Raw genomic sequence first — 144,179 nt, 5'->3', positions numbered from 1 at the left:
CCAAATCCATCATTCAGTTAAAAAGTAAGGGCAGAGTATGTTAGTTTGTGTTTAACATCTAATGTGGCTGGGGGTGGGTGTTAATACATATCTTTCTTTGCAGATGCACAGAGACTAGAAACTGGTACAATTGGTTGACTGAGGAGGAACTGGGTAATCTGACAACTGGGAGAGGAAAGAAATTTATTTTTAGGAGAGAAAATTGTTTATTATATACCCCTGTGTTTCTTTTGTATCAAAAGAATAAATGGCATGTTCCAAAAAACTAATAGAAGAAACCAGCAGAGTTATTTCACAAACCTGAGCGTGCGTTCCCCAGCACAGGATGCCAGAACCAGAGCAGGGGCTGGAAGTCATGGGAGCGGGTGGGTAATCTGTAGGCAGAGTTGCTGTGTGAGCTACTTAATGCCTGCTCAGGAGTGGAGAGGAGGGGAGGCCTAGGTCTCTGTCCCCTTTTTGCCTCCAGGGAGGTTGAGAAGCTAAAGGTTTTTCAGGCTGAGCTTTGAACTCCTGGGACACTCAGCACCCTGCCACTGTCCCTGAATATAGCTCAGGATGGAGGTGCTTCTTCAGCCCTTCGAGGAAGTGGCCCTTCCAGAGTCCAGAGCCCACGGGACTGCTGAGGGCTCCCCATCTGAGGGAGAGTCAGGAGGCGTGGCTCTGGCCCAGCTCTGGCCCCAACTGGATGTGGGAAACGAAACAAGTAGGGGAACTGTCTGTGCCAGCAGTATACCTACCCATAATACCAGCCTCCTTGGCCTCCCAGAGACAGGGTGAGGATCACAAAGAATGTGAAGCAGCCAGGCCCTGGGTGGTTTCTGGGGAATACCAGTGATCCCATAAGGGAGTAAGTGGCTCTGTGGTTTGAAAAAAAAAAAGAAAGAAAAAGAAGGCTGGGTAAACAGTGAATCAGGTCCTTCAGTGCAGACCTTCTCAGAGCCTTGAACATGCTCAATGCATTGTGACATGTCAGGTGTGGCTATAATATATATCATTTCTCAAATTTATCTGACCACAGAACCACTTTGAAGGAAATCTATCCAAATCGCCCAGAATAAAAGTAATCCGTGGAACACTCTTTGAGAAATGCTGATTAGATGAAAGTAGGGTAGACACAAAACACTATTCAAAGGCACAGTGGTAGAGATAATGACTGCAATCTAAATTCCCGTCATTAACACATCCTATTCAGTTTCCCTGCTCACAGTGCTAGGTGTTTTTAAACTGTGGATCATAAACCATTAGTGGGTAGTGAAATCAACTTAGCGGCTCAAAACCAGCTTTAAAACAAATGAATTCGGATAGAATAGAAAATAACAGAGTGCATTGCATTTAATACAAGTAAGTATTGTTTCCTGAGACAAATATACAGGCATGTACAAGCTGGGTTGTGACAGAAAATGTTTCTTATTGTGGGTTGTCGGCAGAAAGTTCGAAAATCACTGCTGTGCAGCTCCTCATCCCAATAGAGGGGAAACTGCCACGGGAGGGTTGCCCCCATCTTCCCACTGAACCTGGGCGACTCTCTAGTAAGGGCTTTGGAGACAGGGGCCTCTCTCTGGCCCTGTGATTGTGGGATAGATGTTAGGATTAGCAGTGTCACCTTGCTGGACCTAGAGAATGACAGAGGCCCCCATTGTTATTCACCGTGCTCCAGAAATGCAACCGATCTTTTATTCCTTTTTCCAACACTGCTTAGAGCCCCAACCAGAAAGTACCTTTCTCCTGGGAAAACAGGCTTGTGGGGCCTCAGTTTCTTGGTTTGACTTAGACATTCAGAAAGCAACTTCAAGTCTGAAGACTCATTTTGACTTTGTCTCCAGCTGTTGGATTTTTCTTTTTCTTTTTTTCATTGTTGTGCCTTGAACTAAATCATTTCCTCATTCTGGTTCTAATTCTCTGTGTCAGGTGAGTATTGTTTAAAACTTTGGGGAGTGTTGCACTGACCAATGAGAGTGAACATCCTGTGAATCTTTATTTATTCCTCAGTTAAAGTGTGTGCTGTCCCAGCTCAGTCATTGACTAGCTGTGTGACTTTGGGCAGGTGACCTGCCCCCTCTGTGCCTCTGTCCACTGGGGGTAATAAAATCTGCCTCATGGAGAAGTTACAGGGATTAAATGAGACAGTCTCCATTAGACATTTATCACAGTCCTGACGGAGAGTAAGAGCTCAATTCAAAGCTGATTTAGTCACCACTCCTACTGCTTCTTGTAGTGTTAATTCATCTGTTTACTTGAAACTTGAGGTGATCTGGGCCAGTCCTTTGTGTCTATCAAGAGACCTTTCAAGGTTTGTGAAAGAGCCTGGAGTGTTCAGAAGTGGGTCCCCAGGGGGCCGGCCCGGTGGCTCAGGCGGTTAGAGCTCCATGCTCCTAACTCCGAAAGCTGCCAGTTTGATTCCCACATGGGCCAGTGGGCTCTCAACCACAAGGTTGCCAGTTCAACTCCTTGAATCCCGCAAGGGATGGTGGGCTCCGCCCCCTGCAACTAGCAACTGGCAACTGGACCTGGAGCTGAGCTGCGCCCTCCAAGACTAAGACTGAAAGGACAACTTGAAGCTGAACGGCACCCTCCACAACTAAGATTGACACACTGTTCCCCAATAAAGTCCTGTTCCCTTTCCCCAATAAAAAAAAATATTTAAAAAAGAAAAAAGAAGTGGGTCCCCAAACATCCAGACTTCCCCAAACATCCAGACTTCCCAGCTCTCTTTCACCTCCCCCTGGGTGGAGTGAGAATCTCAGTGTCATGAAGATTTCAGGGAGATGGCGTGAACTCAACCTGCCTTCCATGTAGAATCTGCCCAGGACTTTCACTCCTGCATCCTGGGAACCCCCAACCCCTGAAGGGGCAAACCAGGTCAGTTAGCCACTCCACTTCCCAGGTTCCCCTGCAATGGTCTCTATGCCCCAAACCAGCATTCACCCCGACTCTCGCTGGAAATCACCCCCTGCCCCCCTGACACTCTGCTGTCCTGCCCTCTGGGCTAAGCTCTGGCTCCCACAGTCCCTGACTTCAAATGCCCCAGGTTCACTGACATTTCTCATTTGATTCGCCCACTGTCTCAACTAGATTCTGTGTCCCTTGGGGCCAGGAACTATGTCAAATTCAGGCTTGTGTCCCTCACAGCTCAGAGCAGAGACTCAGCAGGAGGCTCGGTAAAGGCCAGCGAGTGGCTGCACCTGCAGGTGAGAGGAGGGCGGCTGACTGAGCTCTGGGCAAAGTGCTCAGCATCAGGGAAGAAGCGGCCGGAGGGAGTTCCAAGGACTACCTCCTCTTCCCCGGCCTGCGGACAAACCCAGGAGCGCCGTTCCTCTGGGATTCTCCGGCCATCTCCTTGCCCAGGCGGGAGTGGGATTAACCAAGAGTCCTCAGCTTGCCTACAACTGCCAGCGGGGACGATGACATGGACTCTGACCTCGGTTAGAGTCTTGGTCAACGGGCCACCTCATCAGGAACACCTGAGACTTTTATTTAAAACACTTCCGATGGACGCCAACAGTATCCTTGGGGTAAGGCTTGGAATCAGCTTTGACAGGTGATTCAGAAATTTAAGACCCCTGTGATCTAGTTGCAGCACTTCCTTCACCTGCCCCACTCCCAGATATCCTTCTGAACTCAACCCCGGCTTGTGCCCCACCAGAAGGGCAAATGGGGGCCCAGCTGTTTCAGGGCAAGGGGGCAGGTGTGAGATGGAGCTGCCCCATAGCACGGGTCACTCAGGAAGAAAGGTGTGGGGTTGGCGACGGGGAAAGGGAAGCTTCAGCGCAGCCCGGCCCAAGGCCCAGGACTGTGCGCCCTCGTTCTAATGCCTAGTGCATGGTCTTCCTGGAAGCGTAAGGCCAAATCTTTGTTTTCAGGTGTTGTTGTTGTTGTTGTTTTAAATTAATCCTTAGGTATTGTAAACGGGACCGCAGAAGAGGATTTCAGGAGAGCCTCAAATCCCCCCAGGTGGGGTCCACGGTTGTGGATGTGTGTAGTGTAGGGGGTGCGCGTCTCTGGAATAAGGCCACGGAGGCATACCTCAGAGCTAGCGCAGGGTCCCTTCCAGACCACCGTCATAAAGTGACTATTGCAATAAAGCAAGTCCCAGCCTTTTTGCTGGTGGAGGGTCTTGCCTTCAATTTGTAAAAAAAGTGACACTCATGAGTGTGATAAAGCAAAGTACAAGAAAGCAAGGTATGCCTGTATATGTATATATGTGTAAAATGGTTAATGACACAGACTTTGGAGTCCGACTCACTGAGTATGAAGCATGGCTATACCAGTTTACAACTGTTGACACAAGATACTCAGCCTCTCTGAGGCTCTGTTTTCTCATCTGTTAAATGGGGACAATGATAATACCCTTTAGGGTTGTCAGTAGGATTAAATGAATCAGTACATAGAAGGCACCTAGAACAGTACTTGGCCCACATTCTCATGTAAATATTGCTGAACATTAACTGTTAATAACAAAATAACAGCTTTTGGCACATCTTCAAAAGTCAACGATTCAAAAGGAGGTTAGGAAACACTGAATTCTCTGGGGGCCTGAGAGGCAGCACAGTGGTCTGAAGGCTCTGCCAGGGAATGTGGGGCTGGGGACAAGTAGTCTCACCTGTCTAAGCTGAATAACTCATCTGTGAAATGGGAGCGATCACTGTTAATTATTTCAGGAGACTTTCATGAGGATTACCTGAGAAGCTGCATGGGGGAGCCCGGCATAGTGATTGGCACAAAGCCAGCACTCAGGCTCAGCAAGCACTCCCATCATTTTGGTGCTGCAGGGGTTCCAAGGAGACAGGACTTCTCTACAGTATCTCCTCTACTCATATCCCAAAAAGCCATCTTCTGTCCCTCGAAAGCAGTGGGGAAAATGGTCCAGGGAAAACTCCTTCCCTCCATTCATGCTCTCTTATAAGGGGTAACCTCTCCTCTGCAACGGCTGGTTGCTGCGAGGACAGGCTCCCAACTGTTGGTCTGGTGTGGAGAGAATCAGTGAACGCACCTCAGAGTTGGAAACGAAAGGCCTTCTCCCTTTCACCCCCTCCCCTCCACTCAGCAAACGTGGCTTCCTCTGTTTTCTTCCCCTGGCTCCCAGGGCTCCACATATCTCTGGGGCATCAGGGCGGGCTCTAAAGACAGCTCAGGTGCCCTGGAGCCATCAGAAGGTGCCAGAAAGTCTGACACATTGGTTTAGGGAGGAACTGCCTAAAAATAGAAACACAAAATCTCAGGCCACACAGGAGTGGGGAGCCCTGAGAGGGCATCGGATCGGGTCCAGGTTCCTCTCAGTGCAGGACTCCCAGGTCTTGCTTAGCGCTTACCTAAAACAGACGCTGGGGCTCTCCCCAGAGATTCAGCTGTGCTTCTGGGGTGAGGCCTGGGGAGCTGGATGTTGAAGAGCAGCTCAGGAGTTACAGCATATCTTGAATACCTCTGGGAATGGGGAACTCACCATCGCCTCTCGAGGGGCAGGGAGAGGATGGACTTAATGACTGAGTGTGGACTGTGAAGCCACATGTGGGTAAGGACCTCAGCTTTTCCAGATGCTAACTCAGCCACGTTTAACCAGTTACTTAAATTCACTGAGCTTCATTTCTCATCTGTGGTGCAGGGACACTAATTAACTGCAGGCATCTACTTCCCAGGTGATCCGGAGGTTTGCTTAAACTGGTGTGGATAAAAGTACTTAGCATAATGCTTGACACTCTCCTCAATAAATGGCAGCTGTGAGAATAATAATACTAACAAGAGAAAATAGTCTGGCATTCTTTCTTGTGCGAAGCTGACATTTGCCTCCTACTACTTTCTCTGCCCTCTGAAAACCCTCTTCCCCATCTTTTCTGTGACAGCTCTTTAGGCAGATACCACACTCCATTTTTTTCTTTCTAGCTTTATTGAAGTGTGATTAACAAATATGTCATATTTATTTAAGGTGTACAATGCGATGTTTTCTATACATGTACATTGTGAAGTGGTGACCACAACCAAACTAACATATCCATCAGCTCTTTATATGATGTCTTTATATGATAAGAACACTTGAGATCTCTCTCAGCAAATTTCAAGTATACAATACAGTACTTTAAACCATAATCACCATACTTACTGTACATTAGATCTCCAAAACTCATTCATCATATAACTAAAAGTTTATACCTTTTGAACAACATCTCCCTATTTCCTCCAAACCACAGACCCTGAAAATCACCTTTACTTTCTATTACTATAACTTTGACTTTTTCTTTTAGATTCCACATACTAGTGAGATCATGCAGTATTTGTCTTTCTGTGTCTGGCTTATTTCAATTAGTATAATGCCATCCAGGTTCATCCATGTTGTCTTTTCTTTTTTTTAAAGGTTTTATTGGGGAAGCGGAACAGGACTTTATTGGGGAACAGTGTGTACTTCCAGGATTTTTTCCAAGTCAAGTTGTCCTTTCAATTGTAATTGTGGAGGGCGCAGCTCAGCTCCAGGTCCAATTGCCTTTGTTAGTTGCAGGGGACACAGTCCACTATCCCTTGCGGGAGTCGAGCCAGCAACCTTTTGGTTGAGAGACCACTGACCCAGGTGGGAATCGAACTGGCAGCCTTCCGTGTTAGGAGCACGGAGCTCCAACTGCCTGAGCCACCGGGCCGGCCCGGATTTCCTTTTTTTTAAGGCCGAATAATATTCCATTGTGTATATGGGTATATATATATACATACATCTAATATTATACATAAAATATATAGTAGTATACATATAATGTATATTATATATACTATATACATACACACATATGTTATATGAAATATACAGCCTATAATATTATATCTATATATATACACACTGTATATACACAACACACTGTATTTTCTTTACCTATTCTTCTATGACACTTATGTTGTTTCAATATCTTGGCCACACCCCACTTAATTTCCCTCACCCCTACAAGGTTTTTCTGCTCCTTGAATGTGAGAATCCTCAAGGGTGAGTGGCAACGTCCCAGGTTCAATTTGAGGAAGAGGCAGAGATCTTCCCTCAGACCTTTAGTAGTGCCCCAAACCCGCAACACTTCACATCTTTACTTCCTGAAGGGCCCTGTAAAAATGTATGTGACCCAAAGGAGGGAACAGGTAACTTAGTGGCAGCCAATAGCTCAGTAACACAACTTAGCTTTAGAATGTGTTGGAGGAGGAGAGTGAGGTGCGGAAGGAAAGGGCCTAGGGACCTGGGCTCTACCTGGGATCAGCAAGCAAGGGGCCTGCAGCAGCTGGCAAGCCAAGGTGACTGGATGCCAAGTGACCTCCCTGTGCTGAACAGGCTGCCTCCCCACCCCTAACCCTCCCATTGGAGTCCACATGTGCCTCATGGTCTCTGGAGTAATTGATCCCTCTTTTCCCAGGAGGGAGAAGGGCCCCTGAAAGCTTCACGTTGACTGGTCATCATGAGCTGGAGGCCACCGTGGATGTTTTTACAAGTCTGAGGAGAGCCCAGTATCCTCCCCTGGGTGTAGTGGTTGAGAGTGGAGGCTCTGGAGCCAGATTGCCCTGGTGCTAATCTTGCCTCCACCACGTAACCTTTCTAAGCCTCAGTTTGTTCACCTGCAAAAAAGGGATAATAACTGATATACACCTCACTTGGTTCCTTTGAGAAATCAATAAGAGAACCCATATAAAAGTATCTAGCAAGCCTTTGCCACTGTTACTAGTAGAAGCTAAAACTACTCTTGAGCTGTGTGGGAAATGGTACAAAAGTGAGGTGTCTTTTGCTTTGTTTACCTCCCCCTTTCCCTCCCCCTGCTTTGACCAGCCACAGTCAGTTTGCCTATTTCCACAGCTGGGAAATATTTGGTCTAACATCTGGGTGTCAAAACATCACATGGGGTCATCTAGAGCCTGTGGCCTGGCTGGGGAGGTTAGAGCAGCTGTGTGTCCATGAATAGAGACAAAATTCTGGACCAAGGGTTGGGGCTCTGCCACTACTGTCCCCAACCCAAAGCAGCCGCTTGTGTAAAGCTGTTGGAGTGATGCCACCAGGGGCTGTCCCTTGAGCCCTGTGACCCTGTGTTCTGCTCATGGCTGCTACTCAAGGAAAAGGATGATCAGCTTCCATGTCCTTTGCTCTGAGCTTGTGGTAGGAGACCTTGGGTGCCCATGTGCAGGCCTGTCCCTGGGACAGGAATGGGTGTGACTTTGCAGAAGAGGTTTTCTGGTGACTTGGGAGATTGGGGGAGGGGGAGAGAAGGAATCTTTTCTCCTCCTGACAGCCTTGGGCCAGGGCTGAGTTTCCTTCAGTTTGCATTTGAGCTATGGGAGGTGAAGCTTGATGTGTGGTCCTCCCAGGGCTTCCCCAAGAGGGTCCCGCCTTGCTGCCTTCCTCCCAGCCCATTTATTGTGTAGCTGCTGTGGGCTGCTGGGGCCACCAGTTTTTGTTTTTGTTTTTCACTTCTAACAAAGAAGCCTTCCTCTACCCCACACTGCACTGAGGATCGATCAGTCAGCTTTCTAACAGAGATGGGAGATCAGAGTCAAAATATGAAAACAGAAAAAAAAAAGCAAACTCTTATCCTGTTCCCCTGGAGAGTTTGCTGCAACTTGCTGAAATATTCCTGGTTTGGAAAGTCCACGCTCACCTCCCTCCCGCCTGGGTCTGAGAGCTATAGCTCTGACACCTAGGAGAAGGGGGAAAGCGTGGGGGGCGGGAAGGGGGCAGCGGGAGTGGGGGTGAAGGATGGTGTCCTGTCTCATAAGGACTCCTCTTTGGAAGATGAGGGTCCCTCTTGGAAAGCAGATATCCATTCTCTTTCAGGCCTATTGATTCCCCACTTGAAGCCTTGGTAGGCTCCTCAAGGTTCTGAGCTGGGAGGACCCCTGTCTGACACAAAGAGCCCAACCCTGCTTTTGTAGATGAGGCACCTGAGCGGAAATGACTCACCCAAGATCCAGCCAAGTGGATCCTAGGGGGAAATCACACCTCAGGGTTCAGAATTGGACAGAGCTCTGCCCAGATCACTACTGTGTGATGCTGAAATACAAGCGCTCTTTCTGAGATAATGTTCATCCATATAAAATAATGCCTCCTTTTGCAGGGTTGTTGTAAAGACGAAATTACTGTTTACCCTGCCTGGCCCTTAATAGGTCATCAATTAATCATCCTACCAGCCCCACCCTCCCCTTACCCCCACATAGAGTTATTAGTCACTCCCTTCTCTGCCCTGGTTCCCACAATACTTGTATTCCTCTCTTAGGGCACTTTTTCATTATTTTATTATAATAATTTATTTAAGTCTGTCTCTCCATCTCTATGAGCACCCTGAGAGAGTTAGAGGATCATAGAGGCACCTACAGCCCCATTCCGTTCTTGTGCCTGTCCCAGCCTGAGCCCCGAAACTCACAGACAAGTGCCTATGTGCACACACCCCAATCCTTTCATAACAAGATGGCAGATCATCATATAGCTTTGGCCAGTGGTGGCAAAGATGGCATCAGTGAAGTTGGGTACAAAGTCTTTGGCTTTCTGGTCTTGGCTTCTCCCCTGGGGGAGGGGGACCTGCCCCTCTTCCTCAGTGTCCTGTGCCCTTAGGCTCTTCCTCCTCCTCCTGTTTCCCCCATTGAAATGTGAAGATGTCCCATACAGCTTCAAGTTAGGTTAGAATTAGGATGTGCAGGTCTAAAGAAATTGAAGTCTTTCAACTCAGGACTTCTCTAAGAAGTATGGTCCTAGCACCACAAGTATCCCGGTGGCAGGCCGGTTGGCAAATAGTTCATTTGCCTGAATCAGAATCCTGTGGTGGGGACCTGGAATCTGCATATTGATGCCTCCAAAGCACACCTCAGAATGAAGTTTGAGAACAGACAGGTTAAGTCTCAGGATGTGCATTTTGGGACACTAACCTCTGGCTAGAGAAGGAATTCAGAGGGGATACATGCACGGGCCTCCCTTGAAGCCCCAGATACAACCTACATTGAACATCCTGATGATAAAACTTGGCTTCTTTGAAGCAAACTGGATGCCCAGCTCACCTTCTCACTGCTCATCTTTGTTCTTTGTCATCATTATGAACACAAGACTAAAAAATTTGAACGCAGTTTGTGGACCAGGCTTCCACGTGCTGAATAAGCAGCCAACTTACTGATGTGCTTTGAAGGACACCAAAAAGACCTCCCTGCACTCTAAAACTCTCCCCCAGCGCACTGTGTCTGAAATTCCATTATAGCTACTGCTTCATATTTTGGGGTATGGCTAACTGTCCCTGGGAATGACAGCTCAGTGATGATCCATCATTAAGCTACTCAAAGTCTTGAAGAGCCTCAACTATTCCTAATTCCCCTCCTTAATTGCCACTACTGGGCACTTCTTTTCTTCTCATTTGCACTATTGGTGTTTTGTACAGTTATCTGAAAGCCAGATGGCATGTTTCTCTCTGGCTACTTCCTAGATTTTTTACTGCATATTAAGCCAACATGACCAAAAAGGTAAATCATGCCCATTTACCTTAAAACAACTGCTATTTTTATTTTGTGATGTGTTCCCACAGTCATTCCCACAGTGCCTATACGATTTTACACAGGGGTAACCAAGGCTTGGAAACTGTTTTGCATGCTTAATTCGCTCGATATTATTTCATATGTACTTTTCCATGGACTTACTTCAACTCCATTATTATCCTTCTTAATAGCAAAGTAATATTTCATCATTTTGATGAAACAAAATTTGCTTAACCAATCCTCTTTTGTTGGGCATTTGGGCAATTTCCAGATTTTCATCACTGTGAATCACACTGCTATAAATATCTTTATACAAATAGTTCTTTAACTTTTGACCAATTTTCTGGAGATGGCTTCCCCAGAAGGGCTTCCCCAGAAGGCCCCATTTGAATTTTGAGCCCCTGAAAGGCAGGACCGGTACTCACTGTTTCACTGACATTTTGCGTACCCCATGCCCACTTCTCAACCCCGGATCTCACTAAGGACAGAAAGCTGCCCGCTGAGAGGATCCTCACATGTGCTGACTGGCATTGCAGGTGGGCAGCCCTGCCTTCCTACTGTTCTCCCAGAAAGCAGTTGATGGTTTTTATTCTGGAAGCACCCTAACCCTTGAAGGAGTCAGCTGCTGGGACACATTGTCCAATGGTGGTTGCGGAGGGCCCTCCCAACAATTGCAAAAGGAAGGACCTCAGAGTAGTAGGCTGGCTGCTCATGTATCAGCCACAGCGTGGGACTTAGATAGTTCTCCTTGAGAACTCTTCTGGGTCCTTTTATTTCCTGGCAGTGATGAGGACAAGAGGAGTTTCTTCACCTTAACAAAAAGGCTCCTGGACTGAAAATGCCCAAGACCTCGGTGCTGAGCCAAGGTGAGGTCTGAGTTGTGTTTCCAGGAGATCAGGAACATTTCACTTTATGCTGTATGCTTTCAATAAACAGAAAAGCAGAGGTTAATGTTCCCTTAGCGAGACGCCTCCTAGTCCCTCAGCGTTGTAATAACTGGTATATTGGCGGCAGCGTGAGCCCTAGGAGTCCCAGTCCTGCCACATACCAGCTGGTATAAAAGGTAAACCATTGACCTCAACAATTTCTTTGGAGGTTGTACAATGGAGACAATGCTGATCCTCAGGCCCTCCATGAAATTATTGTAAAAAATAACAGTGTGTACGTAAAAGTGCTTCCCAAACACTAAGTAAATGCCATGGGTTCCTATTGTTATTGGCATCTCATCATCACTGGCTAATTGGAGAACACTTCCTTTGTGCTTCTGAATGGAGCTATGACATGTGCCTTCTCTTTAGAGCATCAGGTAGCTGAGCTTAACAGCTCAACCTAGTCAAGAAAAATATGATTTCAATCACCCTGTATTAAATGTTACTTTATGTGCGAGACCCTGAGTTTCCTGTGGAAAGAGAAAGAGAATATGGGCATCAGACTCTTCTCTAGACATCACTTTATTCAATTCGTACCGTAATTTTATACGACAGGCGTTATTTCCATGTGATAAAGGTCCTATCTCATCGTACATGCCGTATTTGAACTCTGGGATTTAAACTCTATCTGACTTCAGGGCTTATGTTTTTGCCCTGATACCTTACTATCTTTCTGTTCCTGGAGACTTTAGTCTAGATGGGCAATGGGTTAAGACATATAGACAGTGAGTACTAGAGGAGGGAGAAAGTACAATAATAGCTTACTGTATGCACCAGTTAGTTACTGCTGCATAACAAACCACCCCCAAATGCAGCACGTTGCAGTAATAAGTATGTAGTTAGCTCTGTGGGTTGGCCAGATGTTTCTTCTGGTTTGAGATGGCCTCACTCATGCTCCTGTACTCAGCTGAAGGTTGCCTGTGGGTTGCTTCATTGATCATTGTTGGGCTTTCTCACAGGTCTGGGGCCTCAGCTGGGACAATGAGGCTGACTCATCTCTGCCTCTCTAGTCTCTTATCATCTGCAGGCTAGCCTGGGCTTGTCCTCTTGGCAGAGCCAGGGCTCCAACAGAAGTGAGTAAGACCTCTTGGGGCCTAGGCTCAGAACTGGCCCACTGTCACTTGTGCTGGCTAAAGAAACAAGGTGACTCAGACTCAAGGGTTGGAGGAGTAGACTCCCTGTTGACCACATTGCAAAGGGCTATATACAGACAGGATATTAATTGAGGCCATCGGTGCAATATATCTGAAATACAATAGTTTTGTTCTACATGCTTTATCTACATTGAGGCATTTAATCCTCATAACATCTTTTTGAGATGGAAACTACTTGAAGCCCCAGTTTATAGATGGGGACATTGAGTTACAGCTTGATTAAGCACATTTGCCCAAAGTGGTACAACTATTGTGTTACAGAGGCAACACTGGAACCCAGAGCCCACTCTCTCAGCCACTCGTGCCTCACAGTGAGGTGCATTCAGAGCAAAACACTCCCCTGGGGAAGGGCAGAAACCAAGGTCATCGAAGGAGGTGGGACAGGGCACAAAGCACTGAATGCCTGACTGAGCAGCTCAGGCAGGTGATCGAGCCAAGCAACTTATGTGACCTTCTCCTGAGGAGATGCTGAGGGTAGAGGTAAGGGGTCCGTGAAGACAGCATAGACCAGCCTGGACCATTGGCCCTCATAGTCCTGAAAATGGTACTTTTGTTACATTTAATTTTTTAGAAAGCTTCCCTGGCTGGGACTTCCCGTGTCTGGCTCTTCTGCAAGCTGTTTGTCTGGGGGAGAGCTGGGAAGCCCTTGGACCTCAGAGGCCCGGACTGCTGCTCAGCATTGTCACAAAAATAGCCCTTCTCAGGGAAGGCAGGTACTTCCTCTGGCTGCGTTTCCCCTCTTAGCTCTGCCTGGCCCTCAGAAGAAAGGAGACAAGTACTAACTGCACACAGGATTGGGACGTGACTGGTGAGAGGGCTCTATGGGGACTCACCAGTAACAAAGGGAGGAAATGAATATGCAGTATTAGTAATTATACTGTACCCGTCCCAATTTGTATTTCAATATGTCATTTCCATAATAAAACTGCCAAAGCAAGAAGCTAATGATGTGAACTCAAGTCAGGGAGTTGGGGGAGGAATGGGGAGACAGGAGCTTTTTTTCTTTTTTCCTAATAACAAAATTGCCTTCAGTAAGAAACTCTTTGATGGCAGACTGGCTCTGTTTACAAGGTAGATGTATTCCAGGAGATGACGCTGCTGCCCAAGGCTTTCCTATGGAGAAGGAATGAAGGTCGATTGGCCAACTGTTGGGAGCTGCCCCAGTTTGATAACCATGTGGAGTTGTGTTCCAGGGCAGGGATGTAGCCTGCAGGACCCCAGGCCCGATCAAAACTGAGATGGGCTTGGACTTTGGAAAGTGGGAGCAGGCAACAGCCTTGTGAATTTGACTGTCCCCTCCAATGCTCCCAAACCTATTTTATTGCTGAAACCCTCCAGGCCTTTCATTTGCTGTTTCTTCCACTTGGAGTGCCCTTTCTTTCCTCTTTTTTTTGATTCACTGCTTGTTTGCTTTTACTCAGCATTTGGTTACCTAAAAGCCAGCCCGACCACCAGTCTCCAGTGACAGATTCCCTGTTCTGGAGGGATCCGCTCTCTCCACAGGTTCAGATGACTTCTGCAACACTTACCACAGCACATGGTAATTGCCACTTCACTTCTCCCATCCCCCACAGGACTGTAAGCCCCTGAGAGCAGAGAGCCCTGCAGGGTGAATTGAAGCTGGGATTGCGGTGGAACTTCTGAGGAAACGGAGAGGGAGCAAGGGCTGCAGTCTTCTCCTCCTCCTCAATGGCCAGCTGAGAATTACCTGGCTTTGCCCAAAGTTTATTTCCCCACTTATAGGTAGAATAGAGTATGATCTTCAGGAAAAGAAATCACCAAATAAGTGTCTGGGCATGAAAAAATAATAATAGTGTCCCATAATTGTACCATGCTTTACCAATTACAGAGTTCTTTGTGTACCATTTCAACTGGTTCTCTCAGAACAACAGTGAAGTAAGCAGGCAGGTATTATAATTATTCTAATTCCACAGAAAGGAAGGCAAGGCTTCAAGGATAACTGACCTGTCCAAGGTGTGTGTGTGTGTGTGTGTGTGTGTGTGTGTGTGTGTGTCCAAGGAGCAGAGAGTTGAACCAGGGTCTTCAATTCCAATTCCAGAAGTTCTCCCACTGATCTGGAATGTGTCCCAGGTGGTTTCATAAAATAAACTGGTCATCAGGCCTTGATGTTACTATAGCAGTAGAATGAGAGGGCTTCAGTTACCTTTAGATCAAATTTTTAAAGAAGACAATACAAAAAAATTTAAAATAATATATATCGGAAGAAGTTGCCTTTTCTGAAGTTAGCAATGGATGAATGTCCTTTAGAAATACCCTGTAGGGGATTCTTATCTTACAGCCAGAAGTTTGGGCTGAATGAATGAAAATGAAGGCGGTGTTCTAGCTGAGAGACCCCTCAAGCATGAGTTTTTCAAGTTAAAGAAAATTATGTATTTAGTGCAATCTTTAATTCCTTTAAATTTCCCTTTTCATCCATTGTCTTGTTCCCTCAGCCAAAAATCACACTTTAATACTTTATTTTATTATAAAAGATAAAACAAAATCAACCAACTAGCAAATAAGAAATATTTTCCCTCAGCTCCATCTTCTTTTTCTGTCCTGAAAGATCTTTCCAGAAAGATCTTTCTCAAGGTCTTGACATCTTCTCTCAAGTGCACTGCTCCATCTCCAAAACGACCTGTTTCATTTGGACCGTCCATTTCTCTCTCCTGGACAGCTGCCTCCTGAGGGCTTTACCATCTTTACCCTTTCCCGACTCAGGCCTATCCTTCCCACTGCTCACCAAGATGAGCTCTCCAAACCCCCATTACAAACAGGGCCCCATCCACTCAGCCAGGGCTAAGTCTCTGACGTGGTTTAATTAAGAGGCCTATGGTAGGCAGAATAAGGGCTACATCCTACAAAATCCACTTCCTAATCCTCGGGGCCTGTGAATAAGTTACCTTACATAGCAAAAGGGACTTTGCAGTTGTGATTAAGTTAGGGATCTTGAATTATCCAGATGGGCCCAATATAACCTCATGAAAAGGGAAGAGAGAAAGAAAGATTGTGAAGGTGCTATGCTGCTGACTTCAAAGACGGAGAAAGGAACTACAGTCTAAGAAATGCAGGCAGCCTCTAGAGGTTGGAAGAGGCAAGAAAATGGATTTTCCCCTAGTCCCCCCCACCCCCCCGCCAGAAGGAACATATCCCTGTGGCCACCTTGATTTTCGCCCAGTAAGATCCATTTGGGATTTCTGACCTCCAGATATATAAGATATTAAATGTGCACTGTTTTAAGCCACTAAATTTGTAGTAATATGTTACAACTGCAATAGGAAACTAATCCAGGCCGGTGACTCCCCCTTCACACACCTGGCCCAGCCACTCCGTCCTCGGGTCACAAGGACTCCCCTCATACAAACCATTCTCTTTCACACCTCTGTGCCTTTGCAAAGGCTGTTCACTTTGATTCAAATGCTCTTCATCTTTTGGCTGCCTGTGAATTCTTCCTCTTCCTTCAAGACTTATCTCAAGTGTTATCTCTCTGTTTAGGATGATCTAGCTGTCCCCTGGGCGTCTGTCTCCCTTTATTTGAGCTTCTCATGTAGGTTCTATGCATTTTTGGTCCATTTTGGTTATTGCTCTGTCCTCTATACTTCGTAGGCTTTCAGTAAATACATGTTGAATGGCTTCCCTAATAGAGTGAGGGATCCTGCTGCCTAAACTTTTCCCTCTTTCTATCTCAGGCATCTAGCACATTGCCTGGTACCTGGTAACTCTTCAAATACATTTTTCGATTGATTAATTAATAGCAGTAAACCATAGTTGAAAAACAGATGGCTCTTAGGGGCAGCCAGTTAGCTCAGTGGGTTAGAGCACGATGCTTGTAAGACCAGGGTTGCCAGTTCGAAACCTGCATGGTCCACTGTGAGCTGTGCCCTCCACAACTAAATTGAGAACAACTACTTGACTTGGAACTGATGGGTCCTGGAAAAACACACTTAAAGAAATATTTTTTTTTTAAATAGATGGCTCTAAAGGCTCATCTGGTTTCAGAAAAGCAAAACTTTGACTTCTCCCCTGCTTCCTGGAAAAACTGAATCCTCCATGTCAAGACAGCGCACAGAGCAACTTGCTTGGCGCCTGTTTCCATTGGCTGTGCACTTACCATATGTCTGTTGCTTTCACTCACACACATTCCCCCACAGTTTCTGCAGAACAATCCTGTGTGGTCCATGCAGTTATGCCCCCTTTGCCTAGGAAGCAATTGAAGCTCAGAATCATATTCAAACGATCAAGAGCTAGTCAGCCTTGGAGGCTGGAATCCCATTCACCTCTCCTAAGGCTACAGCCTTGATTTTTTCTGCCCTGTTTTCCTGCTTGTGGGCTGACCAGTCACATGGACTGTTATCTCTCTCCCTCAAAGATCTGCCTTCTTCCATGTGCATGGGGCTAGGAGGAGGGGAAAAAGGAGGTGGTGACGGGCTGTATTTAAGTCGCAGGCTGTATTGATAGCTATGTTTGTGTGTGTGCAGACTATCTCTGGAAGGAAAGCAGGACACCAGGAGGCTGGGTGGTGGTTGTCCAGGAGTGGGCAGGAGACACCCTTGGTTTATTGGGTCATTATGTGTCAGGCACTGTTTTAGACTCTGAGGATACAACAGTGGGCAAGACAGATATAATATATACCCCTTTGTATTGTTTGAATATATCCATGTATATATTCCCCTATCAAAATAAAAATAACCATTTTTTAAAAAGATTTTATTGGGGAAGGGGAACAGGACTTTATTGGGGAACAGTGTGTACTTCCAGGCCTTTTTTCCAAGTCAAGTTGTTGTCCTTTCAGTCTTAGTTGTGGAGGGCGCAGCTCAGCTCCAGGTCCAGTTGCCGTTGCTAGTTGCAGGGGGTGCAGCCCACCATCCCTTGTGGGATTCAAGGAGTTGAACTGGCAACCTTGTGGTTGAGAGCCCACTGGCCCATGTGGGAATCAAACCGGCATCCTTCGGAGTTAGGAGCATGGAGCTCTAACCGCCTGAGCCACCGGGCCGGCCCCCAAAATAACCATTTGATAAGTAAGATAGAAAGGGAGGAATCACATCCCTACTACTGAATATTATGTACCTACTCAAAAGAATGGATAGAATGCCAAGATATATTTTATGTAAAAACAACAATAATTTATGCTATCGTATTTTTGTGCGTGCATAAAAAGTTTTATGTCTACAAAATTCCATGTTTATTTTTGCATAGATAAATGAAAATATATGAAGAGAAAACTGGTAGGATTGTGATCTGGGTGGGGTGGGGAAGGTGCATCACTTCTGCATCATGTCAAATGCACTTATGTGTAAACATATATAACTTTTTACATTGAAAAAAAAAAAAAAGGACCCCAAGACCCTGAGGCCATAAGTGTTCTCAGAACATGGATCCCGGTGGAGGTGAGGTTCCATCAGTCCTTGAAGGATACTTCAGCTCCAGGTTTGGACTGGCATTCAAAAATCGAGTCAGAGTCCAAAAGCTCTCTCTTCTCTTCTCTGGAAATAAAGAAAGCCTGCTGGCTTTGAAAACCGGTACCTGAAGATAAGACGGGAGCCCTCAGGCAGGCTGGAGGGGGTGGGAGAGCCGTGGACACTGTCACAAGCTATATTGTTGATGGTGTCACCCGGCCCCCACTCCAGAAAACAACAATGAAAAGATACTAGCAACTTTGACATGGAGGAAATTGATTTCTTCTGTGGAAAAGAGAAGTTCTGTTTTGAGGACAAAAAGCCACTTGCCCTGACAAAATGCTTAATTAGGAGATAAGCCAGGGAGCAGTGGGAGGGGTGTTTTTTGCCACGGGTCCTCGGGACCCAGTGCACAGATTCCTTCCTGGTCCCATGGTCACTGCTGCTCAGGGCTTAACGGGCTGCTGGAGAAGTTGTGTGTGAGTAATTATGCTCACGGTTCTCCTGGCCCCGGAACAAGCCACTAACTTGTTAGGACCTCAGTTTACTCATCTATAAAGTAGTGACTATAATCCCCACCTCACCAGGGGAGGAGAACATTAAGTGAAACTGCATTTCAAGTTCTCATCACACCTAGTTTATCTGCTCAATGGCTGGTAGTTGGTGTCACTGTGATTGTTGTACAGGCAATTTCGCCTGGTGGCTAAAAACGTGGGCTCTGGGGTCAGACCACGTAGGTCAGATTCCCAGCTCTCCCACTTACTAGCTTTGGTACTTGGGCAATCTCTTGATCTTAGTTTACTTATCAGTCAAATGGGGATAATGCTAATACTTATCTCACAGAGCTGTTGCTAAGATTAAATGAGCTAATCCCCGTTAAGCAATATGTGCCTGGCCCATGGTGGTCAGCACTTGGCACATATTAGGGGCTATTAATGATAACAGCGATAACAAACCCAAGGCAAGTTTGTCCTCAGGGCTCAAAGTCTTCTTCCCAGACATTTTCTCATTGTCCAATCCCATGAGGCTGTAAGAGATCTGGGACAGGACATCCCTTCTTCCTGTCACCCAAATGCATGAAACAGGGAAGAGGTTTTACTCCACAGGCCAGCTGCCCTGCTGGAGCACCGAGACTCAGGACACCATTTCCCTGCTTTCAGGACCAACTCTCTTTTCTCTAGAGGTGACTCAAGGGCAGCCTGGCCAGAGAGTGATGCAGATTTGGTGCGCACTTGCCATGCAGCCAGCCGTGAGTAGGCCCATGAGAGGGGAGATGCAATTGTGGGGCCTCCTGCATAGAATTTGAAACTAGACTTGGCCTAGAAGAGGCACTGCCACCACTGGAGTTGGCAAATCTGCAAGTCTGAGAAAAGATGATGTGCGTCTGTCCTAGTGGGTGGGCACCTTGAGAGACTTGGCGCTCGGTTGTTTTTAATGGAATCACTCCTTCCCAAAAGGCTTGGGGAGAAGGGGTGCTGCTGACAAAGGACCCTCCAGTGTGGTGGGTGGTAGTTGGGGACATCCCAAAGATATCTCCTCTGATCTCTGAGTGCCAGCAACAGATGTTACAGAGGCCTGGTCCATTAAAAGGGTACACCACCCACACTACCCTCCTCAGACACCCACATCTAAAGTACAAATTGCCACAGGAAGGGTCCAAATCGTGTCATCAGCCTAAACCTTTAGCATCAGTGAAGAGCTAATCAGGAATTAGTTGGCAGCTCCTTGAAAATTAGAATGGCACCCAAGGGATCAGGATACTGTTTGTGTGTTTGGGAAAGAGCCGGTGGGACATTTTCATACACAGTGAAAGAGAGCAAATTAACTGCAGGACAATTTGACAAAACCTTTTCATAACTTTAAAAATGTGCAAACATATACCCAGCTATTCCCTTCCAGGAATGTAGCCTAAGGAAATAATTAAGACCGTGCCCAAAGATTTTGCTCTAGGATGTTTGTTATAACGTTGTTTATAGCAGCAAAAAAAATATTTGGAAACAATTTTAATGTCTACTGTTGGGAGACTGGGTAAATTAATGATGGTACAGTCATACAATGGAATATTGTGCAGCCATTAAAATATTGTAAAAGCATATTTATTGACCTGGAAAGATGTTCATGATTCATTATTGAGTGGGGGGAAAAAAAGAGGTTACAAAACAGCTTGTACTGTATGATCTCATTTTTTATTTAAAAAATGTATATGTATAATGTAGCCAGGGAGAACATTCCTTTAGGGAATAAGACTTTGCTAGAGGCACAAGTAATACAGGAACTTATGCAGCATATTTTGCATTATGGTAATATAGCTTTTTCCCTTAACGTGTTTTGACTTTTCCCCAGAGAGAAGGGTGGTACAAACTAAGGTCCTGAACTAGGAAAATAAGTGTGTTTGTTTGTATATACCAACCAAAATGTTATCAGTAGCAGCTGGGATTTGGATAATTTTTATTATCTTACTTTTTCTTCTCTGTATTTCTGTGATGATTATTTACTTATTTAAAATTTTTAAGTTATTAAAAAAAAAAAGACAAAAAGAAACCCAAGCTAGATGGCTAGAGGACCATGAGAGCTGGGAGCGAAAGAAGGGGAGTTTAGAGAGTAGCAAAGCAGATTCCAGTTGCTTCAGAATCTCAGCCACAGTCTCTCCCGGACAACGGGAACACATGCCACCAAATGTCAGGTCCTGTTTTCTGTAGGTACATCTCCTTAGGGCAGTCATGTGGACATGTGTTAGATTCCATTTCTGGGCAGACACTGGGTCTCTGCTTTGCCTGACTGCTATGGGTCACCTCATTTTTGGTGAGGCATGGAAAGGAAACCAAAACTGCTGCTGTGCCGGAAAGTTGCAGGTGGGAACCTGAGGCAGCAGCTACTGGTCCCAGAACACATGACAAAAAGAACACCAACCCAAGGACAGTGGTAATACTCAGAAGAGACAGATCCTGCCTATTTTGTTTTTTAGTTGCAACTATTATTTAATGAAAGTATCATTAAAATAACATAAAGCAGTGACTCTTCAAATGTTTGTTGTATATATACACATATTGTACCAAATGTTTGTGCTGTAGAAGCTCTATGCAACACTAATGCATTTTTTCTTGTCTTTCTTAAATTTTATATCACAGGGAGATAATTCTAGTTCTTTTTGGACCAGAGGTTACCCATATTGAAGTGGAATGAGGTATAGTTTGACGTACTTTACTTTACACTTATGAATGGGGGGATATGGTTGTAACTTCCAAGGGTAATTCTGATTTTCCCCCTGACCTATGTTTTTTCAATTAAATGTTTTACGTTGATATAATTGTAAATCCTACCTACCCTTTACCTGCTTGTTCCCAATGGCAACATCTTGCAAGTATACTTGTGTGTGTGTGTGTGTGTGTGTGTGTAAAATATAGCTACATTGAGATATAACTGACATATAACATTGTGTAAGTTTGAAGTGTACAATGTAATGATTTGATATACATGTGTACTGTGAAATGATTGCCACAATAAGGTAATGATTACCACACCATCACCTCACATAGTTACTTGTTTATGTATGTATGTGGTGAGTACTTCTAAGATTTACGGTCTTAGCAAATTTCAATACACAATACAGTATTGTTAACTATAGTCACATGCTGTATATTAGATCTCTAGAACTTACTCATCTTACACCTGGAAGTTTGGACCCTATGACCACCTTCATTTCATTTTCACCCCCACGTCCACCCCTGGCAACCACCAATCTACTCTCTGTTTCTATGGATTCAGGTTGTTTTAGATTCCACATATTAAATGAGATCATATATTGGTCTTTCTCTGTCTGACTTATTTCACTTTGTATAATGCCTTCAAGTTTCATCCATGTTGTCATAGATGAAAGTTTTCTTCGTTTTTAGAGCTGAACAATATTCTATTATATATATGTATATATACCCCATTTTCTTGATCCATTCACCTGTCGATGGGCATTTAGGTTGTTTCCATGTCCCGGCTATTGTAAATAATACTGCAGTGAACGTGGAGGTGCAGATATCTCCGTGAGATTGTGATTTCATTTCCTTCAGATACATACCCAGGAGTGGAATTTGCGATCATATGGTAGTTCTATTTGTAATTTCTTGAAGAACCTCCATACTGTTTCCCACGGTAGCTGTACCAATTTACATTCCCACCAACAGTGCACAAGGGTTCCCTTTTCTCCACATTCCTACCAGCACTTGTTATCTTTTTGATAATAGCCATTCTAACAGGTGTGAGGTGATATATTTCATTGTGGTTTTGACTTGCATTTCCCTGATGATTAGTGATGTTGAACACCTTTTCATGTATCTGTTGTCCATTTGTATATTTTCTTTGGAAAAATGTCTATTCAGGTCCTTAGCCTATATTTAAATTGGATTATTTGATTTTTGCTATTGAGTTTTATGATCTCCTTATATATTTTGGATATTAACCTCTTATCAGATATATGATTTGCAAATATTTTCTCCCATTCAGGTTGCCTTTTCACTTCTTTGATGGTTTCCTTTGCTGCGTAGATGTTTCTTGGTTTGATATTGTTCCATGTGTTTATTTTTGCTTTTGCTGTGTGTGCTTTTGGTGTCTTATCCAAAAAAATCATTGCCAAGACCAAATTCAAGGAGCTTATGTTTTCTTCTAGGAGTTTTACATTTTCAGTTCTTACACTGAAGTCTTTAATTCAAGTTCATCTTTATGAGTAGTGTAAGATAGGACTTACATTACATAAGTCTTGAAATCAAACAGATTGAGCACTCCCACTTTCTTCTTCTTTTCAGAATTGTTTTAGCTGTTCTAATTCATTTGCCTTTCCATGTAAATTTTAGAATAATATTGTTTGTATCTACATTTTTTCCTCTGGCTGTTTTTAAGATTTTTTTTCTTTGTCTTTAGTTTTCAGGAGTTTAATTATGGTATGTCTTGGCATGGATTTCTTTAGATTTATCCTGTCTGGAATTTACTCAGTCTCTTGAATCTGTAGTTTATATATCTTGAACTACATCATTATTTTCTAAATCATTATTTTGTCATTATTTTGTTCTAAATCATTATTTTGTCAAGTATTTTTTTCAGCTTTGCTCTCTTTCTCCCCTCCTTCTGGGACTCCAATCATATGAATGTTAGATAGTTTGCTATAGTCCCATGTGTTCCTGAGGCTCCAATTGTTTCTTTTTTTATTTTTCCCCAGCCTATTTTCTCTCAGTTGTTCAGATTGGGTAATTGCTCTTGTCCCATCTCCTAGTTCACTGATTATTTCTTCTGTCTCTTCCATTCTGCTGTTGAGCCCATCCACTGAGTTTTTTATTTTGGTTATTAAACTTTTCAGTTTTAAAATGCCCATCTGGTTCTTTATATCTTAGATTTTTTTAACTGGGATTTTCATTTATTTATTTATTTAATTTTTACATTTTTATTAAATTTATTGGGGTGACATTGGTTGGTAAAATTATATGGTTTCAAATGTACAATTCTATAATATAACATCTATATATTATTGCATTGTGTGTTCACCACTCATATTTTTAAAATTTTTTTCAAGCATGTTTTTTAATTGTTTATTGAAACATTTTAATATGGCTATTTCTCGGTTCTAAGTGTTGGCATCTATGGATTGCATTTTCTCATTTGTTTTTTGAGCTCTCCCTGGTTCTTGGAATGATGAATGAATTTCTATTGAAATACGGACATTTTCATATTACGGGATGACTCTGACTCCCATTTAAATCTCCTGTTCCATATGGCTTCCTCTGACACAGCTGTGGCAGGAAAAAGGGAGCACTGCTTTGTTACTGCTAGGTGGAGCTAGGAGTGGAGTCCAGGTTCCCCTGTCGCCTCCATTGACACCTGAGGAGAAGGGCGCTTTGTTAAGCTGTGCAGGAGTGGGAGTTCCTGATGTGGTCCCGATGCATGCAGCGGTGTGCCTCCGTACCGGCTGGTAGGATTGAAGGTCCTAGCTCCCTAGTCTGCCTTCTCTGATACCACTCTAGTGAGGGATGCCGGCAGCCTTGTTACAGCCTGGCTAGGGTGGAAGTCAAGGCTCTCCCCTTGGCCTTTACTGGTGTGAGTGTGGGTGGGGTCACAGCTTTTCTGTGGTATTTGGCTGAAGCACGGTGGTTATTATGTAAAAGTTTTTTTGTCATGCCAGGCTGCCCCTTTCTCCGTCCTTTGGCTACAGAGATCAGGCTTTACTTGGCCTTTTTCTGTCTGCACTCAATGTTTCCACGTTGCCAGCTTCTTTAGCTCCAAGTCTGGGATGAATTAGGTAAAAATAAAACCCAGAGAACTCACCAGTGTGTTGTTCCTTGGGTTCTGAGATCCCTAACTGGTCTGCCTTTCTCTCTCCACCTCTAACAATCTTCTTATGTTTGTTTTCTATGGAATGTCCAAGGTTCTTAGTTGTACTTAGTAGGAGGACAAGAGAAAAGTGTGTCTACCTCACCTTCTTAGAAGTGAAAGTTCTTTCTTTCCTGTTTTTACTTACACCTCTTCACCAAAGCAAAAACCTACCAGAATGTTAGTATCGTATCAACTTTTAGCATAACTCACTAACATTTTGAAGTGATCAAAGTCCTTTGCGTATAGAATGTCTCCATGAAATAATTTGGGCCCATCTTTCCAGAGCGATCATCAGGCCTGAATTATGCAAGGACCATCTCTGGGTGAATCTATTGTCACGGTAAAATTAACCCAATCAAAGGATGTTACATCTTGCTAGTTCAAAGGAGGGAGGCAAAGATAGTTTTACACCCAGAAGGGCTCTCCTAAAAACACCAACATGCCCAGCTGTTGGGTCTTGCTTTACCGTGCTAAAACTCCAAGTGGTGGCTAACAATGTCCCCCCAAATTAATTATCTGCACCCCCCTCCACTTTTGAGTTTGATCTCCCAGAGAAACTGTCTATGTTTTTTTTAGCACAGCAAGTTACCAAAACCAAATCAGGGACAAATCTCTGAATATTGTTAATAAAGGAGGAGTTTCCTTTGAATGAGAGTCTTTTAAACTGTGTTTCCTTGAGATTTCCTGTGTATCTTCAAAAAGAGTTCCTGACCATTTTGAATAGGATTTTATCTCAAGCCCTAATGAAGGTAACCATGTTCTCAGAATATTCATCATCCTGAATGTTAGCCAGTTATGTTCCCTTGTAAAAAAAAAAAAAAAAAAAAAAAGTAACACAACCCCTCCTTGGGACCCATAAGAATAAAATTATTTTCTTCATCAGAGGTGATGGTCAGCTGCGTCTCCAGATCTGAGCCCTGTGGCAAGTAAACTTCGGGAAACTCAGAGGACTTTTCTTTTGTTACCTGGTTTGCTTTTAGGTTCAATCCTGATATTAAACACACATGGACAAAATGCTGTCTGCTGAAACCAGATTCTTTTATTGCACTATTATTTCAGTCATTTAGGGGTTTGGAAAAAGACGGTGGGGTGGGGGGTGGCTAATGGAGACAGATGGCCAATGCAATTACCACTTGAAAAACAGGTTTGTCCTTCAAAATTGACAACAGCAATGGACTCTCAACGACAGGTGAAATTTGAAAAAGGATTAGAACAGGATTATTTAAGAGAAAAAGAACAGGTGTATCCAGGGTGCTCCAGTTTTTTGGGGGAAGAACTTCAGCTTTTGAATGACACCCTCAAAATAGCTCCTTCACACTTCAGTTCCATTTGTACCCATGCACTTTGTCTCAGTGTTGGTGAGTTTGCGGCCATCTTAAAAAAAGGCTAAAGGTAGAATGAGCACAGAAGTTTCCCTCCATTCTTTAAAGGGAAACATAAACGGGATGGCATATTGTATTTTTTTATTTTTTTTTTTAGCAAAACACAGCTACATATGTACCTGAAGAGAAGGCAGGAAATCCACAACTCTCAAAGCTCTCTACCCTGCAAACATCCTGACGCTCCGCTTCAGAACCCTGGCAATAGGTAGGAAAAAAAAAATCTTAATTCTCTGGGGAGAGTGGCTATGGAGTGCAGGCCAGAATTTCTACAAGTAAGCTGATCACAGAGCGTTATAGATAGAAGTTACTATCTGGCCTACATCCATCATATAGATGCAGAAACATCCCTAAAAAGTGCAATGACCTGCCTAAGACCATGACCAGTTAGTGCCAAAGTCACAGCTGGACTTCAAGGAATCAGGTCCTTTTTGTGCAATCTAAGTCATTTCTTTTATGCTGTGGGTAATCCTATCTTACTAGGCTTGGTCAACAGCTCAAAGCCAGACAGGTGAGAGAGAACAAGGGGGGTCTGAGCCCATGTTCTGCCCAGCAGAGCGGCTCCTTGGGGTGCTCCAGATTTCATAGCACTGCAGCCCCACCCGTACAATCTCCTTTTGCTGCCAAGCTCTGGGAGAGGAAGACCTGCAGGGGGCATCTGGGAAAGGTAGCGGCAATGAAATAATAATAACAGCTACTTTTTGGAGCTTCCTTCATGTGAGGCACCATGCTAAGCACTTTATAGGCATTTTCTCATTTGATCCTTACAATAACCTTGTGAGGTACGTGTAATTATCATTCCCATTCTGCAGATAATAAAACCAAGATTCGGGGAGGTAATGGAACTTGCCCAAGCTTGTAGACCTAAGTAAATGACAGACACACTATTTGAACACATGTCTGCCTGGATCCACACCCCGAGATTTTAACCCCTGTATTGTATCATTTCTCAAAGGCAGACTGCACTCTGAGCTCCCCAAGTCCCAGTAGAAATTTGGGTGCTTGCTTAACTCAGATACACAAAGGAAATGAAAGTTGATACATGCTAGCTTAGCTGGTTCAGGATGGAGGAGTGGGGGGAGGGCATTCCTGTCTCTGGAAGGTACCAAGCTCCAGGGAGATGGTGCTGAGGACCTTGGTGTGGCCCTGAGGATACGAAGCTGGCTGCACAGTCCAGCTCCACTTTGTCTCTGCCTAGTTTGGTGGCTGGGATATGGCCCAGCAGAGCTCCCCAAAGGCAGACGCTTGGATAAGCAAAGTTTGTCACATGTCTCCCCACTACTTCCTACTTGGGTGTTTCCTACCCTGGGCCAAATTCCATTTTTCTTCCAAGACATTAGGTCCCCTCTATCCATAATTCTCAAGCATAGCTGCACATGAGAACCACTTAGGGAGCCTTTTTAAATGACTGGTATCTGAACCCCATTTCCAGGGATTGTAATTTAATTGCACTAGGTTAATCTCCCCAATTAAAGTTGCCAGATACAATTCAGGATGCTCAGTTAAATTTGAATTTCAGATGAACAATGAATCATTTTTAGCATAAGTATGGCCCAGTATTGCATGGGTATATTATACGAAAACACTATTTGTTGTTTCTCTGAAATTCAAATTCAATTGGGCATCCTGTATTTTCAATTCATAAATCTGGTACTCCTATCCCCAGGTCGTTCTAATGCACGGGCACAGACTGAGAACCTCTGCCCTGTGTGGTAACAGTCCTTACAGATGCACTTGTATGTTGCTCTCAGCTGCACAACCTCTGGCCCAGGCAGGAAAGAAATATGCATGTTTTCTTAGGGCCTTCTGTGGCACGGTGTCTGGCCTTTAACTCAGCAGCAGAGCTAATCGTGTAAAGGGGAGGATGAATCATGAGAGGTTAGCTGGAGTGCCAGTGGGAGATTGGTGATATCTGATATATAACACTGAAGGTGCTGCCTGTTCCCTGAGTTGGTCCTGTGCTGAGTTCCTAGTAATCAAACAATGTCTATTACACAGTTACGCTATGCAGGGTGCTTATTAGGCACTCAGGAGAAGCCATGGAAGTTCTGGAACAACCACAGCCTGGGAAGGGAGAATCCAAGTGTCCTGTACTGGAGAAATGTTCAGTTTATAATATCACGAGGATTTGGAATAAGCACCCTTGTCCTGCACATAAACCCAATTAGCCAGACCACATAAACTTACACCCGACGCATGTGTGGCTGGACATAATAAAGGTGAGAGGGCTATAAACAGGAAGAAGGAATGTTCTGCTGCGCCAGGCGGGAGACCAGGGAGCATCACAACTCTGCTACTTGCCTGCTTTGCCATCTGGGGCAAGGCACTTATTTTTCCTCAGTCTCCATTTCTTCGTCTGTAAAATGGGGGGTGATGATCATAGCTCATGAAATGATTATGAGGATGAAATAAAATGGTGCTTGGAGAACAGGGTCTGGAATATTATAAGCATTCTATGAATAGTAGCTCTTATACTTAAACAGTATCTCTAAGACAATCTGGGACAACAGTACACATATAATGCATTCAAAAGTGCTCATATCCGAAAGACACAAAATTAAAACTAACAGGACGAGAACACATTTTCTCAACATCAGTTCAGCCACAGATTTGATAGAGCCCAGTTCTTCCATGACTTTGAAAAGTGGACAAGAAATGAAGAATTTTCCAATTCTAGCCTCTGTGTCTCTGATTTTTTACTCAATTCTGCTTTAACAATGATGCAATTAAGTATCAAAAGTCTAAGGCAGATTCTTGCAACTGTATGCCAACATGTTATTGTCATGTGCCTGCCTGTCTGGGATGGATGTTTTTAGGGTGTAGTTATATGGAAATAGCCTCTGATTACTTTTCTGACTTTTCCAGGTAGGTTATAATTTCAGACAGTTGTTTTGACGTGACTCCTTGGCAGGCCACATATCTCTGAGATCATTGGAACTCTGTGAATTAGAATGACATATGAATTTTTAAAAATTTAACTGTTCTAATACATAATGTGGCATGCCTTGCTACTGTGGAAACATGCAAAAGGTCAGTTGTACGCAAACAAAAATTAATTTCCAATGTAAGGAAGAAGAAAGGGAAATGAAGGCAAACCCTTTCTCACTCTTTTATGACTATTTCTATGACACGTAAGCGGATGTAACAGTCTCTCTGTATGAATCGCTAGTACTCTGGCTCCAGCTTGGAGTTTAATTGCATTTTCTGAAAGACAGGAGTAAAGGGGCCCATCTCTGGGTGCATGTAAGTGCCTATGTGTATATCTGCATGTATACGACTGGTCCTATGTCTATGTGTATACCTGGGTAAGAAATAAGTCCCGTGAGGGTGGGGGTTTTGGCTCTTTGCGCTCTGCCGTGTTCCTATACCTGGAGCAAGCCTGACACATGTCAGATTATGTCTTCTGAGGGAATCAATCAATTAATCTGTACTTGTATTTTGAGTACGTGCTCATGTGTCTGTTATCCCTGATAAATGGACCCACTTCAGTGCTCATCAATCTTTTCACCCACGAGAATTGAGCTCTGGGTCAGGAAAGGGAGAGGGCAATGTACAGGGCTCAGGCAGGAGAGATAGAAACAGAGAAAGAGAAACCAGGCTTCAGAGGGGTGGGCTGGTGTCCAGGCAGAAGGTCGGGAACTAACTTGCACATTTTGTATAACGCGGATGTGGTGGCTGCCTCTGGTTCACAGAGTGGGGTCCTGGGCTCCCAGACCTCTTGGAAGACAGGAATGGGTCTCCTCCAACTTTGTGTTTTGTTTTCCAAAAAGAGAACCAATGGGAAGTGTGCTTTTCCCAGGGATAAGGCAGATTGGATGACCTGAAATGCCAGTACCTTTGCTTTTGGCTAGAATTTTACCAGCTCATTGTGGTCACGCTGGTTCTCTCATGCTGATCCAAAACCCCAATGTGCATTGACATCCCAGTCTGTGATTAATGAACATGGGGGAGATGAATTAATGATGCTTTTTGGAATGGGGAGAGACGTAGACTGTGTGACAATGGAACTCTTTCTTCAAAGGAGGACACTGAGGCAGATGGTGAGGTGATTTATCAAAATTACCCAGTAGCGCGGTGGAAGAGCTGGCCCAAAACTCTGGGCTTCTAACTCTCGCTCCCAACTTTTTGCCATTGTTTTTGTTTCCCTGAACATCTTCCAGGACTCTCCTAGCATGATACTATCCTGACATGTCCACAACACTTTACAGTTTTCAAAGTTCCTTTATATAAACCTCTTCAGCAAGGCAAGCTTTGTTCTTCCCACTTTGTAGATGAGAATACTGAGACTCTGAGAGGTTAAGTGACTACACAGGTTCAGCCAGCTAACAATCAGGAAGAAAACCCTTTATCACCTACGTATCTCTTTCCCTTCCCTCTCTTGATACCTAACATCTCACCATTAGAACTTTATTCCTTTAGCTAAAAGCACTGGCTATCTTTTAATGTCAAATGCCTCTGGGAATGATTATATTTAAGCTAGTGTCAATCATTGGTACCTTAATGTACATGAGTTTAGAATCCTTGCTGAATTCATTTTTTTTAAAATAGGGAGATGTTAGAGAAAGTAAGGGCCTGAAAGATCCATTTAGGAGACACCCAGAGTGAGAAGATGTGGGGGAAAAAATAGCTCTCTATGAATTGCACCTTGATTTCAGGCCACTGCCTTTATTGCCTGGTGACTTTTGAAAATTATCCGTCAGAGGCATCTTATTACAGAGGATACCCATCATGTCACCAGATCTGGAGGGGAAAGGGCTGCTGAGCCTCTGCACTTTTGGGGAAGGGAACTTCAACCATCTGGCTCAATGGGTTTCTGGCTTCTCCACAGAGACAGCATCTTGATATTTAAACTTTAATGTGAGTGACTCAGAAATAGTTTTGCAGACAGTGTCAAATGCCTCTTCTTGCCACGCCGGAGCAAGGAAGCCATATAGGGCCAGCACCAAGCTTCCGGCCAGGCCCGAAAGGGCATTCATGCCTTCGACCCTCATGGCCTAAGCCCCTGTTTTACGTCATTCATGTGCTGTGCCAGGTGCCAGGGGCTGGGGATGCCAGCGGGAGCGAGACATACTTCCTGTCCTTGATGAGCTCATAGTCTAATGAACCCTGTAAGTACTGGGCGTTGCATAGGAGAAGCCCAGGAGTTGTCTAAGACAGGAAGGGCCTGCCAGCCTCAGAGGTCCAGGAGAAGGCAGGGCAGAGTCCAGAAGAGCAGAGATAACACCTCAGCAGCAGGTGACACCCGGGTAAGCTCCAATGTAGGGCAGAGGCGATTTATCCTCTGCCATGTCTACCTTCACTGGTGAGGGTGGGGGTGGGGAGGCATGGGGAGTGGTGGAAATCGGCCTGGTCAGCACTTTCGAGGCTGTGCCGGGAGCCACTGGGAGAGGCAGCGTCCCACAGTCCTCCTTGTTCCTGCCCTTCTGGTTGTGTCTTATAGTCCCTAACACTCTAGCCCTGGACTTTCCTTGAAGCTACTTCTCCCTTCTCCTAGATGAAGGCAAGATGAAGACTCCCAAGGAGAGAAGGAATCCTGAGCCATTTCCTCAGCTGTTGCTGGACGATCCCTTTCTAAAGGAAAAGGTACCCAGGAAAAATCTGGCTAAGAAAGCTCTGGGGATTAAGACTTAAGTGACAATGCAGGGTACAGAAGATCTCTTGATGGTGTTTACCAAGCCTGAGGACAAAGACCATGGGTCAAAGAGCAGGGAAGAACCTCATCTAGCCATGCTGGCAAGATCCAAAGAAAGGCTAGATGTTGGAGGGACAGACTGAGGCAGAAAGGACTAGTGAGCAGACAATGGGGAAGGAAGAAGAGCAAGGCTGAGGAGCCCGGGAGAGCCAAGATGTCCATCCAGGACAGGGAAGGGCATCCCACCCGCATGCAGGGTGAGGAGGTCTGGGGGCCACTCACCTAGCGCCATCTCAGTAATTAACCAGCCTCTGTGTAGCTGAAGACACAATTACAGAGCAACAATTCCTTTGATGTAAGAGTATAGATTGTCTGGGGGGAAAGAGGGGAAAATAAAAGAGAGAGTGGTCTTGCTTTAATATACTAACAAGATTGATGGGAAAATATTACCAAACAGGCAAATCGGTCGAACAAAGAATAGAAAATTGGGTAAAGAAGACCCAGGATGAGCGGGCACTTGGGATACTTTAGGCCCTCCGGAGTATCTCGTGGCTGGCCTTGCTGGGCACGACAAGAAGTCATTGCTTTTCTTTCAAAGAGTTTTCTGATCGGGCTGGCCACCTGCCTTTTTATCCCCTACCTGTTCTCTGCAGAGATTCGCAGCAAGCTTCCAAAGAGGCCTGTTTATTTATGGAGGCAAAGCCTGGGAGAAAGTGAGGTACAAAAGGTTTGAATGGCTCCTCCTGGGAAGTAAAGCTAATCGGGAATGGAGCTGAGCTTGTAACCCAGCATCCTGGATGCCTGTCCCACAATATAACCCCTGAACCGCCACTCTTTCTATTGGGCCAACTTTCTTATTAAAAATCTGTTAATTGGGGTGGGGGGTGGGGGCGGAGGGAGAGAGCAGTATGATGCAAACGTGGTTTAACACTTGATGGGCTCTGGAAAAATATAAGCAAGAGGCTTTGAGCTTTCACTTGGCACATTCATCATTCCACATACATGTTACCAAAATGAACATATACGACTAAACTATATGTGAGACTCCGGGGCACAACAGTATAGACTTTGTGAAACAAAAAGGCATTTCTCCTGCCTCCACTGTGTCTCTTGTGGTGCCATTGTCTGATGCTAAGAACTCACATAATAACAAAAAACAATGCCACTATGATGGGGGAGAAACTTGATTTGGCACCAGCAGTGGTGTTTTCCATGGGAATGATGGTGGGGGCTGTGGCCAACTGTGGGAATAGTGCAAATCAGCACTTTTTTTGTAGATTTTCTTCAAGCCATTGTTTATTTTGGCTTTGGTCAGATCCATGGCCCAGCTTGAAGATTCCCACTGGACTTTCTGAAGCTCACAGACCTATGAGAGATGAAACAAGGATAAATAAATAATTACAAAACACTCTACCACTGACCCTGCACTCATGCGTGGGGCGTGCCTGTCTGGGGGGCTGTATTTATACGTACATGTAGGTGGCAGGACTGCATATGTGCACACTGGCCCATCCTTCCACCGGGGAATTAATACGAAATCAACGTTTTCTCTGGGCTTCTCTGGTTCATTGTCTTGCTATCACTTTACATTGGGACAAAGGAGATCATAGCTGTTTTGCACAAGCACCAGTTTTTGCAAAATGGCATTCGATAAAACTTGTTTGAAACTGTACCTTCCCCAAGCCCTTAGAGATTTAAATATGAATAACTCAGGTTGTGGTTCTGACAGGAATAAAAAAGTCAGTAATTGTTGTGATAATGGAAGGCAAACTTTTATTTCACAGCTCTTAGGAATACATTGTCTTTAAAATGCCAATTACTGATGGTTCCTGTCATATCAGCAGCATGTTATTAGTATACAATAAGTCCGCACTTACTGTATATTACCCTAGCCAAAAGATTCAGAGATCAGCCATGCAAAATTTGTCACAAAATGGAAAATAAGCAGAGTATGTGTAGTATAATTATATTATGGTCCAAAATATGAATACATTGGCTTTAAAATGCCAGTTACTAATTGTTCCTGTCATAGCAGCTGAATGTTATCAGTATTTGATAAGCCTCACATAATGCCGTCGATAGGTTCCACAGCTAGAAACAAAACGACTTATAACGAAACCAATTTTTCCATAGGCTAAATGATATAAACAAGAGTCAAGTTCCTGCAGCATCTCACTAACTAATGAAATGACGTTATTTGAGGCCCTGCTGTATTCTAAAAGCACAAAAGACTTCTTTGAAGTCTCTGTGAGGGTGTGTGTATGCTAAGTTTTTTATAGTGAGACTTTTACAAAGAAATGTACTTTCTCTCCTTTTTTTCAAAAAGTTTCTATTTCCAGTAAGAGTCTTCCTGACAAATGTACATGAAGCTGCCTCTGAGCAGGGTGACTGGGTGGCACAACTCCAGGGGACAGCATTTGCTGTGTCTTCTATGAAAATGGTTCCCCTGGAGGAAAACTCCAGGTGGCCTTGCAAGGTGACAATATTTAGAAGGGCTTGTTGCAGAGATGTTTTCCAACGAAGTGCGGAACAGTCTTGCTTCTTGCAGCTTGTTCCCCATTGGATGTGAGTAGCGGACTCAGGCTCTAGTCTGGGTCTAGGTTGGAAAAAATTATCTTACAAGTAGGGGCCACGCAGTATGCTCAGTGCAGATATAATTGAATCAGCGCAAGAACCTTATCGGAGGTTTCACGGTTGGGGAAACCTAGGCCAAAGAGGTTAGGGGACTTGCCCAAGCGCACACGGTCTGTATGCAGCAGAGCTGGGACTTGAACCCTTCTTTATGGCACTCCCCAAAGGCCCTCAAATATTCCCCTGACTCCTACCACATTTCCTAGCCCAGGAAAACATCCATGGTTCTTGCAGACTGACTGGGTGACAGCCGCAGAGTGAAAACAATGCCAGCTGGGGTAAGGGTCTTCAGAGCCAAAAGGTGGAATTCAGCTGGGTGGTTTGTCCTAGGCTGCCACTTCTGCTTCTCTGTCAAATAAAAGGGAGCCAGGTGTGGTGACACCCCAGTGTGAGCTTTGCACAGCTGGACCAAGGCTTGGAAGAGGAGTGTGGAGAGGGATGCTTACATCTCCTCCCCTTCCTGGAAAATAACTTTGCATTTGAAGAAAGGGTGAGTAAATCTGTAAACAGGATTTGTGGGCCTGGGGATTTCATTTGGCCTTTTGAAAGCACAAGGCCTTGCCTCTGTGAGTGTGTGTGTGTGTGTGTGTGTGTGTGTGTGTGTGTGTACACACATGCGCGTAGGGGTGTGTGTATTGGGGGAGGAAACTTCAGGTTACATGTGATGATTATATTGGGCCTTTTAAAAAAAAAGTCATTTTACTGTGGACCTACTATGTGCCTACTATGTGCCTGTTGTGTGGACCTACTATGTGACTTTTTAAAAGTCATTTTATTTGGGGCTTTTTTAAAAAAAGTTATTTTAATGTGGACCTACTATGTGCCAAGCATTCTGCTGGACGCTTTACGAGCTATTATTTTTACGTGAAGAAAAAATATCTTAATAGTTTGTTTTTATGCAGGTGCACTCAGAGTCATCGAATATTGTTTTCATCCCGCGCTCTACACTGGTAAATTTAGGAGAGAGGCGGGGAAGGGTGCGAGAACCGACCAGGGGCGGTCCCTGACTCTCTTGTCTCCACCTTTTATTTTGACCGATCCAATGGAGAAAGGCTCGCACTAGGACCCAGGCGCCAGAGCGCCTCCGTCTGTCCTGTAGGTTCATTCAATCTCCCATACACACAGACCTACTGCGAGACCGACACACACACACACACACACACACACACACAGACACACACACACAGACACACACACACACACACGCACACACACACACACACACACTGAAGCACACAACTGCACGCAGCGAGGCTAGGGAAGTCAGGTCGCCTCCTCGCCTCCTCGCCTCCTCTGCTCCAGCCAGCCGGGTCTCCCCTGGGGCGCGGAGCTCGGCCGCGTCGCGTAGCCCCAGAAGAGGACGAGCTCAGCGGACCCCGGTCTCTCCATGGGCAAACGCGGGCGGCCGCGCAAGGAGGCGCGCTGCGAGGGCGCCGGGCTGGCCCCCGCCGCGCCCCCGACGGTGGCCGCGCCCCAGCCCCCGGCCCAGCCGGAGGAGCCCGCGGGGACCAAGCTCAGGTGCCCCTTCTCGGACATTTTCAACACCAGCGAGAACTCGATGGAGAAGCACATCAACACTTTTCTGCAGAACGTGCAGATTCTGCTCGAGGCCGCCAGCTACCTGGAGCAGATCGAGAAAGAAAACAAAAGTAAGTTTTGGGGCCCCCGCGCCTCCTCTGCGCCCGGCTTTTTCTTCCTCGCCCACTTGGGCGACCCTTGTCGCCTGCTCGGCCCGCGCCCCCTCCCCCCAACTCACATCCAGCCCTCGGCAGTAAAGCCGATGACACCGGAGAAAGGACACGCACGCACAAAGCTGCTAAAGATGTAACAAAGACGAGCGGGGGGAGAGGGGGGCCTGTCGGTGTGTCTGTCCATCTACCCGAGACTGGGAGGACCTCCCGGCGGAGAAGCGGGGGTGTTGTTGTTTGCTGACAACTGAGCCAAGAGCTCATCTCTTCGAGGTCGCCTTTCTTCCTTTTTTTTTTTTTTTTTTTTTTTTCCGGAGCCTTCTCGGGCAGACAAGTGTTGTTTTTCTGTCGCTCGTTCCTGGGTGGGGTGGGGAGGATTAGAAGCCGAAAGTTGGAAACCGTAGGCAGAGCTCAGCGATTCCAGAAAGAAAACACACAGACACACACGACAACAATAACAACAGCCACCAAAAGCCCTTCCTGGCGTTAGCTCGGGCTGGCTTGGCTCCGCTTCTCCCTCCTGTCTACTTCGCTTTTTCCTCCCCTCTCTCAGCAGGGCTGGGCTCAGGCCATCGCGTCCTCGGATACAGAGCCCCTGCGCCTCTGTTGCCCTGGGGGTGCCGCTTCCCCCTTCCCCCCTAGAAACAGGCCGGCAGGGCCAAGCAGCGCCAGCAGCTCGCCCCGGACCCGTGGTCCTCTAGGGAAACTTGGCGAGTGGAACGCAGCTAGAAGGAAACTTTGGGATCTCGCAGGAAACAATAGTTGGGGAAGAAGGTGTGGGCTGTTGTGTGCAGTTTCTTTATTTTCCGGGAGACGGCTCCCAAACGAGCGCACAGGGCGAGGAAGGCAAACGCCTTCCTGGTGGTTTTCTACCGTCCCCTCCCCACTCCCAGACTCAGGTGGGGAGCGATGCGTTGTGGGGTTGGGGGGGGGGTTGGTGGTTGCTGGGAGCCCCACCCCGGCCTGGCATCTTTTTTTGTATTTGTCGGTTTCATTTTTTGCCCCTGCCAGCCGGGTCCCCCAGTCCTCCCCAGCAGTCGACTCTGCGCCCTAATGGGGGCACGCGTGTGCGGTGTCTCCAGCGCGGTCCTCACAAATAATACGTAGCTGCGAGAAGGCGGAAGGGGCCGGGGCAGATAGACCGACAGACTAGAGAAAACCAGTCTGTTTAATCTGTCCGAACAAGTAGGAAGATCAATGAGACGACAGGGAGGGAGAGAGAGAGAGAGAAAATGGTCCGATTGCAACGTGTCAGATCTTGCATCCTCTCCCCCCCAAAACACAACAACAACAACCCTCAAACACAAAAACACCTTAACTGACCGACACGCCAGTTCTCCAGGGTTAAAGTAAGCGTGTGTTGGCTGTGCAATTGTGCAGAAGCTGTAAGGCAAAAAAACAAGGATTTATGTTGGGGGATCGGTGGTGCGTTCTTTTCTTTCTCTTCTATCCTGTTTTCTCGGAGTGCCTGCCTGGGTTTCGAGAAAGGCTTGTCGCCGGCTATGTGCCCGAATCAGATTGCGATAATTGGCGGGGGGGGGGGGTGAGTGGGAGGGGGGAGTGTGGGAGTGTGCATTCGTCAGGAGGATAGTTTCTGAAAAGCCAGAGCTGTTGTGGAGCTGGCTGAAGACGTGGTTTTGTTTGGTGTGTTTGCTTTTGTTGGAGGGGGGGAGGGGCGCGATTTCCTTAGCTGCCCCCCGCTCGGGTCCCTGATTCTCCGGAGTCTGTCCCTTGGCGCCGGCTCTGGCGAGGGGTGCACCCTAAGAGGGCACCTTGGCAGTGTGTGTGGCAAACCTGGCTTGCCCCCCTCCCCCAGCGAGGTGTACTAAAGAGCCCCTGTTCTAGCTTCCACTGCGTCCCGCCACCCCTTCGCCCCGCAGACAATCGGAGACCTCGGCTGCCCCCACACACCCCACCTCCGGCCGCCCTGGCTGCCGCCACCTCCTTGTTTACCCCGTGCCGGGGCTCCGGCGTGGCCACCAGTCACGTAAGCAGAGGGCCCAGAGCGCCCGGCCTGGCTGCCCCGCACGGGGCGGGCCAGCAGCAGCGGAGCTCGGCTCGCGAGGCTGAGAAAGCCAGGGGTCCTGCCTCCCGGTCCCTCTCCCGAGGCGTCTGCCCTGCACGTCCCCAGGCCCCAAGAGGGACACGGAACCTCAGCGCCCCACTAAAAGTCAACTTCGTGTGCGTAATCAGCTCCTTTTCCCCGCTTACCCCCCCTCCTCTGGCCGGCTCCCCGCGGGAGTATTTTTAGCTCTCTTGCCTCTTTTCGCCGCCGCTGTTTGGCTCTGCATGACGTGATGACAACGGTCCCCAGATTTCCCCGAGAGCGTGGGCTGCTGCGCCGTGCCGGGCTCAGCTACAGAGACCCCGCCTCAGGCCCTCTCCCCCTCCCCAAAATCTCACGCAGGCGAGGGTGACCTCCAGCAAACTACGGGCGACCATCCTCTGGGCCCTCTGTTATACTCACTGCAAACGAGAGCGACGCACGGGGGCCACTTTAGGCTCCCCACGCCCCCCCACACACCCCCACGCCCCCCCACCTGCGCCCGGTCTGGGTCTCCGGGTACGGAAAACGACGGGCCCTACATCTGCCTCATTTTATTGGGGGCGCTTCTTTGCGCTGGCTGCGCTCTCTGTTGTTTTCTGCTCGCTGCACACAATGCCCGCGCGTCACGGCGATCCGCGTGTGCACAGCAATAACGCGAGTCGGGGGGCGGGTCGTGCGTGCGCCGGGCTCCGGCACTGCGGGTCGCTCAGCGCGCGCGGGGCTTGTTTTGCTTCAGAGCCCCGCTTTCCGAAACGCTTACATCATTCAGTTGTTGGGAGGAGGGATGGGGATCTGGCTTTCCTATAGGATTCCAGTATTGCCCAGGTCCCTGGTTTTTGGAAGGAAGCAGGGACCCTGGCTTTTTAATTATTATTGTGACGGGAGGGCTCAAGTTTTGTCTGTTGGGCAAGTTTTGGGTTGTTTTTCTTTTTTTAGGTCACTACTGCAAAGGTCATTGCTGGCCGGCTCAGGTGCACAACCTCCCCGCCTTCCTTTCAGCCAGTTCCCCTGTAATCACTTGATCTTAGTTTCTCCGCCTCCTCCTCTTCCCCCTCCCAGCTAGAGACACATGGTTTCCACATGGAGACAAACTTCTTTCCTCTGACTGGACTTGACCTAGCAGCGTGTTTCCGCCAATCGGCAGCTGCAGCTTCCTATGACGTCACGCGTTGCTGAGGCCAGAGACAGGGGGTGGGGCTAGGAGGCAAGCCAGGAAATCTCTGGGAGCTGTAGAGAGGCCAGCTGGTACAATCCCTTCTTAAAGGGAAGCTCTTCTACCCGGAGATGGCTGTTGAGCCTCGATTCGATTCTCCATTTCGGGTTCTGTAAGACCTTCCCGAAATGCACCGATAGAACCTGGTCACGCGTTCACGCGTTTTGTTTTTACTGTTGTTTGCGAAGTACTTGGCAAGAGCTTGCCTTATTTTACATTGTTGCTAGAACTGCTTTTCATTGCCTCGTTGAGGTTTCTGTTCTAGGAGTGCTCACCAAGCTGTGGCCATAGTGCTGAATTATTCCCAGCAGATATGGTGAGTTATCTTCGGGGGAGCGGGTTCAGGTTAAGCCACCCAGTATTGATTGCTTTGTGCAGGGCAACATACCCTAGGATAGGCAGGTCCATTGTCCCTAAGCGCCAACTGATGTGAATTCCCAATAATCTCAAATTAAAGGCCTCCAGAAATATTAATCACGGAGACTGTGTCCCTGTAATCACAAATTCAGAAATTATATATAAATAACCTCTGGCATCTATCCATTTTGGGGTCCCGTGAAGGGGTGGCAATTTAGGACTGACTGGTAATTAGACAAATATTTACTTCCTGTTTTGGAAAAGGTTAAAACTGAAAGAGAAAAAGATTCACAAAGGGTTGTGTGCATAAAAGCTGTCTGACAGGCAAGTGGAAGCTACTGTAACAGGTAAAAAGGTCTAGAGGAAGGAAATGGTCTTCTCAGTGTCTGGGGAACGTGGTTTTGGGGAAAATGCTTAAGATAGAGAAGAATGATTAAATGGGAGTAGAAGCCATGTGTTGCTCTCTGGAATGGATCACCTGGGTTTGAGAATGAGGTATTGTCCTAGGGAAATGAACCAGCCAAGGAGCAGCCTTTTCCTCCTAATGGAGGGAGCTGCAGCTGTGTCCTATCATCTGGCCCCACCCTGCCTTCCTGACTTAATCTCCGTTCCTGTACAGCAGGTCCACCAGCAAACAGACATCACAGACATGCCTCTGTACTTGACTCACACTCTTCCCTCTCTTTAGAATGTCCTCATTCTCTTCCTCCCCTGGCTCTAGGTGCATCTTACCCACCCGTCAAGACCTAGGTAGTTCACACCTCCTCTAGGCAGGTTCTCTTGGCTATTTCTTCAGTAGGGTAGTTGAGAGAAGGGAAGCTTTACAGTTACCAAGAGCAGGGCCCGAACTCCTCCTTTGCTGCTTACTGGTGGTGTGACATTGGGCACAAGGCACCTCACCTCTCTGAGGTTCCATTTCTTTTTTGTAATACGGAGATAACAATAGCACCAGCCTGACATCATTGCTGAACAACTACATGAGGCAACATTTAAAGTATTAAAATGTTAAAGTAAAACATTGAAGGTACCTGAAATATAGTAGGTACTCAATACACAGTCACTTCTTTGAGCTTTGATAATGAACACCATGTGATTCTTTACTTGCTTCCTGTGCCTTTGCTTTATCCGCTCTGGGAGGTGATGAGCGTCTTAAGGGAAAAGATCATCTACAGTATTTAAGTATATGTCACTGTTACATATAGCATGCCACTGGGCATAGAGGAGACCCGTAATATACATTCTTCGATTGGTTTGAGTTGGCATTTACAGACTATGGCATAGCAATCAGGTTTGAAGGCGGGGGATACATGACAGACTTTGTGAAGACTTGGAGAAGAGTGGGAAATACTGATCTCTTCCAAGGAGGGAGGCTATCCCTAATAATGGACACTGACTGCCCTTGGGCTATAAAGACCAAAGCCTACAAAGAGATGGTAGTTCAGCCTGGAGAGCTGGAAGTGTATACACTATGATCAGCTGTGACTCTGAAAACGAATCAGTTACTGGCTTAGACAGAAGGGTATTAGGGCAACTTATGCTAAAATTGAGGCTTTGATGGCAGCTAGTGTTCAAGCACGTCACATTGCTGCATGGCAGGCATCTTAGGATTAATTTATTCCACAATATGCACTGAGTACCTACTATGTGCAATTGCTTTTTTTCTGAAAACTCTATGGGTTGATTTATGCTGGAGTGGAGAGGGGTATTTGTTTTTGGTGCAGTTGTGTAAAGAGCATTCTTAAATCAGGCTTCTATTTCCTCTGCATCCTAAATTATGTTCCCCAGATTCAACGTTTTTTCCAGTTTTAAATATGATCTCTGCCCACTGGTAAGTGCCAGAAGTAGACTTTCAAGGACACTGTTGTGGCTTTTAGAGTCCCAGAGCTCCCAGGGACTGGGAGCCCTGTGGAGGGGATCCAGGGAAAGGGGGCAGGGCCTTACGTTCACACCACCTTCCTTCCTAGACCAAAGCACCTATTGACACTCTCAGAAATGAAGATGTTTATCTAAGGATGGCTAAGCAAAAGTCTGGAGGTAAAACTGAAGAAAATGAAGAGGGTGCCTGCATGCAGCAGGCGCAGCAGCTGCAGCAGCAACTAATTGCATTGCATAGTATCAGTACTGGCTACAATTTATTGAGCACTGACTATGTACCAAGTATGGGGCTAAACATGCATTATCTCTTCCAATCTTCACAATAACCCCACGACACAAGCAATTTTATTACACCCATTTACAGAGCTGGTAACAGGAGCAGGGGTGCTGGGTAACTTATCCAAAGGTCATATGGTTAGTAAGTGGCAGGACTGAGTTTGGAAACCTAGGTCTCTGATTCTAGAATAAGCCTGCAGTCTTAACCATATATGTAGTTACAAATTTTACAGCCAATGATTAAAGTCCAGAAAGGTGAAATGACGTGCTCAAGGTCACCCGGCAACTTAAAACAGAGCTGGTGTTTGAAACACGCTGTTGATTGTCCAAGGTCTTCCTGAGTGCACCCTGCTTAGAAAAGGTTGAGAAGTGAGGCTGGAGACAGAATAGCCAACCAGAGAGGGTTTGTTTTTCAGAGTTGTTCAACACTCCTGGCCTTAACTCAAGTTTAGGCTCCTAGGAAACACCCTCCCTCCCACCCCTGCCCCCACTGCCTTTCCCAAGTCTGTCCTCTGGACATATTAGAGGACTTGGGGCTGTTGCTATGGTACTGGGGCCAACAGCAGGTTCATCAAAAGCTGGGTATTTTGCCTTAAAAAAAAAAAAGCCCGGCCCTGCAGAAATGAATTGGCCACAAAGATTTGCATCAGTCATTGTGGCTTGCTCTGTTTTAGATCCCCCCTGCCTCTCTACCCCACCCCCTCCTCCCTACCACCACCACTTTCTATAAATACAGTTGGATAAATATTGATTTAAACTGGGTTTCTGGAGGAGAAGCACATGGTTGCCCTGGCCTGGTCTTCACTTAGATACCACCAGTTTGCCAGGCCTGAGACACCTAACCCCCAACAGCTCTGGCTTCCAAATGACCTGTTTTGGGGAGGTGAGTTGTGGTTTTGTGTCTTTTGGAGAGAGAGAGAGAGAGAGAGAGAGAGGAGAGAGAGAGAGAGAGAGAGAGAGGTAAAAAGGCAACAACCCAGCAAGAAATGGGAATCTTCATGCAGAATGAAAAGAGCTTTCAGCAGGCAGAAATGAGGGGAGGTTTATTGCCTTCTGGCCTTCTGAACTATTCTCTTCCCTTTCCCACTCTTCCTTCCACTCCATTTTGGGTTTTGTTTTCAAAGGAGGCAGGAGGTAAGACAGAGTGTCAGGGTCAGAAGGAGCCCCAGAGGTCACAGGGCATCCATCATCCTCACTATGCAGATGAGCCTGAGGCCCAGAGAGGGACAGTGGCTTGCTCAAGAGGACACAGCAGATGTACAACCAGGTCCTTCTGGGTTGTGTTCCCTCCTGCCTGATGTGAGAATGGGTCCCAGGCCGAGCCCCAAACTGGGCTTTTGCTTTACAGGTCAGGTGGTCATAAAGTCAGCAATTCTGAAACCTGGTTTACTGATTCTAGGGTGTGTCCAGTTATTGCAAAGGTCATTGCAACATTCTCAATAGTCTTTCAAAATGAAGCTAATTTGTATTTGCCATTTAGGAAAAAACATTTTCTTTTACCTTGTGGTGGTGGTGGCGGTGGAGTGGGTGGAGCCTGAAGGCAGCGATAGCAACTGGATGGCTCCCCAAGCCTGAGGAGGAATTGAAGTCTTCCCAGTGGGAACCTCCTTCTGGGGGGGAGAGGGTAGAGCTCTGGGCTCACACTAGAGAGAGGCTTAATTCCTCAGGGACAGACACCTGCTCTCTAGCTCGTCTGCTAAACTAAAAGGAAGTAATTGTCTCTGATATCATTGTCCCTGAGTGGCCTGGCTGGAGGTGGTAAAGCTGTCAACAGCTGACTTAATCTCTCTGGCCAAAAATAATGGGGCATTTGCCATCCTCCCCGAGCCGGTGGTTCCTTCTTTGCTTCCTCATCTTGGCAGAATGTTATGCTGGGCCCCTGGCTTGTGAAATATTTTGAAAATTCAGGTGACTCTTGTTTTGAGCAATGCATCTCCATGAAATATATGTAAGTAAGATCCCTTTTAAAAAAGTTTTGAGAACTTCTCTTTAAAAGGCCCTTGTGGCAAATAGTTTTATAAAATGTGGAATGATGTGGCAGGAATTCTCTTGGTTTGGTGATTTTGTCCATTATTAAACTGGTATTTATGGGAGTACATATTGCTTTATGTCAGGCACTGTGCTAGGTCTCGGAGGGATAGTCCCTTTCCCCATGGCGTTTATACTCTATTCCACTGGCAGGTGTTTTTCAGTTGTCTTAAAGTGAACTTCAGCAATGTGGGGTTGCTTCTGACTTGGATTTTGTGTCTTTGGTTTTAGCCATCATTACAGATAGAACAAAAATTTATCTTGGGCTTCCAAAAGGAATAGTCCCTCTCCTCCCTGTACTTCCGCCCCTCCATGCCCTCCATGTTTAAAATCCTTTGTTTTGTGTTTGTCTTTGTAATTTTTACAGATCTGATGAGTTCTTCTTCCCCTCCCCCTCCTCCTCTTCTTCCTCCTCCTCCTTCTTCTTTTTAAACTGCCTGAACTTAGGAAACCAAGTACCGTGTAAGCAGCCTTGTAAACAGACACATTCCACTCTCAGTTCTTTACAGATGGGGGCATTCTGTACTTGGGGGATTGTCCATACCAGTGTTCCTCCCAAGCCCACTCTTGCATGCAACATGCCCTTGGCCACATACCTCTAATATCCAACATGAGTGTCTACTAAGGAAATTGAAACAGCAAAATTAGGAAGATAAACAGCAAAATTAGGAAGATAAACAGCAAAATTAGGAAGATAATCTCCCTCTCTCTCTCTCTCTCAAGATAGAGAGAGAGAGAGAGAGGGAGATTGGGAAATTCACACTAAAGCTGGTAAAAGGGGACTTGGTAGGTATACTCTGTGAGATGTTTTACTGTGTCTTTATTGCCATTAGCAAGGATACTTGAATGGAGGGCATGCCTAAGGTGGCTCTGTTTCTGGCCATGGGTGGCAAGTGGGAGCTCAGATGGCCTCTTTTAGTTCTACTGGGACTCAGAACTACTTTATGGCATCCACCTGTGTTATCTCCTTATTTCCTCCACCGCACTTGACCTTGTCTGCCATATTTTTGACTCCTGAAACTCTGAGTACCTTGCATACAACTTTCTTTCTTTCTACCAGCTGTAAAGTTTAGCTCAATTCAACAAATAATTTCTAAAACCCGCCACGAGCCAAACACTGTGACCGGTGCTTTCAAAGTGCAGTATGTATGGGCTCCAGTTCCAGCTCTGTAGTCCAGTGCAAATGATAGACAAATAAAAGACCATTAAATAATTCTTGTCTGTCTCCTGGGAGTCTGATAACCTGCCCCAAGGGTGTTGTTGACAAGTCTCTGTTTTCCTAAGGAATAATGATAGTGTCCCAGTGCTAAGTGTTTTATATTAAATCCTCCAACAGGAGGGTGCTGTAATGTTCCTCATTTTATAGTTGAGGAAAGCCTTAGTCTTAGCAAGGCAGACTGACTTTCTCAAGGCCACACAGTACGAACAAAGAGTGGAGCTGAGACTCAAACCCAGGGTTTTCTTTCTTCCTACGAAAACTTAGAGCTCTGGGAGAAGCCTCAGGGAGCAAGAGGCAAGAAATGGAATCTAGAATGTTTGAAGTCCAGGCTAAGGGTCCCCTGGGGAATGCCTCCCTAGAGTGACTTCCTTTACTCCCCACTCATCCTAGGGCAGCCAGAATCTTCCAGAGCCCTTTGAGTGTTGACACTGAAGCCAGATAGGGCCCTTTTTTCTAGAGAGTGATGGTTTAGGGTGTTGCTACTTGCACGTGCAGCACTACCTTGCCCAGCAACCCCTGGGGCACTCACCCAACCAGTAGGGCTCCTGTAGCTCTGCTTGCTAGGGTGTCGGGGGTGTGAATCCACACCCTGTCCGGCTGTACTAGGTGCCCAGTACAGCACCTAGTACAACTGGTCTGGCCCATCCTTGCAGCCTAGGGCTTCTGCCAGAGAAGCCAGAGGAGAGAGGCAAGTGCGAGCTACAGAGATGAGCTTTAGGCCCTGGCTGTCACTGTGACAGCATTGGCCAGCTGGTTCCGGTCAAACAGCTTAGGTCCAACTTCTTCCTTTCCTCGATCGTGATCTAGGAAACTAGAGTGATCTTAACTACAACTGGGTTCACGTCATTTACTTGTTTAAAACCCTTCAGTAGTTTCTTTCCCGTCTCACTTAGAATCAAATCCAAATTCCTTGCATGGTCTTCACCCTTACTGTTGAGAGTGAGTGTGGTCAGAAGATGAGGTGTCTTGACGTCTGCAGGGAGCTTGTCAGAAATGGGACTCCCGGGCCCCAACCCAAAACTGCGGAGTCCAAATCTGCATTTGACCACAGTTTCCAGGTGATTTGTGTGCTCACTAAAATTTGAGAAGCTGGCCCGACAGCCCCTGTGACTTCCCTAATCCTCCACCCACTTAAAGCTGCCCCCACCCTCATTTATCATTGATCCCTTAGCCAACTTACCACAATTGACAATGATTTTACTTGCTTGTCGTCAGTCTGTCAGTCTAGAATACAAGCACCTTGAGGACAGGAGCCATAATTAGTTTTGCTCATTATTCCACCTTTAGCATCTAAGTGAGTGCCCAGCACATAGTAGAAGCTTAAGGAATATTTGTTGAATGAATGATGAGTTTTCTGCCTTTAACCTTCTGACCCAGTGTCTCCCAACAAGGGAGCCATTGGTGAGACAGTTCTTGTGCAGATTTGTACAGAATACTGCAGGATTTAACATCCGTGGTTCCCACTCACTAAATGCCAGCAGAACCCCGAAGTCATTGTGACCCTCAAGAAAGACACTCCTACACCTTTCCAAAGCCTCCTGGGGGATGATATTACCCCTGGTTGAGACCATTGCCCTAACTAATTTCGTTTGACTATGTCCAACTGGACATACCCTGTTGTATGCTGTGGGGTCCAAGAGTTAGAAAAATCCAGGTTGGAATCCATTCACTAGCTACTGTGTGACCTTGAGCAAATCACTTAACCTTTCTGGGCCTCATCTGTGAATCAGAGAGGTGTGCTGAGGATTAAATGAACTGACTGTGCAAGCAGCACCACGCACATAATTGGCTCTCATTATGTGGCAGCTACTAGCAGGCAAATAGAGGATTCTGCTAGAATAATATAGGAACTCTGGAGAATCCCAGAATCCTAGAATCAGGATGCTGGATTGAGAAGAGATAGATGACCGATGCCTTTGGCAGGCAAGGGCCTGGTATTTTTATTCTAAACTGTGCACCTGAGGCTGAGAACTCAATCACAAGGCAGCAAGGCTGGGTGTGTGATTTAATGTCCAGTACCTGGATCGGCTTAAAGAGAGACCTCCACAAGTTTCTACTGCCACGAAGGGAGGGGGGATGCCAAGGGGTAGGGGCCGAGAAACTCTAGGCAGGCTCCTGGCAGGGGATGGAGGGTTGCCCAGGGCTGTGGCAAGAATGTGGGGCATCCTCTTAGCAGCAGGGGAAGCCTCTGGCGAGCTGTTTTTTTTTTTTTAAGGTTTTAAAATTAAGTTGCATCTAACTTGGAACGAATAGGTCATTGCATCCAAAACCCAATAAATGCAACCAAAAAATTATAGTATAATCTTGCTTTTGAATATAGACGTGAAAATTCTAAACAAAATATTAACTCATGGAATGAGCAATGTTTCAAAAGAATAGCAATACCCTGGCTGACCAGGCAATATGCCAAAGATGGCTGAAAGTCACACAATCTACCGGTATAAATGATTATCACACATTAAAGGAGACTAATAATATGTGACTACAGCAACAAATGTGAACTATCTGAATAAAGTATTTGGAGGGCATTTGTAATGAAGGAAACTATGTACTTCCATACGACAGAGAATATTTACCTGTGGTGGTTTTTTAATTAAAGTGGTGTAGTGTGAGGTTGGTCCATGGCTTGTGGTCATTACCACCAGCAGAGGAGTTGATTCTGAGGCCAACCTCTCCTCAGAGAAGAATGAACCTTGAATAGAAAACTAAAGCAGGCTTGGGATCCCTTTGGAATGTAACTTGATATTTAAAGGTTGGGGCTCCACAAAGTTAAAAGACCAGAAAACTCACTCCGTTTTATTTATTTATGTATTTTGAAAAACATTTATCAACCAGAAAAAGAATTCTGGAGATGGGTAGAGAGCACAAGACAAGAGTCTGTAGTAGGTCTGGGTCCTACCCCTTGTGTGCTAGACAGCTGTGTGGCCTTGGGTATGTTACCATACCTCTCTGAGCCTCAGTTTTCCCATCTGAAAAATGAAGACTGGATTGGGCGGTAAGCTCAATGATATAAACTTCCATGAAATAAACCATGAAATGTTATTTGGGGGAACATTCACCTGGCATGGCCCTAGCAGAATCCTGAATACCTTGTCTGGTGTACTACCTCCAAGGGGGATGATCCCGAGTAAGCAAGCCACTTAGAGATGCATATTAATTGAGTCCTGCAATGCAGATTTCTTCTTGAGTCTAAGTTAATGCAAAAAAAGAAGGAATGGAACATTTGAGAGATTAACAAATAACAAATCCATTATAATCACCAAACTAGGCTGCTGTAATACGGTCCATTTAATAAAATGTAAGAAGTCCAAGTCAAGTGCATTTGTTTCAGCCTCTGCCAGTGGCCTGATCTCACCAGAAAATTGAAGTTAAAAAGCAACAAACTTCCAGATTCAGTGATCTCAGATTAATGCTGTCTTCCTCTGCTGTTTGCTCCCACCCCCATGTCCTTTCTGTCCCTTTCTCCCCAGCACAGGCACCTGGGTCGCTTGGTGCTTTTCCGTGTGGTTGGGATGTCAGCAGACAGCCCTGGTGACTGGAGCTCTGGGAGGCGGCAGCTACCTCTCCGGTTTAGCATTACGTCATCCCTTCTAGACCCAAATTTATCTCGGCTGCACACAGACCCGCAGCTCCGAGCTGCTGCTGACTTGAGGAGAGCTTACGCATGAAGTTAGGCAAGGCTGACTCACTGGGCAGAGGGAAAGGTTTCCTGCTGTTCTTCATGTTTCTGGGCTCTGAAGGGAGGAGAAGGGGGGTCTGCAATTGTCATTTTGGGGTGGGGGATGGAAAAATGTATAACTGTTATGGCTCTCATTTAGGAGCTGAGGACTCACCCTTCCCTGTCCCCAACCTTGATTATTTGAATTCCCTTATCCTTAAAGTAATTGCAGAAAACAGTATGGTAAGCACCTCGCAGTTTTCAGGGAAGTTCTCTTAAGCCCCTTGTGTCACCAGCACAGTGACTTTGGACTTGTAGCTTCACCTCATGATCCCTTCCCCTTTATCCATCTCTTCTATCTGCAGAAAAGATGTGACACAGACCAGCCTCCTCCGTTGTTCGTGAGTCTGCAATAAATCATTTGAAAATCTGCATTGACTAAAGTGTGCAGGGAAATGATCCCTAAGAACAGTGATCTTTGCCTGTTTCCTTCAGAAAGCAGATTGTCCCCATTGGGCTATGTTTGTTATAGGCCTGAAGGACTCTGGGGGACTTTTTCCATCTTCAAATGAGACTCCCTGAGAGAGCTACTTTCGGGAGAGGACAGAACCAAAGACTATAGGTAAGATTCTAGGTTCTTTTGTCTGTAGACTTTGGAAGCCATACTTTTCCTCAGTTTCCCCATCTGCATTTGTTCATGTGAGCAAAAGAAAGGCCATGGTTGCCTCTGGGTTCCTCTAGGCTGGGACTGGTGCTGAGGGGTGGTTTGTGGGTACGAAACATCACTCTCCTGAGGTTACAGATCCAAGCTTAGTGTTGTAGGAGGCTGTTGCAGCCAATGTCCAAGCAAGAACTGCAGGAGTCACCCAAAGCAGGGAGAAGGAAGTGGCACTTTCGATTGCTGTTAGAAAAGGCTGGATATTTCTATACGTAAATCAGCCCTTAACACTGCCCATTGCCCACTATCACCTCTCCTCTTCTTCAACATGTACAGGTGGCCTTTTGGTGGCTCCCACCCTATGTTTCGTCTTCTTATCTCCTTCTTGGCTGTGGCTCTAAAAAAAGGACTGGTGAATTCATCTGGGGGTCAACTGTGAAAAGCCAGGCACGCGCACCAAACATCCTACTTTCTCTTGATACCCTGCCTGAGCTTATGATCTATGGGTTTAAACCCATCTTAAACCCGTGTGTATTTTCAGTTTGTGCTTTTTTTCTTGATTGCATATCACACGGTTTACCTTCCATTGGTTAGACTTTTGTCATAAACCTACCTTTTTTTAATTCCTGGGGTAGCTCTTAGCAATTTGGGATCTAAAGCTTAAAGGGGTTCTACAAGTGATAGAAACTAACTTTCAACCTAATAATTTCTAGCCTCAACTAATAGATGTGAGTGAATAGATACTTTCTTTTAAATGTATTCTTCCCCTACCCAACATGTCCCTTTTTGACGATGGAGGATGGTGATTACCAACACCCAATGGGAAAGCCTAGATCTTAAGCGACCTAGCCAACAGCTGAAAAAGCACAGTTCCTGTTTTAAAGGCTTTATGAAAAACATTAATTCTCCAGTGGTTTGTGAACACCTCTCATTTTGGGTCTCCCTGCATTTGATGGAACGTTTACTTGATTCTTAAATGTGGTGCCAAGTATAATATTTTAAAGAACTGGCAGAATTTTGCAGTTTTTGACCTCATTAGAAATCTCGTTCACCTTAAAAAAAAGCGGGGGTGGTATTAAAATGTAGTATGAAGCTCATGACATTTTTGAATAAGATTTTCATTTTGAGATGGTGTTTTCTGCACTAGCCTCACCAGGAGCTTCCTGTCATTTTGGATGTCCACCAGCAGGTTAAAATAATCAGGGTGGGAAAAAGTTATGGATGTTTACACGATTCCCAGCTTGTTCCTAGAGCATTCAACAGTTAGGACTCTCTTGCCCTTTCTCTCCCTAGACCAGTGGTTCTCAAACAGGGATGATTTTGTGCCCCAGAAGACATTTGGCAATGTCTGAAGACATTTTTGGTTGTCACACCTGAGGGTTGGTGGTGTGCTACTGGCATTTAGTGGGTAGTGGCCAGGGCTGCTGCTGAATATCCCACAATGCACAGCTTGCCTGTCCCTTCTGTCTCCCCTCCCCAGAAGGAATTATTTGCCCCCAAAATGTCAATAATGCTGAGGCTGAGTAACTCTGGCCTAGGCTTTGAGGACCTGTGGGGACAAAGCCCCCAAAAAACAGTTTCCAGGCTCTCGGCCTCACATAGAAAGGTGCTGGCTTGGGTAGTAAATGGCCATCAACTGCGATCAGATGGCCATCAGCTGTGGCTAGTTGGCCATCACCTGTTACCAGTTAGCCATTAGCCACTGATATAACTGCAGTGGCTGCAGTGGGCTGGTTGGTTGGTAGAGTAGTAGCAGGCGATGGATTGCAGATCATATGGCTCCTGCTTCCTGAGTCTCCAACCCAGCCGCCAGCGATAATATAGTGGTACGACTCCCCTCTCTATGGTTCCATTGGCGTTCCTTTTTGGCCTCACCATATCCTGCATTCTTGCGTGGAGAGTGGGACCAGAGTCCCTGCATGACAACAAGTGTTTCTGTGTACGCTGTTGAGCAGCACATTTTGAAGAGGGTGAAACTGAGGCACAGAAGTTACAGGAGAAAGTAGTAGGGAATAGAGGACTGGAACTTTGGATTAAAAAAATTCTCCGGCTACTGGGTACCCACCGAGAGTTGCTCAGAAAAGGGATTCCCAGGAGTAGACTCAGCACACTCAAGCCCTTCCCTCACAGAAGCAAAGCCCAGGTAACTTCTTAGTCTTTATACCCTGAAGAGAGAAGCCAGGCGGGACTACAAATCCCAGCGGCCATTGCGGAATTCGGAATAGCGCAGGCGCGCTAAAGCAGCCTGCATACTACGACTCCCGGCGTGCAGCGGGTGTGGGGGGCGGGACTACATTTCCCAGGAGGTAGAGGAAGGGGCGGGAGGGGGCGGGCCACGGCGCTGCTCCCGCCCCTCCCCCGTGCTCAGGAGGGGAGGTAAACAAACCGCGCGCGGGCTGCGGGCAGCCCTGCTGGAGCAGCGGGGGCGGCTGAGCCCTGGGGGCGGCTGACTGAAAGTCGAGCTGTGGCGGGGTTGGCCCGCCCCCTGCCCGCCGCACATGTCCCGGGGCGGTGCCAGACTGTAATAGCCTGTGGCGCCTCCTGTCGGCGGGGGAAGGGAGCGCGGAGAGGCCCCGTTTGCCACCGCGGTGCCCATGGAGCGGGTACGGATGATCAATGTGCAACGCCTGCTGGAGGCGGCCGAGTTTTTGGAGCGCCGGGACCGAGGTAACGGCTGGGCGCCGTCGCCTCCGCCTGACCCCGCGCACTCCTGCTCCGCTCGAGGAGTGCGATGCGGTGGGTGAGGGTGCGCGTGTGAGGAGGTGCGCGTGTGAGGGACGATGTGTGAGAGAAGTGAACGTGTGAGGGGAGGTGCGCGCGTGAGGAGGTGCGCGTGTGCAGGGAGGTGCGTGTGTGCGGAGGGGGGCGTGTGAGGAGCGAGGTGTGTGTGTGTGTGTGTGTGTGCGCGCGCGGAGGTGCGCGTGTGCGGAGGGGGCGCATGTGGAGCGGAGCGCGTGTCTGTGAGGGGAGGGGTGTGAGAGGCCGCACGTGCGAGGGGCGCTGTGCGCAGGGGTGCATGCATGTGAGGGGAGGCGCGTGGGGGTCTGTGCAGGGGGGTGAGGGGCAGGGGAGGGGGAGGTGGCAGAACGCGAGCGGGGGCGCGGGGGCACGTGGGCCGGGGGCACGTGGGCCGCAGGGGACGGGGGCTGGAGGGAGGGGTGCGGCGGGAGAGGCGGCGCGCGGGAGGAGGACGCGCACCTGCGCGGACGGACGGCCTCTGAGCAGCGAGGTGCGACGCCACGGCGCCCGAACGAGATGTAGAGACTGGGGTATAAAGAGCGGGAACCCCAGGAGAGAAAGTGCCCTGCGCGGGGCGACCGAGTCATTTTAAGTACGCAGAAGGGTGGGGCTTAGACAGACCCCTTGGAGGAAATTTCGAGGCCCGTGAAATCATGGAGGCGAAGGGCTCCTGTGCTCAGAAATGCGTGTGTTTGAGTCCGGGACTCTTGGACACAAGGCTTTGGCCGCGGGCCGAGTTACTCGGCTTAGAGGAAGGTCCCACACACCTTCCGGGGGGCGGTGGGGTCCGCGTGTCACGCCCTGGGATTGAGGCCCAGGTAAGGACTGGAAATGTTACCTTCCATCCGAAAGGAGTGAGACGCCTGTGACCTCTTCTTCCTGCTCCGGTTCCCACCTTTTACTGCGAGGACTCTGGCTCTGTGGCGCCCGGCCTTTGCGGAGGCTCCTCTGACCACGTGTTGTTTGCTTGCTGTCTCCTTAGAGTGTGAACATGGCTACGCCTCCACGTTCCCCTCGGCGCCGAGTCCCCGGCTGCAGCATGCAAAGCCCCCACGGAGGCTGAGCCGGGCACAGAAACACAGCACCGGGAGCAGCAGCACCAGCACTGCCAACAGGTAGCGAGTGGGGAGGTCTGGAAGGGCGGCCGGAGGGAGGGAGCACACGCGTGGGCAGAAGTGCCGGCCCTGCTGACCCCCGCTCTCCACCGTCAAGTCTGCAGTGACACGGACCAGCCAATGGGTTCCTCTACCGCTAGCCCTGGGCGTTTGGCTGAGGTCTAGGAGTCTTTCCCGACTTTGCATGGAAGGGAAGGCATAGAATCTGGAAAGGCCACCAGGGAAGTTCTTGCTGGGATTAAGTGGGGAGGTCCGTGACTGACGGCACCTGAAGTTGAGAGACTGGGCCGCATGCGTCCCTGCGTGCAGCTGCATGCTCAAGGTAATCGTGGGCCAGCTTTAAACTGGGGTAATCCCAGGACTTTTAAAGCTCGGAAATAGTTCAGGCAGGATATAAAGCAGAGTCAGGGTTTCGTTAAAGGACTAGATATATATTTTAGGTAGAATAGGAAGTTAGTGGATCTGCTCTATTTGTTGTTTAAGAATGAAGGGGGAGACCACACTGTGGGAGTTTTGCCTCTTAATTTAGTGATGAGATTGAATTAGTAAGGGAGCTTTGGACGCCAAAAGAAAAACAGGAAAGGTGCTTATTCTTCATTCAGCACAGACCTGCAACATGCTTGTCTGCATATACAAAGTCACAGTTGACATCTGTTTTTTGAAACTTCTTGGTGTCTGGCTGGCTCTTCGTTGTTTTTGTTCCAGAGGGCTGGTGAACTCTAAGGATTCATCTTAGTATAAGAAGTTTTCAAAGAGCCATCTTAAAATCAGCAGAGGCTGCCTTTTCCGTCGATAACAGGAATGAAATGAGACCTTTTTTCCTGATTCCCAAAGACTTGTCTTAGAGAATGTAAACATTCATTTTGGAGGGGCACAGCAGTCTCTGGGTAACTTAAGTTTGCTTGAAGCCTTTGTATAACTCAGGACCCGTAGTTGAGTGGTCGCCTAGGGAGGGAGCAGGAGTAAGGGCTCTTCCTACTAACTGATGCACAAAACCTGAGGCTCCCATAGATAACAGAGCTCAAAAGGTTGGCTCTTCCTACTCTGCATTTCTGACATCTCTGAAGCAAAACTAAGATTCACTCTTTTTCCTTTGACTCATCTTTAAAACTGTATGTTTCCTTTTTTGGCTTCTGCTCTTCATTAAGACTGTTCTGTATTTTTAAAACTTAACTTTTAAAATAATTAGCCATAAGACTTAACATGCCATATTTACATTTCAGGGTGGGTCTAGAGGGTTTGTTGTGGTATGGTAGGTTTGGGATGAAAATATGTACCGTGATATATAGTATTTTAAAAATATAAATTTTCTTGCTCTTCATAGTTTCTCTGTTTAAGGCATCAACAGTTAAAACCTCCTATATTCAGGAATTTATGGGTTTTATAATCCAAGTATGAATTTAAAAAACATTATTTTTTAAATTTGAAGACATAGGAAGAATACCAGATAGGAAGTCAGACCTGGGTTCTGTCATGCTACAAGTATTTTTTGAGTCTTTATCTACTAGAAATCAGGTATATGATCTTATTGCATTTTCTCTCTGTTCCTTACTGCCCTTATTTATAAAATGAGGGGATGGACTATATACCGCCCAAGGTCTTTTCTTCCCTTTGAAGTTCTACGGCACTGATTTATTGACAGTTTTAGAGATCAGTTACTATATTAGTTATTCACTGACTATACTACCCCATCATTGCAGATGTGACATTTTTACGAACAACTCAAAAATTATACAGGCATAAATAAGATGTGAATTTCTAGATTTTACCAATTATGTTACAGGTCGTTAATTAATAAGTCTTCATCATCCGTTGACTTATACTGCTCAGCTTGGAGTTTTCTTTTTTTTTTTTAAGATTTTATTGGGGAAGGGGAAAAGGACTTTATTGGGGAACAATGTGTACTTCCAGGACTTTCTTCCAAGTCAAGTTGTTGTCCTTTCAATCTTAGTTGTGGAGGGTGCCGTTCAGCTTCAAGTTGTTGTGCTTTCAGTCTTAGTTGTGGAGGGCACAGCTCAGCTCCAGGTCCAGTTGCCGTTGCTAGTTGCAGGGGCCACAGCCCACCATCCCTTGAGGGAGTCTAACCGGCAACCTTGTGGTTGAGAGGACGCGCTCCAACCAACTGAGCCATCTGGGAGCTCAGCGGCAGCTCAGCTCAAGGTGCTGTGTTCAATCTTAGTTGCAGGGGGCGCTGCCCACCATCCCTTGTGGGACTGGAGGAATCGAACTGGCAACCTTGTGGTTGAGAGGATATCCTGCTCTCCAACCACCTGAGCCACCGGGGTCGGCCCTCAGCTTGGAGTTTTGACTGATGTTTCTCTTTCATGCTAGTGTGTCTGTTAGAATTCCATTGTATGTAGGACCAAAGTGCTAATTACTGTGTTTTAGCACAGCATGTCAGAAAATTTGTAAAGCTACAAGCATGCCATGTTGTTCCTACAGTACCCAAGGGAAAATAACTATGTGTACATTGGACCATCCAAGACTAAGGAAGGTAATTTTTCTTGGGAATATGAGGAGAGAGAAATACATTTTAGAATACCGTGTTTCCTCGAAAATAAGACCTAGCTGGACAATCAGCTCTAATGTGTCTTTTGGAGCAAAAATTAATAGAAGATCTGGTCTTATTTTACTATAACATAAGACCGGGTTTTTAATATAATTCAATATGATATAATATAATGTAATACTGAGTCTTATATTTGTTTTTGCTCCAAAAGATGCATTAGAGATGATTGTCTGGCTAGGTCTTATTCTCGGGGAAACAGTATATTATCTCAAGGACCCCTAGTGTGTGGGGTTTAGGTGGAGGCCTCTAGATGAAAACTAGTATGTTAAAGTGAAACACTAGAAATGATTTCTCCTTACCATTTTTTAAAATTTCTGCTTTGTGAAGCAGGGAGCCAAGGATCAAATTCCAGTACTGAGGTACTTGGGAAATAGTGTCGTTAATCCATTTGTAGGAGGAAACTGTAGACTTCCTGTTAACTTTAAGCCTATTACTGGATTTAACAGACATTTTATTATACTGGTTACATAAAGCAGAAAGAAAACTTGTAAAAATTCTCTCTTATTAGTCTTCTGAAACAAGGAAAGGAATAGGGGTGATGAGTGTATATATCTTATTTTCTTAATTAACAAGCTGTTTATATGGAAGTTGCTGTTGTTAATATGCGTTTCTTTTTAAACTTTTGTTTAAGTGTGTTTTCCAGGACCCACCAGTCCAAGTCAAATAGTTGTTTCAATCTAGCTGTGGAGGGCACAGCTCACAGGGGCCCATGTAGGGATCGAACCGGCAACACAACCTTAGGTGTTAAGAGCACCTAAGAGCACCCGGCTCTAACCAACTGAGCTACCTGGCCGACCCCCTATTATGCATTGTGAACATTTGTATGGTGTATGTCATAAAATGACATGTTTCCCTGACACTGTAGCATCTTTAAGATACAATGTTGGTTAACTTTTTTTCCCTTAATATTTTCAGGTATAATACGATATACCTAACATGAAATGTTATAAGTTTATGTTGCAAATTTACTCATAATATAAATTCTTATTCCTCCTTTCCCTCAAGTCTTGAAATCTTATTTTCACGGAAGTACAAAGGAGAGAAAATGATGTGATGTTAACAAGTTTGTAGATTGAAAATCCCAGTAATTTTATTATTTAGGATCCTTTTAACTGACATTTGGGACCTATACTATATAATTGTTTTTTAAATAAATGTATTCTTGGTCATGCCCTACTGGCACACTTCCTAAAAATCACCCTTGCTAAAATGTTACTGCTCTTAGAGAGAACCTGGTTGCAATCGGCTATCTGGCTCATTGAGGAGCAATCAGATAAGCTCAAATTCCTAGCTTCTTTACCGTTTCATCTCACAACTGAAAAATCTTAAGATCTGTCATCTCTAAAACTCTACTAACTCTACTCTATGTGGCTTCAGTGTAACACTGATTTCCTCCTAAGCACCTTTTGATTCTGCCTCCTTTTCCATCTTCATTATTACCCTCCTAATCTAAGGTACCATCATCTCTCACCTGGACAACTGCCGTAGTCTCCTAAATGGTATTCCGGCAACCACTCTTGCCCCAGATACAATTCTGATGAGTTATATTGGTTAGCCTTCTTTCAATTTCTTCAATACACCATGTTTCCTATCTCTTTGCACATACTCTGTTTTCTTCTGGGAATCATTTCTCTTCCCCTTTTGCCAAATTATCTCTATAGTATCTAATAACACTCTTACTTCAGCTCAGTCATAACTTCTTCTGGAAAGCCTTTCCTCATCTGCCAGAGTTGATCAGGTATTCACATCCCTCATGGTACTCCTACTTTTCCTTCATAGTGTTTAGCACAGTTTGTAGAAATAGGGTTATCTGATTGTTTGATTAATTCATGTCTCATTCGTTGGACTGAAAACTCCATGAAGGCGGAATTTAACCTCTTATACTTATATCCCCAGTACCTATCATATACGTAGATGTTTCTCAAAGAATCGAAGGTTTTCAAACTCCAGGTAGACTGTTCTAAATTGGAACTGACTTTTTCTTGTGTGCTGAATACCATACTAGACTCTGGAAGGAGAAATGATGGAAAAATACGCAACTCTTGTTTGGCAAACTCTCTGAATACTTTGTAGTCTAAAGGGTGTTAATGCATTTGGACAGGAAAACAATGTGTAGTATTTGAAGAATAAAAATCTTCAAACTGCCCATTCTGTAAACGTGTATATTATAGTAGACTACAGAATGTTACAATTAATTTTAAAGAACACTCATCCTGTGTCATGAAAATAAAATACCAAAACTTGTATTGCAAAGAACCGTAAGTCTATCAAATGTTGTCAGTAAATTTTGTATGTTTCTGTGACACATACATAATAATCATATTATTTTACGATGATCTAGAAAGTAATGTGTACTAAATTATGTTTGAATTTCAAGCTGAAGAAAAATTTTTTCTGTTTAGTATTAAAGAATCTCACAGCAGCAATATTTCAGTTCCACCTGCTAAGATTGAGGACACTAAATACCATAATGTACCAAAATTATGTACCATAATTTTTTAAGTCATCATCCATCTTTTTATTCCAAACAGGGCTGCTGTTAATATCTTTGTACAGATCCTTTGTGCATTTGTCCACCTACATCCTTGGGATAAACATGAAGAATCAGGATGTTGGGTCGAAGGGTGGAATCCATCTTCAGTAATACTAACAACATCTTGCATTTAATATACTACTTGTGTATAAAGCTCTTTAACATACATTATTATCTCATTTGAATTTCAGAACAATTCTGTGAGGTAAAGTGGAATTCCCTCCCTCCCACCTGACACCCCCCCCCCTTTTTTTTGTGAAGAAATTGGGCTGGTATGCAAAGTAATTTCCACAGGTAGAACTAGGAGATGAGGCTAATCCTTGGGATTTGTTCCTCTGGGATTAACAAACAGTCCTTAGTAATAATTTACTTAAAAATTAAGACTCTGACTATAACCTGAAAATTACGTGTTAGTGCTCTCCTTTTCTGCTCTGCTAAATGTCTGAAACGTGTCATCTATACCTTCTGCTTTAATGTCTTTCCACCAGTGCTCTTTTTCACTGATATTGAAACTGCTCTCTTAAAGGTAATTAGTAAGCAAATTTATTGAACTTAAATACTATGTGCATAGAACTATTGCTATACATGCTTGTCTACCACAGAGGAGCTTATAGTATATTTGGAAAGATAATACGCATATTTTAAAATGATAAATAATACAAGTCACTTATATATTATAAACAGGGCCATTTTTATTTATGTCAGGTGACCGTACAGGGTAAATTATTTAAATTTATAGAAAAAGATTGTTGTTCTACAACAACAATAGGTTGTTGCAGAAATGCTGTAGATTCACAATATATACTTGTTCATTGATTAACTTGACCATGCATTCGAGGAGATACAGGCATTCCCTGACTTGCTGTTAGAGTGAAATTTCTTATGTTTTTATCTAAGTAACTCATTTCTTATAAGAGAACTTGGTTTGCTAGATTTGTTATTGTCACTGCATACATGTCAGGGGAAAGTGTTACAGATTTTCTTTCCTTGTCTTTGTTTATCACAGGAAATATTTTGATAGTCTTTTGAGAACACTAAACACCATTTGTGGAGGTCACATGAGGAGAGCTTTGCAGCTATTTGAAGTGGGCATTTTTAAATTACAGAGGAATACAATTTTAGTTTTCAGTCAGTCATGTATTTTTATAAAGCAATTGATTTTTCTTTATTCTTATTTTGATTAATTAGACAGGGACAAGATAGGATTCTCTTTGAGGAACTGTAAAGAACCTTTCCTTTTATCCAATAAAAGAAAGTAGAGATTAAAATGTAGTAAGTTTGCCTTGAAATTAGATGTGAATTTTCAGGTTTTTAGTTTTGATCACCATAGCCCTGTGTGATAGTATATATCTTCTATATGAATAACAACAAAAGTGATCTTCAGTTTCCACAAAAACTCTGGGCAGTATTTTGTGATCAATATGGAGTCTCTTAGGATTTTTTTCGGTAGCCTTTGTTGATAATAGTCAATGCACATAAGTTACAATTTAAAATTTGGACTTCTAGGCCTGGCTCTAAAACTGTTTGGTGTACTTAATGTTATAACCTTAATGTTATCCAGTTGTCTTTTGGAAGGCAGGTTATATTCTGGAAATAGCACTATATGTAAAAAAGTATTTGAATCTCATTTTTCTATAGAATCATTGTTAATTAGGGGCTACCAAAAGCTCAAAGTCTAATATTTTTATGGAATTTATCATAAGTACTATATTTAATCCTGTTTACAAAAACAAATTGATATATCTATATAAAGTTGAAAAAATTTAAAGTATATAAATTAAGTAGAATCACATGGTGATTAGCAATGTAAGAATATAGTATGATAGTGTGCGGTATATAGTTGTAATTTTCTTAGTAAGTCCCGCCTCATTTATTAGTGTGTTTTTTTTTGTGTGCAAAAAGTGGATAATGGAATGTGAGCTACATGAGAGCAGAGACTTTGTAATATTAGAGTATTTATTCAATCAGTGTCGACACTCAATAAGTACTTACTAATTGAATGAATAGCTGAATACCTTGGGCCCAATCATGTAGACCTGAAGGTATTTTTTAATGAAATGTTGACATATTTTGAGAAGACTTTTAGAGAAACTTAGGCTTAATTAATTGCTTTGTATGAAATTGATCTTACTTCAGTTTATTTGTAGCAGGTTCACGCATTGGAGACAAAGTTATGTTTGTTTTTAACATTTGAAGTGGAGGCACATATTATCAGAAATAGCTGAGTAATGTTTTTCTTTTTCTTTTTTAAACAAACATTTAAGTATCAGCAGAAATTTAGTATTTATTAAGTACCAGTATGTGCCTCATATGGTTGGCCATTTTCATAAGTATGGAAAATAACTTGGGCGTTAACAGCACAGTGTAACAAGCTGACGCACTGTTCTTTAAGATGAAGTTCTCATCGTATCCCACTTGTCCACAGGAAGGTTTGAACGTGAATGGTCATAGCATTATTCATAATCACCAAAAGCTGGGAACAATTGAAATGTTCATCAGCTGGTGAATGGATAAACAAAAGGTAGCATATTTATACAATGGAATACAATACCCAGCAATAAAAAGAAACAGATTACTCATGCAAATAACAAAATGGATGAACCACAAAAACATTATATAGAAGAAGACAGATACATAAGAGTACTTGTTAAATGATTCCATTATATGAAATTTACAAAAAAGGCAAGACTGTAGAGATGGAAAACAGATCAGTGGTGGGCTAGTGGTGGGAGTGGAGATGGACATCAGGGAACTTTTGGGGTGATACAAGTGTTCTAAAACTGGATCGTGGGAAAGGTTTACACAACTGTCTAAATTTACTGAAGCTCATTGAACTCTACACTTAAAATGGGTGAATTTTATAATATATAAATTATACCTTAATAAAACTTCAAAAAAATTGTTGTTATTGGTTGCGGTAAGATAATGAAGAGTCTTGAATATATGACAAATGCTAAAAAGAACTAAAGGTGGAATGAATGAATATTAAGCAGTGATTCCTTTAACACTTGACATAAACTATTAAGTGGGGAGTGTAGCCAGTTGGAAGAAAGCATATCCATGTTCCTGAAGCTCCCAGAGGAAGAAAATTCAGGTATCCTCCCTGACCCTTTGAGAATCACTTTTCCATGTGATGTACTTCCCTTAGAAATAACATTCTTTGAAATAGATGTGTAACATCTGTGTTTGCTTCTAGTATTTTAGGGAGGAACAGAGTATATTAATAATAAAAATTAGGATCAACTTCAAAAAATGGGCTTTATATTCATGAGTAATGCTGTTAATTATGGTACAACTCATTTTTCCCCCAGCAAGTACCTGCTGAATGTTTATTTCATGCCTCTTTCCTAAAATATTGAATTCCAATTTGGAAGTCAAGTGATTTAGGAAATCACTGATATTTTCTCCATTTTAAAAGGTTTTTAGAATGTGGCTCTGTAATAGAATTTATCAACTGATGAAGTGGTTTAGATGATTAGTGGTTTATCTTTTTAAAATTCCTGTTTTAATCTTTGAGAATATGCTTAAGAGCAATAATTGCAAACTTCAAAATTCTCTGTAGTTTCTAATATTGTTCTCTCACCTAAGAAGTGCTTGTTTCACAAATAATGTGTAATTTTAGTATGTAGTGGATGCTTCTTAATTTCTGGCACTACTAAGATTAGAAAGTGAGCTAGGTATATTTATCTTAAATTGATTCTTAACATTTAAAATTATGTATGTAATATATGTAGTAATATAAAGTAATATATAAAATAATAGGTTATTAAACTGTATATATAGTTTTAAAAGACAATTAATACTAAATGGTTTATAAAGAAAACTAACATTCCCCTGTCCCATCTCTCCCCATTCAATTTCTGCTTCCTGAAGACTACCACTTGTAATAATTTAACAATTTCTTCTGTTTGCTTTTATATTTATAAATAGGAAGCTTATCTTATCTTGCTGGTATCTGTTGACTTATGGAAGATGAAGATTTGACTGTCTATACTTTTGACTAATAGCAGATTAATCACATGCCAGAAATGAAAAAAAAATTTTAAGTAAATGGAAGTACAGATTTCCCCCAAAGTTATATACTTTCTAGTAATTTATAGTATTAGTCTCCTATGATAAACATTTGATATTTTACTCTTATTCCTGAGCACTTTGTGGTAGATTAGATTACTGCCTCAATTTTAGGATGAGGTTTATTATTTTTTTAAAATAAGCTTTATTGTGATATAATTTCCATTCAGTAAAATTACCCAATTTTTATCATGCAATTCAGTGACTTGACATAGGCGTATGTATACAGTCAGGTAACCCGCAACACAATCATGATATAAAATATTTCATCACCTTAAAACATTACCTCATGATAGTGCCAGGTGAGTGCTAGACTAGTCAGGGGGATCATTTCATAAATTATATAAATGTTTAACCACTTTGCTATACACCTGAAACTAATATAAAATAATACTGAATTTCAACTGTAATTGAAAGTTTTTTAAAAGGGGGGGAATGTGAAGGAGGTAAGAGGTTCAGATTTCCTGTTATAAATAAGTCATGGGGATGTAATATACAGCATAGGAAATAGTCAGTGATACTGTAATAATGTATGGTGTCTGGTGGTTACTAGACTTATGGTGATCACTTCTCTTACGGTACATAATTGTTGAATAACTGGTGTACATCTGAAACTAATATATTTATGTTAGCTATATTTTAATAAAAATCTTTTAAACAGAAAATAATTTTAAAAAATTTTACTTCATGTCTCTTTATAGTTTCCTATCTCTACGTCTTGTCCCTGGCAACTTCTGATCTGTTTTATGTCACTACAGTTTTGCCATTTCTAGAATTTCATATAAATGGAATCATATACCATATATACTCTCTTGTGCCTGACTTCTTTCAGGTATGTTTTTTGAGATTCATTCATGTTCTGCATATCAACAGTTTAGTCCTTTATATTTCTGAGTAATAGTCCAATAATAGTATGGATCTACCACAATTTGTTTATCCACTCACCAGTTGGAAGATATTTAGGTTGAGTGTAACTTTTACTAGTATCAGTAAAGATGCCGTATACTTTCACGAACAGGTCATTTTGTAGATATATATTTTCATTTTTCTTAGATAAATACTTAGGAGTGGAACTGCCAGTAAGTGTATACTTACTAGTAAGTACTTAATATACTTATATATTATATACTTATATATACTAAGTACTTAATATACTTAATAATAAGTGTATATTAACTTTATAAAGAAATTTCCAAGCTGTTCTCCCAGCTGTACCATTTTACATTCTGATAAGTAATGTAGGAGACTTCCAGTAGCTCCACATCTTGGATGGCACTTGGTATCGTCAGTCTTTTAAATTTTAGCCTTTCTAGTGGTGGGTGTGTCTTAATATCTCACCGTGTTTTAATTTGCATTTTCTTTATGACTACTGATCTGGAGCATCTTTTCTTTTTTTAATTTTATTGGGGAATATTGAGGGACAGTGTGTTTCTCCAAGGCCCATCAGCTCCAAGTCATTGTCCTTCAATCTAGTTGTGGAGGACGCAGCTCAGCTTCAAGTCCAGTTGCTGTTTTCAATCTTTAGTAGCAGGGGGCACAGCCCACCATCCCATGCGGGAATTGAACTGGCAACCTTGTTGAGAGCTCCCACTCTAACCAGCTGAGCCACCCGGCTGTCTCTCTGGAAGCTAAGCAGCAGCTCGCTGCCTCTCTAGAAGCTAAGCAGCAGCTCGTTCTCCTTCAATCTAGTTGTGGAGGGTGCAGCTCACTGACCTATGTGGGAATCGAACCAGCAACCCTGTTTTCAGCGCTCGCGCTCTAACCAACTGAGCCATCTGGCCATCCTTGGAGCATCTTTTTATGTGCTTGTTCACCATTGATATATCTTCCTTGGTGAAGTATCTGTTCATGTCTTTTTTTCTTCTTCTATTGAGTTATTTGTTTCCTTGTTGAGTTGTAAGAGTTATTTGTAAATTCTGAATACAAGTTCTTTATTACATATGTGTTTTGTAAATGTTTTCTCCTCAGTGGTTTGCTTTGTTATTTTCTTAACAGTGTCTTTTAATGAACAAAAGTTGTGTATTTTGATACAGTCCGGTTTATCATGTTTATCTTTTATGGTTCATGCTTCTTATGTCCTAAGGAATCTTTGCATAGTCCAAGATCACAAAAATTTTCTCTTATGCTTTCTTTTAGTAGTTTAGATCTAAGATTCATTTAGTTAATTGTTGTAGGTGTGAAGTGAAGGTTGAAGTTTATTTTTTGGCAAATGGACATCCAGTTGTTCCAGTACCATTTATTGAAAAGACTATACTTTCGACATTGAGTTGCTTTGGCACCTTTGTAAGAATTTGACCAAATATGTGTGAATCTATTTCTGGACTCTCTATTCTGTTCTATTGATCTAAATACTTACTCTTTTTCCAATACCACACTGTCATAATTACTGTAACTTTTCTAATTAAGTTACGAAATCAGGTAGTGTAAGTCTTCCAACTTGGTGTTTATTTTTCAAAAGTTCCTTAACTATTCTAGGTCTTTTGCATTTCACATACATTATAGAATCTAATTGTCAATTTCTACAACAAAGCCTACTAGAATATTGGGATTGCATTGAATTTATAAATTAATTTGGGGAGACTTAACATATCTGAACAATATTGATTCTTCTAATCCATGAGCATGGTATCTCTGTCCATTTATTCACTTATAGATGTTTTTAAAGTTCAGCAATATTTTGTAGTTTTTCAGAGTGTGGGTCATGCATATACTTGGTAAATTCATCCTTAAGTATATAATATTCTTTGATGCTGTTGTATATGGCAGATGAATTTGGTATATTAACCTTGTAAACTGATTTTGTTAAACTCACTTATAAATTTTATTAATTTGTATATTCCTTAGAATTTTCTAAACAGGCAACAAATAATGTTGTTTGCATTAAAGATATTTTTACTTCTTCCTTTCCATTCTATATATTTTTTTCTTGCCTTATTTACCTAGCTAGGACATCTGGTGCTCAGTAGAACTGGTGAGAGTGAACATTTTTGTCTTGTTCCTGATCTTTGGAAAACATGCATTCTTTCACCATTGTTTATGAGAAATGTAGATTTTTTTGTACATGCCGTTTAACAGGTTGAGGAAATTCCTAATTTGCTGAGTCGTTGTTTTTTTTTTTAAATCATGAATGGCTGCTGAATATTGTGAAATGCTTTTTGTATATCTTTTGATATTATACTGTGGTTTTTCTTTTTCATTCTGTTAATATGGTTGATTACATTGATCTATTTTTTTGACTCTTAAGCCAATCTTACATTCGTAGAATAAATCCTACTTGGTCATGCTGTATTTTGCAATACTGATGCTAACTACCTGTAGTTACGTAGCTTAGACTCCACAAGTTTAAGGGAGCAGTCCCCAAGATGATTATTGTCACTGCAGATGCCAGCTGCAAGTTCAGGAGTCCCCAGGCCATCTGCACTTCTGACCAACTGGCTACGAATTTGGGGGTTCCCACAGTCCCCTCTGGTTCAGTAATTCACTAGAACCACTCACAGAACTCAGGAAAGTGCTATACCTATGATTACAAGTTTTATTATAACTAATACAAATTAAGACGAGCCAAATGAAGAGACTTATAGGGTGAGGTCTGAGACAGTCCTGGTCATGGAACTTCTATGTCCTCGTCCTGTGGAGTCAGGATGCATTACCCTCCTGGCATATTGATGTACTCATCAACCAGGAAGCTCACTGGAACCTCCGATTCCAGAGTTTTTATTCCATATCATTATGTAGTCACAGTTGATTGAATCATTGGCCATGTGATTGAATTCAATTTCTAGTGAGCCTTCTCTCCCTGGAAGTTAGCAGGTCGGGCTGATATCAGTGGCTCAAAACTCCAACCCTCTGATCACATCGTTGGTCTTTCTGGCATGAGCACTCTCCTGTGAGTCCTCTCCTTAGCAGAAACTCCGGTGTAGTCCAAGGGGCCACCATGAATAATGGAGACACTCCTATAACTTGGGAAATTCTGAGGTTTTAGAAGCTCTGTTTCAGGAAGTAAGGATAAAGACCAGACAAATTCTTTATTGTAAAACTGATACTTTCTATGTGTCGTTGGGTTCGATTTGCTAATATTTTGTTAAGAATTTTTATGTTGGGGCCGGCCCGGTGGCGCAGGCGGTTAGAGCTCCATGCTTCTAACTCCGAAGGCTGCCGGTTCGATTCCCACATGCCTCTCAACAACCAAAAAAAAAAAAAAAAGGCGACAGTTAAAGATTGGGGGAAAAGGATGCTGTAAGAAATCAGTGGGGCAATCAAGATGATAAAAAACTAATATAAACACATGCAAAATAAAAAAAAAAAACCACTTAAGAATTTTTATGTCTGTGCTTATGAGGAATAGTGTGTGTGTGTGTGTGTGTGTGTGTGTTCGTGTTCTAATGTAATTTCTTTGTCAGGTTTTGATATCAGGATAGTACTGGCCTAAAAAGGATTGGGGAAATGTTCTCTCTTTATTTTTTGAAAGATTTTCTATAAGATTGGTATTATTTATTCCTTAAATGCTTGGTAAAGTTTACCAATGAACACTCTGGGCCTGGAGTTTTCTTTGTGGGAAGGTTTTTGATTATGTATTCAATTTCTTTATTAGATGCAAGTCCTCAGGGTTTCTCTTTCTTCGTGAGTCAGTTTTAATAATTTGTATTCTTTAAGAAATTTGTCCATTTCATTTAAGTTGTTGAATTTATTGGCATGAAGTTCATAATATTCTCTTATTTTAATGTGTGTAGGATATGTAGTGAAGTGCATTCTTTCATTTTTGGTATTGAGGTTTTTTTTTTGTATGTGTTGGTAATTTGTGTCTTTTTCTTCATCTGTCTTTGAAGAAGTTTATCAATTTTATTGATTTTTTTAAAGTCAGCTTTCAGTTTTATTGATATTCACTGTTGTTTCCTGTTTTCTATTTCATTCACTCCTATTCTTAGCTTTATTATGTCTTTCCTCCAGTGTGTCTCGTCTTCAGCACTGTTGGCGTTTGGGGCCATGTAATTCTGTTCTCAGCATCATAGGGTGTGTAGAAGCGTCTCTGGCCTCTCCTCACAAAACGCTAGTAGTGTCTCCCTGTTGTGATAACCAAAAATATTTCTAGGATGGCTAAATGCCTTCTAGTGGGCAACGTAGCCCAGAGTTGAGAATCATTGCTCAACTTCTCTTGGTTCAGTTTGTTTCTTTTTCTAGTTTCTAAAGGTAGAACCTCAGATCATTGAATTTGGGCTTCTCCTCCACCAACATAAGGATTTAAAGCTCAACATTTTTCTTCAAGCACTGCTTTAGCTGCATCCAACACATTTTGATATGTTGTGTTTTCGTTTTTCAGTACAGGATATTTTCTAATTTCTCTGCAATTTTTTCTTTGATTTTTTTGTAATAGCTTCCAAATACTGCTATTTTTCTAATTAGGTTGTTGTTATTGATTTCTAGTTTAATTCCGTTGTGTTTAGAAAACTGTGATTTTCATACTTAATATTTATTGAAAATTATGCTTTACCAAGTACATAACTTAGGGATGTTTATGTAGTATGCCAAAAGATTTATCAAGAGACTTAGGTTAGGGTGTTTGCTATAATTGAAATAAGAATTTTTACCAAAATCAGTTCATGTGTAATTTTTTTCCTGTTTATTGAAAATGTACATACAAAAAAGTGTGCAAATCTGAAGTGTATAGCTTGATGAATTTTCACAAAGGTGAAGAAATACAATATTACAGACTCTTCTTAGAAGTCTCCCCACCTCCCCCCAGGTAACTACTGTTCTGACTTTTATGGTTCTGACTACCATAAATTAGTTTTTCCAGTTTTGAACTTTATATGAATGGAGGTATACATTATGTTTTTTTGTGTGTCTGTCTTTTTTCATTCAACATTATGTTTAAATTAGGAAGATTCATCCGTGTTAATTGCATAATAGTTGTTAATTCTCAGTGCTCTATAGTATTACGTTGTATGAATGTTTTGCAATTTATTCATCCATTCTATGGTTGATGGACATTTGAGTTGTTTCCAGTTTGGGGCTAGTGGAAAGAATGAGCATTCTTTTATATGTCCTTTGGTGAGTATATATACGTATGTTAGTTTGGTATATGCCTGTGAGTGGAAATGTTTAGTCATAAAGCATGCGTATATTCAGCTTAGATATATAAGTTTTAAGGAAAAACTTATTGATTGTAGTTTTTGTCATGCATCATTTTTTCTACGCTTGCTTTTTTGTGGTTTTAGTTATGGTAGTGATATTTTTGTCATGATTAAGAAAGAAGCAATATATTTCTTATGATGCATTTTTTCCAAAAGTCTGCAATACTCAAGTTTTTGTTGTCTTAAATGGTTTTTTAAAAATATGTACCTTTTGACAGAAACAAATGTACAAAACTACCTTTTTGAAAGAATTACTTTATTGGCAATTACCATGATTTTCTTTTATTACAGTATGCTTCAAACTTCATTGACCACTTTATTATACTACTATCCGTTAAAAAAAAAAGCAATTATATACCCCCAATATATGTGTGTGTATTTATAATTGTGTACATGTATTACTGCATTAACATTTTATAAATACAGAAGAAAGTTAAAGAAGATATGCATAGAAGTTTTACCATTTCACTAATTCCTCAACCCCCTTCACGTTTGTGCTTTGCAGATCCTTGCTCTAATGTGGGTGACATTCTCTTTTTTTCTTGCCTTCTGTATGTTTATATGTATGTATGTTTATATGATGTATAAGCTTTAGAATATAGACAGACAGTACTCATTTAGCTTCATAGAATGTGTTCTTTTCATTGTGTGGAGAGCAACATCCATTAGGCACTTGAGGATTAGATAGTGAAATAAAAATGTTACTGAACTGGGGGTTGGCTCGTTAATTCAGCAAAGATAGAGGTCTTCTCTTTTGCTAGAAGAAAATGTTAATTCTGGGAATGGGGACTTTTCTTTTCCTTCCACTGTGGCACTCCTCTTGAACCAAACTGTACTCTTTTGTGCAGTTTCAATTCTATGCTTCATTTCATTGACTGCCACCAAACTGTACCCTAAAGAATTAAAAGTTTATGTATTAGAGCTGTGTTGTATGTAGTGAGTGAAAAGTCACAAATCTGGTGGAGATAATGACTCCCAGTCACACAGGGAATGCATTAACACGTCTCTTTAAAATGGATGTTATTTGTGAAAAAGATTACCTGTGATTCAATGGTAAAATGATAGAAATGTCTTTCTGTCTGTCCTTGGAAGTTAAACATTCAAGAGTAAGGGTGTCTGAAAGGAAGATAGTTCATTAGTGTTTGTTCTCAGAGGTGCATTTTATTTGGAGAAGAAAAGAGGGCTAACCATATGGATTATTCAGAACATGTCAACCTTACAGGGAAATTGTCATGCTTGGATATTTAAATGGTAGATTATTGGAAGGGCTTGGTTGGACACACAGGCTCAGAGGAGCACAGAGGTTGTTTCTGGGTGTGCTGGTCTGTGATAAGTTCAATTACTCATTTATTGCCAGCACTATTGGGATCATTATTTTCTCTGTGTACATATAGTTAGGCATATTTCTCTTTGTCATACCCTAAACTTTGTACTGTCCTCACAGCTGACTAAATAATGTAAATACCAATCTTTTCTTTCAGTTTCTTTTTTCAAAATTATGGTTGTTTATTTCCAGGATAATTCCAAGTGTTATCGAGACTCTATTAAATTTATTGTCCCATGTAGCATACTTAACATTGTTTTGGGTAGTATATTTTTAGTCTTGTTAAAAATAATAAGAATATTTGCAGTAGCTAACATTTACCGAATACTTGCAAAGGGCTAGATGCTTTTACATTTTTTTCTCTAATTCTCACAGTAACCCAGCCAAGGCATGTGAGTTTATTCCAGTTTTACAAATGAGGAAACTGTTAATCAGAGAGGTTAAATAATTTGTCCCAAGTCACACAGCTAGTGTGAATAAGAGAAGAGAGTTAATATTTAAAATCAGGACTTCTTTCCTCAAATACCATGGGTTTTTATGACCTACACATTATTGTTCTCTGGTTTTGCTGTGGACTTCACAACTCTGCTCGTTTGCTTATGCTATCCTTTCCACTTGGACTGACCTCTCCCTACCAGGTCCAGCCTCTACTACTGTTTCCCCCCGAAAATAAGTCCTAGCTGGACCATCAGCTCTAATGCGTCTTTTGGAGCAAAAATTAATATAAGACCCAGTATTGTTATGTTATTTATGTTATATTATTATTATACCCGGTCTCATATAAGACCTGGTCTTACATTATAGTAAAATAAGACCGGATTTTATATTAATCTTTGCTCCAAAAGACGCATTAGAGCTGACTGTCCGGTTAGGTCTCATTTTTGGGGAAAAATGGTAGTAGCACATGGCACTCATCATTTAAGTCCCATACTAAATACCACCGTTTTCTATAGTTTTCCCCGATAGCCCCATTTGGAAGTAAACTCTACTTTCTTTAACCCCTCACAATCCTTTGTACCTTTCTTCATATATTTATTCTGCCTTGAATTATAATTATTCATATACTTGCCTTAATTTACCAATTAGAGACTATCTTTGATTCTCCGCAGCCTAAGACAGTCATGAACATTTAAAATACTCAGTATTCATTGGCTTGATATTCCAGGCAAAAAGGCCACCAAAACAGCAGTAAGCACCACTGATGCATTTTATAAAAATGGGAAGAACACGGCAGTATGCCGTACATGATTAGTACGTACATGGTCATTTTTGCTTCTTAGTATTCGGAAATCTTGTTAAATTTTGCTAGTGGTATAATTAGATACCCATGCATTTCCTGGTTTGGTATAAAATTCATATTCTTAACCATCATTTCATGTGTTTTAGAAAGATACATAATAAAGAAAAGTCGGAGAGGTGGGAAGAACCTACTGTTTTAATTTTGTTGACAATGGGTTCTTTGGGTGCGAGCTTCGATAATAGGCTCAATATAATATTGGAATTCAACAATTGGTTATCTTTGGGTATATTATCTTTTGTATTTATGGTCATATAGGGGATTGCCAGACTGTTCTTTAGAATAAGTTTATGGTAAACAGTCTACTTCTTTCAAAATAGATTCTTTCCATTTATTACTTACTCTACTATTTCATTGTTTTTGTTTTACTTGTTCTAAGTTTTCTTCTTAGATAATAACCATTGTTAGCATTTTGAGGTATTTCCTCCCAGTCTTTTAAAAATGTGTTCCTTGGTGTTATTAATATATCTTATTTTATTTATATTATTTTTCTTTCTTCTATGACTTTTCCTTGTTTATGTTTCACACAGAAGGCAGGAAGGATTGAATTTGTCTGTGTCATGTCGCTGTAAGGCAAGCCTGTTTCAGCTTCTATGTTAGCTAAAACTTTTTCATCCTGTGTTAGGAGTGGGTTAAGTAGCGATGGAAGAGGACATGGAAGTGCTTACACCTTTTTTCTCTTTCTTTTTAAGCAAAAATGAGATAATGTTTGAATTAAAATTTCTGATATGTCTACAACTCAACAGAATGTGGTATACTAGAAGTAGGCAAGAGAACATGTGCTAGTATTAATTTTATTAAATTATAACAGCAATGAAGCTCCAGTTTCAAAATATTTAGAGTTGTGAACTGAAAGCACTGTATCTGAATGAGCAGTCCTAATGAAGAATGTAGACTATTTCTTCTTGATGAATGAGATTATAGGAGTCTGATCATATATTAATTACATTACTACATAAAGTCATTGGGTGTGGTATAACAGTAACTAAACTAATCCCCCTTTAATAACTTGAGCAACAAAACATGGCTAATGCTCTTTTTTGTTTCCCTTTTAGGTCTACACACAATGAGCTGGAAAAGAACCGGTGAGTCAGTAAAGAGGTGCAGTTTTCATTTATGTTTAAAAAGCAAACTCAACATTAAACCTGTGAAAATAATGTAATAGTGAATATGCAGTTATAATTTTTGTTTTTTAAATGTGTAATATATCATGATTCTGATATGTATGCTCTCCAAAAAAATGACTTAAATAGTAAGCTTATACTATCCAAACTGGAAGACATAAATACATTTTTAAGCTGATTTGAATTTTGAGTTTATGGTGTAGCTTTCTTTACTTCCGTCTCTGAAAACAGGTTAATTGTGATAGGTTTATGGCTTAAATATGGTCTTGCTAACGGATTAGGTTTCTGTAGTAAAGCTAGTACATACTATGATAAATAGTAGGACACTGAATTTCTCTTTTCAGTTTGTTCATTTATTCTATGCATTCAACAAATCTCTATCAAACATGAACAAATCTCTATCGAACATGAACTATATGCCAGGCAGCCATAATGCTTTTCATAGGAAATAGAAGAATGTGTAAGATAGTTTCTGTCCGTAAGGAACTTAGAGCTTCCTTAAGGAGTATGGTGAGTATGGTAATGGAGAAGCAGAGGGTGATGAAAGCTCATGTTGGAGGGTCACCTGATTCTCTTTTAAGGGAGTCTTGGAAGCCTCTACAGAAGGTGAGTTAGCATTGTATATTGAGGAAACTGCAGGAGTCTCACTATGCATATAAAAGAGGCAAGCCAGGCCAGACGTTGACAGCTATGCTGAAGAGTGTGGACTTTTTCTGAGAGCAATAGGGGGAAGTTCAGTGATTTTTAAGATGGGTTGTCATATAATCAGATTTGTGTTTAGAGAGATCACTTTGGCTACAGTGCGAAGAATTGGTTGATTGGGAGAAGGGATCTCAGAGACAAGAAAACTCTTTTGGAGGCTATTAGAAGCCTCCAAGGTAAGAGATGATGGAGGCCATTGGAGATAGAAGTACAGTAGTACCTCGGTTTTCGAACGTCTCCGTTGATGAACACCGTACATTTTATGGATCTATGGTATCATTATTAGATAGTAAAATTCATGCTAAATTTGCAGTTTTAGGGGTTGATTTTAAAGGTCTGGAATGGATTAATCCATTTTGCATTACTTTCTATGAGGAAATCGTGCCTTGGTTTTCGAATGTTTCAGAACTCGAACAGTCTCCGGAACGGATTACCTTCAAAAACTGAGGTACTACTGTAGACAGAATGAAGAGATGTATAGGGTAGAATCATTAGAAATTGGTGACTGGTTTGTTATGGAAGGTTAAGTTTTAGGTGATATTATTATTTACCAAGAAAAGGAATATAGGAACAGGACAAGTTTGGGAGAAAAGATGGGGATTGTACAAACAAAATATTCTGTTTTGGATGCAGAGATTAGATTAATAACCAAGAAAGTGGAACTGTCTGCACCAGTCATTTTTGACAAAAAAAAGGATCTCTGTGACCTTCAACTTTTTGTCTTGCCTTTTTTTAAATAGAAGGGACCTTACAGACTGACTAGTCTAACTGCCTCATTGCAAATGAATTTAAATGTTAAATCTTCTTGAATGGGTTTATTAGCATAGTCCTCCAGGCTGACTTGGTGACTTTTACCACTCTGTTTGCACTGTGCTCTGTTCAGATCTTTTTTTTTGGTCAAAAGTGACTGGTGCAGACAATTCTAGTTTGTTGGTTATTAATCTAATTTATGTGTCAAAAGTAGAATATTTTATTTGTATAATCCTCATCTTCTCTCCCAAACTTGTCCTCTTCCTTTATTCCTTTTCTTGGTTCTAAAACTTAACCACGCAGTGTTGTACTATCTGTTCATATGTCTCTTTCTGCCAGTTAACTATGATTGCCTCAAAGGCAGGGATTCTGTTTTGTTCAGTACTTTTTATCCTCATTTCATAGCATTTGATGCATATATAGTAGATGATGGCTTCAATATTGAGTGATGGATAAAGGTGAAACAAAATTCAGTGGTCTAGTTAAAGACGTTTTGCTAGTTTGTGACAAAGCAGTTTGGCAGGAAACTTCACTTTAGAGAATCTCTCTTTTCTGCCTTAAATTTCTGGTGTATTAAAGGAAGTATCTGGCTAGTTTAAACATGGTGAAAAGACCAAGAAATGACTTGACAAATAAAACCTTACATTGAACTTTAAATTAGAGCACAGAATGTATTTTGGGCCACATGTTATAAATACTGATAACCAGGTGCCTTTAAAATCATTTCACCTACCTGAATGTGGTTCTTGGGAGACCCTCGTTGGAAACCTGGCAAAAACTTTTTTAACACTGGAGTAGGACTCTGAATTCAGTAAACTGTTTGGAATGGAGTTTTTTAAAATCTTTGAGTAAACTTTCTTTAATGCATTTGGCAAATCAATTCTGACTTATTGATAACTTTATCACCCATAGTATTACTTTGATATACCCTGTAAGTCATTTGATCTGTTACGTGTCTGTGGCACTGGTGTAACATGCGTGGCTTTTATAACCTGGATTGTACACAATCTCCAGTGTCTCCAGTGAAGGCTTTTTGTTCTCATTTTATGTACTTGGGTCTAAGACTTTTTGGTTGGTTCCTGTCCTAACTCACTTAAGGCATGGTTCCTTCTTCCTCTTCTGTCTTCTTCTGATAGTCCTGGATACTCTTTCTCAAATTATTTCTTCCCCTCTCTCCTTTCTTCCCTCCTTTCTTTAACCCTCCCTCCCTCTCTTCCTTAAGGCATAATTGAAAGGTAACATAAAATTAACCTTTCCAAAATATATTAGATTTTAAGAGGGGTATTTATCAATATAAATAAATCTTTAATTTAGTGTTATGTGTCAGAGTGAGTGCCAAAGGAAGAATCCAATTTAATAACCTGTACTTCACTTCTGAAAAGCTTCTGGGTTATGATCTAGCAAAAAATAAAAGTATTGGTAGGTACAGGGTGATCTAAATGGGGTGGAGTGTTTTAGCTCTACTTTCAAGAAGCCAAATATAAAAAATATTTTTAAAATTTAAGCCTGTGTTGTTATTACATTTTAAAAGCTCTCATCTAGTTCTATTTAATACTGTTTTTTCGTTTGTTTGTTTCCCCACCAAGGCACCATTTTTATTTGACATTTTAAATAAAAAAGTCAGCTTTGCGCAGTGGCAGTATCGTAGCCAATGAGGTTTATCTGAGGCGCGATTATTGCTAATTGAAAACTTAAAATAAAAAGTTAACCTAGCTTTAAAATAAATAGAATTTTGGCTTTCTCTTTTATTTGCTTTTGAGTATGAGCTTATATGAGGAAAGTAATTCGCTATCAAAAGGGTAATTTGATTTTGTCTTTATTCTGAAAAAATACTCCTGAAGTAATTCATATTGTTGAAATATTGCCACTTTACATACAAAATATTGATTTCAGAAGTTCCTTTTTTTTTTAAGCTTGATTCTAAAATCTTACATATAAAGCTGCTCTAAGTTAGTGTTTTCTGCTGGGACAATGCAGTGAGAATTAGAGTAGATGATTTTAAATTGTTAGTGAATGACAGTCATTCTAGGTGTCTATCTTAAATAAAACCAAGATTGTGGAACCCCTAGGTCTGTCCTTGAGACACATGTTGAGGTTCATAGTTCCAGACCTCAGAGAAAGGCCTAACGGTGGAGATTTGGGAGTCTGGCAGGCTCAGAGTAGTTTGCTCTGGTGCACAATTACCCACCATGCCTATGGCCCATTAGGGAGCTTTAGGTTTAGGTAGGTTCAGGACTGATAAAGAAATTCAGATTCTTTCTTGGATACAAAGGCCTGGGGGCTTCTTTCTGCCTAAAACCTTGATGGTTACACCAAGCCTAGTCTACTGTTTCAGAGCATTTGTTACTTGTACACTCATCCTGTCTCCCTAGACCCGTAACAGGTCATAAGAGACTCAGGAGATGAAAAGAAGCATTTATGGTGTACTTACTGTGTTCTCTCACTATGCAATACTATTGTGTAATTATGTAAAATAGGAACACAGGAAGTGTAGGTCAAAGTGTTATTGAAAACTAGCCATTTTGGCTATCATAATTACAATTTGAAACAAAATGATGGGAACACAAAACAGACCTATTCAGGATCCTATCTGATCATAAATTTGATATTTATGTTTAATATCAGTCTTTCTCTTCAGTAATGATTAATAACTCCTGTGCTTGGCATTGTGGTAGATAAAATGAAGTATAAGATATTTTGATAATTATAGGTTTCATCTCAATACCAGGATCTAGTTAAATTACCAGTGAATGTCTAAAAGTACACTAAAAATGATTTTGAAACTGAAGGTTGAAACCCGTTAGTGGTCTATGCAGTCATTTTAGTGAGTCATTTTGAAAAAGAAATAGAATAGAAAATACCAAAGTGTATTGCTTAAGTAAAGTTAAATGTAGAATTGTGAAACTTATATATACATGATATAAAATGCTGTCAAAAAGCCGCTGCTCTGGCTCGTGAAGGAGAGTGTATGAAGAGGTAGAATTTGAATCTAAGGAAAGGGTCAGTCCGTGGAAGCAGGAAGGTGGCATCATAAGCTGCGTTCAGGAGAGTGAGTAGAGGATATCGAGGGAAAGGACAGAGTCTATCAAATTAGTAGTAGGAAATGAGGCCAGAAAGGTGGTTTGGAATTAAATTGTGGAATGTTACTGAAAGGTCAAGGAATTTGGGTTTTATTTTGTTAGCAGTAGTGAGTTTTTGAGGCATTAAAAGCGAAAAGATAGGCATGATCAAAACATTTTTTTTTTTTTAAGTACAGTCTAGCTATAGAAGCTAGGGGACTAATTAGGATGCTGTTGAAGTAGCCCATGTAGTAGAAGGATATAAGAACCAGCACTCAGGTGATAGGAATAGGAACAGAAAGGAAGAGAGAGTACTAAACCACCATGTAAAGAAAGGATATTATTTTCCATTAACTGCTACTGTTCATTCCTCCTCACATTCTATTCTTCCACAGCAGCAAGAGTGATCTCAAAGGACAGATCAGATCATGTCATTTCTGACTTCCACTGGCTTCCCATTGCAATTAGGTAAAATCTATGGCCTATAGAGTTCTACCACTCTATCCCTCGTCTTCTAGGGTCCCCCTAACACTGCTTGTTTACTTTTCCTCAACATACCATGTTCATTTCCATCTTGGGCTTTTAAACTTGCTCTTCCTTTTGCTTGGAAAGCCTTTGCTCTAGCTCTTCATCATTATTTAGTTCTCAGTTCTCAGGTCATCTCCTTAGAGAATAGTAATTGTCCCCCACTCACTCTTTATTCCATTGCGTTTTCTGTCACTTTAACATTTATCTCTGTTTGAAATATTTGTTTGAGTTATTTAACTCCTTTCACAGACTATTAAGTTTCAGGAAGGCAGGGGCTTGGTCTTATTTACCCTTAGTATATAGCAGTCATTCAGTAAATATCCACTGAGTGAAAAAATGATTCTATGTGCTATTGAGTATATCTATAGTGAATAATATATGTTACTGAATTATAATAACTTAAGTGGAAAATGAAAAATATGTAAAATACTCTTGAGAACACAACAAATATAATAATTTCATAGGCGATAAATGGAAAATTTAATGAATTCTTAAAATGTAAATAAATTATATGAAAAAATTTGTTAAGTGGGAACATCTTAAAGGATTTTTACTATACAGGATTTTATCTTGCTTATAAAAAATGAGTCAGTAACCTTTTTTTAAAAGGCTAATTGATTCTTTCACTTCATTAGAATATTATATAGTGTACTAAAACAAAACCAGGTGATTATGTATAGGGGAACAGTTTATCTGATGGAGTTTATGCTCCACTTGTAAGGTCTTTATTCCTTTCTCATTCCATGAGTTAAAAATGGAATGAGTTAAAAATGGTAAATATTTTTACAAGGTAAAGATTTGTATATACTTGGAGACTAGAATATCATAAATAATTTCAGCTTTTTTGCATTAGAATTTTTAATGTATTAGTTATATTTATCCCAATGGTTTGCACATGATAATGAATACATTTTTTTAAAAGATTGTCTACATGTCTTCAATTGACGTGGACATTTTGACAGAGTGATTGTTTTGGTCTGCCTTATCTTAGAACAACACATAAGAATAAATCTTTGTGCCCATGGGTAAAGCAATGGTTTTTTAGTACATCATCTGACTATTTAGGATTCCATGGCGGGGGAAACATATCTTGACTGGTTTTAGCTGCATATTTTGGGTGCTTGTATGACATTTATTTAAAAAGAACATACACTTTTATATACAGCATGTACATTGTAGGAAAAAATACATTTGTTAGGAGGAAAAAAACAATTGCAAAATTGGTTTGGCAGAATTTGCATTAAAAACAAGTCATGGGGTTAAGGAATCTAAATCTTTGTTGTAGGTTTGAAATATATAACTATAGCTGGATTAAAAGTGTACAATTTGGAGTGGGTTTGATAATTATGAAAAGTTTAGTCAAAAGTTCTTCTTAGCCTTGGTTTATTACTAAGATGCAAATCTCAGTGTGAAAATATCTTACAGTAACTTCCTTACCCTGATAAAGCTCATTTATGCAAAACCCACAGTTAATATCATACTTAATGGTGAAAGACTGAATGCTTTCCCTTAAAATCAGGTATAGGACAAGAATGTCTGCTCTCATGATTTCTCCTCAACATTGTACTGGAGGTTCTAGCCAGGGCAGTTAGGCAAGAGAAAGAAATAAAAGGTTTCCAGATTTGAAAGGGAGAAATAAAACCATTTCCGTTTGCAGATATCGTAGTCTTATGTATAGAAAATTCTAAGGAATCCTCAGAAAACTAATAGAGCTCGTAAATGAATTTAGCAAAGTTGCAGGCTTCAGGATTGACACGCAAAAACCAGCTGTGATTCTGTACACCAGCAGTGAACAATCTGAAAATAAATTTAAGAAAACTGTTCCATTTACAATAGCATCCAAAAGAATAAAATATAAAGGAATAAATTTAAATAAGGAGGTGAAAGATTTGTACGCTGAAAACGACTAAACACTGTTTAAAGAAATTAAAGAAATCTTGCGGTTGTAGATTGGAAAACTTACTGTTGCTAAGATGGCAGTACTCCCCATATCGATCTACCGAGTCAGTGAAAGCCCTATCAAAATCTCGGCTGTCTTTTTTAGTAGCAATTGACAACTGATCCTAAAGTTCATATGGAAATGCAAGATACCCAGAATAGCCAAAACGATCTTGAAAAGAACAAAGTTGGAAAACTCATACTTCCCAATTCCAAAATTACTACAAAGCTACATAATCAAGACGGTGTGATATAGGCCTAGGAACAGACTTATAAATCAATGGAATTGAACCCAGAGATAGTCCCTCATATTTAGGGTCAATTAATTTTTGAAAAGGGTGCCAAGACAATTCAGTATCTTTTCAACAAATGGTGCTGACACAACTGGATATCTATATCCAAAATAATGAAGTTGGATTCCTACCTTACACATATACAGAAATTAACTCAGAATGGATCATGGGCCTGAATTTAAGAGCTAAAACTATAAATTCTTAGGAAAAAAACATGAGAGTAAATCTTTGTGACTTTGGGCTAGGCAACGGTTTCTTACATATATATATACGATGCCCAAAGCACAAGCAGTGGGAGAAAAAATATATGCATTGGACTTTATCAAAATTGAAAACATTTGTATTGCAAAGGACAATCAAGAAAGTGAAGACAAATTACAGAATGGGCAAAAATACTTGTAAAATGTGTCTGGTAGGGTAAAGGAGGTCAAATATATGGCAATGGAAGGAGAACTGACTCTGGTGAGCACACAATGTGATATGTAGATGATGTATTACAGAATTGTACACTTGAAACCTGTGTAATTTTACTAACCATTGTCACCCCAATACATTTAATTAAAAAAAAACCACATATATCTGATAAGAGACTTGTATCCAGAATATATAAAGAACGCTTAACAACTGAATGATAAAAAGACAACCCAATATAAAAATGGGCAAAGGATTTGAATAGATATTTCTCCAAAGAAAATATACAAAAGGCCAGTAAGCACATGAAAGATGCTCAATATCCGTAGTCATTAGGAAAATGCAAATCAAAACCAAAAGTTACCACTTCATACTGACTATAATGGCTAACTAGTGTTGTTCACCCAACTTTGTGGTCATCTGTTCATAGCAGCCACCACTGAATGGGGGAAAGGTCCTGAAAAGTCCACTGACCCTGCAATTTCACACTTAAAAAGTGCTGATATCATCATCTGATGGAACGGCACAAAGGACTCAAGACTTTACTGAAAATACGTGATTAACCACAGATAAGGTTCCAGTATGTTATATGGTACTACTACCTAATGTGATTTGAGTAAGATAATGAAGAAAGATAGAACTCTGTAGCATATAAAAAGGATATATTTAAAGGTTTTTAAGAGCCTCTAACAATAAAATCTAACAAAATTAAGACCATATATTGAATGAATTGTATCAGTTTCACTTCAGGTATAATAAAATAAAACTTGAACAACAAAATTTAAAAAGTATAATTGTGGAGGGAAGGAGAAACAGCATTGTCCAGAGACCAGGAAATAGCCACTGACCTACTTTTCTGATTTGGCAAATAAAAGTGATGGCTACTTCCCTTTTTTAGTCTAAAGATGGAAAACTGATTTTTAATTCATTTAAAAATCTTGAAGAAGAAAAATTTATTCTTTGTACTTTTTTAGACAGTAGGAGTTCAGTTATAGTACTGAGTTATTAACAGTAGCTATGTAACACTAAAACGTAGCCAGCTAAGCATTGGAAAGTAGAGAACACTTATTTAATAGAATTTCACTATTTATGAAACTATAAAACCAGATTAACATAGAAATTAACATCAAACAGTATGTAGAGTAATATCATTTGTCAGACATGTAATCGGTGCATTTATTTTTGTATGCAAGTATTACAAATGAATACTTTAACTGTATTTTTATATGGTAGGAATGCTGAAAACTGTAGACAACTAAAAATAGCTGTACAGAGATAGGCACCTGTTAGGGTTAGAATTGAATGTTATATGAGATAGAGATGAAGTAATGGGTGGGTTTTGGAGATAAAATTTATGGTTGATAGGAAGCATAGCCAGGATAAAATTACACATCTAAAATGCAGCCTATGCAATGAGGTCATTGCGGCGGTGTCTAGATAGGTTCACAGTTTCTGTATTGACCTTTGTCAGAAATAGCTCATTAAGGCTAAGCTTTCTACTCCCTGACCCAGGCTGCAGGGTGACAGAAGCTGCCTCAGACAGCGGTTGCATTCTATAAACCTAGTGTTCTCAGAACTTCAGCTATCCAATTCCTAAAGCTTAAATCAATTCTATAACTGATACGTGGGTAGAGATGAGATCATTAGGTCTTAAAAATAACCTAGAAATATTATAACTTGAAACTCAGATTCTAAAATTATGTCTAGAAATAAACAAATAATTAAGTCAGACTTTAAATAATTGGCACGGTGAATATCATAGTGAAGGGGTAGTAGCTTTTTATCCAAGTGATTGTAAAGTGTGTATCTCAGTGCAGTTGTAACTTGTTTAAGAAAACATTTCCTTTCAAACTATGAATTCGTAATTTACAAAAAGGAATAGTTTAATAGATTTTCCTGATATGTTTTAGATGATGCAGTATACAAAAGTTTATTTTATATGCAACTTTGAGGACTGTGTTTGATCCATAAAACTGACTATACCGTTTACACTGATGCTTATAATAGTTATACAGCAGTAGAATTCTACTAGACTTTAAGGCAATATGCTATTTTACTAAATTCCTTTGCTGTGTATAGTAATTACTACAGCGTAAATGTTCTGATAAATATTGGTTTAATAATAATTGCAATTCAAATGCATTTTCTTAAATTAGCATCTTTATTTAAAGAAATTTCTATTTTGGTACAAATTTTGGCAATTCAAGCATGCCAAGAGGTATATCAATAAGAAATCTTTTTATTAAGTGAGAGATTTGTTTAGTATCTTGCATTTATCTTTTTAAAATGAAGATATTCAGATTCTTTTGCTACATGTTAGCTGCTGCAGAGAATAGTTACTTTATACTTGCTTATATATGTGTTCTAGTGAATAATGCCAATTGAAAATCCTATGGGTGTTACTAGTGAAAAACCACAGGTCTAAAGGGGAGGATTCAGTAACAAGAATAAAATTTCCTAATATGGTTGGTTACTTGCTAACCAGTTCTTGAAGACATATTTGCTTGGAAAATAATTCAGTCCTGGGACAAACACATGACATATTGCTTATATTCATATCTTCTAAAAAGAAAAGTTGAAACTTAATGAACTCATAAGTAAATAACTTTCTTGTTTTGTTGTTATTTTGGAGAAGCCAATGGAGAAAGGTAGGTGTTAATACTATACATGGTTTAGGAACTAAATTGTCAAAAAAAGGATAGTTGGAATCCAACGCAGACAGTTTGGGGATATGTAATACATTGATGTGAGAATTGTACCAGAAGTCAGAAGATAATTTTTCCTTTCATGTTTACTAGTGGTAGCCTGTGGATGTCATATAAATTATCTCACTTCTTGGGGTCTTGAATTCCTTGGCTGTAAAAGGAGGAAACCTAGGTGATCTCTGAATTCCTTCCCTACATGAAAAGTTTTACGGTTCTGTGAATGTTTTAAGTTCAGTAATTATAAGCAAATTAGAAACTTAATTATTACACTCATCTCCAAAGCATTTTCCTTGATATAAATATATACATGTGTATGTATGTAACCCACTCCCCGTACACACACAAAATGAAAGAGCACCTGGAAAAATGAGCTTAGAACCTCACCTCATTAAAACTTTGGAACTTTGTAAAATATCTAAAGATTATTATAACACATGGTGCTGTAGCTACAGTGATAGAAATTTATTTTACAATTAAGTACTTATTTTATAGTAATAGTAAATATTTCTGTAAAACTAGAATTTTCCCTAAGAAGCATATGTGTCTGTGTGTATAAATGGTATAAACACATTCCTCAAAGCTGTATGTATGTGTGTGTATATATTATATATATATGTGTGTGTATATATATTATGCCTGTATATATTACATATATGTACACACACAGGTGTGTGTGTGTGTGTGTGTGTGTGTGTGTATGAGTTTTAAGATTTAAATACTAATGAATAATTAGGACTTTGTCCCTTTTGGAAAAATACTTACCTTTGACTTCTAAGGAAATGTGACAAGTTAATCTGTAAACATAATGGTAAATCCTGAGCACTTTTTAAAAATATTCTCTGACAAGTTTTTATTTGCTCAAGCTCCAGAAATCCAGTTGTGTGGTTATTGTATTGTACTGCTGTACTGAACAGTCGTCAGTGACCCCTAGATGAGGGTGTGTCATACCAGGAGAGAAGAGCTCACTGATGTTACTTAGCTTATTTAAAACATTTCTGTATAAACAATCTGAAGAGAAAGTAGCTGCAGGTCAGTATATTGGAATCTTTCTTCAAAGTATCTTTTCAATCATGTCCTCACTGCTTTGATAGTTTGCCAACTCCATCTCTAATTTTGGGACATCTCCACTGTTTATTTTTTCCCCTTAAGAGTTGCTAAGGGTTGCTGGAAATCAGAGCTGTGCTGACTGGATCAACTAGAAATTTATGCGTCTCTAACTGTAACCTCTTTTGGACCAACCCTTCTCACCTCTTGTTTCCCTACAGCGTTTATCACCGTGACTATTCAGACTTTAAAAAAAAAAGTTCCTTCGTGCAAGAGGACGAAGTAGATGTCATTAACATTACACTTTTGTTTAAGGGTTGGGCTTTAGTTTCTATAAAATTAGGTGATAGAATTGAACAATCTTTAAGATCTCTTCTAGTCCAAAAAATTTGGAGATTTCAAGTACCCAATCCCACTTTTTACTCTTAGATCTAGTTTTTGAACCAAGGCCTACGACCCATATCTCCCAACTCCTGGTCTAAAGATATTTCCTATATATTATTGTGATTCCTATTTCCTCCTTTGCTGAAAATGTGTACCTGATTCGAACTTCATCTTCCCCTGTATTTTCTACCTATATATGTCTGGCTCAAATTCTTTGACTCCCCTCTCTCCACTCCCCTTTTGAATTTCTAATGCACATAGAGGCATGCACTAGAATAACAAAAGTGTTTATGATAATCAAAAAATTAGAGCTAACCTTAATTCCTATCAATAAGGGAATGGCTGAATAAATGATAATACATCCATAACTTGCAGCAGATAAAAAGAATGATTTAGACCTCTTTGTGTGTAGAGATATTTCCAAGACACATTAAGGAAAAAAGCAAATTCCTCATTAGTAACAATAGTGTTTCCAGTATGATCCCATTTATGTTTTAAAAATACCCCAATAATATATGGAAATACATGGGAAAAGTTCTGGAAGGATACATTACCTCTGGGAAAGGGAGTGAGAGTCAAGGAGAAACTATCATGTTGATTTTATTATTAGAGTTTTTGTAATAAGAGTGTGAACTTAAAAAAGATTTTTAAAAGGCAATAAATGTAATCCTATCCATACATTTCCATAGATAATAAAGCTGGAAGGAATCTTAGAAAATCATCTAGTCTAGCATCCTTATTTTATGGGTAAGGAAACCTAAGTCTCTCCAAGATATATGCTCCACCACGCTGAAGAATGACAAATTCAGAAAGAGAACCTACATTTTCTGATTCCCAAACCAGAACTTTTTCACATTCCCTTCAAGGTACAGCTAATATATACGTTTTTCGGGAAATCTTTCCTGATTATCCAGAGTGATATCTCTTCTAAATTCCCATTTGTTCACTGTTTGTGTCATTTATATGAATTCAACCCACACTACCTTATACTGTAATACTTTCTAAATCACATACATTCTGTGAGGGAAGACTGTAACTTGCTTGTTTTTATATCTGACAGTGTCTTACTGGTAGCAGGTGCTTAGTGAATTAGTAATTAACACTTCTGTTTGTTTGATTTTGTAGTATGCTATGCACCTTATGGTACATTAAGAGAAAAAAGTTAAATGCCAAATCAAACAAATAGCTCTGGTGTGTGTGTGTGTGTGTGTGTGTGTGTGTGTGTGTGTGAGAGAGAGAGAGAGAGAGAGAGAGAGAGAGAGAGAGAGAGAGAGAGAGAGAGAGAGTTCTGCCACTTCAAGATAGAAAGTATTTTAGGATGGCACATAGTGAGATATTTGCTACCCTACAAGTATCTTTCCTTTCCACAGAAACTAGTTTTGTTCTCCACTCCTGCTTCAGAGAGAACAATTTGTCCTCATAGGATATTCTAGGTAATATGACCCACTTAGGAAACATGTGGTGATTGTGCTTCAGAATGGGACCTCTGCTAAACTTGGACCATAGGAAAATGCCTCTTGAGTGTGATGGTTTTACAGATGAAAGTATATTTCTTTCTGTATTTGAATTGGTACAGCAGACCAGGAAACTTAATTGTGACTTAAAGTTTGAATAACATAGAAGCTGTGACAGATCTTTTTTTGTTGTGAAAACATTTCTCAAAATGTTTGGAATTTATACAAGTGTCTTGCCCTTGATATGTTGTCGTCCCGTTTTATCTACATAGCTCTATTACTTGTTATAAGCATCTTAATAAAATTCAGCTTGCTTTTTGAGATACAGACTCTTCCCTGTGATTTTTATCTGCAGTTGTGTGTTAATCCTGTTTCGCTTCAGATTTTTTGGTAACTTGGTTTATTTTGATAGCTGTTTAATTTGACGACATTAAAAGCCTGTATAATTATTTAAACAGATTCTTCCATGGAAGTTTCCATAATCAGCTAGGAAATTGTTCTTGGTTGGAGCCTTGGGAAGATTTATTCTTTTTTGGAAGGCTAATGTTTCTCTTAGTTTAGAATTAATAGCTTTAGGAAAACATCATAGAATGCTGAGAATTTCCATTAATGTTTTTAGCCAAAGAGATTGTTATTGAAATGGCCAATTGGTGCTCATAGGTATTCATCTAGAGCCATTCTTATTATGCCAGAAATTAAAAACATTTATGTATTTATGTATATGTGTGTGTCTGTGTGTGTGTGAATATACTATATATCTATATCTTTGTTTAAAAAAACAGTTACGAGTTTGGCTCATTTGAAAGCTGCGAAGTAAATAAAATAGAGATAATAAGATTTCATTAAATAGGAAGTTACCTGTAACAACTTTAGTGAATTTCAAATATGGTATATTGAACCTTGTTCTTGGCTCTGTTGAGCATTTTATTAGAAATTAAAGAAAAAATTATGTTTAGCATATTTTGACCTGTGCTTGGAAGAAAAGATGTTAGTGGTTAGTTTTCACTTTCCTTGAGATCATAGGTTTTTTTATTTTCAGGCAAATAAAGATATGTAGATTAACTTACTTGTGATAAGTTAACAGGCATTTGCTTGTCATTTTCTAAATTTTTAATTAGCCTTAGAATTTGCTATGATAAAGTTCCTTTTATTTTAAAATTATAGTCAACAGTGCTTAGTTTAGTAATATTTATTTGAATGAAATAGAAAAAAAATAGATTTTTAAACATTAGCTGAGGGCATTTGGTTTATTGCTTTAATTTTTAAAAAAAATTTTTCAGTTAGTGGTCTTCTATGTAGAAACTTTTTTGGACACGATATAAAGAACTGTATTGTACATCTATCTAGGATTTCGTAGTTTAAACATAGCAAAACTGGAGCTCAAACATATGTTTGAACTTGGCAGCTTCAGTTTGCAAAATGGCCCTCTCTTTTTTGGCAAGTGAAGGTTAGAGGTTTCTCAACAGTTTGATAGAGCTTTGAGTATTTTAGCACAGAGAGGTTAGATGGTAGTACAGATCCAACAAACAATGGTTAAGAATAAATAATAGTAATAATTATTCATTTTTTAGCAGCAGTTTTATTATTTCCATTGAAGCGCAATTTGACCTCTCTCTAACGCTCTCCCCTCCCCCATGCTCTGTACTTGTACTTGTGATAACTAGGAACTATGTTGAAAATTTAGGTTTCAAATTTGTTTTAAATTTCCTTTGAATATCATTCTAGGATGACTTCTAAGCAATGGGTAATGGTCAGTTGTCTGCTAATGCGTCTTAACCGTTTTCTATACCATTAACACCAAGATAATGTTTCTGATTTAAAATCTTTGGTGGAAATGGGAGTTCATTTGAAGCGGCATATTAGTTCTTGGCACTGACAAAGGACTCTTAAAGAGAATTACAAATCAAGTGACAAGCACTTATTAGGCATTGGCTGTGTGCTAGGTTCTGGGGATAGGATAAAAGAAGTCCTGAGCCCTTAGATTTACAGTCTAGGTAGAAGACAAAAGATATTTAAAGCCCCTATAAGCAGGATATAATTAAGTGCTAAGTTGTGTGTGTTCCTGATGGGAATTGAGGTAAACTCGCATCGGGGTTATCATGGGCTGAAGTTAGAATGAACAACTGAGTTATCAGTGATTATTCCTGGGATGTGCATGGTTCTCGCTAGGAGTTTGCCAAAATTGGTTTATCACATATTTTCAGGATGTTTAAGAGGGCTTTCAGGAGAAACACTGCATCTGAAGCCTCTTTGCTCTTTTAATCATTATGGTTTTTCACTTACTGTGGGGTGAAAATTAAGTTTCAGATATTCAGTATGGATAAGATATGGGTCTAGGACTACTACCCATAGTAGTCCTACTACTATGTGATCAAACCTTCTTCTTCTCATTATTAATCTTTAGAGAATTTAGGGAATGCGATCAAACCTTCTTCTTCTCTTAATCTATAGTTGCTTTCCTGGTAGGTCTCTAATATTATACAGCTAAAATACAGTGTCATTTTTAATGGCAGTGTTTTCCCTATGAAGGAGTGTCTACTACGGTTCCCTCCCCCTTTTGTAGTGGCAATATTGGTGAATGCCCAGGTGTCCTATGAAAACAACCAAAAGCTTCAACTGGGACAGATCAATCTGCTATAGCTTCAGGTAAGTAAGGATAACTAAAAGCCCCTATTAGCTCTCCAGAATCTCTTAGATGTCATTTTGTTTTGGAGTACTGTTAAAGATGTTCCTTTTATTTTTGTAAGCCCAATATGATGAAGAGTGCAGTAACTTTTGCGATCATGTATTGACCCTCATAACTTACATTTCATCAGAGTACTTCTCAGTTCATTCTTTACCAGAGAACCCCAAGCAAGATGTTTCTGTGGGAAATCCTGTTCCTTTATAAACTTTCTGCCTGCTCTTCTAGTACATCAACCTTAGTTGTACTAAAATTTTCAACATACAACCTGTCTTTTAAGTTTGCCCCAAAACTGATATGAGCAATTGACATAGGATTTTGTCATTATAAAAACTCTTCTTTGTAGAATGCTTTATTTTTCAATACTTTTATCCAAAAGTAATTAGAGCAAGGCTGAGCCTTTAAAATAATCTAAAATTAAATGAGAAAAATATGGGCTTTCTAATCTAGAAATGCAATAGCTGAGTTAGATAGAATCATGGAGAAATCTGGAAATTAAGAAAGCGTACACTAAGATTTTTTTCACCAAAATCATCATGACTAGAATTAGGGAGTATACTCCCTGGAAGCTTAAAAGAGGAATTTTGGAAAAAAAAACAGAAGACGACAGTTCCATTTTACACAGTGCTAACTATATAGGGACTTAATACCCTAATAAAAAATGAAAATAAAATCAAAGAAATTTAGATCAGTGTTTTGACAAAGCATCGCTATTGGGCTTTAGTATGAAGATGTTAGGGGTGTGTTTCTATAATATAGATGTATTGTCATGGAGGAAAACCATTAGTTTCTTCGAGCCATCTGTTGGTGTCATTGACAAAAATATACTGTGGCATTTGGATCATTGGTGTGACCAATTATGGCATTTTTCTCTAGGATTGTAATGTCTGTATGTTTTTTCTATCTTGATTCAGTCTCTTCCAGCTTGATTCACAATTATTTCTTTACAGAACAGCTTGTATTTGGCGTAGCTAAAAAAAAAAAAAATCCAGTCTCTTCTAAATAAGGTTCTTTTTCAATTGGAAATTCCATCTTTGCAGTTAAAACATTTGTAAACATAATGCAATTTCGCGAGAGCTGAACAACGTTGTAAGGCTGCTAGTTTTGAATGGAGGAGCTTTGCTGAAGAGCAGAGTGGGGATGCTGGGCTCTTAGAACTCCCCTGGAAGCAGTTGGAATTTACTGCTGCATGTATTGGGTCACACGAAGAAGGAAACATGTACTGTATTTTCTGGCTTTTAATGTTCAGGAATATTGGTGTGCTTAGAAGAAAATACTGAGTAAATTTTGGGTCTTATTTTTCATCATTTTAAAGGATCCTTCATATATCTTTTGTTTCCTGAGGTTAAAGATGCTGGTAATGATGAACGGCGTTTCAAGACTTCCATCGTGTACTATCTCTAATACCTGAAAGGAAATGTAGTCAAGTTGCGCAAAGTTATCCTCCAAACTCTACCGCCTTCTTTGGTTGGAGCAACAGTTTTTATGTTTTTGTTGTCGGGATGTATGTATTTAGGCGAGAAAGCCACACAACCTGACCTGATTAACAGCCAGGATTTTGATAGGCACTGGTTACAAAATGGAACATGTTCCCTCATCTTGGCTTTTCCTGCTTCGCAAAGCCACAGAACAATGTAGATTTTTCAGGGCTGTTCTCCTAGAATCAAAGTGTAATGGAACTTGAGTAGCAGTTCTTCTTGGACAGAAAGCTTTAATGGTATTAAGTTAAGGCTGGAATCATATAAATATTAGATCTCTGATTCTTCTCTCGTTTAATTTTTTCCTGGGCTGAACCAGAGGAGAATCAAACTGAGATGTAGACAAATGTAAATAGAAACAAGTCTACAAAGTGGAGCGTTGCGACTCAGTTATAATTTGAACCCAGTTTTTTACTGATAAGAGTTTGCCTTTTAGGAGACTATCGTTAATTGTTGTTAATCCATGGAATTACCTTTTTCTTTTTAGAAGGGTTTTAAAAAGTAAAACAGCTTTTAAAGCATGCTCACTTTCCACCTGCCTAAAAACGCTCATCTGTCAGTGCCCTAGTGCAACACTGAAAACATGTATCAGAGCAGAGCGTGCCCAGCACAGGTGCCAGGTGTTACCGAGTCTGCTCCAAAAAATGACTCTCAGGAACTACTACTCTTGGGCCTTTCGTGGTCAGAAACAAAATGTGATAAAGTATAATGAAAGAGATAGATGAGTTAAGTAACTTTGATATAAAAACATACTCCAAAACTTTAATTTTCTGTCCTTGTCAGAACTGTTTCAAATTTTATGAATCTTATTTTTCCAGAGGTTCCAAATGCCCCGTGAATGCCTCAGGATTTTTTTTTTTAATTACACATTAGCCAACAATTGTTCTTTGTTATCCTTTCCTGCCCAAAATTTCACCCTTTTTCCCAAAAACACAAAACAAAATTAAAAAAAAATTTTTAAACTGTGCATTTTGATTTTAGGGAAATTGTGTGAAAATGGGACTTTAAAAATAATCCCTGGCTGGCTTGACTGAATTGGCAGATGGCCAGCAATGCCAAACCATTTGCTGCCTGCCAGTAGTAAGTGTGGTCACCACTTTTAATCATTTAGCTTCCTATTCCAGGTTACTCATATTTAGTACAAATTGTGAATATTCATCTTCCAGGGATCTAGTCATTCTTAGGCCAGAGTGTTACTATTTCATTTAATAAAATGTGTCTTTCCTCCTAAGTGGGTACACTCCCTTCAAATGAACTATTATACTGATCATCTTATAAGCAGGGCCATTTTTAAAGCCATTGTGCTATTTTCATTTTATGTTTCTAAATGAACATTTACATTACAGAGCGTTCTTTGAGCGTGCTGTCTGTGCTATAGAGGTTCGCCAGTTTAGTAGAGATCAGTGACAGTATTTCTTCATTTCCCTCTGCCTTTCTGGACTGTAATTTGATGAAATAAAAAGTTGCACTGGGCTGTGCACTTAAATTTTTATAGACGAGTAGACTCATGCTTGTTATGTGCATTTGTATGTAAAACTAGGGCAGGTCTTACAGAACATTATCACTGTGTCTCAGATCTGACTTGCCAGCACGTTGGAAGTTTGTTTTGGTTTCAAAATGTACTTTACTTTACCCCATGGTGGCTGGCAGGGTACAATACTATTGACATCACTGTGTTTCAAATAGAAAATTAACAAGTAGCTACTGTTGTGATTGCAGACTGCCTTCCCAGCCCCTGTGAGAATGCTTTTTCTTTTGGACAGCAACACTTCTCAGCCCCTTGGTACCATTAAATCAGCCAATGGGGGCTGCCAGAATAGGGATGAACACCAACAAAAGGCTGAAGAGGAGAAAAACGGCTAATAATGCAAAAATCTTTAATCAGTTTCCAAATTGATGTGAAAGATAAATAATTTTTTTAAAATTTCTCTCCCATCCACAGCTAAGTTTTGACAGGAGGCCAGGTTCAGAGCCCGATCTCTCCAGAGAGGAGTATCCTTTCCCTCCACCCAAACCCCTGGAAAGTTGCCAAAGGAAAATAAGCTATTTTGTATTTAGAACAAATTGCCACTGTTTTCTCCAGTGATGTAGCCCTGTTTCCCAGACTTCGAAACTTGGAATACAGAAAGTTCTTGTGTGACCAAAGAAGAAATATGGTGAATGAATGATCGTTTTTTTGTTGTTGTTTTTGTTTTTATAAACCAAATCCTCATAAACAGAGGGGATCAGATGTATGCATGGAACCTAAATTTAGTTCAAAATGGACATCAAGTGAGCAATTTCTGTTAAATCACTTTGGAGATTAGGTTCCTTTTGCGAGTTTCAATGAAGAACATAAGCCTCTGGAACCAGATTTTAATTATATTTTTCAACTGAACTGTCAAAAGTCAGGTCTTCCTTCGGGATGAATGCATGACAGTGAAAAAAAGGATTTGTTTGTGTGTTCTGCGCTATACAGGCTTCATCTGATCAGCAGTCTTCAGGTCTTGTAAATGCAAATACTAATTTCTCATGTTATCAGATGGAATAAAAACTGCTCACTTAGGTTGTCTTCCTCCCTTGCGTTTTGGAGTACTTCTTTCTAGACTTTTCCCTCCCATACCTGGGTTTTCTTAGTTGTTTGTTTTCTATGTTCTCCTTAGTAAATGCCTTCCTGCTTGTTATTATCACTATTTCTTGAACAACAGCTGGAATGGAGGCCAAACCTATACCAGTCAGATTTTCTACTTGCTAGGAGGCCTGTTAATAAGGTCAGAAAGTCAAAATTGGTGGCAAAAAAAATTGGATTTAAAAAAATTCGTTTTGAATTTCATTTAACGTGGTTGTCCTAGTCTGCCCTCCCTGTCGATCCTTTGATAAGTTACTCTGTTGTAATGACTGCAATTCTTAATTCTGTGCTTTACTATTAAAAAGATGTCAACTCTAATCAAGAATAAAGTTGGAGATTGTTGGTTATTCTACATGTAGTCGTCTTTGGGGTTGACTGCAGCTACACACAAACCCCGGTGTAGAGTTCTGACATCCGTAAGCAGAGCTCTCGTGAATGTTGGCTTGGCATCTGATTATGCTCTTTAGAGGCCCAAGTATTGTTGCCTCAACTTTGGTGAGTTAGAGACTAGTCAGATATATCCACTAAAAATTGTTACATCCCTCCTCCCCACTGTGGGCCATTCTGCTTGGTATTAGAAGAACTGAAACGATTACAAGTATGGATTCAGTCTTATTTAGAAGAAAATTAAAATGTAGTGTGATGAGTGTGAAAATTCAAGTAGTAATTAACTGAGGAAAGGGTTTGGCAAGGAAGGCCTCATGGAAGAAACAGTGGTGTGACTGTGGGCTGACAAATGAGTCAGATGCCAAGTAGGTGAACGGTGGAGAAAAAGGCATTCCAGGTAGAAAAATCAGTAAATACAAAGGCACATTTGGTTTGTGAAAGAAGTTTTCAAGAGGTAATGGGAAGTGGGGCTGGAAAGGTGGTAGGCGGAAGGCTAAATTATAGCGTCTTCAAACAGATAAAGATTACTACTGGCGTCTTTTAAAAATCTTTACAACGTCTAGTTCAGTGATATAATAGGGTGGAGCTCATTGTTTACCGATAATCATTGTTATTTCCTGAGTGGCACTTCTCTGAGCTACAAATACTAAATAAAATTTCAGTCTACATGGAATCGGTGTGGCTGGATAAAGAATATGTCACTATTTTGTCATCCTTAATTTATTGGGTACTCACATCTCTCTTCCCTCTTCTCCCCACCTTCCGTCTCCCTCTCTACTCTTTCTCCCTCTCTAAACCTTTGAAACAGCCCTGGTTCAGAAAACGATGTTCTGAGGCCCAAAGCTCTGACAGTCATCTGCAGTGATACACTCTGGAGGTTTGAACATAGATTCCTGGTGGTCCTGCGATGCAGTGTGAAATAATGGGAGATTTAGTTGAAGTTCTGTTTTTTTAATCTCAAAAGTTATACTTTGCATTATCTGTGCTTGTTTTTATATAAAATAGTGTTTTTCTTCCAAATCTTTGAGGAAAACTATGACTTCTGGAAGGCCTACTATATTTAACCTTCTGACTTTAAATACTCTCTGGCTCTCTACCCTAAGAACTACTTAGATTTTATTAGGAGAGAGTGATTTTTAAAAAGCCTTCCAAGAGTGAGTAACATGTATCTCAGCCTTACTGATTTTATTTCCTATTGTATATAAATGAGTCCTTCATCCGAGATGGATAATATGATGGTAGAATAATTTATATTATTATATAGTATATATAACTTATATAATCTGCAACTTCGTCATAACATTTGTTGATATTACTATCTGGCTATATTGTAAGATACCAGTTGCATTAAGAGAAATATTAATGAAAGCAGCTTTTCTTTGAAAACTGAGAAGAGGGTCCCAGCTATTCTTCTGAGTTTTTATTTTGTTGTCATCAAACCCCATGACAACACAGTCACGTCTGACGCTAGGGAAATGCCATTTACCAAGATACTGTGTGACTACCTGAGAGTTAATAGTCTGTTTATTTTTTGTGAAGTAGATAATATAGTATAAGTTGTAAGTGAAACATAATTACCATATGCCATTTTATAGGAATTGCTTGTCTAAGCTTTCTTATTTCACAAAACAAAAGAAGCTGAACAGCAGAATACGATCAGATTTTTGTTAATAAAATTCATGAGCAGCATGAATGTGCTTGGTATCTGCATCCGTTTTTAATGTCATTTTTCATAAGAAGAGGAGGCAGGCATATGTTTTGTTTTGGGAAATGTGGGAGATTTTCCAGAAGATTCTCAACACATTCAATTGTAGAGAAATGTGTAGGATAAGCAGCTAGCTGCTGTCATGTGCATAAGTGCTGTGTAGGGAGCTGGGAAACCTGGCCACAAGCCACTGCAGTTTTGAAGAATGTGGCTCAAAGGAGGACTCTCAGGCTGTTGCGTAACCTTCAGCAGAGAGGAAAATACAAGTGCTGTCCCTGTCACTTGACTTGTTTTCCATTTTGATTTAGTTACTTGGCAAAGTCTTGGTATCCTGTAGTGGAGGAATGAAAGACAAGCAAGTTCTTTCCAGTGAAGGGCCGTGCCTTCCAGGGCGGCAGCCAATGGACGGCTTGTGAGGCTGGGCAGGCGCATGGAGTTTCTCATTGTTGTTGGGCAGAGGGATTCGAGTTTCGAGGGACAACTTGAAAAACATTCATCATATGAGACTTGCAGTTTTTTTGTTTGTTTTTGTGAAAGGGAATTCTTTCCTCTCATCTTCAACATTCTGTGCTTCTTCTGGTTGATACACCTATGCTTTAAAAATATCACAGTGACTAGGAGGGGACATTTTATAGCAAAATCATTTCCCCTCATGTTCTGGGATATTTCGGTTTGGCAGTAGAGTTTACAAGGTTTGAAATCAAAAGCAGCATCGGTTCCTTCGGGGAAAAGTGATCCCAATCTACCAAAATAAAAGCCAAACAGACTCTTAATTGTTCCCTTTTCCCACCAGGGGCTTGCCCTTTTTGAAGGTGTGGGACCTACTCTTGAATGGGTTTATCTCAGGGAATTGCCTCTCCCCCTGGGTAAAAACCACTTTTAAATCCCACTTAAAAACAGACTTGAGTATCTTTGAAAATAGAAGTACTTTGGTATCTCTCCATTCTCTTTTTCTGTCCCTCTCAGCAAGGACAGTTCTCACAGGGCACCTCCCGCTGCAGTGTCTAATCACCTTTGCTTTATAGTCTCTCATGCTAAATTAGGAAAGATTTTAGTTTCATAGTTTTTATTGTGCTATCCACTTGTTGTGAAAAGTTAAGTAAATGCTAACCAGGGGGCTAAATTTGTTTCTCATTTTTGATCAAGTCTAGTTGCATAAATTTTACAATGTCAGGGTTTTTTTCTATTGGTGGTTCGTCTGGTGTTCGTCAGAATAGTCAGCACAGCAGCCTTAACTTCCGCTAGCCTTCTTACCCGATTTTGCTTCAAGGTGCACCATCATGCCTTTTATGAATCTTTGTTCTCTGCGTCAGCTCTTCCACTCCTTGGAGACTTGAAAAACATCATCTTTATGATACTTGCAATTTTTTACTCAGTGCGTAAGGATTTTCATATCAAACCAAGCTCTTTTCTTCTCTGTCTCTTGTCCTCTTTTCTTTCACCAGCGTCTTATGGCCCCTGAATTCTCAACCACGTACAGGAGGCTCCTGAGCCACCAGTCACATGAGAATGAAGGCGAAAAAGAAAAGACCAGATGGCATCAAAAGATAGGCCTTTCTAGGTTGTTGGTGGTTAAGCTTGCAGTCTGATTACCAGCAGGGAGACTCTGGGGAAGGGTGAAGAACAGCACAGCATCACTGTAATGCAAGAAGGATTGTGCCGTACACGTTACAATAGTCACAAGGTATCCATTGCTCCCGGAGGGGTGCGTTTACCCAAAAGTGTGGCGTGTAAGCACATGTGGAAATCTGTGTGCAGTATTTGGATGGCAACTTTGAAAAGTGTGGCTCCCTCTTGGTTAGCTGCTGTCCTTCAACGGCCATTAACTCTTTGTTATACTACTCTCCAAATGCCTGATTGAGTTGCAAGTACAAAGACTGTTAAGAAATGACATTTGGCTCCCACAGATACAGCTTTTCCCACAGAAGAGCAGAGGACATCGTTCACCACTCTTCCTTCAGACTGTTATCTGTTTTGGAGGACTGTTTACAAAACATGGAAAATGGCATCATTGGCCTTTGTGAGATATGGTATCTCAGGGTATGTTTTCTCAGTGTAAGCTGTATCTTAGAGCACACTTACAATCACGTGGCTGAAGAAATGTTCAGTAGTGGCTAATAAAAATTACTTTAGAGGACAGTCTGCCTTCTCTATTCATTTAGGCATTACTGAACACCTTGGCTCGCGTGGCCTGGGAACTCCTGATTTGACAGTGCTGTTGTACATCACCACACTGCTGAGCGTAGCTCCATAATATTTCCTTGTAGAATTCCAACTCAGTTGTTTTCCCTCGAATGAAAAAACTAAGTTATTTTTAATTGTAGGTTTAAACTTGAGTCCTTTATTCGTCTTTTAATTAACTTGAAAATCCTTGCTTTTTCATAGACAAATTCAATATCCCTGAAGTCCAAAGTCAAGTTTCAACCTTTTATAAGACTGTCTCCTCCAATTACAATCTCTCTTTTATTCAGATTCTGTTGTGCTTGATATCTTTATGACTCATTATGAACCAAATGAAACAAAACAATATGTTTTGTTTTGTAGTTTAGATTATAAACTCTTCAAGTTTACCTTTCTTTTTTTACTTCTCCCACTCAAGGACGTCTCTGGAACATTGTTAGTATACAAAAGTCATGTAATAAATATAAAACTGAATAGAGAGAGAAAACATAGACACTTTAATACTATGTTAGTTGATTTCTGCCCAGATTTTAATATGACTTTAACTTAGGTCTCACAAAACAGAAAATTGACCCACCCATTTTTTCCTTATAGTAAGGAATCATTCTGAAGTTTCTTAAAGATATTTCCTATATATTCACTGAATTTCTCAATTTCTTGTTTAAAATAATTTAAACAAAATTGACAAGTTATTCTTGTGGCAACATACTTGTCAACTTTACTAGTTAGTTGCTTTATTAACTTTTTTAGATGACTGAATCCTGAGCCCCCTTGGGAATCTCTAATTATTAGCAAGAGAACTACCAGTCTCTCCACCCTCCAGTTATATATGAGTGCAGTTGTTAGGCATATGCTGTAATAATCCTAATGAAGAGTTTAAAGGCACTTTTTACTATGGATTTTTTTTTTTAAGTCTGCTCAGCAAGAGCACTCTGTGATCATGTGAGAGTCCTCACCTAAGAGGTTTTCCAGTTAAAAATGAACATTTTGCTAACGGGTCTATAATTTTGGGTAGCACAGCAGGGGAGGAGAGTGACTTTATTAAATCACATGAAGGGGAATTCATTGGTATACCTTCAATTTAGGGAAAATAAAAAAAATTCCTTTATCCATATCAGGTATGTCAGGTTTCAGCCTGGAGCTAATAATTAGCCTGGAGCTAATTATTAGATTTGAGTTATTGAACTAGAGAGATTTGGAATGGAAATACTAACAGACCTTTAACTTATAGCTGGGATAGTGGGTACTGGAGGAATCTTGACAATTCATCAGCCACATCTCTGACTTCACTATCTTTAATCATCCTTGCTTGCCATCCTTCTTTCAAACTGCTAGCATTTGAGAATTTGGCTTAACATTATTTCTTGTGTATTAAGACAGAGAAAGCATAGTTTGGTGAGTGGGCTAATAAAACAATTTTGGCCTTCTTTGAGGAGAAAATGGAGGATGTGTTTTGCCTGGTACATTTGAGACAGTTGCTAGATGTTCAATAATAGTTAAGGAGTAGGGATAAAATATGAACACATTCCTGGATTTTCTTTTCAGGTGTGTTATTAACTGCTGAATTATGTTATGCCTTATGAAGCACAGAACCAAAGATGTGGACTAGCATTGTTTTAGGTTGGAATTATGTACCCAGAACTCTCATCATGGTGATCATATTTCCTTTAGGGTACAGGGAAGGTAAATCCATGTCTCTCTGCTAGAATTTTCAGGAGACATTTTCCCTAACTTGCCCACAGGATGGGTGAATTAAAGAATGCAGTGACTTTTAGTAAAGGAGTTTTCACCTGGCTTTTTCCCATGTGTAGAAAATTAGAAGTAGGTGGTAAGAGAGAGGAGAGGGAGAGAGACAGAAATAAAAATTAAAATCTAAGGAGCTGGTACACTTAGATTATTAGGAAGCAGGGGATTGTTTTATGGGTTGTGGTTTCAGTGGCTGGAATTGACAACAGAGCTGTATATTTTGCCTTAATCCTGTCCTAGCTGGTCACAGAATTTTGCTATTGTGTTGAATCAGATGAAGTTGCCATTTTTGTGAGCAATGGTTGAATACCAGAAATTTCATATGGTTCAATCTGATACGTAGGATGGCTCTGTGTGTGTGTGTGTGTGTGTGTGTGTGTGTGTGTGTGTGTGTGTAAGTAAAAGGTGGAAGGGAGGAAATGGAAATTTGTGAGTATTTTATACTCCTTGGAGTACCCCAGCTGAAAACCCGTACTCTAGCCTGCAGTTTTAGGCATTCAGAATCAAGTATCATTGCCCTAGTATGCTTTCCTACTTCCACGTTAATACAGTTAAGATAGTTTATGGGGTGGGTTAAAAATTAAATTCTCTCTGATGGGTTACCACTGGGGATAATAATGTGAAGTGACCAGTATCTGTAGAGTACAACAGAAATGGCTGAGACTGGAAATCAGTAGGCATGCCTGCACTTGCAGACACTCTGAAACAGAAGAATTAGCGGCATAATTGGATATAGACTGAATAATGTGCAAGTTATTACTTGTCTTAAAAATAGGTTTCTGATGTTTCTAGTGGAATATTCAGACTGTGCTGATTTTGACTTTTTTGTCTTTCTTAGACGAGCTCATCTGCGCCTGTGTTTAGAACGCTTAAAAGTTCTGATTCCGCTAGGACCAGACTGCACCAGGCACACAACACTTGGTTTGCTCAACAAAGCCAAAGCACACATCAAGGTGAGCATTTTTACTTTCACATTTGCACATGATTCTCTCCGTCCTGGTGTCATTAGAAACAATGATTCCTACTCACATACATCAACTAGCTCACCATGTCCTCCTTAATAACTGACTCAAGAGAAATCTTTCTAAAAATTTACCAGCTAATCTGATAGGAGCAACGCAACCTGATTAAACGAAATTGTTCTGACAGCGTGGCCATTTAGAGTTGGGAATACTAGGAAAATAACAATACCCAGAGGAAGGCAGTTGTGCCCTCTGGTGGAGATGACTTTGTTTGGCTGTGTCCCTCAGTATTTTTCCATCAAACGACACTGCAGAGAAAGTTTCTGTTTCGTGGAGATAACTTTACAGATTTTGAGAATACCATGCTGTCCTAGTAACGTAGCATTCATTACATGCACTAAACAAGTGAAGAAAGAACTATTTTCAGTGTTTAAAAATATGTATTTATGTATGTTTTCATATGTACACATTATGTACTTGTATGTTCATTCGTGTCTGCCAAAGAAGAAGTCTTTTGAGATGTTAGGTAGCAGTCAGTTTTACTGTTTGTATTGGACTATACACAAATTTAAATATCATTTTAGAAACTTGAAGAGGCTGAAAGGAAGAGCCAGCACCAGCTAGAGAACTTGGAACGAGAACAAAGATTTTTAAAGCGGCGACTGGAACAGCTGCAGGGTCCTCAGGAGATGGAACGGATACGAATGGACAGCATTGGATCAACTATTTCTTCAGATCGTTCTGATTCAGAGCGAGGTAGGCAGTGTGCTTCTTCCCCAACGAAACACTACCACCCCTGTGTCTGCATTCAGGAGAGGGTAGGTTGGGAGGCACTGTATCTGCATTCTTTTTGTCCATCACTCTAACCTTCTAGATTTTATGCAATCACAACATTGTCTAGTAACGCCTATATGAACTATGGAACTTTTTTCTTGATTATATATGTATTTTTAATTTCCTACTTTGAAACAATTTTAGACTTAGAGAAAAGTTGTAAATTTTCTGTAGAAAACTGTAGAGTTCTTGTATACCCTTCACCCAGGTTCCCCTAAGGTTAACGTCTTACATAAGCATAATACAATTATTGAAACCAGGAAATTAACATTCATGCAATATTATTAACTTATAGACCTTATTCAAATTTCACCAGCTTTCCTACTCAATGTCCTTTGTCTGATACAGGATAAGTGCAGGATTCTACATAGCATTTGATAGTTCCTCAGTCTCTCTTTCATGACCATGATGACACTTTTGAAGAACATTAGCTTGTTAAACAGTGTCCCTCAATTTGGGTTTGTCTGATGTTTTCTTATTAGATTGAAGTTATACATTTGGGGGAAGAAATATCAGGAGGAAGATGTGCTCTTCTCAATTTATTATATCAAGAAGATCCATGATGTGGATGTTTTATTACTGTTGATGTTAATCTTTATATGTGTATTTTAAAGTACCACACCCCTCATTTCTCTTTCCGTCTGTCCCAGAACATTTATCTTTGGCAGAATTTAAAAACAAAAATTAACCAAAAAAGAAATTATTTCAATTTCACTGATCTATTCTTCTGTAGCTCCCACTACTTCACACCACAATAAAAGATCCCAGAGGTAAATTCTGGTGATTTTTAAAACATTATTTTTTCTGTTACAGTTGATATTCTAGTGTTTTATATCACTTTCAGGTGTACAGCATAGTGATTACATAATTTATGCAGCAATACCTCTGGTGAGTTTTAGCTTTACATTTGGGGAAAATAGAGCTCACGATTCTAAAACAAAAAAGAAATTTTTGCAGAATTTCTCGACTTTTTATTATGGAAATTTTCAAACATACACAAAAGCAGAATAGAATAATGAACTCTCATGTATCCGTCACCCAGTTTGGACAGCTGTCAACATTCTGTCATTTCTTGTTTTATCTCCACCACCCTCATCCTCACTATTTTTTTTGGAATGTTTTTAAATCCCAGATAACATGACCATTGTTGTCCCTAAATACTTCAGTTATGTATCTTTAATAAATAGGACTTTTAAAAACAAAACCATAATACTATAATATCCCACAAAACTAATAAAATCAGATCTTACTTGATGTCATCTGATACCCAGTTTCTGATAGATTTTCTCAAAAATGGCATTTTACCATTAAGTTAGAATCCAGAGTCCACATTGCATTTGTTTGTACCTTTTAAGATACTTTTAATCTATAACATTTTCCCTTCCCACTTTTTTTTTTCCAATGCTATTTGTTGTGGAAACTGTGCCGTTTTTCTTACAGAATTTCACACGTTTTAGATTTGGCTGATTGAAACCTCATGGTGTCATTTAACATGTTCTTCTGTTCTCATTTTCCTACAAACTGGTTGGTAGATCTAGTGGCTTGATTAAATTCAGGTTCTTTTTTTGAGGCAAGAATACTTAATAGGTGGTGCTGTATACTTCCTATTGTGTCAATATTATGTCTAGTTGTCCCTCTAGTGAAAACCCTGGTCAGTGGGTTCAGGTTATGTCATCTTGATACATTCATACAAATGTATCAACCTTTCATTTAATGGTTTTAGTAATCATTGATTGTTGCCCCAATTATTATTTCATTAGGTGTTACAAAATAGTCATTTTCTAATTCTGTCATTCTTTATTAACTTTTTCATCTATAAAGAATATTTCCTCAAGTTTTTGGTTACTCTGAAATAAAGTCCATACAGGGAAGATAGGGTAAATGCTTGTTTTTGTTGTTTTTGCTTTATCAATTTTCTGAATAACTTGGTGCCTTAGCAGCCTCCAGAAGTAACAGGGTTTTTTATTTTGCTGTTTGTTTTTATTTTATGAACTCATGTTTTCAGTCTGTTCGTATACATTGTATGTCATTCTTTTTCTTTTTAATACTCAAATTTCCTGTATTCCGTAGGAGATTTTTAAATTGGTTTTTGAATCCTTTTAACACAAGAGTCCTTGGGTTTGTTATTTTTGTTGATGTTTTGCTTATGTAAATGTTTATTTGTGGCTCTCAGTTTTGGAGAACAGAAGTTTGCCAGGGGCAACAGCAAGAACCTCTAGGACATGCTACGTTTGTGAGATGAGAGACAGTGAGGTGTAGCAGAAATACCCCGGAATTAGGAGGAGCCTAGTCCTAATCTGCTGCTTACTAGCTATGTGAACTACTCTTCCTGCTGTTATTGCCTCCTTGTACCTACCCACCTCCAAATTTTAGAGAGGGTGTATCTTCATCATTAGAGTTCTCATTTTTTTAGTACTCCCAGTGTGCTAGTAGCTGATCTAGGTCTGTTCTTATCTGGCAGCCCTCTTTTCCAGTATTTTTTAGTAACATCGCTAGTCCATTTGCTAAAGCAATTTATCATTTTACTTTGTTTTGATTGAGTTGAGAGCATGCTCTGTTAGGTAAGGTGTTTCATTTTATTTCCCATTTGTAGCTTGGATGCGTGTTTGTGATACTGGGAAACACTAAATACCCTGTGAAGCATTATGAGTATGAAACAAATAGTTATGAATTCATAGGATTATTTGTACAGCTTGTTTGGATAGCTGCCTACATTTTAAAAACAGATCTCTAAAACTTTTTGAAGAAGCATCAAGCCCTTTTGAAAATTATACTCTTTGAAATAACTTACTCTGTCTTCTTGGGCTCAGCAAGAATCCACTTTTCCTAAAGCAATTGTGATCAGTGTGAACCCTTAAAGTCAGTGCCAAATAGGAAACATCAGGCTTTGAGTTTGTTTAAGAGAACTGAAGAACCTTGAGTTCATTCTGTTAGGGGAAAACAATTTTTAACTGTCTTTTATCGTTTTAAATGTGTATTGCTTTTTATTATTGGTGATTGTATATGTAGTATTTAGCAAAATACCTGTCAATAGCTGGGTCGAATGTATTTAGGGTCTTTTTTAATCATGTTTGATTTTTGAAGTAAGGTACCACCATTAAAATGCCTTTATTATAATTTTTACTGTAGATCTCACTAAGCGTTAGGCCCTCATTTCAAGCTATATTTGATGCAAGAAAATTAAACTGAAGACAAATCCCAGAAAGTCCACTTTGTAATGACCAGTTTGTTTTGGTTACTCAATAATCAAAGATCTTTATGACGAATCCTAGAAAACTGTAGAAGTATCTGTAGAATGATATAGCACCAAAGACCTGGACGGACAAATTTTCTAGTTTGCCTATATTAAGTTTATCCTTTTTCCACTTTTAAGTCAACTCTGATTAATAAACAGCAGTGAGAATTAGTTTCTAGTTTAATGGAAAACAGATGTTGTTAAACCACTCGGGGTTGGGATCTTTTAATATTAAGCACTAATTCCCAAATAAGCCGAATGCTTTTGGTGGGAGGTCCAGACAGACTGGCGTCAAAAGCTTTAGTAAACTTGCTGCCTAAATTGAGACCACCACTGTACACCAGACATTTCCTTTTGCAAAAATATATCCTTTGCATTCTTCTGTTCTTCAGACATCACTGATAATAACCTGTATAACAATTATTTTATACTATAAAAAGTAATCACTTTTCCTCATGCCTTGTTAGTTTTTGAAAATGCACGCATACAACATTACTAATGTTTTTCCTTGTTTCCCTTTGGCAGAGGAGATTGAAGTGGATGTTGAAAGCACAGAGTTCTCCCATGGAGAAGTGGACAATATCAGTACCACCAGCATCAGTGACATTGATGACCACAGCAGCCTGCAGAGTATTGGGAGTGACGAGGGTTACTCCAGTGCCAGTGTCAAACTTTCGTTCACTTCCTAGAACCCAGCATGACATAACAGTGCAGGGCAAAATATTTACTGGGCCAATTCAATCCAAACAATCTCTTAAATTGGGTTCATGATGCAGTCTCCTCTTTAAAATTAAACCAAACTATACTTGAACAAAAGGATCAGAAGACCTCTATTTAAGCAAACACTTAGCAAAAAGTGGGGCAGAGCTTCCCCAGCAGAACAAATATTCCTAATGCTCATTTTTGAAAATCACAGTTTCTAATGGCAGCAGAAATCTTGTGTGTCATTTTCTTGATTTGATTTGAAAGAGGACATTGGAAATTCTATCCACTTTTTTTTCTTTTCTAGTTTGCTCGTACTACATTGAGTAGACACATTTAAGGATGGGATATGAACCCTTCTTGAGCTTTATTTATGGTCCTAAAAACAAAATCAAACCTATAGTAATGACAAGACAAATCAGGCATTAGTCTTGGATAGCTGTTAAAACTCCGCCTGGGACACCTTGTGAAGCCTGTGGATGATCAATTCTTTTAATTTAAAAAAAAAAAAATTCATTTCATGCTCTGCAAAAGGAGAGACTCCCATGAAGCCTTTTGAAAGGGATCATCATGCAGCTCAGCTTTCTTTTGGATTCCATGCTAAGCAAGCCAACCTTATCCTGCATTGTTAGCACTAGGGCACCCAACCGCCAGTTAGCAGCCCTTAGGCCCTTGGGCAGCATGGGGGCAGTCGGTGCATGGCTGCCTCTACCACACAGAGCCTGTGAGTTCCAATTGAGGGGCCAGAAGGAAAAAGCTACGCGTGCCTATGTCTGCGTGGGCCAGAAGAGTTGTGCACGCAGATTAGCAGGCCAAGGTCTGAGCCAGGGCAGCATTTTTATTTCAGATTTTGATAACTGTTTGTATGTGTTGAAAACCAAAATGACATCTTTTTAAAGCTTGTCCATAAAAAACATAGATGTCTTTTATAGTGGAAAAACATGGGGAAAATCATCTATTTTGATGCAGCATTTGATAATAACACACCTCACACCTCACTCTTTATAGTGCAAAAAATGAATGAGGTCTGGGCTAGGTAGAAAAAAGGTCAATGCTGTTTTTGTTTTCTTTTAGAATCATTACCTTTTACCACCTTTAACCATCTGGTATCTATAGTAGAAACACTATCATAGTTAACATAGTTAAGTTCTGCACTTGTCTCATTTTAATGTAAAGATTTGCTTCCGTTTTCCTACAGGCAGTCTCTCTCCTTCCTCAGTCCCACCGTGCAGGTGCTATTGTTGCTCTTACCAATATTTTCAGAAATGTTATTTTAAATGGAATTCCTAGCCTGCACTTTGATGTCACACGTTCCCTTTGTCTTTCAACCTCCCTAGTTTCCCCCCCGGCCCTTGCCCTTACCCTTACCCTTACCCCAGGAAGCCTTCTTGGAGACCCTACCCCTGGCTCTTTGAACCTGTATACTTTAAATAATTTAACTACCCTTAATTACTTAAAAAAAAAAAAAGCTTTATGATTTTCGTAACTTATTGCTGATTTTAATGGGTTGTTAATTTCAGTCCTGTAGTTTTATTTTGTTTAGAGAGGGCTGGGCAAGGAAAAAGAAAATAAAGACAACCATATTTAGCAGTGCAGTTGAGTTGTGTGTAATGTTAGACTATCCTTTGTAAGTAGCACTTTAACAGCTTTCACTGCTTCTATATATGAAATGTTACCATCTTGGTCACACACAAGGCCTCAGCATATATATACTTACTTGTTCTTGTGCTCTTCCTGTGCCTCCAAAAATATTTTATCCTTGATTGTGCTATGTTTGAGTGGAAGAAATTCTTTGAAGTAGATGTGTGAAAAACTGCATGCCTTTAGGAGCCCATTATTAGAACTTGGTACTTCAGGTGCTGGGGACTTAATGAAAAACATGATAAAACAAATTTTATTTCTGTGGCCCAGATAAATTATTTCTGGTTTCATTTAAAATTACTCCTGGATGGGTCAAAATGTTGCTCTATATATTTGCTTACTTTTGACTTTCCCAAGTGAGACAGTTTGAAGACTGCTAACTGCCATGGAAAGGAAATGGAAGCCAGTGAGTAAGCCTCCATTTTGTTATTCCCATGGCATTCACTTGCATCACCTGCCTAGGGCTGGAATTTGGAACTTCATTCAGGTGAACTTGAGGTGCTGCCATTTTGTTGTATATGTATAGGACGGTAGGCTGAGAAGCCTTTGTCGCCTTTGTCATGAACCTAGAGTACCTATTTCAACTGCCCCCTGAATTACTCCTTCCCTGGGTTTGTTTTCCTTGGGGGAGGGGGGTGGATTGTATGATGAGTAAGAAGTATTAATTTTTTAAAAGATAAATCGACTTTGAAGATACAAAAGTTAATTGCAAGAAATAAAAATTGTGAATGAAGAATACCCGAGTGATTTTTGTACCACCTTTCTCTAGGAAAAAATATAAATGAGCACCCACACCTTGAGAGGCATCTGTCACCTAAATGTCTATGTTGATCCTATTTCAGTAGTCCGGAATTAATGGCAATTTGAATCATTGCCATTTCCTGTTCTGTAATTTAAACAGGTGCCTTCTTGACTGATAACTCCACATAACCTAACTGTAGATAGTTTAATGTATGTGATAATCTTAACTGCTTCAAGTAGGAGACAAAGCCATTTGTCATTCTTATCTGCTCTCCAAATAACTTAAGGGAATCCCTTTGGCCACACATGCTGTTTAAATTGAAAACAAGTCTGGGAAATTTCCTATTTAGTCCCCACTAATCTGTTATGGTACCCTGTATGTACAATGCCTGAGTGATATATTAACAGGTACAGGTAAATCCTATTTCAGTGCATATTACCAAAGAAGATTCTGATGATGTCATTGTTACTCATTTCTAATAGTTATGAGCTCACGTAAAAATAAATGCCTTTTCTAGTCCCTGTGACAGTGACAGCTTTTAGCATAATGAAAGGATTTTAAAAAGCAGTAAGGTTTATTGAGGCAAAGCTCCTAACTTAAGGCCACATTGCTACCTGGGTCATTTCTCTTGAGAAAATTGTTTTTGGTGAGTTTGTTTTCTTCCACTTGAAGCAGGAGCAACTAGCTGCCCTTTTTCCTTTGATCCTTATACCTCAAAAATTCCATACTCCCCCCAAAACAGCATAAGGTGGGAAGAACAAGGGTTTGAGTCACTTTAAATCCCAGTCCTAGCATTTGCTAAGGACCCTGGGCAAATTACTTAATTTCTTCATGGAAACTGTTTCCTCCTGAAAAAAAAGTGATAAATACTACCTCTATCTCAAAAGGTTGTTAAGGATTAAAACCAATATATGTAAATCCCCCCTCCTCTAGGAGTTTGTAGCACCAAAAAGAAATTAAGAGGTATGTATTTCTCTCTTTGATGAATGCAACCTTCAAATCTCTTCATCCTTAATCTTGAATTTTAGTTACTCTGACTGTGGGTCTTGCAGAAAGACTATTCTATTAAATAAAATGGTTCATTTTCACAAAATTTCATGGCAGGTTATACTTTGTAAGAAGTCAATTTTAATATCCTATAGAATTTTTTAAATAAATGCTTTATAAGATTGATGTATCATCGGTTTTAGTGATTACCTGGTCTTTTCTTTAAGGAAAAAAAAGTCTGACCTGAGCTTGAGTATGTTATACACTGATCGTAAGTAACCATTGCATAATGATTAAATGCCCGAGTTAATATTTAGTGCTGGCCTTGCCAAGAAAAAAAAACTTCCTGGCCCATGTACCAGATGTAGCAGGTAATCAATTTTCTTGTGGAATACATCTGATTAGGCCAAAATATATGTACTGGCTGACAACTTCTTGGTTCTGTTTTACCTTTTTATACAATCATAAATTAGGGGAAATAGCTTATATAAAGTTCTTTTAAAGTATTGCCAGCTAACTTCCTAAAATTTTGGAATGTTTTCCATTTTCTCAAGCTCTTGGCTCTATGAAGGAATGCTTCAAGTCTTTATTGGTAGGGCAGTAATTGGGATATTGTAGATTTTCACACCAAGGCACAGAATAGCATTGTAAAAACATAACAAAAACCATAAAATGTCTCTAAAGTGTATTTAAAAGCCCACAAATTTAATTGTTTTTGTCTAAATTAGCTTCATCACTCTTACTCTGAAACCTAGGTAAACGAAACCTGACAGTGCTTTTGGAGGATAAAAACTGGGCAAAAGAACCAAAGGGATACTTAACCTACTTTCTACATACTTCTGAGCAATGAACAATTGGACAAATGACCATCTGTTAAAGACTAGCCTAGCTGCAGATCTCAGACTTCAATTCTTAGTTTTCCATGGACATAAAGAGTCAAGCATTTCCTCCAAACCTGAATTCTGTTTCTCTGGTCAGAAATTCACTGCATCTTGCTAAAGTGAGTACAGGGCTTGAAAGGGCGGGGGGTGGGGAGGGAGCGGGGGAAGCAAATCAGTTTCACCAAGAAAGGGAAATCATGAGCCAGCAAAATAATAACCATAATTTTTGGCCTCAAGTTGAGAAAGTAGCTCTTCTAAAAAGCAAACCTTTTCTCTTTATGAATATAACCATGGTTTCTTTAGCTGTGCTCTTAAAAAGGACTAACTGGAGAAACAAATTATAATTTTAATTCCAGTAACTTGTCTACTTGGTTTCATAAAAATGAATTGGTGAGGTGCTTGGTGGAAATAAATTGCCCGTTTTTATTTCCTGGGAACTGAAAGATATGTACCCAAAATTTGACTATTTTGAACTAGTTCAGCTGTCAACTACCACAAGCCCAGTGTTTTCCTCAGATCTGCTTTACCCCACTCAAGGCCACAAAAGAACCACCTTTATATACATAAGCTGAAGAGCAGAAAAGGCAATTGAAGAACTTCACAGAAATCTAACACCTTTCCATCTTATGTTTTCTTTTACTATTTATTTTCAGCTAGGCCAAACATATTCTTATAATGTCAATATTGGTTTCTGAACCTCTTAAAAACATATCGATACACAGACATGCTTTAAAAAAAAAAACATAGTTATAAGGGGATTGCTTGGGTTTTTGTTTAAATTACAATATTACCTGTTGTTTCGTCTGCTATGCTCTTCCTCTCCACTGCAGTAAAAATTCAGTTTAACTTGCAACTCAAAAATCCTAGATATAAAGAATGTTCACATTTATTGTTGAACTTTTAAATTACCATTTATAGTAATTGGTTGCTTCGTAGTATAATACAAATCAGCAGATATATTTAAACTAAACATTTTAACATATAAAAACCTTGTTGGTTTTAATAGATTTTCTTTCTTTCTATTTCAGTTAATATCCAAATTGAGGCAAAAAGTTTTGAAAAAAAGCTTTGAAAATATTTTTTGGCTGGATTTGCAAGTGGTATTTTTCACTTTTTATAATTAAAATCTAGACACACAATTCACAAAACATTTTCTTTTACGTACCTGATGGTTTTCCTTTGCTATTTTGAGACACTCAGCATTAAAACTGCATTGTAATGGCAACACACACATACACACACACACACCATTCCTTGTAGGAAAAACAAGCATTAAAAAAAATGAGTTGTTACAATAAATGGATGCATTTCATTTGTTTGATGCCTAGTCTTCCCAGTTGGGATAAGAAAACTGCCACTTACTAAGGTAATTTTTCCTTCATTTCAAAAATCAAACTGCTTTCACATTTAACCAAAAATATGGTTCCCAGCCAGGGATGCAAATCAGCATCACCTGTGGGGTGTTTGTCAAAAACAGACAGACGTTGGCCTAGACAGGTCTGGAATGAGACCCTGATCCAGGAATCCCTCTTTAATTTTAAACAGACATTAGGGGTGATTTTATTATAACCTATATTCCATTCTCATTAAGAAATGTGTCCTAAGATATTCTAATATAAAGATTTAAACCTTTACTAGGATGTACTTAATACAACTTTGGTAATTTGATTACATTTACAATTAGGGACTACAGTTGTAAACAATAGGTATTATTATGCATAAGACGAATTATTCAAAGGAAAAAAAGATCAGATAATTCGCCATTACCACTCTGCACACAGCAAACACTTCTATAGTGCTTACCATATGCCAGGTACTCTACCAAACACCTAACATATTAACCCACTCATCCTTACAACTTAATGAAACAGGTTATTATTTTCATTCTACAGCTGAGAAGACTGAGGCAAAGAGGAGTTATGCACACAGGTAATAAACGAGGGAGCCAGGATTCAACATGGCAGTCTGGCTCGAGTCCTTGCTCTTCCATGGCCTTTCTACACGTTAATTTAAAAAGCATGTTAACTGTGATTAATATTAAAGGTTTAAATTTACTTATTTTGGGGGTGTTAGAACTATTCTATCCTTGAAACGTTCAATAACAAATGTCAAGTTTTGAGAAGATAAAACATGCAACCAAAGCAACTTGGGGGCCCTAAATGACTACTGTTTTGGTCTTGTCAGTTGCACAGCTTCAAGCCTCCATTGACAGAGGGGAAACACTACATTAAATTTTGTAACAAAGCTTCCTAAGACTAAGCATTATATTTGATTTTAGAATACTGAGAGCTTAACCACTTTCATTTGTAAAGTACTGCTGGTATCATGCTTCTCATTACGCATCTTCTCAACTTGAACATCAAACAATGAGACAGGTTCTAGCTCCCCAGGAATCCTAACTTTTAGTTTAGTCCAGACACTATCATCCTGATACTACCGTGTTTCCCCCAAAATAAGACCTAGCCAGACCATCAGCTCTAATGTGTCTTTTAGAGCGAAAATTAATATAAGACCCGGTCTTACGTAGTAAGACCCAGTATTTATTTTATTGTTATACCCGATAAGACCGTGTCTTACATTAAGACGCATTAGAGCTGATGGTCTGGCTAGGTCTTATTTTCAGGGAAACGCGGTAGAACTTTTCAAAGAGCCACATCTAGGTCTTTGACACAAAGACTCCTGATCTCATGCTATATGTACCTATTAAAAAATATATTTTATATAATGGGGTCACCTTTATTCCTTTTCTCTCTCCTAATGCAAAGCCCTCCATGAAAATTAACATGCAGAAAGGAAGGCCCATAGGGTCAAAAGAGGCACAAGTCTTAACACAAGAGTCTTGCCTACACAAACACTAGGTGAACAACTATTCCAACAAACATACCAAGGTAATCTCACCAAAAACCATTTTGTGTGGCCACACAATTATACCAAATCTCTGTCCAGTGCTTTTTGATTAAAAGGTTTCCCTTGCAATCCTTCAAGGATACTGCTGATTCTTAGTACCTGAAGATGTTACAACTACCATGTTTCCCCGAAAATAAGACCTAGCCAGATCATCAGCTCTAATGCATCTTTTGGAGCAAAAATTAATATAAAACCCGGTCTTATGTTAGATAAGACCCGGTCTTATAGTCAAATAAGACTGGGTTTTATATTAATTTTTGCTCCAAAAAACACATTAGAGCTGATGGTCCGGCTAGGTCTTATTTTCGGGGAAACAGGGTAGTAACAAGAATATTAGTACTCGTATATTTTATTTACAAGTTTTTCAGGCTAAGTAGCCCTTTTCCTACTGTAATTTGTACCTTGTATTTAAAAAATACTTCCTTTCATCCTTTCTTACATGCTCTACCCTGTGGCCATAAATTAAAGGAAGAAAAGCACTGATCTCCTGGGTTGGGAGGAAGGTGGAAGGGTGAGATGAAGAATTCTACCTCTCATCACTTTCCTCCTAAAAGTTTCAATTTACCAAAAAAATTAAAATTCATAAAGTAAAAATTTTTATTTTCCCCTTATACCAAAAATTTACAAACACCTCTATATAAAGCACAAGCACTTAAAATAAAAGTTTGTTTGCCCTTTAGAATCCAATTTCTTATGTCTAATGGAAGGGAAGGAGTACATAAGATTGACTGAAACCTTTATCCCACTCCGTATTCTCTTCTGTGGAAATGATGTACGCAAGTACACTGACATTTAATCACTGTCAGTGCTGGCAGCTAAGGCTTCTCCCTTCTGTTAACACACCCTGGAGATTTTAAAAACACTTTATTTAATAAAAGTTAAACATACAAAAACTGAAATTAACACATCCTAAAAATCACTGTCTTCCATTAATAGGAAGATCTTTTCTATGCATATATTTGGCTTAAATTTAACTCAGGTTAACTGTGATGTTCACATACACCAGCAAATGCTGACAACTTGATCTAGTTAACAAAAATTACAAACTCAGCTACATGAACATAATATACAGGGAAATTATGGTCAGATTAATGCACAAGAAATACAGTAAATTTTTAATGATGAAACATTCAGTACTCTTGTTCATTAATTTAGCCTTTTTTTTTTTTTACAAAAATAGTATCTACACTGTATACAGGGCTATACATTAGCTTTTTGTTTTCTCATATAAACATTACATATCCAAAAAATGGTACCACTACCGTAAGTGAAAAATTAACACAAGAAAAAAGCAAACATACAAAAAAAAAAAAAAATAGAAAAGGTAGCTGGTCCTAAACATGGTTTCTTACATAAAACTAAAACTCAATGAAAAGAATAAAAGAAGTGGGTCAATTTTAGAAATGGCCTAATAGGCTTAGGAAACCAATTATTGAAGGAAAAACCTCAAAACAAACTTTGCCATTTAGAAATTAACCTATTTTTAGGCTTAATTGGGCAACAGCTGAATTAAAAAAAAGACCTCTGCAACAGTTTGGTGTTTTGCCTTGATGTTCCAGTGAATTGCTTAAAATATGTGGCAAGTTCAAAGGTTCTGAAAGTTCCAGGTTAGGAGTTTACAAAAAGTATATGCCATCCATTAAGTGGGAGCCTAATAGTAGGAAGATCAATAATTCATCTAAGTGCTTTATTTAAGCAGCATCTATCTAGAAAAGTTGCTTTATCCAACAAACTTTGAGGAAACTGTGGTGGTAGTAATGAAGACAGTTAAATGAATAGCAGTTAACAAATGCAATTTCAAGTTTCATTCTATTGAAGTCAAACAATGACGACAATGGTATCTTCCTTACTCATCTAACAAATAATTTACCTTTAGAAAAATATAAGGATAAAAAGGTAAATGTAAAGCCCTGCGGAGATGAAATCCAACAGTTTTTCTGATTATTGAGGCATCAAATGCCTAACATTGTATTTAGAGGTATCTTGATACTGTGTCATAGGTTTATCAGCAATCCCACAAGTTCCTACTCCAACTTTGCCAGTTACACTCTCAGGTGAAGCAAAAATACTCCTCTTTACCTGTGGGAAATGAAACAGAAACCATTCTTGATTAGTTTGGGAAACAATAAAAATTACAAAATATACTTAGAAGGAAAAGTACATCAAGGGGACCTGAGTGCTCTTTTAAATAAAATCTACCAGTGATGTCCAGCGTAAGGCATATTAGGAAAGCAGGTATGGTTCAACACACACTCTAACTGGTATGTAAGGTAGCAAATAATTTTTTCAAATTTTCATTTATAGAAGGAAAAGAACCTGGATCTTTTGTAATTCCTGATACAAACTCTATATTCATAGTGTTTCTACTGCAGAGACGGAGGCTAACGGAGGTATTTTTCAATAAGCCAAACTGAAGACTGAAGAGGATTCTCAATTAAAGATCCAGTTACATATTTTTTTTAAATCTACGTACCCCCTTTTCATTTTAGTTATTTAATGATGGTTGCACTTTTCAAATTTACAACGCATGATGAAAATATTTACTAACCTGGCCTTTTTTGTTTTTAGAATAGGCTCTGTTGTTGAACTGCTGCCATTTCACCTTCTGGTCCTCTCTCTCCTGCTCAAGTTCTTTTATTCTCTGTGCTTTTTTCAAAGCTTTCTTCTTTTTATATTCACGCTGCTGGGCAATCATTTCTTTTCTGTGTGGATATAACAGCTAAACGTCAACTCTTAAGATTTAAAAGACGACTTCCGTGGGGATATGTAGCAGTGCAAAAACAAACAAACAACCCCCCCCCCCCAAAAAAAACCCCAGAAAACTAAACTTCACTCTTCTTCTCCCCATGAATAAAAGCAACCCCCATCAATGCCAATCATCCTGTGCTACTAAGATTATTTGAAATATATAGCATCCTTTGGAACATAACTATAACTTACTACCTACATAAATATTTCAACTATGGCTTTTTATTTGATGTTTACACAGCTTTTTCCAATTGTGTTTTAGGAATAAGATGCGTGTTGACAGGTGTCTAAACCTTTTATCAATTTTCTAAATGGACAGTAAGCAAGTGTAATATGCCGCATTTGCAAAAAGTGTATAAAGAGATTCAATAAAGACAAAACTATTTCACCTCGATTGGAAGAGCAGCACAAAGGGAAATCATAACTAACAATTTTTAATACTGGGGTTTTCCAAAAACACTAAGATCAGAGCCTAAAGCTTTCTCAGTAATTTCTGCTCAGTTAACACTGACTTCTCACCCAAAGGATGAAAAATGAAGTCTTTAAAAAAGAGGCAATAAGATCTAGACTCCTATATTATATAATCACCACTATGAAGCTAAGTGTGGCTTTGTACACAGACGTCAGAAACTAAAAATAGAGATGTTAACGTTCTACAATCTGATTTTCTTACTGGGTTGCTTAAATCAAATGTTATTTTAACAAGTGACGTTTTCTTAAATTCAAATATGTTTATGTAGCAACTTAACTTTTGAAAACTCTTGACAAATCCACAAGATAACAAACTGTGGCAAATACGCAGAGTTAACCAAAATAATGTTAATTCTATCTCTTAAATACCTCCCAAACTATACATGTCACTATCTTCACTCTTCTATTCCCGGGGTTCAGGCCATCATCTACCCCTGGATCACAGCAGTAGTGGCTTTCTCTCTGCTGCCAGTGATCATGTGAAAGCTCAAATCTGATCACATTATGTCCCCTCTACTTGAAACGCGTAAGTGGCTTTCAGGCTTTTTATGATCTGGCTGCTACAGCTAACCTCTTCTCTTGTCAAACCATCTTACCCAGGCATATACTGCTCATCTTCAAAATAAAGGTAAATAGTAATACCATTAATCCAGCCTGCACAGATTCTGCACACCACCTCAAATACCCAAATTGGGGAGATTACACTTAGAATGGTGAAGTCACTTACTTTGACATGGGCTTGTTGCCACTGTCCTCCTTTGCCTTCCTTCCTTCTTCTACAGGCTTGAGGTTCAACAGTGGAGTCACTTCAGCATTGCCATAGCCAGCAAAGGTGATTGCAGCGGTGCCATTTTCTTCATCTATCTCCTCAATCTCCGCTTCATAACACCTGTAAAGATATCATGGCTGTAAGCAGGTGAGTAAAGACTTATACTGCAGTGATTCAACTATTACATGTGACTAAAATGAAACTTCTGTAATCAAATGGCCCTTTTGCAAAGACAATGCAAAAGAGTGGTTGGAGTCAGCCATCTACTATCCTAAAAGAAAGTCCTAATCAATATATTGCCAGGAAAGTCTTTCACATGTCTACCAAATATGTTTTAGTCAATCTCTTTGAGAAAAGGTACTTTTTATAGGAATAATTTCAGTGCATGTATTTCATAGACGTCTAAGATAGCCAACCATTCACTTAATTTTCAATTTGAGGAAAAAAGAATTATTTTTTAAAATACCATTCATTTCCCTCTGCTTTCAGTTTTCTTTCCTCTAGAATCCAAGCCATTCTTCCACCCCAAAACCTAATCAAAGCTAAAAACTGAACTATATTAATGGTAACCACCCAAGAATCAAATGCTCCACTAACCATATTGGTTATGTAGAAAGATCAAAATGCAGTTCAAACTGAATAAAAACATCTTACCATTGTATTTTATTATTTCATGTTATAGTTAGAGTTTTTTCTACACTTACTGTCCATCTTCACTCCAGATTGCCATACACTTGTCTCCTACTTTCCATGAATGAGTGGGCTGAGTAGAAGCAAAACTGTCTGAACTTGCAAGAGTTTCAGAAGGCTGAGTTGACAGAAGGTCTTTGGTTAGTTCTATAACTTCCTAAAAAGGAAAAACAAAAACCATAACATTACTTTTGTAATTCACACTGTCACCTATTTTCAACAAGCAAGTTCCCTCAGTTTTTGATGACAGCTCTCACACCATATAGCACTTATTAAGTACTCTACCCGTATTTATTTGCAGTTCAGAACAAGATTATAATGAGGTATTGTGATTATCTGTATCTGTAAACTAAGATACAGTATTTTATACAGGGGTGGAGCTGGGATTTAAACCCAGACAGCTGCCTTTCAACTTAACCTCAAATACTAACAGAAACAGGGTAGACTTGAGCTTACACCATGCATTATTTCTAAGTGCCTATTTCAGCTGTGTAGATCTCTCTAAAGATGAGAAATAGTCAACTATGAGGGACTGAGCTAGGTTCAAGACCACTTTTATCTCATCATTGTCACGCACATTTCATGCAACCATCCTGTTTGCCAGGGCGTTGCAGTATTAACTGCCGAGCCAACATGCCCCACACCCCTCAAAACACTTGAAGCAGCCTTATTAGTAATAAAAATGTTCCTGCTGATACATATTTCTACTAAAATATTACAGGCATATATAAAAAGCCAATAGTCTTCCTATTCATTCACTATAAAGCTTATCTCATCTGAGTAATAAGCAAGTTACCAAGTTAGATTTGAAATACCCCAATACCTTAATGTTATGCATATTAGCACAACTTCATTTAAAAGGAAAAAATAAATGTTAACACACAGGCAGGCAATATCTTTCTGTGTGGCCAATACTTTTTCCTAATTCAGGCTTATATTTATTGGTTTCACTAGGAGGTGTGTGGTAGGGTTGGTTAAAAAACTTAATAGTACAAATTGATAAATTTGTACTCATACTGCTACTTGTCGGCTATATTTTTACTCTAATGAAGATCCATATTATTGTATCATCTTATCTAAGAACCTGCATACCTGGTTCCCCCACTATTGCATATAAAACATCTTAAAACATCCCACTGTGTGTTTTGGGAGAAAAATTAGCAAAGTTAAACTCTGTACTGAATTTCTTCTGGCTCCCATTGAGGTTTTACAATAGTAGTTATGATTCAGTAGCCAAGAAAGTTAAATAGTACCTCTGTCCTAAAGGTTCTAAATCTTCTGATTTCTGAAAAACAGTATTTGAGCCTAAAAAGGGGGTGATATTAAGCCCTTAGTGAAAGGTCAGTTTTGTGAATAAAAAAACTGAATGACTCAGATTGGAGTTAAAAATTCAGGACAGTATGTTCAATAAAATTTTATTAGGTGCCAAGTAGCCATTCAAATACCTAATTAGATGATTGTTTGCAAATAAAGCAAAGAACTTCCAAATAAATATATCATGTACTACACAAAGAAGTAAATTATCCAGCCTTGTTTTTAATTAACCAATTTTAGGGCCAGAAAAATAATCCAGTAAGCCTGACTCAAGAGCCCATACAATCCCCATCATTAAATAATTCCATGTAACTAGGGATCATTTACCTACAAAAGCACAAATACGAATTCTGTAATTGCAGGTCACAGATTTAGAACTCTACTGCTCTTAGGATCGAAAATCTTTCCATTATATTTCCTAAGGAAATACTTTTTCACCAAAGACGAGGGTCCTGAAAAGCTGTGCATGTTATAAAGAATTTGCAGAGCCCTGCACTGAAATGACTTTTTAAAAAATCCACAGCATTTATCCCTAGTTGTCCTTTCACTTTGCCATATTTTACATACCCCTCCCAACAAACTATGAAGACCCTCCTAAATTTTTTTCCTCACGTGCATATGGACCAAAATATTAGAGAGACTATTTTATGTATGAGGGGGTTCTTAAAGGTACATACCATTAATTACTTTTCCTCCCCCAAGTCTGAGTTCTGAAACTGCTCCTTCATTGTGACAGATGGGCAGCAGTTACAGTAATCGGCAATTCCAGGAAGCATCAGATGTTGTGATCTACATATCAGCAGGTCAAAGGGGATGCACTCAAGCACTCTGCTTACTGAAGGAAGGCGTTTCGGGGATGCAGAGAGCCACTGTAATATATGAGACAAGTGACTTGACCCCTGCCTCCTTTAGAACCAGTTTTATTCAGCAAAACAGCTTAATTAATTGACTATTTTTGTGAATATCATAGACTGCCTGGGGAGCTAGTCAGCTAGCTAGCCTGAATTTTACTATACCCACTTTTTTAAGTGAAAAAAGGCAATTAGAACTTCAGTAGGCCAATTTGCTGCCTGCTGAGTAACTTCATTCTATATGAAAGACAGTACACAGAGATAAAAATGGAAGGCTTACCGGCAAAATGAAAGTCATTGAGTATTTTGTCATAAATGAAAGGGTGAACAAATTCGTAACCAGGGTTAAGGACAGTCCATAAGAAGAACACAAGAAAACAAAAGACACTACAAACTCAGTCATCAGTCTAAACAGACTTTTCAGCAAATATGAAAGGCAGAATTAAATATTAATGGCATGAGGTATATCCCAGAGAAAGCAGAAAAAAAAAAAAAGAAATTTTTTTTTTTTTAAAACCCACGACAAAATATTATAGAAGTTGTAACCGTAGTCAATGGAGACAATTACTAGTGGAAGCAGACATCCAAACACTTTTCAGAGTTTTATCTAACCTTAAATGATGCCTTCCATCTTTGAGTAGTTTTCAGTTCCAAACAGACCTAAATCTAGTAACCAAAATGAATTTTTTTCATGGACTAAGAGGAAAAGAAAACGTGATCAAGTTTGATCAGGAAATACATCCTGTATTATATTACGGTCTAAAGTGTTAGAACTTTAGCTTCTAAATCTGTGCCATCCAATATGGTAGTCATATGTGGCTATATAATTAATATTAAAAATTCATTTCTTCAGCCACCCTAGCTGTAATTCAAATATTCCATAGCCACAATGGGGCCAGTGGCTACAGTACAGTGGCTACAGTACAGCATATTTAGAACATTTCCATCATCACAGAAAGCTCTATTGTACAGTGCTGTCCTAAATGATTAGAAAAGAGGATTACTTTACAGATAAATGACCCCCAGGTCATCATTAACTGAACCCTAAGTAAGCCATTTACGTGCTTACTATAAGGCCTACCACAACGGTCTCCCCTTAAATACTTCCACTACTGATCATGCCATAGTACGGCAAGTCTACCGAGACTCTGACAATTTCTTCTAGAAATATTAAGACCGCCTAATAGTGTTGTTTCAACCTTCACTCTCAATTTCCCCTCTACTAGTTCTACACAGGCCCCTCCTCCCACTGCCCAGAGGCAATATATGTGTATCACTGCAAACAATGTTTCAGTTTCTTCAAAGAAAAAAGGACTGCTTTTAAATTGGTAAAAGATGGGGGGGGGGGGCATGCCAGGATCTCTCTGAGGCAAGAATAAAGTTGGTCTGGGAGTGGGAAAAATTGCTCCCCAACATCTTTTCCTTATTGACTGGTACCCTGAAATCCACTGGCCTGACTTCTACATATTGAAAAGGGGTCCTGTTTTCTGTGTTTTAAAAAGTAGCATACCATTGCAAGTTCCTGTAAGTTTATCCTAAATCTAGAATTTGAACCTGAAAATATTCAACATCTGAATTATGCCCAGATAAGCTCTTTCAGAATCTTGAATCTGGACCCCATTTCAAGTAATTTTCATTTGTTTGCAGTTCTAATATCCCTAAAATATTAATAATTTTAATGGGCAAAAGTTATATGTATAAAGGGAGGGGAAGGATTACTTAGATAAGATGAAGACGATTGAAGTGTTGTACTGAATCAGCAAAGAAACACAATGTAACCAAAACACCTTTTAAAATTTTCCAAACATCAGGTTCAGAATTTTAAATTCTCAAATTTGTTAAAGTCATATATTTACAAATATTATATATGGTATTTTTATTAATAAACCTACTGTTCTGAGAAACAATAGATATTTACTATTAAGGCTTTGTTTTGAAACCCCAATGCAGGTTTTTAAAAGCAGGTTTCATATCTACTGAACTTTCCCATGACAAACAAAACAAATTAAAATCTTTTCACATAGATTCAATTTAACTTCAAGTGTCAACTACGCTGTAAAACCTAGCTTCAACAAGTTCAAAAACTATGTAACATTTATGCAAAAACAAATATCTCTTTAGATATTTTTACAATGTTTTCAATCCAAGGGGTTACCCACTAGGTTTGACACACACAAACACACACTCTCTCATTTTCAAAGAAATCTTGTGGCATTAAAAAGAATCTTAACCAGATTATATTTTTCTCCTTTAATTTTAATTCCTTTTTGAACTAAATTTCCTTTGCAGGTCTTTAAAAGTAAAAGCACTTTCCATTGCTAAATTATATGTATTTCTTCTCTAGAAAGTCGAGACTTCTAAAATCAACTCTTGTTTTTTAAAGTTATAGGAGCATACAAGATTTACATAACAAAGGACAACGCTTCGCTCCTGTTGATGTACACAGGCTGAGGAAGCAATCCTGCTTTTCGGAAAGCCATGTTTGCCTATGAGCAGATACAGAAAGGCAAGGGGGGAAACACCACCTCCAAAGGGTGCTGTGGATATATACAGACCCTGAGCAATGAATCATTTGCAAAACACAATACTCTTTCTGAACAACATAACTGTAAGTGTCCCTTCATAACTTACTTGTAAATCTTTCTTTAACTTTAGCAAATCTTCATTTTCTCCATTTCCAGACAACGCAGCTTCAACTTGCTGGAGTTGAGCTTTGTAGCTTGCCAGCTGTTTTGCTAGATCCTCTGACATCTGGCGGAAAAAAGGGTAAGGTCATAAACACTGAACACAAAAACCCATAAAATAATTCCCCGACTGCCTGAATTAAACCTTACCAATTTTGCTCCCAATGTATAATTCATTGCACCTTGACTCTTAGGTCAGAGAAAAGCTCTGAGCCAAACTACAAACTTCAAGGGAACAGACACGACGATTAGAAACATATCACATAAATCCCATATAGAAAAACAGAAAACCCCTGATGCGGAAAAAAGGAGAATTTGTCATTTTTCCTAAACTCCTGTAACAGAGAAGGCACTGTTGGGCTCAATTAACAGGGTCGTTACATCCTCACCTCCCGCCCCCCCGCCATCCCCTCGAAAAGCACGAATCTGTTGGAGGAATCGAAACTTCGAAAAAAAATACAAGAACTAAAGAAAATTTCCAAAACCAAATATAAATGGCTTTCGGATTAACTACACAGATCACTGTCTCTACACGACTTATGCAATGCGTGCGTGTGTGTTTAGAAGTTCTTCTCCAGCGCACAACTCTCCCTCCCCGTCTCCAACCGAGCGCCGCGGCGCTGCCGTCAGTAACACAGGCCCACCCCCCACACTACGCCCCCACCCAGGCGGGCCGCGGCTCGTGCCCTTCAGCGAGCCCGCCGCCTTCTCCTAACAGCGGGGCACGAGACCCCTCTCGCTGAGGGCGCGCACGAGGTCGCCGGGACCGCCGTCTTCCAGTCCCGTCCCACGCCGGCCAGGGAGCCCGCGACGCCCGCCCCGCCTCGGCCGGCGGGTCCTGACCTCGGAACCCGAACACCAGCTCCGAGGGCAATGGCACGCACGGGGCGGGCGGACCCCAGCGGTGCCGGACCTCCACGGACCCGCCGACGTCGCCCTCCCGCGGCCCGACCCCGCCCGATGGTCCCCCGGGTTAGCCGGGTTGGCCGCCACGGCCCGGAGGCCCCAGGCCCGGCCGGAGCCGCTCAGGGCTCCACCGTGGGCGAGAGGGGGCCCAGGCCTCTCCAGCGCCGCCGGCTCCGCGGCCTCTGGCCTCCGCTTCGGCTGGGAAGAGACCGAGGCCCGGCGAGGCCTTACTCTCTCCCTCACCGGGTTTGTTACCTTGCGTGGGGTTGGGGGCGGGGCGGCGGGAAGGGCTCAGGGCAGATGAGCCCAGGCGTGGCAGCGGCAACAGCGGGAGCAGTAGCAGAAAAAATCTCCGCAGCGACAACAAGGCGACTCGGTCTGAAAAGGAAGAACTCGGTCGGCGGGGAGGGGGAGGGGAGGAAAGCCGGGCACTGGAAGGAGGAAAAGACAGAGGAAGTGAAGTTTCGCGAGAAGTTAAAAACCCTCGCGAGACCTCGCTCGACTCACGTGACTCCCAGCGCCCACTGGGCCGCCCCCCCTTATTTACGTTGGGGACGCAGAGTGGGCAAGGTTTAGTAGAAAGGAAATGACGTAGCTGGGCTGCGCCAGGCGCCGGATGTAAGCTCATCTTATCAGCTCCGGCTAGAAGTAGAGAGTTGTGGGGTCCTTCGTTTGCGAGTGGGTGTTGTCAGTCCCTTCCTGAGGTTCCCAGGGGCGAAGTCGCATGTGTTTTCTTAGGCGAGCTGTGCTCGAAGATGGGAGGAACGCGGTTTAATGATGCTTTCGTACCAGTGGCTGGTTCTCCAAGTGTACTTATCCTTACCAGCAGCGTCAGCGTTGCCTGGTAATTTATTACAAACGCAAATTTTCAACACCCACCCAAGACCTGAATCAAAAACTCTGGAGGTGGCCTCAGCAACGTGTTTTAACAAGCCCTCCAGGTAATACCGATGTCCGCTCAAGCTTGAGAACCACCGCTTTGTGCAATGAAAACCTGAGTAGCAACAAAAAGCAAAATTGTGGCAGAACCTATTGGAGAGAAGATTGCTTTATTTAAAATCTATTTTCTTAAAACCTATGTGGTTATAATTAAGTTAATATAGGTTAATCTCACCTGATAAGGAATAATCTCCAAGTTATAGGCTCATGAAAACCAGTGGTGTGAACACTTTCACTGATGTTTAAAAAGAAATGTGCATTAAGTGTATGTAATACATCTTCCTGGATGGATACACAAACCTATCTAGAGATTTGGAGTGGAAGATAAGTGTTTTCACGTATTACCCTCTTTACTGTTTACCCTATTTAATGTACATATTCCCAATTAAACTAGTTTTTTTTTTTTAAAAAAAAAAAAGATAAAAGCCTGTGACACAAAGAAGCTACTGTGTGAATGCCAGGAAAGAACCTTCCCTGGGGGATCGGGGTCTTCTGCTGGAATCTTCAGAAGGCCCTCCTCTCAGATGGGCTCTTTTTAGACTGACACCATCTTGCTTTAGTGCCTTCTTGTTTTGTTTTGTTTTAAAGGACCTTCCCTCTTCATGTCTTCTCTCTCTCTCTCTGTCTGTCTCTCTGTCTCTCTCTCTCACACGCTCATATCCCTCCTATTCAGTCAGGTGATCTATCTATACACTTGGAAACCAGGTTTGTGGTGATTGGAGTGGCAATTTGCAAGAACTGAGAGTGCTGCAGAGGGCAGCAGTGGGCAGCTAGCATTAGGAGGGAAGACAGACCAGGGAGGGTGTACTTTTCCTTAATATAGTAGAAATGCGTTTAAAATATAATGTTGTTTTTGACAACTGCTCTTATTCTAGTTGTGTGTTTTACGAACGAATGCCAGAAGGATCTTCCTTGAATGTAAACTTTGCAGTTGTGTAAAAACTCTCAAATAAGAACTCTTCTTGAACCCCCTAGATCAGAAAATAGAATATTTATTATAAGTTCCAGTATAGATTTATCATCTAGATTTCAAGATTCCTTGAATCCTGATTTCATAAATATTGTTTTCAGGGTTGCTTTTGCTCTCTCCCTCTGTGCAGCATAGATTATATTTGGGGAAAAAAAAGCTATATTGAATTTTAATTCTCACAAAGAGATAACAATAGCACGCAGCAGGCATCATTTTAAGCACTTCACCTGTATTCATTTAATTTTCTCAATGATTGTATGTACTGTTAAAGACAAAACTGGAGCAAGTATAAGCTTTCACTAAGAGTGATAACTTCAAATAAGTGTTCTGACTACGTCCTTTGAAGTGTCAAATTTTACTTTCAGTGTCTGATTTTTCTTTAAACATTCTCATTCAAATTTAGTCATGTTTATTCTTCAAAAAGAACAGTATCTAAAATATCTAGTTTTTTAAACCTGGTATTTATTTTATTGAAACCCAGTAGAAAATAAAATTTAAAGATTCTAAATTGTCATCAGAATATAGAGCTATTTCCTTCCATTACTAAAGGAAATTTTAAAACGACTAAAGTATAGCAGCTGCCTTTGGAAATGTGCTAACCCACTGTAGAACACAAGAGTATGCAATAAACTAATACATGTTGGTTAAACAGAAGTTTGCTTTCTGTAGTTTAGCTTTTATTGTATCCCTTCCTAAGAGTAGCCGCAGATTTGCCCACACTTTTTGCTATCTCAACAAGTGCCTAAGGAGATGAATTAGAGATGTGTACATAGTCATAATAATTGCTTATGCCCTTTGTCCTCTTTAGTCATAATAGGTATTTTGAATGTTTGCATGGAGATTTGCCGCAGGGCAAGCTACTGGCTTTTTGTACTTATTGAGTGTTTGGGGTACAATGCATTGCAAACATACCCTAGGATGACTCTTGTGTGGCATCATTCATTTAAGGTTGATGGAAAAACAACTTTAAATGGATGCTGACCAATGCAGGTGCTCATCACTCATAGCATTCCTGATTTGTTCACTTTAATCTACATTGACTTGCTAGTCTCAGGATGTGCATTTTCAGCTATTCTGTGTTTTTTGAGTACCACTAAAGAACACAAAACTGTGCCACTAAAAACAAAACAAGGATCCCTTCAGTTTGGAAAAGATTATGATCGTAGGCTTTACAAGGATCAGAAATGTCAGTCTTTTAAAGTTCTATAGACCTATTTGATAGTGATGTTTAATAGTACCCTTACATACATTCTTAGTGGGATGTATTCTGAGGGCAAAAAGAACAAAAACAAAAAAGTCTCAAATGTCACAAATTTATTGCTACTGACACTATTGATAATACAATTTTGAAACTCATGTCTGGTATAGATAAACTGAATAATTAATATATTTATGTTAAAACTCTTAAGAGGAAAAAAAATGTAAGTTTTTTTGGAGGGAAGCCCTCTGATGAATTGATACACACACACACACACACACACACACACACACACACACACACACCTATATTAAATTTACTGGGGTTACATTGGTTAGTAAAATTATATAGGTTTCAAGTATACACGTCTATAATACATCCTCTACATATTGCATTGTGACACCCAGAGTCAGTTCTCCTTCCATCACCATATATTTGACCCCCTTTTCTCTCTTCTACCACCCTCCACATCTATTTCTTAGAAGTAATGTTACCCCAGTGGAGGATCCCCCATATCTTGATATCTAAATACCACATTCTTCCCTGAAAGATAAATACATACCATTTCCCACAAAAGAGACAGCATTTCTCAGAGAAACGGTTTATTTCAGGTCTGAGGCCCAGAAAGTACAAAAGCACAAACATGAGCCTGGAACAACTTGCCAGAAAGCAAGGAAGTGTCCCGAGACGAATAGGATCAAGTCAAAAGTCCACAGACCATTTTGAGTGGCCTCCACTAGCCAAATGTGAGTCAGCTGGAGCACTAACAAGAATAAGGACTGGGATAGATTATCAAAACATTGAATGTATTTTTAAAATCTGTAAGTCCAGAGTGATGATCAAAATCAAGGATGGAGGAAGGGTTTTTTTTCTTTACGGAAGAATCCCAGCCAATAATGTAGATGGAATGATAGAATTGGAATAATCGCCATGTGCAGTCCCCAATGATTTGGGCATAAATCATCCGTAGAAGCTAAAACCCATTTGTAAAAGGAGATATAGGGAAAAGGCGGATGTTTTCACAGTGTCAGAGTATCACCCCGCAGACTATTTAATAATTACAGAAGGGAAGATATACCTTCTAATGGAGAAATTCTGCAGTCATTAACTTAACCCAGTGATCACACTTAGCACCACGAATGGTAGAAAAACCTGACGTTACAGGCCTATTTAACGTCATGAAGTAACAGCATCACCTATGAAGGAACTTTGCCAAAGATGCTTAACCTGAGTATAATCAAGGCTTTTGACCCAACTTCTAGTTTAATAGTAAAATGACCCTGAGGAAAGACTCAGAACCAGAATGTGGGACATTCTATAAGAAAACTGGTCTAAATACATCAAAAGTCAATATAATTAGAGTAGAAGACTGTGCTAGATTAAGAGACAAAAGACATAACAATTAAATGCAATTGGGAAATCTTGATTGAGTTTTGGTTTGGAAAAATTATAAAAAATTTTGAGGACATTTTGGGAAATTTGAATATGGACTGGATATTAGATGATATTGAATTATTTGTTAATTTTATTAGGTGTGAAATGTATGTCTTAGGAGAATGTCTTATTCAGGTATTTAGGGATGAAGCGCCATAACATCTGTAGCATACCTTCAAATGGTTCGGCCAAGAAAAATTATAAATGGTTCAAAATTCATTCATGTGTATGTATATATATATACATATATATATAGAGAGAGGATGCCAAAAACGTATACACATTTTAAGAAAGGAAAAAACTATTAAAATTAGGCTGGTGGTAACCACTTTGAGCACCTCTTGTAATTGCAGAAGTCAAACGTAACTTGTATTCATCTTTTGTTATCGGTATATATTGAGTATTACAATTTTAATACAATTTTTTCCTTTCTTAAAATGTGTATACATTTTTTTGGCACCGGGTGTGTGTGTGTGTGTGTGTGTGTGTGTGTGTGTGTGTGTGTGTGGAGAGAGAGAGAGAGAGAGAGAGAGAGAGAGAGAGAGAGAGAGAATTAAAATGTAGCAAAATATTAATGGTCATTCTGAAAGGATATATGTGTTCGTTGTACTAGTCTTTCAACTTTTCTGTATATTTCAAATTTTTCAAAATAAAAAGATGGAGAAACGTTCATAGATTACCTAAAATAGGTTTGAGAGGTATTGTGTGTGTGTGTGTGTGTAATGGTGGAGGGAAAGCAGCAGATAGGTGAGGGGAACTCTAGGAGCTTGCAGTAGCTTAACAACTCAAGTAATACACGGAAGATTACAAAAGCGTATGGGGTTGTCAGAAACAAAAGGCTGTAGAAAGCCAGATGGGTCAAGGCTTAGCAGGAAGATGTGGGCAGTGGAGGTCAAAGCAGTCACAGGAGCTCTTTGAAGGCCAGGAAGGAAAGCATGAGAAAGAATTACTTTGACTTCCCCACATACAGGGGAGACTCCAGTGGGCCTTGTCCTCTGATGTGGTGACAGGCACTTTTTTTCATTTTCTTTGGCCCTTTTTGGTTTTCTCATATAATAGCCTTCAGCAGTAGCCATAAGATGGTCTTTTAAACCCGGAGTTAATTGGATTCATCTGCATCACAACCCCTGAAAGTACCTTTCTTACCTGGGTGTTTCCCACCCTCTGCAGGTTTACAATGCCAGTTTATTTACATTTCTCAGAAAAGCCTGAGAACTATTTCTATTTATCACAGAAAAAGCCTGGAACGTTCCACATCACTTTTATTGCACAGTAGATAATATAACACTCTTTTTTTTTAAAGTATACCGTGTTTCCCCGAAAATAAGACCTAGCCGGACAAACAGGTCTATTGAGTCTTTTGGAGCAAAAATTAATATAAAACCTAAGACCAGGTCATATAATATAATATAATTAATATAAGATAATAAATATATATAGTATAATTAATACAATATAATACCGGGTCTTATATTAATTTTGGTTCCAAAAGACACATTACAGCTGATTGTCTGGCTAAGTCTTATTTTCGGGGAAATACGGTACAAGTCGAGCAAACAACAGGTGGTAGGGGATGTATATTCCCAAATGTAAGGAGGAGAAAGGAGTTAACATGTTAACATAACAGTTAACATGACTTTTTCCTGAAGCCAAAATGATCCCCGGTGTTTCCTCATTAAGACTAGTGGCCTGTAGTTTGATATGGTCATGCACAGTTAGCCAATTTATTGATACAGTGTCAGCAGTTGAAAACAAAAAGAATTAAAAAATGGAGACTTAATGCTCAAAGAACCCATTAGGTGGCAGTGGGGCCACAGACATCTTTTGATGTCCTATTTGTTGTTGTTTTTTGTTTTCCCCACTGATGGAGCCTTAGTGAAGCAACATTGCCAAGCAGCTTTGGGGGGAAGGAGAAAGGGAAAAATAAGTAGCCAATAAAAACCACTATGCTTATAGTGTCTGAGTGATGAAGAGCTTCTAGTCATCTGTACTCAATTCCTGTTCTTGGTTTTAATATACATGTTTGTATGTGTCCTTACTGTGATTCTTTCAATAAAATAGCTTTATATCCAAAGACCTTTAGATCACTTATGTGCTATTTACAACATCTCTGTGATGTCAGTTTTAGAATATAAGTAGGAAGTATGGCTCATTTTGTTCAAGACCCAGGACATTTAATATGTATGTTTATAATGACACCCTCGTTCTCTAATTACTGCTCATGAAGGCTGTCTGTGGTCCTGGTAGGTGTCATAGGTTGGGATTCCTGGGGAAAGGGCTCCAAGATTTCTGTGCAAGAGGTTCAGGAGTGTCCTTGGGAATGTCACCTGTGAGTGGAGACAGAGCAGGAGTAGGCAGAGGGAAAGGAGCTGTGATGCAATTGCAACAGAGGCCTCAGCCAATCCCATAGGAGCTGGGGAGCTGGGATGGCCCTTCAGAGATGCCCCCACACCCGCAACTTAAGTCAAGGGGGCCAGAGCTTTATACCCAACCACAAATGGTCAGCCGATAAATAGATGTAAGCTGCCGTTGTGAAGGGGGCTAAGAACAATTCAGCAGAAAACTGTCAGACACCAACACTCTCCAGCTCTGGGAGAATGAGGACCTCAGTCCTGAAGAGGGAATCTGGACAGCGTACCAAAGCATCCCCAGTAGGAAAGAAGGCCTGCTTTCCCCATATTACCCTAGTTTTTGCACTTAGGGTGCTGCCTCTCTTGCATAAACTACCCATACTTGAAGCTGTGAAACAATGTCATCTTCTCATCTGGTTTGCCCTGCATTAAAAGCTAATGGAAAAATGCCTCGGTACTTCATGATAATCATGTTTGTTTCAAATCAATTTCTGATATATGTATTTTATGCTGTAGGAGAGCTTGCCGAGACATAAGCATCTCAGTCACAAAGACTAAGCATTTCCTCTGTTGAAGAGTGCTCCAAAATTTTGGCATAATTGATGATTATTTATTCCAACACATCAAAAACCATTAGGGTGATTTTTTTTTTAAAGGAATAAATATTTTCTGAAAATGGCCTCTTTACAGGTAGAAAATGCATAACTGGTTAGTTATAAGGAAGTTTTTAAATTGATGTTTTTGTCCAACTTTATCTTATTTTGTATTCTGTGACACTGATGCTCTTCCTAATTTATTTTTTTTCCATGTTCAGCTAAAGGAATCACTTTCCCCCTTTATACAGTAGTCATTTGACTAACTGCACCAGCTGAATGTCTCTTGGATGTATATTCCCTCTTCTCTATCCCAGTGCTGCTGTCATTGTTTGTCACCTAGCTTGAGGCAATAGGCTAAGAATGGGATTCCTTCCCTGAGATACATCTTCCACTCGGGGCTGCCAGATGGATCTTCTGGAAACACTAATCTAAACATGCCTACACCCGCCTTAAAATCTCAACTTGTTAGCCCACTATTCAAGCCATTGGTGACAGGGCCTCAGCCTGCTTCTCAGCCTGAGCACTGACCACACAGTCCATGTACAAATCTGCCTTGCTCTTTCATATCTTACTGCTCTGCCTCTCATGCCTTTCCCCACTTTCCTGCCTGGAGGGGTATCTTTAAAGAGCCAGTTCTGATGGAGCATTGGTGACTGCTCACCAGCTTTCACAGGCACAAGTCCTTGCTTCTCTCTTCTTCTCGCTCAGGATTTTTGCATCTAGTGAGATCACTGCTGGACTATTGGTGTTTAGAAGGGAAGCTCCTCTAGGCATCTTGTCCAAAGGGCAGTGATTGCATCTTGTTCTTTGCAGCTTTAACATTTGGCAAGGTGTACCTGGCACTGTCGTGTTTCCCCAAAAATAAGACTTAGCCGGACCATCAGCGCTAATGCATCTTTTGGAGCAAAAATTAATATAAGACCCAGTATTATATTATGTAATATTAAAATAAGACCAGGTCTTGTATTATACATTATGTATTACATATTTTGTATTATATATCTTGTATTATATATTATGTAATATTAAAATAAGACCGGGTCTTGTATGTATAATACAAGACCCGGTCTTATATTAATTTTTGCTCCAAAAGATGCATTAGAGCTGATGGTCTGGCTAGGTCTTATTTTCTGGGAAACACGGTAGTATATTTGAGAATATAGAAGAAGCAAACTTCTGATCACAGTGAACATTGTATTTGAATTTGGAGACTATTCTAAAGATTTCTTGAAATTAGTGTTATATTTCTCTGATACGTGAGCACGTGATATCAGTTTCTTCATCGGGTTATTACTGTAGTAAGATATAAGGAGTTAATGTTGTGAAGCGTTTTTTTGGTGGCGAGAACTTTTGGTTGATTTCTCCTTTTACCGTACAGAGAAAAAAAAGGTCATTTGGCAATAATTTCCTTTGATAACTACCAGTACACACACGTAAAAATTATTTGTGTGGATTCATCCGTGAAAAGATTGAAAAAATATGTAACTATAGTAAAATTTAAATCATGTGTACAACCAAAGTACCATTAAAAAGTTAAAGAGATGCCACAGACCATGAGGTCGTATTTGTAATAAAGAATTAGTAACCAGAATATTTTTTAAAATCCTATATATCATTAAGAAAACAGGTAAATAACCCAATGGAAAAGTAAAAATAATGAGGAGGAGGCACAGGAGGATAACATATGAATAAACAATTGACAATAGAAAGAACCCCAAATGGCCAATAAACATGAAAAATACTCCATTTATAAGTAATCAGGGGTATGTCAATAGAAACTATAACCCATCAAATGGGAGAAAATTTAATCCTGAAAAGAAAAAAAGAAAACCAAAATGGTAACACTCGTGCACAACTGATGGGTGTACATACTGTTATACCCACATTGGAGAACAAGTTGGCATTATCTATTAATTTGACGGTGGGCATCCCTTGTGAACCAGCAATTAATTCCAGTCTGAGAGAAGCTCTTGTATATGTAATAAGCAGACACATAAAATATATTACAGCTTTAAAAATTAAAAACTGAAAAATCACAACCTGAATGTCCACAAGCAGAAAAAAGGAGGGAAAGAAATGTGGTGCATTAAAGTCAACAGATGAATAAATATTGAAATTAATAAAGTTACATGAACTAGAGGTACATGTATCAACATGGATAAATCTCTAAAACAATATTCAGCAAACAAAAGCAAATTGCAGAGTAATATGTACAGTAGGAGACCACTATTACAAATTTTAAAGTCATACAAAAATACATTTATGGGAACAAGTGTATAGTAAAAGTATGAAACCATGCATGGGATGAAAAATACCAAGTTCGGATGGTGGTTGTCTTTGGGGAAGAAGAAGGGGTATGGGGATCAGAGAGTAGTACACAGGCTTTCCACTATATCTGTCACATTTTGTTTCTTGCATATATAATGTTTAGTAGGTGTATTTATTTAAAGACATGTAACTTCTATACAGGGCCTCTTTTGTAAATCTCGGGAAAAGGCACCCCACACCACAGAAGCTTGGCTTTGATGCTCCACAGTAAACCCACTTTAGGACTTACGACTTGGAGAGCAAAATGGGTCCCTCAGGCGGTGGTCCTCTCTCTGGCTCCCGGCACTAGAACATAAGCTCCCTGAGGACAAGTGCTTGGCGCTGTTTACTCCCTAGTACTGGCGTGCCCGATGACCCCGAAGTCAGTGTCTGTCTCTGTCTCTGTCTCTATGGATGGTAACCCATGCAGCCATATGGAGCAGCCTTGACTCCACATCAAAGGAGCAAACCCACCCTGCCCTCCTTCCTGGCGTCTTCTTCCTGCACAAGGCAAAGCCCTCCAGCTGGGCTGAGCTCCTCTATCATTAGCCCCTCATTCCTGCAGCCTCAGCCTTACTTCCCTCTAGCCCTTTCCCACAGCCTTTGTTTTGTGTTGTTTTTTTTTAAAAAAAAAAAAAAAAACAGCAGAGACTTATAAAGAGCAGAGGCCAGAAGTCTGTAATCCAGGTATGAGCAGGACCGAGCTTCCTCTACAGGAACTAGGGGAGCGCCCTTCCTTACCTCTTCCAGCTTCCAGTGTCTCCTAGCCTCCTAGCCTCTGGCCCGATGATTCACGTGCTGCCACTCCGTCCCACTGGGCCTGCTTTTCTTTCCCACCATATCACTGACTCGACTGTCAGCCACAAAGCACCAAGGTCCTCTCACTCGCAAGGGCAGAAGCCACTGCAGCTCTCATGCCCCCTGATCTTTGCAATACTTGAGAGCATCCTTATGAAAACCCCTCTGGCGGCTTCTGTCACATTCTCTCTTGAGTTTCCTCCCCTTGGCTGCCTTGGTCTCTCTTACAGGCTCTTGTTCTGCTGCCCAGCATGTGAGTACTAGTGTGCCTTCCTCATTCATGGTTTCTCTGTACTCTCTTCTGTCCAACTAGCTTCAACATTCCTTAACAAATATGTACTGAACACCTACTCTGTGCCAGGCTCCTTTCTCAGTGCTACGGATACAGCAGTGACAAGGCTTTGCCCTCGTGAGCTTACATCCTAGCGAGGGGAGACTGACAGCAACAGTTTAAAAAGTAGGTAAGTTCTATGGAGAAAGATTCAGGCGAGTAAGGGGATAGGTAGTGCAGAAGGAGGGGATGAGTTGTATTCATTTTATAGCATTATTGAAAAATTGACGTTGGGGCTGAGATCTGAAGGGAGCAAGAATTGTGAACCGTGTGGGTATCTGCTGGAAGATGATTCCATGAAGAGGGAACAGCAAGTGCAAAGAGTCTGAGGTAGGATGGTTTCAGTTTGTGACATGTTGAGTTTGAAAGGCCTGTTATACCTTGAAATGGAAATGCCAAGAAGGCAGTTGAATATACATATCTATCCGTCTCTCTGTCTCTATCTCTGTCTCTGTCTCTATCTCTGGCTCCCGTCACTAGAACATAAGCTCCATGAAGATAAGCCCTTGTCGCTGCCTCCTCCCTAGCACTGGCATAACCGATGACCCAGAAGTGTGTATCAAAAGTTACAACGAGGGTCTCATTGTAATCCCCAAAGACGATGAGAGAGAAAATAATTCAGAAAAAATGTTTAGACAATAGTAGCTAAAAGTTTTCTAAGTTTAGTGAAATTACACATTAAAGAAGCCTAGTAAACTCCAAACAGGATAAGTAAATTAAATAAATCAAACCAAACCTAGACACATCATACTCAAACTGCTAAGACCGAAAGATTCTTAAAAGTATTTAGGGAGCACCTACTATGTGCCAGGCACAATTTAGGGCACTGGAATAAGACAGATATAGTCCCTCTACTCACAGCCAACACATGTTTTACTGAGAAAACATAATTTTACATGTCAACTGACCGTTATCTACACGAGCCACCGATCATACATAGGTCTAAAGTGGGATTTATCTTCTTTGCTCCAAAGTTGCTCCTCTTCTTATATTTTTTTTTCAAGAAATGATGTCACCTGCCACATTTTCCTATAAGAGGGAAGTCTGGAGTCCCTCTGAACTCATCCTTTCCTTTTTTCTCTGCCTCAGTGGGACACCAAGTTTGTCTGTTTTACCATTGCATAGCTCTAACCCTTTCCTCTCTCACAGCCGCTGTCTTAGTCTGATCTTTTATGTTTTATAGCCTGGAAGCCTCCTAAATTGTCATCCTGCTCTCTCCTCTACTAGAATCATTACTGTAAGTCCCAATTCTTATCATGTCACTTTCCAGGTTTTAATCTTCCGGTGGTTTTCCCATTTCTATTGGAAATAGTTTCTGTGCCTTAGCACGACCTAGAAGGTCCTTTAAGATCTGGTTCTGAGAAAATCTCCAGCCTTAGTCATACAAAATCACTTGCAAGTCTCTGAGTGAGCCATAGTATCGTGCCTATGTGGCTTTGCCAATGTTGAGCTTTTTGTTGAACCTTTTGTGAAAGGTTCTCCTTCTCTTATTTCCCTGGCTAATCTGTACTCACCCTTCTGTCCTCAGCTCAAGGGTCATCTTTTCTTGGAAAGCTTTCCTGACTCCTTTCTCCAAGTAGAATTGGATGTCCCCATACTCCTTCTTTTTGATGCCATGGCATTCTATGCTTACTTACCTCTCTTATATTTAGTGTTCCACTGTCTTCTCATCATTGATTTTCCTTTAGGATTGGGTCTTATTTATCTGTAGATCTCCAGAATGTGGTGCTTGATGTTTGTTGAATGAGTGAATGCCCAAGTGAAACAGAGTTTGAGTTGATTACATGGATTCTATCCATTTCTTAGCCACAAAGATCTTTTTTGCCATGATAAACTTTCCCAAGATAAAGACATCATGCTGAGAAAAGCAGAAAAAAACCTGGAGCAAAGACCCAAGGAGGGGAACTTTGTACACATGCTTAGGTAAGGAGACCTGAGGGTAGTAATGCACACTGGGCTTATTTTCCCATTAAGAGAATTATTTGGGCTAAATGATTCACCTCCTTAGGTGATCTCCTCCTTATATGATTATAAGCAGATGGTAGACCAGCTGGCTTAAACTGTGAGAGGGACCTTTTTTAGTGAAACTTTCTTTGTACTCTTCCCAGCTATCTTTATTTGCTTTTAGTGTCACTTTTTAGTGTCACTTTTTATTTGCTTTTAGTACTACTTTTTATGGACTAGTACTCATGCCCATTATTCATATTCTTGGGATCTTTGCTTCTAACCTAGATTTAGTAGGCACCCTTATGAGTCTACCTAAATTGGGTGTAAGCCACTCACTTGCCAAAACAAGGCCCAAATATCTTCAAAACATTAATTATCTTTTGTTTTCAATCATTTTCAGCTTGTCAGCATGATTGGTTTCACATGCACTACAGAGAGAACACTACACAGGTGACACTAGGGAAATCATGCTTTCTGAACTTAGAGACTGGCTCAAACCAGGAAAGATGGAACCACAGAAAGGTTTGGGTCTCCTGGCTGAACAGGTGTGAGTCGTCTTTAACTTTGTAGGGAGGCCTCTGCTACTGCATTGCCCCACATCAGCTGCCCTCTTGTGCATGCCTGCTCTTGCTTCTGCCCCATCTTCCATCTTTCAAAGCTGGTTGGGTACAGGGCTGGGAACCAGATGAGCCAGCTCTTACCTCTGCCCTCATTGGCTTATGCCAATCCTCTTCCCTGTGGCCTGGTGTTTTCTTTCTAGGAGTCCCCAGACAATAACCAGTCTCTGATAAAGTTTATAGTATGACTTCTGCTTTAAAAGTGTGCACGTATTTTTGTTTCCTCGTTGCTGAATCTAGTTACCACATTCATACTTTCTGTGGTACCTCTTGACCTGCCCAGAGTTCTCACCCTGAGCCTACTTAATAGATAACGTATGGAGCACTCTTGAAACCTGGGAGAGGCACTATTCCACCAGAGTGTCCACGCATGGCAAGTCTGTTGCCAACTTTCTTTCTGCTTCTGAAAAACTCCTTTAGCATGGGAGACCCATTTGGAGTTCACTAAAAAGCTGTTTAGAGGCAGCAGAAGTACAACCAACGAAGGTATACCAAAGAATGGAAAATGAGTTGTCAAGAGCAATGAGTAATGGTCGAGTTTTAAAATACCAGTATCAATCCACATATTTCCATGTAGGGGGGTGCATCCATCAAAGTGAGTGGGTGACATTTGTCCCAGCCTGGCTGAGCCACTGTCACATGATTCATTTTCTGTGCTGTCAGCAAACCGCCAGGCCTCTTGCCGGTGAGTTAACAAATTCACTAAAGGAAACCCTATTCTGAATCTATCACTAATTGAATCTTTAAATGTAATCCAATTGCCAGCCAATTTACAAACTTCCTCCATGTTCTCCTCGTTGTTTCTAACCTCCTCTTAATCACTTTTGCAGCCTGGCTGGATTTGATCAGGTTTATCTTCGCTTGCTTTGAGAAGGAATTAAATGTCTCCTTCTCTAATCACTGTGTATCCCCCGCCTCCCACCTCCCTGCACAGGTTGGGTAGAGCAGAGGTGATCTCATAGGGATTTTCCACCCAATGATTCTAATTTTTAAAATATAAATACATGAAAGCCCCAATCATTGTCTCTTAAAACCCCCTTTGTGCTCAAAGAGGAAGCTTGGTGAATAGTTGCAGCAAAGTATCAGGAATATCAGATAACACTGATTCACCAAATCCTGGAAACAAACCTCAATTTCTCCATCAATAGTTCAAGATGAGAAAACTTCCCTTTCTCACATACTAACATGGCAACAAACCAGAGATCAGTTTGTCCTCTGACAAACGTGACGCATGAATTTGACAAGTGTTCCATCTTCTTCCACCAGGCTCATGCTGTGCCCTTCTGGCTACATTTCTCCCCAGGTTCTCTATTCAAGTCTTACTCATCTTTGGAGGTCCCACTCTTGCCCAGTAACCTTACTAGCTTAGAGGGAGCTTTTCTTCCCCTGAACTCCTCTGGCACATATGTCAAATCTCTTACTTGACATTTAGTGTCAGCTTTGTAGGGTAAGAACTGTGCTGAATTCTTATTTGCACACCTAGGGGGTGGCGGTGCTTAGCTTACTGCACTGGTGTACAATGCAGGCTGCCCATCAGAATCATGCCCATCGGCCCCACAACAGACCTTCTGAACCAGAACCACTACTTGGGTGATTCTGACTTACCCTGGGATGAGAACTACCACTTCTAGTCCTTATAACAACTACATGGAAATATTTGGGCAGGCACTTAAAAAAGCTATCGTCTTTCACTGTAAATGCTCATTGCTTTTGTAGTGAATAGTAATGCTGCTCCCTACCCCTCTGCTCCACCTCCCTTCCTTCCTAACAGAACCTCCACGTGTCCAGAGGGCCACCCTTCCTCAACACAGTCCCCCCATTTCAGGGGAAGCCCACCCACCCTCAGTGTGAGGTGAGGGACTGAGTGGTCTGAGGTTAAATCCATGATTCGGGAATGGCTGTGACCCAATTCTGGCATTTGAGAAGCAAGAGAAGTGCTGGAGACTTCTGGGAAGGGTCTTCCCCTTATAGGAAGATTTATTCTTTGTCTTGCTGGTGCCCTACCTGTTACTGGCAGCCACCTATAATGTCTCCTCTTGTCTCCCCCTCTCCCAGAGGGAGCAAGTCTTAGGAAGAAGCTGGGAAAAAACCTGGATCCTTCATGGTGGATCAAGCAAACATGAGTTAGTCTAAATTTGGACTTCCACTTCTGTGCACTAATAAATGCCCAATTGTTTAAGACAGTTCTGTTACTTATGGCTGAAATAGCCTTCCAGATATACTTGTTTTTATCCCTTTGACCTCAAGTATCACCTGGCACGGTACCGTCTTTAGGACATGCTCAATAAGCATTTGTTGAATGAATGAATGAATGAATGAATGAATGAATGAATGAATGAATTTGTAGTCATTAAGTGCCTGTATATGCTGAGTACTGGAGATAAAGTAGTAACTAAACAAAGTCCCTGTCATCGTGGATTTTATATTCTGGTGGGAATAACACTACACTTGTGGGTCAGGTCAGCAGATTCTCTAGAGAAATAAACGTTATGTTTCTACTTGCACAAATAGATGGGTCCAACGAACAAGTATTAGGTTGGTGCAAAAGTAATTGCAGTTTAAAAGGTTAAAAATAATTACAAAAACCACACTTACTTTTGCACCGACCTAATAGTTAGAATGGGAACACCTGTGCCAAAGGATCACTGCGTAGGACTTTACCTGACCATCAGAGTGGCTTTCTGCAGTTAAATAAAATGGAAATGACAAGTGGGATTATGAAGAATACTTTGTCTCCCAGCTTATGACTCAAAGAAAAATCTACGGTGCTCTTGTTACCATCTCCGTTACTACTGCTTAACACAACCGGGATTAGCTTTCTGTTACTTGCAACTTGGCATCCTGAAGTGATAAGTAATAGAGACCATATTATGATAAATAACTTTGCTCTCCCATCTTCTCAGATGAATTGATGAGATCCAGCCAGTCAACATATATTTATGTAGTGTTTTTATTGCCAAACATAGTTCTAAGCACTGGGGATACAGCTATGAGTCCTTGCCTTCAAAGAAGTTATCTTCTAGTAGGAGGAGACAGCCATTAAATAAGCCAACCTTAAATACATAAGAAAAATTTAGGTACAGATAAGAGCTATCAAGAAGGTTAAATAGGATCATGAACAAGAGAGGCTGTTTTTAGTGAGGGTAGCCAGGGAACGGTCTCTCAGAGGAGGTGATATTTGAGTTGAGGTCAGAATGAAGAGGTCATAATAGTAAGAAGAGGCAGTTGTTCAAAGACTGGGAAAGAATGCTCTCAGCAGATAGAAGAGCAAATGTAAAGGCCCTGAGATAGGAACAAGATTAGTCTATTCAGGGGACAGAAAGAAGATGAGTATGGCTGGAGTGTCCTGAGTGAGGGGACAGTGGAGAGAAATGAGACTGGACAGGTAAGCTGGAGCAGATCCCTCGACCTTGTGAGAGTTTGGGCTTTATTCTGAATGGAATGGAACTCACTGGAGTGTTAACAGGACCTGGCTTACCTTTTAAAAACATTATTCCCGTTGGGTGAAGGTTGGACTAAAGGAAGACAAGAGGGAAGTAAGAAAGATCTATTAGAAGGTAATGAAATAGTCCAAGCAAGAGATGATGGAAGGAGTCTGGAGTAGGCTTGCAGCACAGATATGGAAATGGAGGACAGTGGTTGCATTTAAGATAAATTTTGGAGGCAGAGTCAATATGATGTACTGATGTGTTAGAAGTGAGGTGGGAGGAAACCAGACAATTCAAGCACAATGACTAAGTTTTAGCTTGAGTAGCTAGATGGATGGTGGTGCCATTCACAAAAATGAGAAAGCCTGGCGGCTGGTTGGCTCAGTGGTTAGAATGCAGTGTTCATAACACCAGGGTTGCCGGTCCGATTCCCACATGGGCCAGTGAGCTACACCCTCCACACCTAGATTGAAAACAACATCTTGACATGGAGCTGATGAGTCCTGGAAAAACACACTGTTCCCCAATGTTTCCTAGTTAAAAAAAATTTTTTTTTAAATGAGAAAGCTGAATTGGGAAGTAGACTTGGGGTAGGAAAGGATTCCTATTTCTGTCTCAGCTGTGTGAGACATCCGAGTAGGGATGTCAGGTGGGTAGCTGGTTAGCCACACCTGGAGTTAAGGGCGGTGTGGAGGCTGGAGAAACTTATTAGCAAGTCATAGACATATGGATGGACTGGATGAGGCCACCCAGCTAGAGAAGAGAAGAGAGATGGTGAAAAACAGAGCCCTGGGCTCTGTTCAATTCAAAGAAGGGGAGAAGGCACAAAGGAGAATGAGGAAGGGCCAGTGAGGTAAGAAGAAAAGCAGAAAAACATGATGTCACGGAAGCCTAGACAAATGTTTCAAGAGCAAGAGAGTTGTCATCTAGGTTGGATTCTGCCAGGAGGTTGAATAAGATGAGGACAGAGAACCAACCGCTGGCTTTGGCAAGATGACTTTAGGGACAGAACCAGGAGTGCAGTTTCCAGGCTCTCGGCCTCACATAGAAAGGTGCTGGCTCGGTTAGTAAATGGCCATCAACTGTGATCGGATGGCCATCAGCTGTGGCTAGTTGGCCGTCAGCTGTGACCAGTGAGCCATTGGGCACTAATATAACTGCCGTGGCTAGGCTAGCAGCGAATGGTGGCTGGCAAGCGGTAAATTGCAGTTAGCAAGTGAGGTTGGTTGGCAGAGAAGCGGAAGGCTGCAGATCCTGTGGCTCCTGCTTCCCGTGTTTCCAACCCAGCTGCCACCGAGACTGTAGCGGTATGAACCTCCCATCCATGGCTCCGTGGGTGTTCCTTTTTGGCCTCACCATATCCTGCGTTCTTATGCGGGGAGCAGGACCAGAGACCCCGCATGAGACCCTGCGTGACAAATGGCACAGCGAGCAGGGTACAGTTGCCGGCCAAAGCTCTCCAAAGGGCGGTGGAGCAGTTTGTGGGTACAAACCCTCAGTCTCAGAAAGACCAGGAGGAGCAGCTGCCTGAGAGCTGGACCCCCGTGGAGGGGTGGAAAGACGTGGACGGTTCCCCAGCCAGCAGAGGCCGGAGAAAGTGAAGGTTGTTGCTGCCCTGTGGGCTGGGAAGTGCTTGCTGAGGCAGCCTGGATGCCGGACTTGTCCCAAGAGGAAACACTTGCTGAGTCCTCCTTGGGAGAAGAGGGTGAGGTCAAGGTCGTCCCTCACCCCCAGGTTGGGGAGGACTTGGAGCCCTCGCCCTGCGGGGAGGGCACATGTTGTGGGGCTGGCGCACAGCCCTGGCGAATGACTGTGGACTATGGGGAATTGCCTTCCATCCCTGATTTGATGGACCACTTGACTGTTTGCTTGGCAACATACTACCATGTAGTGGAACCAATGAATGTTTGCTTCCTATGTCTCGACTGGCCACCATCAAGAATATGTAAGCACCTTGGCTGTGAGCCATAATTGTTCCAGAAAGACTGGTGATTCCCTGAGAACCCTGGCTGTGTCCAGGAAGTCTGGCTAGACTGGCTGTGCCCAGAAAGACTGAGGTACCCTAAGAAACCCTGGCTGTGCCCAGGAAGTCTGACTGTGCCCAGAAAGACTGGCGATACCCTGAGAAACTCTGGCTGAGCCCAGGAAGTCTGGCTGTACCCAGAGAGAGTGGCAGTGCCCTGAGAAGCCCTGGCTGTGCCCAGGGAGACTGGTGGTACCCTGAGAAACTCTGGCTGTGTCCAGGAAGTCTGGCTATACCCCGAAGGACTGGTGGTGCCCTGAGAAACCCTGGCTGTGCCCAGAGAGCCTAGCTGTGTCCAGGATATTGCATTCACCTCCAGGTTCCTCGCACAGGGCCCCTCGCGGAAGATGCTTGTCGCGTAGATTGTGAGGCGAGACCTGGAGGGGTAGAATGTGGGGACAGAGCCAGGAGTGCAGTTTCCAGGCTCTTGGCCTCACGTGGAAAGGTGCTGGCTCGGGTAGTAAATGGCCATCAACTGTGATCGGTTGGCCGTCAGCTGTAACCAGTGAGCCATTGGCCACTAATATAACTGCCGTGGCTACGCTAGCAGAAAATGGGGGCTGGCCAGTGGTGAATTGCAGTTAGCACAGCAGATTGCAGTTAGCAAGTGAGGTTGGTTGGCAGAGAAGCGGAAGGCTGCAGATCCTGTGGCTCCTGCTTCCCGTGTTTCCAACCTAGCCGACACCAGAGACTGTAGCGGTATGAACCGCCCATCCATGGCTCCGTGGGTGTGCCTTTTTGGCCTCACCATATCCTGCGTTCTTATGCGGGGAGCAGGACCAGAGACCCAGCATGAGACCCCCGCACGACAATGACCCTGATAAGGGACATTTCAGTGATGGGATAAGGAAGAAGGCCATATGGCAGTGCAATGAGAAGAGAGCCAGAGGAAAACCCCCAGGTGGCAATGTGAGGCTTGCTGGCCAGTACTGCAGGGCTAGAAGTGTGGAAGGTATTGATGAGCCCTTGTCCAGGATATGCTAGTTATTTATTTATTTTTAAGTTTTTAAAAATTGAATATTTTTACAGTTTTTTTTAGTTTAAATTTATGTACAATGAAATGCACATATCTTAAGTTATGAGTTTTTTAATTGAGGTGAACTCACGTAACATAAAATTAATCATTTTAAAGTGATTAAGTCGCCTTTAGTACATTCCCAATGCTGTGCAACCATCACCTTATCTAGTTCCCAAACATTTTCAGCATTCCCACGGGAGACCCCATACTCTTTAATGGGCATGGGGTTTCCCTTTGGGATCTACTTTGCCTAATATACTCCAAGAAAACAGAAGATTTGCTTTTTAGGTCCAAATACCTAAACACATAAAATGGCTCTTTATTGAAAGAACATGGGCTGAGCCCAAGTAATGATTGTGTTAGAAGTCAGGGTCGTGATGACCTTTCATGAGGGGAGGGTTTGTGGTGAATGGAAGGAGGGGACTGGGAGCCTCTGGGCTGCTAGAGATGGTCCATTTCTTGACCTGGGTAGTGGTCGCCTAGTTGAGTTCACTCAAAGATAATTCAAGTGTACACTTACGAGTATGATGTGTACACTTTTCAGAATGTGTGCTTCAATTTAAATTAAAAAACATAGCTAAGGAATCAAGGGGCCTGGGCTTCAGTTCCCGTGCTGGAGGTGACCACCGTGTTTCCCCGAGAATAAGACCTAGCCAGACAGTAGGCTCTAATGTGTCTTTTGGAGCAAAAATTAATGAGACCCCGTCTTATTTTACTATGAGACTGGGTCTCATATGAATTTTATATATATATATATATATATTATATATATATAAATTATATACTTATATATATAATATATACTTATATATAAAAAGTGTATATTATATACTTATAGTAAAATAAGACTGGGTCTTGTATAATATATATAATATAATACCAGGTCTAATATATACTATATGATATACCAAGTATAATATAATATAATATCAGGTAATATACCGGGTCTTATATTAATTTTTGCTCCAAAAGACGCATTAGAGCTGATAGTCCGGCTAGGTCTTATTTTTGGGGAAACACGGTAGCTGTGTGATCGTAGGCAAGGCACTTAACCTCTCTGGACCTCAATTCCCCTTATCTGTAAATGGAGAGAATTGAGCCAGGTGCCACTCCAAGATCCTTTCTACCCAACATGGTTCCACATGCAGTTTCCTCCATTTGAAGTCAGGTACTATGCTCTTGAAATCAGCCTGAAGCCCTCACTGACCTTGGCAGAGGGGGGGTCAGGCCTTTTTCATGTCCCTTCTTTCAGAAACTAACAGTTGCAGCTGAAGTCTCTGTGGTACCACTTGTCACGGGCAAAGCAGCTGTGAAGTTAATGATAGTGCAAATAAAAAGCTGCTAGTAATTAGGCAGCTGGATGTTCAAGCATTATTGTTATTTTAAAAAATCAATTAGCTAAAAAAATGCCATTGAAACAAACATTTTTCTTCCTAGCATTGTTCCAGCTGGGTAGGAGGATAATGTGATCAATTCTAGAAGGGGAAAATATGTTTCTGATATATTGGAACTTAATATATATATTTTACAAACTGCATAGGGAAAGATGGAGGCTTTTCAATTTTCTTTTACGTTTTTGTAAGGGAGAAAGCAGGTTCACATAATTACATGTGATTTGTACCTGCTGGTGCCTTATTAGCAAGCCTCTACCTCTGGCAATGACCACATCCCCATTTCCTGCTTTTACAAAGCCTTTGGTAACAAAAAATGCTTGTAGGGCATCTGGGACCATTGATCAGTATTCCTACATCTACGATAAGACCTGGAGAGTCTATGAAACAAATAAATGAAACAACAGAATTTTCCCCCTATATCCTCTTGTTTCCTCCAGTTCTCATGTTATCTGCCAAGCAGATAATATAATATTGGCTGTGTTTGTTTAAGGCTCTCTTCTGAAGACGACCTGGGTCTGTGTCCTGCATTAGCCAGGTAACTCGCGGGCAGGTACTGAAATTTCCTGAGCCTTAGTTTCCTTATCTGTAAAAGGAAATACTGTTAGTACCCACCTCCGGGTGTGTGTGTGTGTGTGTGTGTGTGTACGTGTACATACACGAATTAGCTCACATAACCCGTACAAAATGCTTTGCGCGGTGCCCGACTTGTAACTGCTCAGTAAATATTAGCTATTTTAACTCTGGGGAAGAAGAGGCAGTTCTTGGGCCTGTGGCAAAGGGGCAGGGCAGTGTCAGGCCACAGAAAGTGATCGACTGTTTTCCTTTTGTGTGGCCTTGGGGACTCCTGCATGCAAGGGCTCTTGACCCTTATGGCTCTCCCAAGACCCCCAGCAGGACTTGTAGACTTCTCTGTGCTTATCAGTTCCTAGTTCCTGCTTGTTGCGCTTTTAGAACCACAAATAGCCCTGAAGAGGGAGTCAGAAGTTCTGACTCTTCTCTTGTAATAGATGTGGCCACACCCCCTGCTGCCACAGCTGGTGACACAGGCTTTTAGCATAATGGAAGGCATTTGGGGATCTATTTTTCTCTCACTGCAAGAGTATTACTCACCTCACTCCTCTGTGTCACAAGGAAGGAGAGGGGGGAAACACAATAAACTGCCACGGGTGAGTCAAGTTTCAATAGAGCATCTTCACTTGGAAGGCGCTGCTGTTTCTTAGGCATTCCTGAGACTCAAATTGCAAAGCAAGTCCTGAACTCGCGCTCCATTCTTCTTTCCTGTTGGGGAAGGGTGGCAACTGGAACTATATTTCGATTGTGTTCTTTCTAGGCTAGACAATGAAGGAAAGTGATACTCTCAACGCTGGCTTCTTTAGGGCCTCCGGGAGTTTGGATCATGAACGAAGGCGGGTTCTGGCCACCTCAGCTCTCACATTCTCCTAAGATATCAGGCTCCATCTGAGCTTCTCTGCCCTTCCCTTCCAGGAGTGGCCATGGTCACTGGTTTCTCAACTGGCTCTAAATTAAAGACGAGTGTGGACAACTTCTCCTTCCCTGACCAGCACATGACTGTGGCCTTCTCAGCAAGTGTAGCAC

At 40.8% G+C, this 144,179-nt stretch overlaps 2 protein-coding genes and 1 long non-coding RNA gene across 9 annotated transcripts; 1 reads left to right on the top strand and 2 right to left on the bottom strand.

Moving 5' to 3' along the window:
* The first annotated feature begins 35,035 nt into the window (after positions 1-35,035).
* On the top strand, positions 35,036-107,206 carry MXI1 (MAX interactor 1, dimerization protein). Of its 4 annotated transcripts, XM_081074483.1 has the most exons (7): positions 35,036-35,231; positions 35,408-35,579; positions 52,671-52,803; positions 71,784-71,813; positions 98,747-98,861; positions 99,455-99,626; positions 103,465-106,013. In XM_081074483.1, the coding sequence occupies exons 2-7, from the start codon at positions 35,489-35,491 to the stop codon at positions 103,626-103,628; spliced, it is 705 nt and encodes a 234-aa protein (XP_080930609.1). In that variant the 5' UTR covers positions 35,036-35,231; positions 35,408-35,488; the 3' UTR covers positions 103,629-106,013. The 4 variants fall into 4 exon arrangements, with proteins under 4 accessions (XP_080930609.1, XP_080930606.1, XP_080930608.1 ...); XM_081074480.1 differs by having other exon boundaries at positions 35,181-35,579; XM_081074482.1 differs by lacking the exons at positions 35,036-35,231; positions 35,408-35,579 and adding an exon at positions 51,310-51,616 and having other exon boundaries at positions 103,465-107,206.
* On the bottom strand, positions 35,841-38,013 carry LOC308508142. The gene is made up of 3 exons (XR_013994993.1): positions 37,879-38,013; positions 36,942-37,001; positions 35,841-35,976 (listed from the first exon to the last, which is right to left on the bottom strand). It is a non-coding gene; the product is annotated as an uncharacterized lncRNA (long non-coding RNA).
* Positions 107,207-111,648: 4,442 nt separating the features above from the next.
* SMNDC1 (survival motor neuron domain containing 1) lies at positions 111,649-121,723 on the bottom strand. 4 transcript variants are annotated; one of them, XM_081074477.1, is made up of 7 exons: positions 121,488-121,507; positions 120,274-120,393; positions 117,469-117,660; positions 115,492-115,634; positions 114,746-114,907; positions 113,348-113,501; positions 111,649-112,878 (listed from the first exon to the last, which is right to left on the bottom strand). In XM_081074477.1, exons 3-7 carry the CDS (start codon positions 117,469-117,471, stop codon positions 112,741-112,743), a joined length of 600 nt encoding a protein of 199 aa, XP_080930603.1. In that variant the 5' UTR covers positions 117,472-117,660; positions 120,274-120,393; positions 121,488-121,507; the 3' UTR covers positions 111,649-112,740. The 4 variants fall into 4 exon arrangements, with proteins under 4 accessions (XP_080930603.1, XP_080930604.1, XP_080930601.1 ...); XM_081074478.1 differs by lacking the exon at positions 121,488-121,507 and adding an exon at positions 121,170-121,432; XM_081074475.1 differs by lacking the exon at positions 117,469-117,660 and having other exon boundaries at positions 121,488-121,723.
* Positions 121,724-144,179: the final 22,456 nt, after the last annotated feature.

This window comes from Rhinolophus hipposideros (assembly GCF_964194185.1).
Source record: "Rhinolophus hipposideros genome assembly, chromosome: 15".
Taxonomy (NCBI): Eukaryota; Metazoa; Chordata; class Mammalia; order Chiroptera; family Rhinolophidae; genus Rhinolophus; species Rhinolophus hipposideros.
Note: the sequence above shows the minus strand (reverse complement) of the source record. Positions and strands in the feature narration are given on the sequence as shown.

Excerpts from the sequence above, each read along its gene's own strand:
- MXI1 (XM_081074480.1), top strand. The coding sequence starts at position 35,318 with ATGGGCAAACGCGGGCGGCCGCGCAAGGAGGCGCGCTGCGAGGGCGCC. Across the intron at positions 52,804-71,783 it reads AGCACCAGCACTGCCAACAG|GTCTACACACAATGAGCTGG; the intron begins GTAGCGAGTGGG and ends TTTCCCTTTTAG. Across the intron at positions 71,814-98,746 it reads AATGAGCTGGAAAAGAACCG|ACGAGCTCATCTGCGCCTGT; the intron begins GTGAGTCAGTAA and ends TGTCTTTCTTAG.
- SMNDC1 (XM_081074475.1), bottom strand. The coding sequence starts at position 120,393 with ATGTCAGAGGATCTAGCAAAACAGCTGGCAAGCTACAAAGCTCAACTC. Across the intron at positions 115,635-120,273 it reads AGTTAAAGAAAGATTTACAA|GAAGTTATAGAACTAACCAA; the intron begins GTAAGTTATGAA and ends TTTCCTTTTTAG. Across the intron at positions 112,879-113,347 it reads CTAAAAACAAAAAAGGCCAG|GTAAAGAGGAGTATTTTTGC; the intron begins GTTAGTAAATAT and ends CATTTCCCACAG.